The sequence below is a fragment of the Xenopus laevis genome, chromosome 6L, assembly GCF_017654675.1.
Source record: "Xenopus laevis strain J_2021 chromosome 6L, Xenopus_laevis_v10.1, whole genome shotgun sequence".
Classification (NCBI taxonomy): Eukaryota; Metazoa; Chordata; class Amphibia; order Anura; family Pipidae; genus Xenopus; species Xenopus laevis.
In genome coordinates this window covers 8,003,641-8,147,819 of record NC_054381.1, presented here as the reverse complement: position 1 = coordinate 8,147,819, position 144,179 = coordinate 8,003,641, and the positions used below count along the sequence as shown (strand labels likewise).

Below are 144,179 nucleotides of genomic sequence, written 5' to 3'. Positions count from 1 at the left end.
GGCCCCCTTAGCTCACAACAAGGTTACAGATATATAGAAACATTGGGGTGTCACCCTGCTATAGTTCCAGGGGTACCCAGGGCACAAATAAACACTCACCCCAAATCTCCCCCTAAGTGGCCTTCAGGCTTTGTCCCCTTAGCTCATAACAAGGTTTCAGATATATAGAAACATTGGGGTAACAGTCACCCTGCTATAGTTCCAGGGGTAACCAGGACACAAATAAACACTCACCCCAAATCTCCTCCTAAATAGCCTTCAGACTGGGCCCCCTTAGCTCATAACAAGGTTACAGATATATAGAAACATTGGGGTAACAGTCACCCTGCTATAGTTCCAGGGGTACCCAGGGTACAAATAAACACTCACCCCAAATCTCCCCCTAAATAGCCTTCAGGCTGGGCCCCCTTAGCTCATAACAAGGTTACAGATATATAGAAACATTGGGGTAACAGTCACCCTGCTATAGTTCCAGGGGTAACCAGGACACAAATAAACACTCACCCCAAATCTCCTCCTAAATAGCCTTTAGGCTGGGCCCCCTTAGCTCATAACAAGGTTACAGATATATAGAAACATTGGGGTAACAGTCACCCTGCTATAGTTCCAGGGGTAACCAGGACACAAATAAACACTCACCCCAAATCTCCCCCTAACTGACCTTCAGGCTGGGCCCCCTTAGCTCATAACAAGGTTACAGATATATAGAAACATTGGGGTAACAGTCACCCTGCTATAGTTCCAGGGGTACCCAGGGTACAAATAAGCACTCACCCCAAATCTCCCCCTAACTGGCCTTCAGACTGGGCCCCCTTAGCTCATAACAAGGTTACAGATATATAGAAACATTGGGGTAACAGTCACCCTGCTATAGTTCCAGGCGTACCCAGGGTACAAATAAGCACTCACCCCAAATCTCCTCCTAACTGACCTTCAGACTGGGTCCCCTTAGCTCATAACAAGGTTACAGATAGAAACTTTGGGGGTAACAGTTGCTGTAGTTCCAGAGTTACTCCAGGGAGTACCATGAAATCACCCCCTGTGTTGACAAAATACTACAAAATAACTCCATTACCCTTATCTTATTAAACAATTAAATATAGATGATAATAGACTACTGTTGGCATGCTAACACCCAGGTTTTAGACATTGGACCAGGAAGCCTATTGCTGAAGAATAGCAGCTAAAGTTAGCCATACCAGAGTCAGTGTAAGTGCTGACCAAGTCAACAGCTTATTGGCCGCTGTGTGGTAGCCGGTCCAAATCAGTTTGATATCTATCTGGCAGGTATGGAAATCTCATAGGTTGAGGACTGTATCACTGTTCATATAGCATCCAATCATTGACCCAGTGGCCAAACTAGATCTGCCGGGCAAGTCTGACAAAGATCTGTCCTGTTGGCAAGCTAATATTTCTGTCTGGTTTCAGAAAACAGGTGGCATCTGTCATGTGTTTTGGGGGCATTATCCATGGAATTGGACCTGTATTTATCCTGCCATGTCTTCTGGGGGCATTATACATAAAATTGGCAATGTATTTGTCCTTCCATTTATTTGGGGATCATTATACGTAGAAATGGCAATGTATTTATCCTGTCATGTGTTCTGGGGGCATTATAAATGGAATTGGCACTGTATTTATCCTGCGATGTGTTCTGGGAGCATTGTACATAGAATTGTAGCTTTCAGCAAATTCGTTCAGTCACCTTCACCTGTGTTTCGTGCTCACTCTCCAGTCAGGCCACACCAGAAGACCCACAGACAATTTCAACAAACATAGGTATGGATGGAGCACATAACTAGACTCTGCCGCAAATAAATATTTATTGAATCACAACATGTTTCGGATCACAAGGATCCTTTTTCAAGAATAGAATTGGCACTGTATTTATCCTGTCATGTGTTCTGGGAGCATTATAAATGGAACTGGCACTGTATTTGTCCTGCTGTGTCTTCTGGGGGCATTATACATGGAATTGGCACTGTATTTATCCTGCTGTGTGTTCTGGGTATTATACATGGAATTGGCACTGTATTTATCTGCTGTGTGTTCTGGGAGCATTATAAATGGAATTGGTACTGTATTTGTCCTGCTGTGTCTTCTGGGGTATTATACATGGAATTGGCACTGTATTTGTCCTTCCATCTATTCTGGGGGACATCATACGTAGAATTGGCACTGTATTTATCCTATCATTTGTTCTGGGGACATTATACATGGAATTGGACCTGTATTCATCCTGCCATGTGTTCTGGGTGCATTGTACATAGAATAGGCACTGTATTTATTCTGCCATGTGTTCTGGGGACATTATACATAGAATTAGCCCTGTATTTAACCTGTCATTTGTTCTGGGGATATTATACATAGAATTGGCCCTGTATTTACCCTGTCATTTGTTCTGGGGACATTATACATAGAATTAGCCCTGTATTTAACCTGTCATTTGTTCTGGGGACATTATCCATTGAATTGGACCTGTATTTATCCTGCTATGGGGAAATTACACATAGAATTGCCACTATTTAATTTGTCATGTGTTCTTGAATTATATTATTATTATTATTATTTATCCTGGGGTATGATACACGGTCCCCCAGTGTGTTATTCTTTCCTTGGCTTTGAAAATGCTATTGAAAAAACTATTCTAAATTTACCTGCAATAAAAATGGTGCTGAGGGTGTGACCAGGGGTGTAACAGGGTATGAACGGGGCATTATGGGGTGTGGCTTAAGTGCACCTGAATAAATATTTTTACAAGTTGATATCTCTTCTACTCGATCTATAATTACAATTATTGTATTGAAGGGCCCCTAATTGTCCTGTCAAGCTCCCCTTTAAAGAAAGGCAGAGAGCATGGAGGGAGCACAGACTCCACAATAAATAACGACACTGACAAAGCACTGGAGAGAATGATGTATAGGGAATGGGGCTGGGATCACGCTTTAGTGTGCTATGGAGTAAAGCAAAAGCAGTAACTTGTCATATAAATGCTTTTAAAGGACAATGTGCAGCGACCTCAAATTCCCATAAATGTGCTATTTTCTGTTCAGGCATTCCACACGGATGTCACAATATCGGCTACTTGACTGCAGGGCAGATTTATCAAGAATCATATAGTTTTTATGAGGGTTAATGATGCTTAAGAAACACAGATTTCATTTCTAGCATGGAAAAGAATCATCTGAATGTGTGGAAGTCACATTGGGTGTTAGTGATTTGGATGGGTGTTAGAGCTTAGTGCGGTTGCTTAGCTGTACTGAGTTTTGACCCTTGGTGCTGACTCTCTGGGGCAAATTAACTAACCTCCGAAAATTCGCCAGCGACAGCTTCGCTCACATCGCAACACCTTGCCAGGCGTAGACAACGATAATTCACTAGAATCCAAAGTTGCGTCCAGGACGGCGAATGTTGGTGAAGTAGCGCTAGCGTTGGCTAATTTGCATATGGCGGGAAGTTAAAGTACAATGGACTTATATTTTGCAGCAAATACATTACACTACACAATCCTGGGGAACCTTAATAAAATAAAATAAAGTTGTTATATTGCCCTACACATGAGCCCAGTGTTTAGTTTATGTTTCATATGTTAGGAAATGTAGGGGGGAAGCCGGGTACCCCAGAAAAAAATTACAATCTTTTGCAGCCGATCACCCTGAAAAATGAAAAGTCGCCAGCGTTTTTTGGGAAATGTTCAACTATTTTTTGAGGAAGTCCTATCTTCTTTATTGCACTTCGCCTGGTCTGAGGTGGCGAAGGCAAGTCTGGCGCAAGAGGTAACGCTCATTAAAATCCGCATCTTAGGGATGTGTAGTTACGTCCATTTGCCAGAGCAACAAATTCGCCAGGCGTAAGGGAGCGAAGTACCGATAGAGTCTCTCGATTTCGCTAGCAAAGTTACGCCAGCGACTGTTAGTAAATCGGCAAAGTAACGAAATGAAGTCACGCTGGCGAATTTTCACTAGCGTTAGTCACTTCGTCCCTTAGTAAATCTACCCCTCTGTGACAATGAATGGCTTTGACTGATCAGGAGAAGATATTCTGACATGTCAGGAAATTGTTAATAAATATGGAAAATATGAAACTGTTTGGAAACGGCAGTATTCAATAAATCAACCGCAGTATCTCAGCTACAGACACTGATGTATAGAAACCCAGTGCAAGTGATAAAGTCATTTAGATCACATTGTGGAATGTCCAGACCCTGCAGCAGCAACGCAGTGCTTTGCAGTTCCCAAGAACGTCGTCCAGGAACGTGTGATTATTAATAAGAAAATGCTTACATTGTAAATGAAAGAAAAATAAGGTTTTCACTACAGTGACGTTGGCATACGTATATGTGGCCTAAACATTGTCATGTGTCAAACGCAGCCTGATAGACTATTAAACTGGAAAATGCTGAATTGTGCTTAGTACAGAGGAATACCTATGCTGCCATAGTTTTATGGGATCTCTCTGTACAGACTATGAGCAAACTTAGGGGACTGTTCCTGCTGAATTGTGCTTAGTACAGGGGAATACCTATGCTGCCATAATTTTATGGGATCTCTCTGTACAGACTATGAGCAAACTTAGGGGACTGTTCCTGCTGAATTGTGCTTAGTACAGGGAATACCTATCCTGCCATAGTTTTATGGGATCTCTCCGTACAGACTATGAGCAAACTTAGGGGACTGTTCCTGCTGAATTGTGCTTAGTACAGGGGAATACCTATGCTGCCATAGTTTTATGGGATCTCTCTGTACAAACTATGAGCAAACTTAGGGGCTGTTCCTGCTGAATTGTGCTTAGTACAGGGAAATACCTATGCTGCCATAGTTTTATGGGATCTCTCTGTACAGACTATGAGCAAACTTATGGACTGTTCCTGCTGAATTGTGCTTAGTACAGGGAAATACCTATGCTGCCATAGTTTTATGGGATCTCTCTGTACAGACTATGAGCAAACTTAGGGACTGTTCCTGCTGAATTGTGCTTAGTACAGGGAATACCTATGCTGTCATAGTTTTATGGGATCTCTCTGTACAGACTATGAGCAAACTTAGGGACTGTTCCTGCTGAATTGTGCTTAGTACAGGGGATACCTATGCTGCCATAGTTTTATGGGATCTCTCTGTACAGACTATGAGCAATTCCTGCTGAATTGTGCTTAGTACAGGGAATACCTATTCTGCCATAGTTTTATGGTATTTCTTTAGCATAGAGTAGAGACTGATATTCTAAAGTTAGTCACACACCTGAAGATCCACTTGCTTGGCAAGGCCAAATCAGGATGATCCAATAGTTTTGTCCCCTTTGATTCATAGTGGGTGCCTATACATGCCGTCTGGACTTGACATTTAAACCTGACGATTTTTGAGCTGATATCTATTGGGGTGGCAGTCCAAGAAGGCCCATAGATGTGCAAATAAGCAGCCAACCCAATATGAAGGGGTCAGCTTAAATTTGCCTGTGTATGCTTAAATCAGTTTGCAATTAGTCTACATTTTTATCATTGTAGTAATCAGCTGACTCCAGTTCTCATGCCATTTTAAAGGCACAATGTGCTGGATAGGATCAGACTGAGACTGAGCCACACAAAGGATTCTATCTTATTTGGATCAAAAGAAATAGATATATACAGTATATATATACTGTAAGAAATGATTGCATTGATGCTGACTTGTGGAAAGTGCTGCTTATTCGTACACTCATTTTATCTGGACTCTTTGATACAGTTGTACATTATCACAGAGCTGCTGCATTCTCTCTCTCTCTATAGAACAATGAGATAGTCCTACTGTTATATAACCTATGAGCTTTAGCAATGACCTAACCTGTTTGCATTCTGACAAGGTGTAGCAGGAGTCAGACTTCATACTTTGCCTTTAAAGGGGTTGTTCGCCTTTAAATGAACTGTTAGTATGATGTAGAGACCTTATCTGAGACCAATTGCAATTGGTTTTAATTTTTTATTATTTGTGGTTTTTGAGTTGTTTAGCTTTTTTTTCAGCAGCTCTCCAGTTTGCATTTTTAGCAATCTGGTTGCTAGTGTCCAAATTCCCCTAGCAACCATGCATTGCTTTGAATGAGAGACTGGAATATGAATAGGAGAGGCCTGAATAGAAAGATAAGTAATAAAAAGTAACAATAACAACATGTGTGGCCTTAGGGTGGTGACACACGCTAAGATTCCAGGGAGATTAGTTGCCCAGCGACAAATCTCCTCTTCTTCGGGCGACTAATCTCCCCGAAAAGAATTTCCGCCGGCTAGAATGTAAATTGCCGTCGGGATGGCACTCGGAGCGCTTCGCTTCACCAAGTTCCCATCCCGCCGGTAATTTACGTTCTAGAAAGCTTTTAAGGGAGATTAGTCGCCCGAAGAAGAGGAGAGTTGTCCCTGGGCAACTAATCTCCTCGGAATCTTAGTGTGTGTCACCACCCTTACAGAGCATTTGTTTTTTAGATGGGGTCAGTGACCCGCATGTGAAAGCTGGAAAGAGTCAGAAGAAGTAGGCAAATAATTAAAAAAACTATAAAGAATAAATAAAGACCAATTGGAAAGTTGCTTAAAAAAGGCCATCCTATAATATACTAAACATTAACTTAAAGGTGAATTGTGTAAATACTGTGTGAAGTAATGGATGCAGCTAATTTATTGTTACTTTTTATTACTCACCTTTCTATTCAGGCCTCTCCTATTCATATTCCAGTCTCTTATTCAAATCAGTGCATGGTTGCTTTTAATACATAAAGCTGTGCTCTCCGGCTATTTTTTGATTTACTCGGAATCTTTTGCAATCTGGCATGGGGACTGCGGCTCGTTGAGAAGCACTAAACACAAGGATAACCACTATAAGGACAATTTGATATTGAGCATGGTTGCTAGGGAAATTTAGTACCTAGCAACCAGATTGCTGAAATTGCAAACTGGAGAACTGCTGAATAAAAAGCTAACTAACTAAAAAAAACATAACCAAGACCAATTGCTAGTTGTCTTAAAATCTATTTTCATCATAATTCACAAGTTTATTCTAAGGGGAACAGTCTCATATTAGAATACATCCCTCTAATTGGCAGTGAGACTAACAGCTTCCCACAGACTGAATGAGGGACATGTCCCGGCTTGTGAAAGTCACTGCGGAGCTCTGAGATAACAAGTTCAAGACCCAAGTGAATAACCCAATCAGAAATTAGATAATGAGCTAATTATGAACGCTGTGATTATCAGACCTTTCGTTAGACGTGACAAGGTCATCACTGCTACCATGACTCAGTAGGATTCTTTCCTTTCCCTCCGCCAACAAGGAAACTCCTGGGATGTGACTGCAATGCCTCTAGCATTATTATACCTGAGGGGAGAATCATTAAAGGGATACTGTTATCCAAAACTACAGCTTGTCCTACTTGATCCCCATTGGAAGCAGCAGTCCTGTCCTGCTTTATGGCAGCTGAGATTCTAGCTATCTGTATAACAGAACATTCTGTCCCAGTGGCTGCACGGATCCTATTTGATCCCCATTGTAAGCAACAGTCCTGTCCTGCTTTATGGCAGCTGAAAATCTATCTGTATAATAGAGCATTATCTCCCAGTGGCTGCACAGATCCTATCTGATCCCCATTGTAAGCAGCAGTCCTGTCCTGCTTTATGGCAGCTGAGATTCTAGCTATCTGTATAACAGAGCATTCTGTCCCAGTGGCTGCACAGATCCTATCTGATCCCCATTTAAAGAGGTGGGGCATTGGGGCAGCAGAAATAACATCAACCCCAAGGAAGCAAATCTATGCCAGGGTACTAACATCCTTCTTTATTGTCCCACTGGCTATAAGAGACTGTACCAGCAAAACCCTGGAGGAGATACTAAAGTATTTAAACAGCGTGAGACTCCCCCCAAAACTGTTTGATAACTCCTGGCTGACACTGCAGGGCAAGTTGTATGTGCGGGGCAACATGAAATATCTGAGTCATGTAAGAAAAGAGTGTCCCTGGGGTGTGGGGTGGAGGAGAGTCAAGAGCACTTTTTGGTGGATTGTTCGGTGTCAAACAGTTTATATGAGGGTGTATTGAAGGTCTTGGGTATTTATAATATATGTGCTAATGACTATGCAGAAAGAGCCTATGGGATCATTCATAGGAAGCACCGCTATAACCAAGAGACTGTATTTATTATACTGTCAGTCATTCGATACCATCTGTGGTCTATCCGATGTATGAAAACTTTTGGGAAAGAAAATGAATCAATAGACCAAACAATAAGGAAAATCTTAAGGGAAATTGTGTTTATCAAGGTTAATGAGATTCAGAAAAAAAGTGTGAATGAAAAAAATTGGATGAACTTAGATTTCTCATGGTCAATTTCTTGTAATTTTTCGTTGTAAATAATGTACATATTGTAATATAGTGTCATTTTGATATGCTTTGATTTTGTTATGCTTTGTATTGTTTTAAATTTTAAATAAAAATCCCTATCTGATCCCCATTGTAAGCAGCAGTCCTGTCCTGCTTTATGGCTTTATGAGATTCTAGCTATCTGTATAACAGAACATTCTGTCCCAGTGGCTGCACAGATCCTATCTGATCCCCATTGTAAGCAGCAGTCCTGTCCTGCTTTATGGCAGCTGAGATTCTAGCTATCTGTATAACAGAACATTCTGTCCCAGTGGCTGCACAGATCCTATCTGATCCCCATTGTAAGCAACAGTCCTGTCCTGCTTTATGGCTTTATGAGATTCTAGCTATCTCCCCAGGCTCTGCTCCTCCTATAGTTTTGCTTCTGCACCCAGTCTATGTATGGCCAAAGAGTTTTCTAAAGCTTCTGGTCCTGTCTCCTTTTTTATTTTTTTGTTAACCTCAGTGATGGATTAAGAATCCTATCGCAGGCTCTATGGTGGGGGCGAGGGAGTCTGGGGTGGGGGATTGTCGTATTGGAAGAATTAAAATTTTCCCAGGAATCGGCACCATGAGTCAGTGCTGTTTTATATGTTTTTATTCTCATAATTAAACTGCACGTAAATTCTGTGCCGGCCTTTGCTGAAAGAATTAAAAGTTAATCCCTCTGGGAGCTTGGGCTGTGTGAGTTCCCCTTGCCTTGATGTCTGTGACCCTTCATCTGGAAGAGAGATTTTCCCGGGTGGAATTTGCCAGGCAGTCAGGAATGCAGCAGGTGTGCCACAGGTTGGATAGAGATCACACGTCTCTGACGCAGAATCAGGGGCACCAACCAGCGACTTAGCAATGTCATGTCAATCAGAGGTTGCCAGGGCTCATTATGTAATGGCAATATCCCTTTAATATATGCACCACTGCCTACTGACATTATATGGAATTGTTTCAAACCTCCCTAAAAGTCATATCACGATGATAAAGTCCAAGCTTTTCTAGCAGTGCTCTCTTTTAGCCAGTAGATGTCACCCTTGAAGCTGCCCCAGGACTTTCCTGTAACCTTCTAATTATGTTCCAGGGCTACTTTTAGTTTTAGTGGTTTCTGCAAACATTCCCTGTCCCGAAGGAAAGACTCGGCCACTCGTTTCATTTGGAGGAAAAAAAAAAAACCCCTTCGCGTTGACTATCGTTTCCTTCGTTGCATCCATCTGATTGTGTGTTTGGAGAGGGGATATCTATGATTTATCTGTTCATTGTGGGGTTTAATCTATAGGCAGTGCCGGTGCATATTTTATATTAAATGTTTATTTAAAGAAGAGTTAAAACAGGAAGTGTCCCTCCCTGCTCAAACTCCCTTCAGCCTATGGGTCTTGTTCAATATGCGACTCTATACGTTCGCTGAAAGGGTGGCTGCTGGGATACGCAAGGGGCAAAGACATTGGATCGTGTTCCAGTTTATTCACTGCTGGACTCAAAGGAATATGGGAAAATTGTTTTCTCATATACCGGTTTCCTAGGCCTCAAATGCAGCCCCATCATGACTGTCGATTCAGCTTCACACTGAACCCAAGCTGCAGAACCACAAGGGGGGGACGGTATCTCTTTAATCTTTAGGAAGGATCAATTTTTGTGGCCACACCCCCTAATTACCATGTACATTTTACAAAATTTGGCAGGTTGTGATAATTTGAACACATTTCAGTGGTTTTTATGTGTTATTACAGTATTGCTAATGAAGGTGAATTGCCCTTTAAAGGAGAATTCAACCCGTAATAAAAAAAACCCTCCCCCCCAGCCTACCTGCCCCCCCCCCGGCAAATGCCCCTAATTTTTTACTCACCCCTCCGTGCAGATTCTGGCCTCAGAGTTCACAGCAGCCATAGCGCTGTTGGAGTAAATTCCCGGTCCCGAACAACTGCGCATGCGCCGAAAGTCACAAAAATTTCCAGGGTAGGAAATTGGGTTTGAATTCTCCTTTAATCTGCAAGTCACAGTTTCCCTGAGACCTGCTTATCTCAAATTGTTACAAAAGTATCTAAGTATCTATTCTGGGCTCTCTGCTAGTGATTTTCACGGTCGAGTTTTCCATGACCTGCACCCCAACCTGGACCTGACCTCAATCAATCCATGCCCGACTTCCGCCTCTCCTTTTATAGACCCGAGCTGCCTCGTCCCGCCGATGATGTCACAAAAGGGGCGGGGAGAGCAGGCGCGTGTCTTTAAAACCAGAAGCCAGAATTTGGCAGTTTAAGATCGCGGATGGGGAGAGCAGGCAAAAGAGCTCAACCCGGACCGTGACCTGCAAATGGGGGAGCAAGGTCGGCCCAAACCCGCACATCACTACTCTCTGCCAAAAACCAATTAAGTTAAAAACTTTGTATCTTTTTCTCGCTGTTCAGTGTAGGAGATTAAAAAGAAAGTCGGGACATTTCACTAACAAACCCAGGACTGTGGGTTAAGCTGTCAAAATCGGGACTGTCCCATGAAAACAGGACAGTTTGGAGGTATGCTTACGGCCTGCCATAGGAGCTAGGCAAATCACTAAGGGGGTGTCCAAGGCAAGCCCCTGGTTGTTCTCACCACTACTTACACATATCTTTAAAACCAAAGGACATTTTAAGTTAAAGGGGTGGTTCGCCTTTAAGATTTTTTTGCATGTTACAGAATGGCCTATTCTAAGCAACTTTTCAATTGGTCTTCTTTTTTTATAGTTTTTGAATTATTTGCATTTTTCTTCTGCCTCTTTCAAATAGGGGGGGTGGTCACTGACCCCATCTTAAAAACATATACTCTGTAAGGCTATGAATGTATTGTTATTGCTCATCTTTCTATTCAGGCCTCTCCTATTCATATTCCAGTCTCTCGTTCAAATTGATGCATGGTTGCTAGGGGAATCTGAACCCCTGCAACCAGATTGCTGCAACTGCAAACTGGAGAGCTGCTGAATAAAAAGCTAAATAACTCAAAAGCCACAAATAATAAAAACCAACTGCAAATTGTCTCAGAATATCACTCTTTACGTCATACTAAAAGTTAATTTAAAGGAGAACAACACCTTTAATGTTCACTATAGATAGTCTCAATAGGCAAAACATTGTGGGTTTGACTTTCCCTTTAATCACCACTTTTAACAAGACTGACAACAAATCCTGGCAGGAAAAAGAACAGATATCACTTGTGCCCTAAATAGAAAGCAAGTATCGCAGGCAGTAACCCGGCTTCTGTAATGAAGTTAATATTGCTAATTACCCACATTGTGACCCCTTGTGACCCGCTGACCTTTTAAACGTACACCCAGCCCACGTCCCCAGGGTGGCAGTTTTGCTAACTGTCATACTATGAACATTGTGGCAAGTCTGGGGATATGAAGAGAACCAACGTATTATTTCAAATAGTTTCTTGCTGATGAATCCCACTTCGTAGAAATAAATAGTGACTGCATTGTAAAGTGCATGAGTCGCGTTCATTTGCCACTGTGGGAAAGTTTCATCCTGGGTGATGACACAGAGACTTTTCAGTTGGTCGTGATTATTCATTTTGTATTGTATTTTTTTTCTATTAACCTCCATATTCTGCTGGTTTACAACCAGCAAGACCATCAACTCCACCAACATAACTATTCCCCTGTACTAAGCACAATTCAGCAGGAACAGTTCCCTAAGTTTGCTCATAGTCTGTACAGACAGATCCCATAAAACTATGGCAGCATAGGTATTCCCTGTACTAAGCACAATTCAGCAGGAACAGTCCCTAAGTTTGCTCATAGCCTGTACAGAGAGATCCCATAAAACTATGGCAGCATAGGTATTCCCTGTACTAAGCACAATTCAGCAGGAACAGCCCCCTAAGTTTGCTCGTAGCCTGTACAGAGAGATCCCATAAAACTATGGCAGCATAGGTATTCCCTGTACTAAGCACAATTCAGCAGGAACAGCCCCCTAAGTTTGCTCGTAGCCTGTACAGAGAGATCCCATAAAACTATGGCAGCATAGGTATTCCCCTGTACTAAGCACAATTCAGCAGGAACAGCCCCTAAGTTTGCTCATAGTCTGTACAGAGAGATCCCATAAAACTATGGCAGCATAGGTATCCCCTGTACTAAGCACAATTCAGCAGGAACAGCCCCTAAGTTTGCTCATAGTCTGTACAGAGAGATCCCATAAAACTATGGCAGCATAGGTATCCCCTGTACTAAGCACAATTCAGCAGGAACAGCCCCTAAGTTTGCTCATAGTCTGTACAGAGAGATCCCATAAAACTATGGCAACATAGGTATTCCCTGTACTAAGCACAATTCAGCAGGAACAGTCCCTAAGTTTGCTCATAATCTGTACAGAGAGATCCCATAAAACTATGGCAGTATAGGTATTCCCTGTACTAAGCACAATTCAGCAGGAACAGCCCCCTAAGTTTGCTCATAGTCTGTACAGAGAAATCCCATAAAACTATGGCAGTATAGGTATTCCCTGTACTAAGCACAATTCAGCAGGAACAATCCCTAAATTTGCTCATAGTCTGTACAGAGAGATCCCATAAAATTATGGCAGCATAGGTATTCCCCTGTACTAAGCACAATTCAGCAGGAACACCCTAAATTATGCTAATATCTATATATGGATCAATCATCTCTCTGTCTTTCTCTATGTCTCTCTCTACTCTGTATGTGAAAGGTCTCTCTATGTGAGTTGGGGCAGATACAGATGATACAGATTCAGGAATTCCTGCACCTGGGTCAGTGTTCTGAACGACCTCTGAAGAATGTTAGAAGTGTTGCTACATGCTCTATGGAATAAAAGGGAGTTTGATTGTTTTTAGACAGATATTGTGCTAGCCGCATGCTAAAGATACAACTCCCATTGATTTCCGAGAGCATGTTGTAACAATGACACTTTAGGCAATAAAATGAACTAAAAGTATCCAAAGTGCTCAGGTAAAAGCCAGTGTAGGAGAAATTCTTTTACCTCCATCCAGACATTTACTTTTGTTCTGTAACGCTGCATCTAGTCGTATCAATATACAATATATTTTAGATGTTCCGTTTTCAGCGAGACACAATTCCCAACCACTCACAACTAAGCCATGCCCTACTGAGAATTGGAGGGCAAAACTCAGGGGGCTGTTCCTGCTGAATTGTGCTTAGTACAGGGAATACGCTGCCATAGTTTTATGGGATCTCTCTGTACAGACTATGAGCAAATTTAGGGGACTGTTCCTGCTGAATTGTGCTTAGTACAGGGGAATACCTATGCTGCCATAGTTTTATGGGATCTCTCTGTACAGACAATGAGCAAACTTAGGGGACTGTTCCTGCTGAATTGTGCTTAGTACAGGGGAATACCTATGCTGCCATAGTTTTATGGGATCTCTCTGTACAGACTATGAGCAAACTTAGGGACTGTTCCTGCTGAATTGTGCTTAGTACAGGGAATACCTATGCTGCCATAGTTGTATGGGATGTCTCTGTACAGACTATGAGCAAAATTAAGAGGGCTGTTCCTGCTGAATTGTGCTTAGTACAGAGGAATACCTATGCTGCCATAGTTTTATGGGATCTCTCTGTACAGACTATGAGCAAACTTAGGGGACTGTTCCTGCTGAATTGTGCTTAGTACAGGGAATACCTATGCTGCCATAGTTTTATGGGATCTCTCTGTACTGACTATGAGCAAACTTAGGGGACTGTTCCTGCTGAATTGTGCTTAGTACAGGGAATACCTATGCTGCCATAGTTTTATGGGATCTCTCTGTACTGACTATGAGCAAACTTAGGGGACTGTTCCTGCTGAATTGTGCTTAGTACAGGGAATACCTATGCTGCCATAGTTTTATGGCATTCCCCCTCTTAGGGGAGGGAATAAGGATAGTTGTCAGGCAGCAAGAGAAATAATGGCAGTTTAGTTGAAGATAACACCCATATGTAATATAAGGCTCTGGGGCTCATTTATAAACACTGGGCAAATTTGGTACCTGGGCAGTATCCCATATTAACTAGTGACAAGCAAAATTTTGACCAGCTTTCAGCTTCAATGGCTGCTAAAAAAAAAAAATTGCGTGGTTAAAAAAAAGTTGCATGTACCATGCACTTACCAACCTTTTGCTGTTTTGCATTTTTTTTTGGCGTAGGAAACAAGACAGATTCATTCATCAACGAGCAGTGATTAGCTTTGCGGCCAGCTGCAGGTTGAATACTGAAATTGATCATCTCATTGGTTTCCGTGGGTTACTGCCCAGGTGCAACTTTGCCCAGTGTTTATAAATGACCTCCACTAAGGGTAAGGCCAGACGTGGCATTTTTACGTTGGGTTTTTAAAAAAGAACAGCCAGGCCTAAATACGCTAATGAAACCACACGTGACCGTCAACATGCGTTTTTCATAACGTACAATTATTTTCCCAACATGCACTTCTCATTGTTCTCATTGTTCTTATTGAATTTGGACGCCATATTTAAAATACGCTGCTTATTTACGTACAGTGTGGTTTCAAACGTGCAGATCCCATAGAGTCTATTGATTTGGTAGTTTCTTGACGTATTGGCGTTTCTGCTAAAAAACGCCAATACTGGCGTCCTGTGGCGGATTTCAGCTTGTAAGCGCCCTGTGTGAATTGCCATAGTGCGTTTTCCATTAGTTTCAGTGGTAGTGCAGTTAATGCGTATTTACGCCTGGCTGTTCATTTTTAAAAACGCAATGTAAAAACGCCACGTCTGGCCTTGCCCTAAGTTTGCACAGGAGCAGTAGCCCATAGCAACCAATAAGGTATTTGCTTTTAAACAGGTGACCAGTATATGCTACCTGCTGATTGTATGCAGTTGCTATGGGTTACTGCACTTGGACAAACTTAGTTCCTTTTATTACATAACCCCTAACAACTTCAGAGAAACCAGGGAGGAAAAGAAACAGGGCTCCAATTATAGGTTCACCTCTAAATAATTCCATTAGACAAATGCAATCAAAATCTAAAATATGAAGGCATTGCGACCACTACAGCATACCTCCCAACTGTCCCTTTTTCGGAGGGACAGTCCCTCTTTTGGCAGCTCAACCCGCAGTCCCTCATTTGTACTGGAAAGTCCCTCTTTTCTCTGCACTGAACAGCCAGAAAAAGAACCAAAGTTTCTCACTTAATTGGCTTTTAGCAGAGAGCCCAGAACAGCTAACAGGTGCAAATAAGATACTTTATAACAATTTTGAGACACAAAAACACAGTTTAGATAAGGAGAAATATTTTCAAACTTTCATAACCTTCCAAATTTTGTGCAACAAACATGGTAATTAGGGGGTGTGGCCACAGAAAGGGGTGTGGTCAAAAAAATTGCTGCGCTACGTGCGGGAAAAAATTTTTTGTCCCTCTTTTTACTTCCAAAATGTTGGGAGGTATGACTACAGCGCTGGGCCAAGTGAATGCTAATGGATAGAATTTAAACGGGATTTCCCTCCCAACCCCTAATTTGCATATAACTGAATCCGACTCCTAATATACAAATTAGGGGTGTGAAGGGGAACTTTTTACTTCCTTGTTTTGTGACAAAAAGTCAAGCGATTTCCCTCCCTGCCCCTAATTTGCATATGCAAATTAGGATTTGGTTCGGCCGAGCGGAAGGATTCGGCCTTATCCGAATCCTGCTGAAAACGCACGAATCGTGGCTGAATCTCGAACCGAATCCTGGATTCGGTGCATCCCTACGTTTTAGCCTTTTCTGGTCTAGCCCTGCAGCTGTAAGGCAGCTCCCACTCATATGTATCAATGCAAATATTCACAGACGCAACATTCGCACGTGTCCAGGTCATTAATGTCTCTCATAATCGACCCCCCAGTTATTATTTAATTAAAATCTTACTTTATCATGGTGTTACTTTTCGCCCCCAAGGCACAGGCACCCTGTTTTCACCCACCATGGCACCTTACTCCAAGCTCCCCGGGTGCCCCCAGCTCAATAACAAGTGTGGAAGGAGTTACACAGCAGTGTATTTCCCAGCAGCGAATTCAGCGATACTTCCTAGATAAATAATTGACAGGAAACCAAAATGACAGACTCTGAACGCTAAGTGGGCCGAGATGTTTTCATTAAAAGCAAAACTCATCGCTTGGGCAAGTTTAAAAAAAAAACAAAAAACACTTTTCCCAAACTAGGACCTGCCGGATAGGAACTGCTGATCCACAGAAAGCAAATTCCCATTAAAATGCAATCACCTCACTTTAACCCCAAGCAAAGGCAAAGTTATTATTATTATCATTATTATTATTACTATTATTATTTGCGGGGAAGGTACAGTAAGTAATGGGCATACCTACATAGCCTTCTGCATTCCAATTGTTCACTATACAGTTACTTTGATTTATTTTGGGTTAATACTGATTAGATATATCCTAATTACGAGCGGAATAAGGCTCCAAACACAACTGAAACAAAACCTTGCAGCATTTGTATTAGGGATGCACCAAATCCACTATTTTGGATTTAGCCGAACCCTGAATCCTTCACGAAAGATTCGGCCGATTAGCGAACCGAATCCTCATTTGCATATGCAAATTAGGGATGGGAAGGGGAAAACATTTTTTACTTCCTTGCTTTGTGACAAACATTCACCTGATTTCCCTCCCCTAATTTGCATATGCAAATTAGGATTCGGATTCAGTTCGCCCGTGCAGAAGGATTCGGCCAAATCTGAATCCTGCTGAAAAAGGCCGAAACTTGGCCGAATCCTGAACCGAATCCTGGATTCGGTGCATCCCTAATTTGTATATATTTATATATTGCATACCTCCCAAAATAAAAAGAGTGACAAAAAGATCCGCCAAAATCTGTGAAATGTTTTGACCGTCGCCACATTGTGGCCTCGCCTTTAAATACCATACCCATTTTACCAAAACATAACCCAGACCTGACGGTATAATTACTGCAGAAATCGATAACAGCCATATTAACCCTAGACATGCCAGTATAATCACTAACTAAATTTGATAACAGCCATATTAACCCTAGACATGCCAGTATAATCACCAACTAAAATGGATAACAGGCATATTAACCCTAGACATGCCAGTATAATCACTAACTAAATTGGATAACAAACATATTAACCATAGACATGCCAGTATAATCACCAACTAAAATGGATAACAGGCATATTAACCCTAGACATGCCAGTATAATCACCAACTAAAATGGATAGCAGACATATTAACCTTAGGCATGCCAGTATAATTACTACAGAAAATGAATAATCAGCATGTAAACTCCAGCTGTACCAGTATAACCACTGTAGAAATGTCCAATATGCACTCCATGAACTCCAGGCATGTCAGTAAGGTCACTGCAGAAATGGAGAAATTGAAAGCATTACCTACATTTGCACAAGCAGAATTCCAACACCAGTTTTCTTCTCTCCTTGTGCTCCCATGCTGCTTATCTTTCCCTCTCTCTCTATTTCTCAGCCTGGCTTTAACTCCTGTAAATAAATCCAAGATGGACGTGTGTGCCACAAAGGAACACATAGACAATTTAGATTTTTTCCAAGGAGCAGAGAAGAACAAAAGAGGACTGTGGCCTATGGGCAAGTAAAGTAGGACAGTTGGGAGGTATGATATTGTAGACTGTTTGGATAAAAATTGCATCCACAGACTTATAGGGTCTGAATCTGATCTGAAGAAGTCTGTGTCAGTCTATGGCAGTGGAATGCAGATAAGATAGACCAACCAAGTGTGTTTGCAGGCAAAATCGTGTGATGGTTCTCCACCTCTAGCGCATTTTATCAAAAACAATTCACAGAAAGCCAGTCTTTTCATTGCCAGAGGTACAGTAAATGACCAAGGGGATTCGTTGAATTTTAAAAATTCCAAAATGCTTGTCGCATTCCTACTTTATTAATAGTCAAAAAAGATAACAATATAGGAAGAACGTTATTAATTTCACAGAAAAGGTGGCAACCCTATGTTAGGTCTAACTGAGAACATACTTGGGCCCTTATTTCGCCCTGTGTTCCCCTGCCCTTCATTCCTGTGTTTCACTGAAGAGAAGACAAAAATCTATTTGTTCCACCTGCTTTCTGCGCTTGGATACACCTGTGTCTGTACAGGCCCATAGGAAAGACTGGACTGGATTTCTTCTGCTCTCCCCCATGGTGCAACGCAGGGTGAAACACCCGAGTGTGAGGGCCCTTTGACACTTTCATCTATACATACCTCCCAACTGTCCCTTTTTCGGAGGGACAGTCCCTCTTTTGACAGCTCAACCCGCAGTCCCTCATTTGTACTGGAAAGTCCCTATTTTCTCTGCACTGAACAGCCAGAAAAAGAAACAAAGTTTCTAATTTAATCAGCATTTGGCAGAGAGCCCAGAACAGCTAACAGGTGCAAATAAGATACTTTGTAATAATTTTGAGACACAAAAAAACAGTTTAGATAAGGAGAAATATTTTCAAACTTTTGCCAAATTTTGTAAAATTAACATGGTAATTAGGGGGTGTGGCCAGAGAAAGGGAGTGGTCAAAAAAATATTCGCTGCGCTACGTGCGAAAAAAATTGTTGTCCCTCTTTTTACATCCAAAAGGGCACTACAATTGCTGTATTCCATGGCGGTTTCAGATTATTGCACAGATGAACATATGGTGTAAATGTATCTACACAAGTTGTTATTCAACAGAAAGATTTAAAAATACAAAGAGAGAGAGAGAAAGAGAGAGAGAAAATATGCCCTATGTGGTAACCAGGAAGTACTTACAGCAAATGAGACAGTGAGAGAGAGTGTCCTGTGAGGTAACCAGGAAGTACTTACAGCAAAAGAGACAGTGAGAGAGAGTGTCCTGTGAGGTAACCAGGAAGTACTTAGAGCAAATGAAAGAGTGAAGAGTTTTCTGAGAGACAAATATTGAATTATTGTGTTGTATACAAGATACTCCCTTTGTAAATTTTAATTTATTTTTATGATGCAGGTTTCAGAGTGTAAAACAGCCATACAGAAGCTGCTCTGACTGAAACACAACTAATTAACCGCTTGAGTCCAAAACATAAATTAAAAGGCATTTAAGGGCCTGTACCTAGGGTGGCAGATATAGGGGTTCTATTTAATATTGCGTGTGCAGTACAGTATATGTACAGTATACACATTGGCTCTTTAATTTGCAGCAAGTGTTTGACAATGGCCTGGTTTGGGTAGTTGTTAAAATGCAACATTGAACCCTCCTGGTATGGTATAGTCACAGGTATAGTAGGGAGAGATGGTGCCTATAGTAACAGTGGATAATAGTCTCTGGGAAGGGAGTGTGACTGTGGGATAGCAGGTATAGTAGGGAGAGATGGTGTCTATAGTAACAGTGGGATAATAGTCTCTGGGAAGGGAGTGTGACTGTGGGATAGCAGGTATAGTAGGGAGAGATGGTGCCTATAGTAACAGTGGATAATAGTCTCTGGGAAGGGAGTGTGACTGTGGGATAGCAGGTATAGTAGGGAGAGATGGTGTCTATAGTAACAGTGGGATAATAGTCTCTGGGAAGGGAGTGTGACTGTGGGATAGCAGGTATAGTAGGGAGAGATGGTGCCTATAGTAACAGTGGATAATAGTCTCTGGGAAGGGAGTGTGGCTGTGGGATAGCAGGTATAGTAGGGAGAGATGGTGTCTATAGTAACAGTGGATAATAGTCTCTGGGAAGGGAGTGTGACTGTGGGATAGCAGGTATAGTAGGGAGAGATGGTGTCTATAGTAACAGTGGATAATAGTCTCTGGGAAGGGCCTGTGACTGTGGGATAGCAGGTATAGTAGGGAGAGATGGTGTCTATAGTAACAGTGGATAATAGTCTCTGGGAAGGGAGTGTGACTGTGGGATAGCAGGTATAGTAGGGAGAGATGGTGTCTATAGTAACAGTGGATAATAGTCCTCTGGGAAGGGAGTGTGACTGTGGGATAGCAGGTATAGTAGGGAGAGATGGTGTCTATAGTAACAGTGGATAATAGTCTCTGGGAAGGGAGTGTGACTGTGGGATAGCAGGTATAGTAGGGAGAGATGGTGCCTATAGTAACAGTGGGATAATAGTCTCTGGGAAGGGAGTGTGACTGTGGGATAGCAGGTATAGTAGGGAGAGATGGTGCCTATAGTAACAGTGGATAATAGTCTCTGGGAAGGGAGTGTGACTGTGGGATAGCAGGTATAGTAGGGAGAGATGGTGTCTATAGTAACAGTGGATAATAGTCTCTGGGAAGGGAGTGTGACTGTGGGATAGCAGGTATAGTAGGGAGAGATGGTGTCTATAGTAACAGTGGATAATAGTCTCTGGGAAGGGAGTGTGACTGTGGGATAGCAGGTATAGTAGGGAGAGATGGTGCCTATAGTAACAGTGGATAATAGTCTCTGGGAAGGAAGTGTGACTGTGGGATAGCAGGTATAGTAGGGAGAGATGGTGCCTATAGTAACAGTGGATAATAGTCTCTGGGAAGAGAGTGTGACTGTGGGATAGCAGGTATAGTAGGGAGAGATGGTGCCTATAGTAACAGTGGATAATAGTCTCTGGGAAGGGAGTGTGACTGTGGGATAGCAGGTATAGTAGGGAGAGATGGTGCCTATAGTAACAGTGGGGATAATTACATAGGGCTATATGTAATAAATAGGTAGGATAGGACAAGATGGTAGACAGTAGTGTTTCCTATTATTTCTATCCAATCTGTGTTCCTCCAGGAAATATGAGGTTGTAATTCAAGAACAGCACAAGGGCAGTAGGAGTCATAGTCACCTGGAGCAGGTCCTTACATCAGAAGGATCAGTGCCTAAGCATCTCTGTTAGATGGGAGCTCGGGTAACCTTTTCAGATATGTCTCCAAGAGTCCATGGGCAACATCTGGAGGTCTGGACTGGAAGTTTTCAAATCACTGAGTGATTCCTGGTCATGACACCGTCTGTTTTTATGTTGAAGACTTTCGGTAAGTGCTGCTAATGTTTCCTGAACGTTGTCATTTCTGGGTTATTAGCACTGAACATGTTACGGTTAATTAAGATACAATGTATATTCTGTCATTTCATTTTAAAGTCATTGCTCATTATAAGATTTAAAGCTGGTTTCTCACACTGTTAATCAACTTTCCTTCAGTATAACAAGGCCAGTCTAGAGAGTAAACTTTATTTCTCAATCTTTAGGGATGCTCCCTTGCATTTATTCATGTCATCTAGTTACTGTAAGTAGTGTACAAAGTGCAGCCCTGCAAGTGGGCCTATAGCAGGGTGACTGTTACCCCAATGTTTCTATATATCTGTAACCTTGTTATGAGCTAAGGGGGCCCAGTCTGAAGGCCAGTTAGGGGGAGATTTGGGGTGAGTGCTTATTTGTGCCCTGGGTACCCCTGAAACTATAGCAGGGTGACTGTTACCCCAATGTTTCTATATATCTGTAACCTTATGAGCTAAGGGGGCCCAGCCTCAACGTCAGTTAGGGGGAGATTTGGGGTGAGTGATTATTTGTACCCTGGGTACCCCTGGAACTATAGCAGGGTGACTGTTACCCCCATGTTTCTATATATCTGTAAGGGGGCCCAGCCTGAAGATTAATTATTAAGAGTTGGGGTGTTAGATTTATAGTGGTATTAGTCGCTTTGTCTTTGCTAGTTTTCCTTCATTTCCTTCAGTTTTCCTCCATTATCATAGCTAAATCATCACATGAATATCCAGCTAGCTGTGCTGAGCAGAGCACTATATCTCAGCTGTAAATTAAAAAAAATGCCAATTCCAGGTAAATACATTTTTGAAAGAAAAATTCCCCTATACCTCTTATTTTATTATAGTTATATATTATAGTTATTGGCTGCCTTGTATGTACATTGTAAATCTATATGTTCAGTGTATACACTTTTTATAGTACAGCGCAGTAGAATATTAGAAATAAGTGATAATAATATATATTTATAAAATATACATATGTATCTGCCTCTGTTACATAACTAGGGGTAGGCAGACAGAAGAGCTTTGTGCCTTGCACCCCTCACCCCTATGAACCTGCCTCTTCTGTCTTCCCCCAGTCCCTATGGGGTGCTGTTTGTCCCAAATACATTCTGTATACATAACTATCCCTAATACACAGAATGAATGTCTCTCATGGTATAGAATGTATTTGGGACAAACGGCACTCCATAAGTCCCAGCCCTGTTCGTAATAGATTCAAACTTTTTTCCACATATTCTAAAGCTGGCTATACACCTGAAACATCAGCTCTTTTCCTCGATACACACACCTTAAGGTCGGCAATATCGGGCTGACCAGATTGGTGGTCCCAGCTATGGGGATACAGGCCATCAATGGGCTGTTTTTAAACCTGGTTTTAAAGGTGTTTAAATCTGTTCGATCTATATTTGGATGATTTCCAACCAGACATCAGTTGGGTCTGCCTGTTGGAGTGACTAATACACAGTATGTTACGCTGCCGATTCTGACCGAAGGAACTAAAATCTACCCATGTAGGACCACTTTATGAATAAAGTAAGTGTCTTGATTTAAATGTATTTTGTCAATTTCTTGCTATATGCCGCCAAGCATGTACAACCTAATGATTTTGTATATATATATATATATATATATATATATATATATATATATATATATATATATATCTTCCAGATGAGTATCCGCACTCCAAAATCAATCTTGATGAAGGCAGGGGTGCACGGTAAATTTGTATACACCAATGTTTCATAGACCAGCACTCCTGCAACTTACTTGCTGCTTGGTATATATATATATATATATATATATATAGGATCCCTTATCCGGAAACCCGTTATCCAGAAAGCTCTCAGAAATACAGAAAGGCCTTCTCCCATAGACTCCATTTTATATAAATAATCAAAATTTTTAAAAATGATTTCCTTTTTCTCTGTAATAATAAAACAGTAACTAGTACTTGATCCAAACTAAGATATAATTAATCCTTATTGGAAGCAATACCAGATTATTGGGTTTATTTAATGTTTACATGTTTTCTAGTAGACTTGAGGCATGAAGATCCAAACTACAGAAAGATCCATTATCCGGAAAACCCCAGGTCGCCAGCATTCTGATTAACAGGTCCCATACCGTGTGTGTGTATATATATATATATATATATATATATATATATATATATATATATATATATATATATATATAATATATATATATATATGGGTTAAACTTCAGGAACAGTTTTCTTTTTTCAACCCAAGTTAACTACCATAGAACACTGATGGTTAGTGATGGGCGAATTAGTCTTTTTGTCGAAAAATTTGCAAAACGGCAAAAAATTAGCAAAACGTGAATTTTGACGCCTGCATCAATTTTGACGCCCCCACATTAATGTCAATGGGAGTCCAAATAATGTTGACGTGCAACAGTTTTGACACGAGCGACTATTCTGATGCGTGTCCAAATTTTTTATGCCACTGGCGAATTTTCCCGCAGTTTCGCAAATGTATTTACACGGAAATTCTGCGCAAATTCGCTCCTGGTGAATTTATTCGCCCATCGGGGAAAGATTTTTAAAGGGGTGGTTCACTTTAAGTATGTTATAAAATGGCTAATTCTAAGCAACTTTTTAATTGGTCTTCATTATTTATTCGTTTATAGTTTTTTTAATGATTGGCCTATTTTATTTTGACTCTATCCAGTTTTCAAACAGGGTCACTGACCCCATCTAAAAACAAATGTTCTTCAAGGCTACATATTTTATTGTTTATTGCTACTTTTTATTACTTCTCTTTCTATTCAGGCCTCTCCTATTCATTTTCTAGTCGCTTATTCAAATCAATGAATGGTTGCTAGGGTAATTTTGACCCTAGCAACCAGATTGCTGAAATGGCAGATTGGAGAACTGCTGAATAAAAAGCTAAATAAATCAAAAACCACAAATAATAAAAAATGGAACCAATTGCTAATTGTTTGAGAATATCACTCTCTATCTCATACTAAAAATAAACTCAAAGGCAAACATCCCCTTTAAAGAACTTCAATCAAGGCAGCCATGATAGGCACACTAAGTATGCCAGGGGGACACCAGCTAATTAAAGGGGATGTCTGCCTTCAAATGAACTTTTAGTATGATGTAGAGAGTGACAATTTGCAATTAGTTTTTATTTTTTGTTATTTAAGGTTTTTGAGTTATTTTGCTTTTTATTCTACAGCTCTCCAGTTTGCAATTTCAGCAATCAGGTTGCTAAGGTCCAAATTACCCTAGCAACCATGCATTGATTTTAATAAGATATTGCAATATATACAGGAATATAAAGCACATTTTTAATTGGCATTCATTTTTTCTTTTTTATAACTTTCTTCTTCTGACCGTTTCCAGTTTTCAAACGGGGGTCACTGACCCCATCTAAAATCAGATGTGTTCTAAGGCTAAAAATGTATTGTCATTTCTACTTTTTACAACTTTTCTTTCTATTCAGGCCTCTCCTATTCATATTCCACTCTCTTATTCAAATCAGTGCATGGTTGCTAGGGGAATTTGGTCCCTAGCAAACAGATGGCTGAAATTGCAAACTGGAGAGCTGCTGAATAAAAAGCTAAATAATTTAAAACCCAGTAATAAAAAAAAAATGAAACCGAAATGCAAATTTGCTCTCTACACTTCTGGCACTGCATAATTGTGCTCTGCACTGCTGGTTCTGACTCCTCTTATGAATCATGCTTAGAGAGTCTAACAATGGCAGGTACATGCAGCAAACTTATACCAAAAGAAATGCAAAGTTGCTGCTTTATTTAACCACAAGATTTATTTCTTGAATCCAGCATCTTTGAAACTCCCTTTACTTTGCTATGTGCCTGTGAAATTAGACTGGACATGCTCTGCTGTGATGTGATTCTTTCCTTGTTGCCCTAAACCTGAGCGGCTCTCAGGAGCCCAGAGCATCTGGCCACTCACTGTGGTGCCATAAAGCACAAGCAGATGGAGTAGAGCAAAACTGCCTGCGTTGTATCATGGGGTCACGTGCAGCAGGTCTCTCCTTCCCCTTCATCTTTCTGTTTGGGATGTCGGAATTTCTGCTAGAACTGACAAAACAGATTGTGCTGATGCTGCTGGAAGGCTCTAAAGCAGAGATGTCAGACTCACGGACCCCCAGCTGTTGTGAGCTGCAAATCACTGCATCTTCTGCCAGAGAATGGTTGGGAAGGGTCATGAGTTTGACATACTCACTCTTAGGAGTCCAGCAGTGAACACAATGTGCTGTAGTTGACCAAAATGTACACTCGGGCAACATATAATCAAAGCTGTGTATAGGGAGGGGTCCAAGCAGGGGCCCTGCACAGAGTAGAGAACATAGAGCATCTGTAGAGGAGAGTATGGAGGAACCACATATTATTTTGTTTGCAGTGCAGGCAGCACAGCAGTACCTATTGTAGCAGTAAGGTAATATCCTCTGGGGAGGAATTGTGACTGTGGGATAGCAGGTATAGTAGGAGATATGTGCCTATAGTAACAGTGGTATAATAGTCTCTGAGAGTGACTGTGGGATAACAGGTATAGTAGGGAGAGATGGTGCCTATAGTAACAGTGGATAATAGTCTCTGGGAAGGGAGTGTGACTGTGGGATAGCAGGTATAGTAGGGAGAGATGGTGCCTATGGTAACAGTGGATAATAGTCTCTGGGAAGGGAGTGTGACTGTGGGATAGCAGGTATAGTAGGGAGAGATGGTGTCTATAGTAACAGTGGATAATAGTCTCTGGGAAGGGAGTATGACTGTGGGATAGCAGGTATAGTAGGGAGAGATGGTGTCTATAGTAACAGTGGGATAATAGTCTCTGGGAAGAGAGTGTGACTGTGGGATAGCAGGTATAGTAGGGAGAGATGGTGCCTATAGTAACAGTGGATAATAGTCTCTGGGAAGGGAGTGTGACTGTGGGATAGCAGGTATAGTAGGGAGAGATGGTGTCTATAGTAACAGTGGGATAATAGTCTCTGGGAAGGGAGTGTGACTGTGGGATAGCAGGTATAGTAGGGAGAGATGGTGTCTATAGTAACAGTGGATAATAGTCTCTGGGAAGGGAGTGTGACTGTGGGATAGCAGGTATAGTAGGGAGAGATGGTGTCTATAGTAACAGTGGATAATAGTCTCTGGGAAGGGAGTGTGACTGTGGGATAGCAGGTATAGTAGGGAGAGATGGTACCTATAGTAACAGTGGATAATAGTCTCTGGGAAGGGAGTGTGACTGTGGGATAGCAGGTATAGTTGGGAGAGATGGTGTCTATAGTAACAGTGGGATAATAGTCTCTGGGAAGGGAGTGTGACTGTGGGATAGCAGGTATAGTAGGGAGAGATGGTGCCTATAGTAACAGTGGATAATAGTCTCTGGGAAGGGAGTGTGACTGTGGGATAGCAGGTATAGTAGGGAGAGATGGTGCCTATGGTAACAGTGGATACTAGTCTCTGGGAAGGGAGTGTGACTGTGGGATAGCAGGTATAGTAGGGAGAGATGGTGCCTATAGTAACAGTGGATACTAGTCTCTGGGAAGGGAGTGTGACTGTGGGATAGCAGGTATAGTAGGGAGAGATGGTGCCTATAGTAACAGTGGGATAATAGTCTCTGGGAAGGGAGTGTGACTGAGGGATAGCAGGTATAGTAGGGAGAGATGGTGTCTATAGTAACAGTGGATAATAGTCTCTGGGAAGGGAGTGTGACTGTGGGATAGCAGGTATAGTAGGGAGAGATGGTGCCTATAGTAACAGTGCGATAATTGTCTCTGGGAAGGGAGTGTGAGTGAAAGTATTAGGTATAGTAGGGAGAGACATTGCCTATAGTAGTAGCTCCGAGACCACCTAGGCAGGTGCAGCTCCCCCCCCCCCCGTCCCTGTCTGCTAACAGATGTCACTGCAAGTATTCTGCACCTATATATACTATATACCTATATATACTGCTATATGTGTGTATGTATATATATATATATATAAATATATATAAAAAAATATTTGGCAGCCCTTATCTATTTAACTACATTTTATACTGTATATTGTTTTAGACTGGCAAATGTATGGCCAGTGGGCTAGCACTGATGTTCTTGGGTCCTTGGTTGGATTCCAGGCAGGATCTGTGTGGAGGTTCTGTGCTTCCTCCAATCCCAGGCTGGAAATCTGTGGATTCTGGCAATTGTCAGAGGGGCTGCTGTAAGAAGCCACACAGGTTCGCGAATTTCCAGGCAAATTGGGCTACTATTTAAAGCCCAAGTGGGTTTTGAAAGTACAAAATAGCCAAGGTATGGATTTGGGCTACATTTCAGGCTTTTGGCTGGTTTGTACCAGGCAAAGTTTCTACTTGCGCTAATGTGCCAAGCCTGTGTCTCCCAATGCATGTTGGGTAATGTAGTTTTTTGTTTAACAATTTGCCGACTGCCAAGTTTAATGCAAGACTACAATACCCAGCATGCAATGGGACTGACTTGTGTAGAAGAGGGAAGTTACCAGATGTTGGGCTCTGTACCCCAGTCTCCCACCACTGTTAAACATTCTCGCATTTTTCGGTGACTTTCCTCAATTTCACACTATTGTGGGGCAAAAATCTTTTTTTGAAATTGTATATGTATTAGAGTCTTATGGGGCTCCTATACCTCCTGGGCCCCCTTTGTTGACGGGCAAACCTGTACCATTTTGCTTCATGGAAAAATTTGCAAAACAGTGGAAATTTGAAAAAGGCGTATTTTCACATATTTTTTTATTTTTAGACTTTTTTTTCACTCTTCATATTGTGCTATTTTTGGGGCTACTTTTGAAGTGCCTCTTGGCTAGTTTTGGGCTGATTTTGTAGCTGACTTTGGCTGGTTTTGAAAATTACACCTGGCAACCCTCAGACAGTCACTATTTATTGGCTTGGTGGGGAGTTAGTTTGGGCCTCTTTGTACCTGAAAGGACAGGGCCTTATTTTATATTCCAGTCCAGACCTGGCATTCTCCAAGTACATTGAAGCAGGTGGGTTCTACAGTAATTGGTCCCTAAAAGGTTTGCTCTCTTGGGCATTTCTTTGTAAAAGTGACCAATCGGCTTTATTTAATCATTCTCTGGGTGCTAGTGCCCATTTAACCTGCTCTTACTCTATATGTCCCCATACAGCCAGGTACTTAGAAGATTGAAAAGCTTTTCACTACAAAGATAAATAAAGCCGACCCCCTAAACCGGGCAATTTACAAACATAAGCCATAGAGAAACTAATGGCAAGTTGCAGTTGTTCAGGAGATCATTTGGCTGGTAGAGGTGGGCAACTATTAGCAGTACTTATAGACATTGGTGCAAAGTGCCAAAATAAATTATATAAGCACTGCCAAAGTATAATAGTGCAATAATCAAAAAATAAATAAATAGGAAGAACTCACGATTCACCCTAGTCCAGGTGCACATAAATATACTGTAAAGCTCAAATGTGAGATTCTTCAAATCTTCACCTATGCGTGAAGCTGCCCATACACATACTGTAGAGATTGGCTCGTTTGGTCAAACGATTTCACAAACGTGCGGATCTCTCCCCGATGGGGTGGGCGATATCGGGCTGATCTGATTGTGGGCCCTAGAGTAGAGTTCTGCGGTGGGTCGGGTACCCACGGGTTACTTGCAAAAAAAGCAGGTATCCTGCAGAATGAGAGTAGGATTTTCAGGTGCAGGTATGGATACGGGTCTGCGGGTTACGGGTCTCATCTGAATTTCTCATCTTATGTTCTATTGTCTATATTTTAGTCCTTTTGTCCCCACCCACTTTTGATTATGTCACTTTGCAGGTGTGCAGCAACATCACTTCCAATTTGATGGTGGTTAGCGGTTGCAGATAAGGTACTTATCGTGGGCTGCGGGTTTGGGTCCGGGCAGGGTCAGACGGGGCCAGCGGGACACCGGGAAAAAAACGGGTGGGCCCCGGCTCTTGAGGGCCCCGCCGGCCAAGACTTGCTCCCTTTTCAGGTCCCGAAAAAAAAAAGTACACTCGCGCATGCAGCAATCACAGCGAAAACCCAGTAGGTACGCATGCGCAATTGTGGGGAGAAGAAGCTATGCACCCGCATGCTTAATCGCAGCGCACCGTGGTGGGGCAAGGGGCTGGGAGGGGGGCCCAGAGACAGCAGCCCCGGTGGGCCTTGGGCCCCCCAGTCCGACCCTGGGTCCGGGTCTTAGAAATTGGTTCCGCACAAGCCCTCATCAACGAACAGATGCAGCCAGTGTCGGACTGGAGGGGGGTTCTGGTCAGCAGTCCCGGTGGGCCCCTGGCCCCCCAGTCCGATCTGGATGCAGCTGCGATCCGATGGGATTTTTAACCCTTCCCGATTGTCATCTGCCCAATTTTCGACTAGGGATGCACCGAATCCAGGATTTTGTTCGGGATTCGGCCAGAATTCGGCCTTTTTCATCAGGTTTCGGATTTGGCCGAATCCTTCTGGCCTGCCGAACCGAATCCGAATCCTAAATTGCTTATGCAAATTAAGGGCAAGAGGGAAATCGCGTGACTTTTTGTCACAAAACAACGAAGTAAGAAATGGTTTTCCCTTCCCACCCCTAATTTGCATATGCAAATTAGGATTTGGTTTGGTATTCGGCCGAATCCTTCGCAAAGGATTCGGGGGTTCGGCCGAATCCAAAATAGTGGATTCGGTGCATCCCTACTTTCGACCCAATATCGATTGGGGAAGCCCGTCGGAGGGTCCCACACAGGGGCCAATAAGCTGCCAACTTGGCCTGTCAGCAGCTTTTATAGCCCTGTATGTATAGTGCACCAGTAGGCACGAAATGCGTTAGGCCTTGTCCTTTTTGTCCTAATAAATGTTGTTTTATTTCTACTAATTTAGCTTATGTCATTTCTGAAGATTGTCACATTTGAGTTTTGCAGTGGGCAACTATTAGACAACTATTAGACAACTATTAGACAGGCAACACCGACCCCTACACCCCCAGCTGTCGCTACAAAGTCCCCCAGTTTCATTTTCAAACCTGAGGCAAAGGCGACCCCCCAGTGAATGAGCCGACCCCCCCCAGTGAATGAGCCGACCCCCGGTGAATGAGCCGACCCCCGGTGAATGAGCCGACCCTGAGACACGCTTGTGTAAGAAGCACAGGGAGCGAGCCAGTGGCTGCTTCACAGAAGGAGAGTGCAGGGGCTGGATTTGGGAGGGTTTGGGGGGGAGTCGGTGCGACAGTCGGACAGCTCCGCCTCAGCCAGTGCTCAGCAGTATAAAGCGCAGCGCTCACAGTCGCACTCTCATCATTAACCAACATCAACGAAATGGTCAGCCGTGGAGCTGCAGCAAAATGCTGGATGGACACCTTGTTCTGGGATGGCTATCAGTTACACTTGTAGTCCTCTACTGCCTCGGGCCGGCGGCTGCTAACTTCGGGTAGGTCTCCCTCCTCACTGCCTTCTACTACTATTACTCCTACTACTGCTCCTACTACTACTACTCCTGCTGCTGCACTCGATCCTCCAGCCAAAGCTGGATCTGGCTGATTCGGATTGCTCTGTGCGACGCAATGATTGTTAGCCTTTGGGTTCATGGTGCTGCTGCAGAAGACGATGAACGATATGTGGTTCTGACGCTCGCGTCTTTTTAGATCCTGCGACAAGTGCATCGGAAACTGTTGTGTGTTGGGAAGGGTTTAAAAAAAAGTTGGTTTTTAGGGGTAGATTGCCAGAGGGTTATTGTATCGTTCATGATGGCATTTGGATAGTTTTACTTGCCCTGTGCAGATGGCAGAGTGGTCTCTGGGGCTGATGGAAGTAGGACTGAGCAAAGGGCTGATATTGGCTCATTAGCTACAAACCAGAGCCTGCTGGGAATGCTGGGAGTTGTAGTACAACAACTGTTGCATGTGTGTGTGGGCTTTTTGCCATGTCCCTAGTGTCTGTGAGTGCCCTTGGCTCCCTGTAGCACAGTCAGGTTTCTCCCATTGTAACTGATCCCATCCTGAGCATGTTTGTTGCCTGGATCCTCTATTTGTTTATGGAGCTGCTGCTGCTGCTGCACTTTATACTTGGGATTGGCTCGCTGCTTCTACCCCTCTTCCCAAATCCCCTGCTTTCCTCCTGCGCTGAGTTTATCAATTAACCCAGTGACAAGTCCATCCACTTCATTATTCCTCTGAATGAGAACAATTGCTTTATGTGTCCTACAGCCCTGTGGCTCTATACATCAATAAGTCTGTCCTGCATGGCTAGAAATGTCTCTTTATTCATATAGTCCCTATATATACACAGGAATAGTAACATGCAGGGGCTGTGTAACTTCTGAGTATATTTGTAGAGCGGAGGTCTCTACCCGAAGAGCTTACAATCAATTGGTCTATATGCTGCGTATATATATATATGTGTGCTTGCAGTAGATTTTGTTATTAAATTGATACTGACACTAAAAATTTCATTTCAAAATATGAATCTACATGAAAACTTACCTATAGGTCATGTTGATCGTTTTTTCGCTGCTTTGGTAAAAAATTGTTACTTGAAGTTCCTAAGCCTGACTGTTTTGCCAACCTGACTGTCCCTTCCTAAACTGTCAGAGTTTCTGCTGCTGCACAGATATGGCAGCCTCCTCATAGGCGAAAAAAAGAGGGTAAGAAAGGTAATGTAAAAGCATCAGGCAGATACTTTTATGGCAAAATTATAATATTAAAAAAAGTTCATTTTCCGGTGTCAGTATCTCTTTAATGTATATATATGTGCGCGTGTCTTTAATCGTGCCAGGGTTTATGTAATGTTACATACAGTTGTATACGTATAGTAAGGACCACAATTAAATATATAGGTGTAATACTATTGTCAATATGTGTATTAATAATCTGACTGATATGATAATAATATGGTACATCTATACATGCATTTCTAATGAAAACGGTGTGTTTGTGTACACACAAACTAACAAACTCTAAACACACACAGACACACAAGCTACAAAAGGTGCGGCAGTTGCTGTAAATTGTCCCCATGATTGCACTATCCACATTATGTCCCTTAACCCTTCCCGTGCTAATGTAGAGGATGTAATTGACAACCTCCTTGGGGTACATGCAGCAGAAATCTGACAGTTGGTCCCTTGCACGTCAGCCCATTGTGGAGTCGCTGCCAGGCTGACAGATAGTAGAACATACCCGGCTTGCTTATTATTCTGTGTCAAACACAGTACAGAACGGCACACTAACTGGCCTGACAGTCAAGCCCCAGATGTTGTTGTGCGCTGTTCCAAATGTTGACTTTCAAGGATTTATTTTTCTTACTACACGAAGGGGGGGGGGGGGAATATCATATTTTAACTGAGTTAAAAATAAAAAGCTTATCGATGGTTGACTTCAGGATGGTAGACACAAAAGTTGCCGGTGAAAGTTGTAGTTCAACAGAGGTGACATTTGCTCCTGCAGTGATTGACTCATTCATTATAAAGGTCTATAAATGACAATGACGCCCACCCGCCTTCAGGACTTCTTGTGATTTAAATATCCTGCAGTACCATGTTTCACCATCACTACTGGAACCCACAGACGGGCAACAGAATAGCGCCACCGCTTGGACACAATCGACCCTCATCACAATAGTATTTATATTAAAATAGAAGTGCTTTTCATTGGCAGGGACTATTATAAACCATTTCTCATTCTCCTTTCATTCTTAACTTGCTCATTACACCTGACCTGTGCTGCTTTTCTGCTGCAGAACAAGCTGAGTTGGCAGGGAATGCTGGGAACTGTAGTTTTGCCATGGCTATAGCTACATCTGATATAGTCTTGCATGAGTAGATGCCTCATTTATGCCTGACCTCCGTTGCCGCTGTGTAAATATGTCTTACTTGGTGCCCAGCTCCTGCGGTGCGGATTTGGATAAGTCTCATTTTTGTGCCAGATGTATTTCACTACAGCAGCTATCACCTGTTACCTACTTTCCTTAGCCAGACCCCTGCAGTGCTTAGCTGTGGCCACTAGGGGGTTCCATTAACCCATTAATGAATGCTCTGCTCATCGGTTTGGGGAGAATACTAGTCTTGCAGGTGTATCCTGTTCTCTAAGAAAATACAGCGATTTCATGGGAAACTTTCTTTTGTGTTATTTTTTTCCTTTTTTTTTTTCACTACACAGTTTATGTTCTCTTAGGGAAAACGCCGTCTTTATACTCATAATGTGCTTGTCGCAGAAATGCTGGGGATTCTTATTGTAAAAGCTGTCCTGCCTTTTGGTTTGCCGAATTCTTAAAGGGGGGGGTCACCTTTAACTAAACCCTAAAAATGAATATGGGTAAAAATGGTATATATTATATAGTGAACTTATTGCACGAGGCTAAAGTTTGAGCTTGTCGATAGCAGCAATGATCCAGGACTTCAAACTTGTCACAGGGGGTCACCATCTTGGAAAGTGTCTGTGACACTCACATGCTCAGTGGGCTCTGATTGGCTGTTGAGAAGCTAAGCTTAGGGCTCGTCACTAATTATCCAGCAGAAAATGAGCTTCCCTGGCTGTAATATAAGCTGATGCTACAGGTTTGCTGATTATTAAATTCTGATGCTAATTGCACTGGTTTCTGTGCTGCCATGTAGTAATTATCTGTATTAATTACTAATCAGCCTTATATTGTGACATTTCTATTCTATGTGTACTGTATATTGTGAGTGGGTCCCTAAGCTCAGTAAGTGACAGCAGCACAGAGCATGTGCAGTGAATCAGCAGAAAAGAAGATGGGGAGCTACTGGGGCATCTTTGGAGACAAAGATCTTTACTGCTAAAGGGCTGTGGTTGCCTTAGGCTGGTACAGACGCCTAAAACATAATGTTCAATATTTCTATCCTACTTTTTAAGTTTAGCTTTAGTTCTCGGTTCAGTTAACTTTTAGTATGTTATAGAATGGCTAATTCTAAGCAACTTTTCAATTGGCCTGCATTTTTTCTTTTTAATAGTTTTTGAATTATTTGCCTTCTTCTTCTGACTCTTTTTTCAGCTTTCAAATGGGGGGGTCACTGACCCCATCTATAAAACACATGCTTTATAAAGCTACACACGTATCGCTATTGCTCCTTTTAAATGCTCATCTTTCTATTCAGGCCCTCTCTTATTCATATTCCAGTCTCTTATTCAAATCAGTGCATGGTTGCCAGGGTAATTTGAACCCTAGCAACCAGATTGCTGAAACTGCAAACCAGAGAGCTGCCGAATAAAAAGCTAAATAAGTCAAAAACCACAAATAATAAAAAAATGAAAACCCAAATACAAATTGTCCCAGAATATCCCTCTCTACGTCATACTAAAAATTTACTCAAAGGTGAACCAGCCTAGTTAATAATCATGCCTGTACTGTGCTCCCACTGGGGTCTGTCTCACAACTCATTGTATTGTATTTATCTTGTGTTGCACCATTTGTACTCAGCTGATCTGTTTTTATAGATGGAGCAAATGACAGATTCCAGCAAGGCTTCTGGGAGTTGTAGTTTAATATCCTTATTATAGTCCAGGTGCAATGTATCCATGTATATACTGTACATAGTAGGGTGAACTGAGTGCAAATTTTGCAGCAGATCTTACATATAAGGTGTATGTGAGATTTCTCGGGGCAGGAGGCTGCTGTATAGTCAATAATGAAATATCTGAAATATATATATATAATGAAATATATGAAATACAGGTATGGGACCTTTTATCCAGAATGCTGCGGACCTGGGGTTTTCCGGATAACAGATCTTTCCGTAATTTGGACCTTCATACCTTAAGTCTACTAGAAAATCATATAAACATTACATTAACCCAATAGGCTGGTTTTGCTTCCAATAAGGATTAATTAGATCTTAGTTGGGATCAAGTACAAGTAACTGTTTTATTATTACACAGAAAAAGGAAATCATTTTAAAAAACTTGAATTATTTGGATAAAATGAAGTCTATGGGAGATGGCCTTTTCGTAATTTGGAGCTTTCTGGGTAACTGGTTTCCGGATAACGGATCCCATACCTGTACATATATAAAGAAATATATATATATATATATATATATATATATAATGAAATATATGGGGGGCACGACTAGGAAAGTACATGAGCACGATCAGTTCAAAGCGACCTCGCCTAACGTGACCGACATGTGGTTTTGATCTGATTTGTATACACTCGCCCTCCCAAATAATATTTACTTTATGCAAGTCAACGTTTTGGCTGCCGTGTGTTCTTGGTTAAGGGTTGTCTGAAATTCAGAGCAGTTTTAATGGGGCTAAAAGCAAGGGATGACTGCCGCAAAGGGGGCTACCAGCGAGAGTTGATGCCCTACTTCTAAATAGAGGTACACAGACAATCTGTGGGTTCTGGCTGAGGGGCTGATGTAAGTTGCCATTGACAGTCACTATTTATTGGGCTGGTGGGAGGCTGTTTGGGCCTTTGTCTACTTAAAATGCCTATTTTGTATCCCAGTCCAGACCTGGGGTTACATCACTTTTTAGAAAAGGGCTGCAAATACGGGATGTAGTGTAGAAGTGAAGTGAAGAAGGTAGGAGAGGTGTGGAAAGGTGTATATTGTTTGACACAACAGTGTTTGGAAACAAGGCTGAAAATGTGGATCATGTAGATGAGTAATGCAAATAAGGGAATAAGTGCGGCTCACCAAAAGTCCTTATTGGTTTAATTCCACGGGTTTCCTGTGTTCGATATCCCAAATCAATGTATCAAAAATGTAAATTGTTGTGAAACAAATCCAGGGCAGACAAACTCGACTGCAATATTCTTTATTGGGAAGCAGAGTTACACGACATGTTTCGGGCTAAACCCTTTGTCAAGTGTCACACTTGACAAAGGATTTGTTCCACAACATTTGTTCCACAAAAATTTACATTTTTGATCATGTAGATGAGTGACCGTGTGTATAGTAAGTAGCATTGTAGTTTCTATTAATTTAAGTTTATAGCAGGGACATATACTAACCATTACTCTACACACTGGAAATCAGATATTCTACATCATTAGACATAGGGCCACTATATGCTCAGGTGCCCCTGCTGAATTGTGCTTAGTACAGGGGAATACCTATGCTACCATAGTTTTATGGGATCTCTCTGTACAGACTATGAGTAAACTTAGGGACTGTTCCTGCTGAATTGTGCTTAGTACAGGGGAATACCTATGCTGCCATAGTTTTATGGGATCTCTCTGTACAGACTATGAGTAAACTTAGGGACTGTTCCTGCTGAATTGTGCTTAGTACAGGGAATAACTATGCTGCCATAGTTTTATGGGATCTCTCTGTACAGACTATGAGTAAACTTAGGGGCTGTTCCTGCTGAATTGTGCTTAGTACAGGGAATACCTATACTGCCATAGTTTTATGGGATCTCTAGGTACAGGCTATGAGCAAACTTAGGGGCTGTTCCTGCTGAATTGTGCTTAGTACAGGGAATACCTATGCTGCCATAGTTTTATGGGATCTCTCTGTACAGACTATGAGCAAACTTAGGGGACTGTTCCTGCTGAATTATGCTTAGTACAGGGGAATACCTATGCTGCCATAGTTTTATGGGATCTCTCTGTACAGACTATGAGCAAGCTCCTGCTAAACTGTGTCAGTTCTTGGAACTATGATTAATGACAAAAACAATCATTGTTTCCCTTTTTCTGTTATGTGCAAAGTGTGAACTGACCAAAGCCTTGAACTCCATACCAGTTAAAGGGTTAAAACACAACAGGAGGGCTATGGAATTTGATAAGGAAGACTGTGTCCAGCCAGCAGAAAGACAGTCACAGCTTAGGCAAGAGGTACAGAGCTACAAAGGGGTAGTGGCCCTTTAAGACTCCATCCAATCTGAATATAGACCAGTGGAACAGGGCAGAAATGTTATGGTTGAAGTAGTTGGCAATAGGGATCTGGATACAATTCATCACTACAGAATATCCTCCAAGTCTCCATACAGACACGCACAATTTCTATCCAGTCTGTAACCTAAATGAAAGCCGTCTGTCTGTGCCTCGCAGCCCCGCTTGTTTGATCTCCTGTCTGCCGACGCCCGGCGCAATCTACGGTTTTCATTCGTTGTAACTGGAGGCCCCCGGTCTCTAATATATGTATCATACAGTGAGATGAAGTGCTCCCTCAGGCTTAGTGTGCAGTGCTCTATCACTGTAGTAGTGTTGCCAACTTGCCCTTTAAAAATTGAGCATGCCTTATATTTTGTTGTGGCTATTAAGTAGTTAAGTCACTGCCATGTTAGTAATTTGTTTAGTACAGGTATAGGATCCGTTATCTGGAAACCCATTATACAGAAAGCTCTGAATCAGTGGCATAACTAGATGTTAATGGGCCCACAGCAAATTAATTTATGGGCCTCCAACATATCCTTTTTGTTACCAATAAATGTTAAAATTGCTCATTAATTAGGGCCTCATGGGGCCTCTATACCTCCTGCCCCCTGCAGTTACAGGGTCTGCTTCCTCTGTAGTTACACCCCTGCTCCAAATTACAGAAAGGCCGTCTCCCATAGACTCCATTTTACCCAAATAATCCAAATTATTAAAAATGATTTCCCTTTTCTGTGTAATAATAAAACAGTATCTTGTACTTGATCCCAACTAAGATATAATTAATCCTTATTGGAGGCAAAACCAGCCTATTGGGTTTATTTAATGTTTACATGATTTTCTAGTAGACTTAAGGTATAAAGATCCAAATTACAGAAAGATCCATATCTGGAAAACCCCAGGTCCCGAGCATTCTGGATAACAGGTCCCATCCCTGTATTGCATGGGTGCGCTATTTGTACAGAGTGATTCTACTGATCCTGTTTCATATAGCATTGTGGAGAATCTACAGGAGACTTTTTAATTCAAGTATGAGACATGATATCCAGAATGCTCAGGACCTGGGGTTTCTGTATAAGGGATCTTTCCGTTATATGGATCCTTACGTCTACTGAAAAATCATTTAAACATTATTTAAACCCCCATTAATTATATCTTAGTTAGGATCAAGTACAAGCTACTGTTTTATTATCACAGAGAAAAAGGAAATACGTTTCAAAATTTTTAATTATTTCATTAAAATGGAGCCTGTGGGAGTCGCCTCTCCCGTAACTCGGAGTTTTCTGGATAACAGGATCCTATCCTAATATTCATTGTATGGCTGCCCAGTGGAATTGCAGCTCTGTTGGAGAGCATTGTGGACTGTGTACGATTCTTGAAGGGGAGGTTCACCTTTTAGTTAACTCTTTGCATAATGTCCTATTCCTTGCAATTTTGCAATTGTTCTTTATAATTTCTTTTTTTTATAGTTTTTTTTTTAATTAATTGCCATCCTTTTCCAGCTTAAATAGGGGATTCTGATAGTAATGGGCGAATTTATTCGCAAGGCACGAATTTGCTGCGAATTTGCACGTTTGAAAAAATCGCTGGTTTCAAAGGTTTTTTTCACGCTGGTAGAAAATTCCAACGTCAGCGACCAATTTTGACACCCGCAAATTGTCGGTGGGAATTTTCGCCCGTTTTGGGAATTTTGCTGGAAATTCACGAATTTCGTGGCGGAGCGAAACAGGACAAATTCGCCCATCACTAGTCTCTGACCCCAGCAGGGCTGCAAGGCTACATTTCTGATTAAGCTACTGTTACTTTTTATTCCTTGCTTTTCTATTCAGTTCCACTCCCATTCATATTCTAGTCTCTCGTTCAAACCAGCCTCTGGTTGCTAAGGCAAACGCTGCCGTAGCAACCAGATAATTGCTGAAATTCCATACTGGAAGCTGCTGAACAAAAAGTCGTAAAATGAAAAACCATAAAAACAAAAATACAAAATAATAACCATTTAGAAATTGTCTCAGAATATTAAAGGGGTTGTTCACCTTCAAACAACTAGTTGTTATCAGATAGATCACCAGAAATAACGACTTTTTCCAATGACTTTCTATTTTCTATGTGTCACGGTTTTTCTAATATTGAAGTATAAAGTGTCATTTCTCTCCTTCTGAAGCAGCTCTGGGAGGGGGGGTCGCCGATCCTGTAAACAGTTCTAAATTGATACATTTAGTTGATACATTTCTTATCTTTGTCCCTGCTGAGCAGAATCTCTGGGTTTCATTACAGGCAGCTGTTAGAATTGATACAATTGTTGCTAATACTCCAGAGATGCTGCTGAGAAATGTATCAACTAAATGTTGCAAAATTGTAACAGTTCAGAATCTGCACCTGGATTACTGTGCTGCCAGACTGAAACACCAGAGACAGGGACATTCAACTTTAAACTTAGATTTTGGAAAAAACTTAAAAAATAAATAATGGAAAGTAATTGGAAAAAGTCATTATTTCTAGGGAACAATCTAAAAACAACTAAATTGAAAAAAGTGTTTGGAAGGTGAACAACCCCTTTAATGTCTATGTCACACTAAAGGTTAATTTAAAGGTGAGCAACCCTTTTTAATTGGAAGGAGTGCAGACAAGGCTGTATAATGTGATAAGTGGATGTATTGCAGGCAAGCAAAGGTTAAAGGGGAACTATGGAACTATTGTGAAAATGAAAATTTTATATAAGCTTCAGCATACTGAAATTAGAAACTTTGTAAATACAATAAATTAAATATTCTGCATTGTTTCTGAAATAATCAAGTTTATGATCACTTTTCCTCTCTCAGCATCTGTTTCTTTTCATTCTGTTTTCATTCAAGAGATGGGGGTGAGATATTCACTGACAGTTAGATCCAATATATCTTATAGGGGGGCTTCCTTTCCTAGCAGATGAATTAGAGTTCACACAAACAACTGATTCCAGTACAAACAAAATCTAACAAAATAACTGCATACCTCCCAACATTTTGGAAATAAAAAGAGGGACAAAAAAGTTGCCGCGCGTAGAGCGGTGAATTGTTTGACCACGCCCATTGTTGTGGCCACACCCCCTAATAACCATGTTCATTTTACAAAATTTGGCAGGTTATGAAAGTGTATATTGTTTTTTCAGTTATTACAGCTTTGCTAATGAAGGTGAATTGCCCTTTAAGCTGTGAGTCTAACGTCTCCCAGAGGACCTGTTATCTCATATTGTTACCATTACTTATTTGCTTATCTCAAAATTGTTACAACAGTATCTTATCTTCTGCTGTGGCTCTTCTGGGCTCTCTGCCAAAAGCCAATTAAGTTAGAAACTTTATTTCTTTTTCTGCCTGTTCAGTGCAGAGAAACAGATGCTGAGAGAGGGATAGTGAAGATAAACTGGATTATTTCAGAAACAATAATTTTTAATAGATTGCATTTAGAAAGTTTCTTATTTCAGTATGATGAAGCTTAATTTTTTTATTTTCACAATAGTTCCCCTTTAACCTTTGTTTGCCTGCAATACATCCACTAATCACATTATATAGCCTTGTCTGCAGCATACATAGTCCTAATCTGCACTCCTTCCACTTAAAAAGGGTTATTTACCTTTTAATTATGCTTTAGTGTGACACAGACTTTGATAGTCTGAGACTTAAATTTAAATTTTTGCAAAAGTTCCCCTTTAATGCACTTTAGCGGAGCAACTGGGGTCTAGGGCTATGTAATGTATTCTAGTGAAAGGGACAGGGGTGAGTAAGAGCTGGAATACAAGGAAAACTCTAATTTAGAGTGGTTTTATAATACTGACTGAGGATGCTGAGATTGGTAGTTCAGCAGCTCCCAGAGAGATGAGATACTGGGAGCAGGTTGGTGATTCTGATCTTTGTCTGGCTGGTGTGCGTGAGAGCCGGGAGGGAAGGAGTTGTAGGCTTTTCATGGTATGCGCACACTCATGTCTGGCCTTATAATTCCTACCTGGAATGCTGTAATTTAAACCACGACTCAAAATTCAGCAGTTACGTCGCTCGGCCTCTTTGCTTTGCCTTGAGTAGGGCCCTTGAGCTTCTCTTCCCAAACCCCAGCCTATAATTGTGGCTCAGGATAATGACAGGAGATGGACTTGATACATCCTTAAATGGAAAGTAGCTGTTATTTCAGTAGCGACCAGCTGCCCTAGAAACTCCACCGTTTGTGGGACTACAGCTCCCAGCATCCCCTGCTGTGACTCCACTTCCCTTCACCTAGCAGAAGTGCAGCAACTTGCTCAGTGAAGAACTACAGTAAAGGGGTTGTTCACCCTTAAAACTCACCGAGCGTGATTTGGTAGTTAGATTGTTGGTTTTGGTTTAATTCACTCGTTTGTATTGTAGTCAATTGTATAGGTGGCATCACCAATTAAAAACTAGATTTTATTTTCCTTGCTTTTAGCCACAACAAGTTGTATAGGTGTGCCTTATTGTGTCATTCTGAGACAATTTGCAATTGGTTTGTATTTTTTATCATTTGTGGTTTTTGAGTTATTTAGCTTTTTATTCAGCAGCTCTCCAGTTTGTAATTTCAGGAATCTGGTTGCTAGGGTCCAAATTCCTCTAGTAACCATGCATTGATTTGAATAAGAGACTGGAATATGAATAGGAGAGGCCTGAATAGAAAGAGGAGTGATAAAAAGTAGCAATAACAACTAGGGATGCACCGAATCCGCTATTTTGGGTTCGGACGAACCCCCGAATCCTTCGTGACAGATTTGGGCAAATTAGGAACCGAATCCTAATTTGCAAATGCAAATTAGGGGTGGGAAGGGGAAAACAGTTTTTACTTCCTTGTTTTGTGACAAAAAGTCACGTGGTTTCCCTCCCCATCCCTAATTTGCATATGCAAATTCGGATTCAGTTCAGCCGGGCAGAAGGGTCGGCGGAATCCTGCTGAAAAGCAGAATCCTGGCAAATCCTGAACTGAATCCTGGATTCTGTGCATCCCTAATAACAATACATTTGTAACCTTACAAATAGGGATGCACCGAATCCAGGATTCTGTTCGCGATTCAGCCTTTTTCAACAGGATTCGGCCGAATTCTTCTGCCGGGCGGAACCGAATCTGAATTCTAATTTGCATATGAAAATTAGGGGCGGGAGGGAAATAGTCTGACTTTTTGTTACAAAACAAGGAAGTAAAAAATGGTTTCCCCTTCCCACCCCTAATTTGCATATGCAAATTAGGATTCGGATTCTGTTCGGTATTCGGCCAAATCTTTCACTAAGAATTCAAGGGTTCGGCCGAATCCAAAATAGTGGATTCTGTGCATCCCTACTTACAAAGAATTTGTTTTTTGATGGGGTCAGTGACCCCCATTTGAACACTGGAAAGAGTCAGAAGAAGTAGAAGGCAAATAATTAAAAAAAATATAAATAAATAAATAATGAAGACCAACTGAAAAGTTGCCTAGAATTGGCCATTCTATAACCTTCTAAAAGTAAACTTAAAGGTGAATAACTAGAGTATCCTAGAGATAAAGGGGAAGTTCATCTTGGTTTTTAATGTTGTAAATTTGGAGGATACATTTTTATTGGTATTACATTTTATATTTGCTTCTATTTCTCCTGTTCATCTCAAAGCTTTTGCTTATATGCCATCTTTTGTGAGTGAAGCAGAGAGAATTAGGGTATTAGCGATTCCCTCTCTCCCATCGCTAGCAAGGGTGACGGAGACGGAGGACAGCTGTGGGTAATCTCCCCAATGCCAGGGTAGGAGGATTGGAATGCTTTGCCTCCTGATGTGTGGCCCACGTCTAATGAGTGTGTTAGGACAGAAATCCTGCATGGCACATGTTAACAGGCTTGTGTCAGCACATAATTATGTGCCCATTCTGAAGGCCTGTTGGTGGAGCTTTGTACGGAACATTAGAACACAACTTGATACTACGGAACTCCAGACCTCCTGTGAAGATGAAGAATTGCATCATTTGGATACGGCCCAACTCTTTTTAACTTAGTAATAGAGGAAATGATTGGTTTCTAATAAACTGGCTTTTTGTAGAAGGTTCCTGCTCAATTCTCCTGTTCCACATCATGGAAGGTTCTGATGGTGACAGTTGCCATCAATTTAATGGGATTCTGTCATGTTTTTTATGATGTGGTTTCTAAATTATACTGTTTATGGTGCAAATAATTCACTCTACAATATAAAATTTCATTCCTGAAAGTATTTAGTATAGGTAAATATAATGTTTTCAGATTTACCTATACTAGATATACCATGACCTGGTATGAATGAAATTCTTCATAGTCATTCCTGAAAAGTGTATTTTTTTTTAATTTACAATATTGGTATGTCTCAGGTCATTTTGCCTGGGCATGTGCTTTCAGAAGGAGCCAGCACTTTAGGATGGAACTGCTTTCTGGCAGGCTGTTGTTTCTCCTACTCAATGTCATTGAATGTGTCTCAGTGGGACCTGGATTTTACTATTGAGTGTTGTTCTTAGATCTACCAGGCAGCTGTTATCTTGTGTTAGGGAGCTGCTATCTGGTTACCTTCCCATTGTTCTGTTGTTTGACTGCTGGGGGGGAAAGGGAGGGGGTGATATCTCTCTGATATCTTTATCAGAGCACAAGTCACATGACTGGGACAGCTGGGAAACTGATAATATGTCTAGCCCCAGATTTCAAAATTAAATATAAAAACATATGTTTGCTCTTTTGAGAAATTTCAGTGCAGAATTCTGCTGGAGCAGCACTATTAACTGATGCGTTTTGAAAAAAATATATAATTTTTCCCAAGGATGGCATCTTCAACCTAGGGCAGTGATCTACAGTCTAAAGCTGGGATTTCAACCAATATTTCCAAAATTGTGGCTTACTTTGGTAAGGGTAGGGTTTGCAGATGATTGTGGGTGTGGTTGGACACAATGGGGCATAGTTTAGACCAGAGGCCCTCAACTTTTTTTTACCTGTAGGCACATTCAAATGTGAAAAGAGTTGGGGAGCAAAACAAGCATGAGTTCCTGGGGTTGCCAAATAAAGGATATGATTGGCTATTAGGTAGCCCCTACGTGAGGTTCTGTTTGGCCATAAACCTGGTTTTAATACAACCAAAACTTGCCTCCAAGCCTGGAATTCAAAAATAAGCTCCTGCTTTGAGGCCACTGGGAGCAACATCCAAGGGGTTGGGGAGCAACATGTTGTTCCGGAGCCACTGGTTGGGGATCACTGGTCTAGACAGAGGGAACGAACATTCCCAGCTCTGGCTGTTTATTAAAAGAATCCAAAAGCTTGCTGAATAGTTCTGCTTTCCCTTTGAAATGTTTGGCGATTTCTGCTTTGAAACTGGTTAATATTGTTATATGTAACGAGAAAATAAATTGCAGGTCCAGATCTGCTTAATTAGCCGAGAATTGGAATGCGGAACTGGAATTTGTTTTCAACTTGTCTGTGACTGAACGGAATCTGTGGTTAGATAAGATATACCTGGGCATTTCCATTATTAACATCCCCGTGGTGGCCATTAGGAGCAATAGGGGCTAGAGTCCTACATAGGGTCGGGTACCAGCGGAATACCCACAAGGTTGTCGGGTTTTAGGAGGGAAGACCACTGTCCCTTGACAATGCGGGCTGTCTGTAGGTATCCTGCCTGGGAACTCGGGCCGATTCCAATCCTGTTAGAGTCCTGCAGTTAAAGGGGAACTATCTCGAAAATAAATAAATAATAAAAATTTAATACAAGCTTCAACTTGCTGAAATAAACTTTCTAAATACAATCAATTAAATATTCTGTACCATTTATAAAATAATCAAGTAAGAGGAAAAATAGTCTGAATTTGGAATGTTTTTTTTGGCTTCTTCGACCATTGAATCGGCTACTTCGACCTTCGACTTGAACGATTCGACTATTCGACTATTCGATAGTCAAAGTACTGTCTCTTTAAAAAATTCTTCGACCCCCTAGTTCGCCACCTAAAACCCACAGAGGCCAATGTTAACCTATGGGGAAGGTCCCCATAGGCTTCCTAAAATTTTCTGATCGAAGGATAATCCTTCGATCGATGGATTAAAATCCTTCGAATCGTTCGATTCAAAGGATTTAATCGTTGCGCTAAATCCTTCGACTTCGATATTCGAAGGATTTTACTTCGACGGTCGAATATCGAGGGTTAATTAACCCTCTATATTTGACCCTAGGTAAATGTGCCCCTCCGTGTGCCATATAGACAGTGGTTCCACCGGATCTGGGAATCACCTGGATTCCTATATAGGGTGGGGTGGAGCATCAACATGGTGAGGTGTAGCTGGCTGGGGTTATATTGTAACAGGGTGTTCCAGGGATTTAGTCAAAATCCAGTGGAAACATGACATACTGGGGCTCATTTATCAACACTGGGCAAATTTGCCTGTGGGCAGCAACCCATGGCAACCAATCAAATTGTTGCATTCATTTTTCTACCTGCAGCTTCCTGAAAAAAGCCAATCACTGTTGCTATGGGTTACTGTCCAAGGTCAAATTTGTCAAGTGTTGATAAATGAGCCCAGTGAGCATCCAAACTGCATAATGTGTCAATTTAGGCCCCACTGTGTATGGGGCACAACAGAACAAAAGTATAGAGAATAGAGACTCTACTGCACCCCACGGGCTCACTTACATATCAACAAAATAGGGCATTGTGCACTATAAGGGGTGGGGTGTCTGTAGAAAAAGTGCCTATAGTAAGGCAAGATGGGGGTTGGTTTCCATACTGACCCTTTAACTTTAGGACAAGTGGAGTCTGGCTCACTAAAGTGCAAGCTTGTGGAGACTCTACTTGTTTAACCTTGCGACCTTATTCAATTATATGTCATTGAATAGTGCTGCAGGCAGGCCTTGATAAGCCAGTGATAAAGCATGCCTCCTTTAATCATTAAGCGCCCTTTTGGCTCACTGTTAGCCGGAAAGTGGCCCCTGTGCTCCATTCATGTGCTTGAGAGCTTTCACAGCCTGGTGAATTATTAATCACCCCCCCCCCCCACCATCACTGGGCTGTGAGAGGTTCCCTCTCCTCTTGCATTATACAGGGTCTTGCTGCCTTACTGCTTGGCCAATGAGGAAAATTAACCTTTGTGCTAGTTATAACCCCTGATGATTTTTATTGCCAAAAAGTCACCTTCTGCATTCTAAAAAAAAGCCTTGTATAGGTCAGGGAACTCTGAGTATCACTCGTTTATTAATTAAAGGCATAATGTACCCCCTACTGTAAATGATAAGGATATTAGAAGTCACTGAGGGGTTGTTCTGTGACCATATAAAGGCACAAGGCTGCAGGCTGAGTTATACAGGGAACTCTGAGTATCACTCATGTATTATAAGGGATAATGTACCCCCTACTGTAAATGATAAGGATATTAGAAGTCACTGAGGGGTTGTTCTGTGACCATATAAAGGCACAAGGCTGCAGGCTGAGTTATACAGGGAACTCTGAGTATCACTCATGTATTATAAGGGATAATGTACCCCCTACTGTAAATGATAAGGATATTAGAAGTCACTGAGGGGTTGTTCTGTGACCATATAAAGACACAAGGCTGCAGGCTGAGTTATACAGGGAACTCTGAGTATCACTCATGTATTATAAGGCATAATGTACCCCCTACTGTAAATGATAAGGATATTAGAAGTCACTGAGGGGTTGTTCTGTGACCATATAAAGGCACAAGGCTGCAGGCTGAGTTCACTCATGTATTACCATGTACCCTCTGCGTTATAAGGATATTAGAATGATTTTGCTTTTTGTTTGCTGTATGTGAGTGATAATAAAGGAGTTTTATAGTTCCGGCAGTGCTTGAGGTAATGGCCTTTGAGTTAAACCCTCTGATCACTAGAGAGAACACATAAAATGCCGAAATCAATGACATCTTTCATAACAATGACAGAATACAAATACAACAATAGCGGCGCAATCATAATAGCCATTAACGCGGCAGCACTATCAGATCTGGGCAAATTCTAATCTAAATATTTGATGGAAGCAAACACAAATGCTGGCTCATTTTATCTCCGCACTCTTCTAGTCCCTTGGCTACACACGCTGGGTGTTCGTATTCACATTATCTCTGGTGAGGGCAGCGAGTTGGAGAATAAGGGCCCATTGTCGTCACTGCTGTTTCCACAAGAGCTAATACGCCTCGCTGGCTGCTTCCTCTTATTCTGCACAGACTTGAAACATGAGGTTTTTCTTTCTCAGACCTGCTCTGTCAACATCTTTTCACTTCTGTTCCTGCCAACTACACCAGGAACTTCCGCTGTGGCTGCAGCCGGCATTGCGGTGAACTACAACTCTTTCCTTTCAGCCTGGCCATATAGCGAAATAATAAGAGATGTACAAGCAGGGCGGACGTTAATGTAGAGCAAAGTTTCTGCCTATTGACCAGAGAATGTCACAATTATCCATTTCTCTAGTTACTGCTTTTATTGAAGATGCCCTTCTGCCAGCTGTCCTTGGTGTCTCTTCATTTATTGATTGGTTTATTGAAATAGAGAAAGTACAGAGAGAAGCACCAAAAAATTGAAAAAAATATCAAAATAGAAAAAATACAGAGAAAAGCAAGAAAGGTGCTAAAGGAAATGGAGATCCATCATTTTATTGAAATAGAGAAAGTACAGAGAAGAGCGACTAAGCTGATAAAGGGAATAGAAGAGATTAGTTGGGATTGGTTACACTGGAGAAGAGACAGTAAAGGGGGATATGATCACTATATATAAATATATAAGGGGGATATGGTCACTATATATAAATATATAAGGGGATATGATCATTATATATAAATATATAAGGGGGATATGATCACTATATATAAATATATAAGGGGGATATGATCACTATATATAAATATATAAGGGGATATGATCACTATATATAAATATATAAGGGGATATGATCACTATATATAAATATATAAGGGGGATATGATCACTATATATAAATATATAAGGGGGATATGATCACTATTTATAAATATATAAGGGGATATGATCACTATATATAAATATATAAGGGGGATATGATCACTATATATAAATATATAAAGGGGGATATGATCACTATATATAAATATATAAGGGGATATGATCACTATATATAAATATATAAGGGGATATGATCATTATATATAAATATATAAGGGGGATATGATCACTATATATAAATATATAAGGGGGATATGATCACTATTTATAAATATATAAGGGGATATGATCACTATATATAAATATATAAGGGAGATATGATCACTATATATAAATATATAAAGGGGGATATGATCACTATATATAAATATATAAGGGGATATGATCACTATATATAAATATATAAGGGGATATGATCACTATATATAAATATATAAGGGGGATATGATCACTATATATAAATATATAAGGGGGATATGATCACTATCTATAAATATATAAGGGGGATATGATCACTATCTATAAATATATAAGGGGGATATGATCACTATATATAAATATATAAGGGGGATATGATCACTATATATAAATATATAAGGGGATATGATCACTATATATAAATATATAAGGGGATATGATCACTATATATAAATATATAAGGGGGATATGATCACTATCTATAAATATATAAGGGGGATATGATCACTATATATAAATATATAAGGGGGATATGATCACTATCTATAAATGTATAAGGGACAGTAATGAAGTAGAGAAAGTACAGATTAATTGGCCTTCATTTTTTATTTTTTAGAGTTTTTGAATGATTTGTCCTTTTCTTCTGGCTCTTTCCAATTTTCAAATGGGGGTCACTGACCCTACCTAAAAATAAAAACAAATGCTCTGTAAGGCTACAAATGTATTATTTTTTTTTTTATTCATCTTTCTTTTTAGGCCTCTCTCCTATTCATATTCTGATCTCTTACTCGTATCAAAACATGGTTGCTAGGGTAATTTGGACCCTAGCAACCAGATTGCCGAAATTGAAATAATAAAAAATGAAAACCAATTGCAAATTGTCTCAGCATATCACTCTCTGTTTCATATTAAAAGTTAATTTAAAGGTGAACAGCCCCTTTAAGGAAGGGTCGGATGCCTCTGTAAGTGCAAGGTTATTTAAATTAGTTCTTACTTCATAGTTCTGTTCTTGTCTGATGATTGAAATCCAGTGGCAGTTTATGATGTATAGTTATTGCAACATTCTGTTCTGCCATATCCGGGTTTCTGCATTGGGATTCACTGGGGAAATTCCGAGTGATGTAACATTTCTATCAATGACTGGTTAATATTCTGCCCTTACTCGCTGTCATGTGTTTTTTTAAGGAAATGTCTTTTCCGGTTTCCTTCCATTTCCCGACCATTATTAGATTGTGGTTTTTTTTTTACGACTTTGCCCATTATGGATGTTGTTTTTTTTCTATACATATTGAAGATTTCTTCTTGGGAAGAAAAGATACAACGTTTCTAACTTAATTGGCTTTTGGCAAAGAACCCAGAATGGATACTTAGATACTTTTGTAACAGTTTTAGATAAGAAGGTCTCTTGGCACAACTAAGATTCATGTAAGGTCACACTAGGTCACTAATCGCCTCTTCTTTGGGGCGATTAATCTTCCCGAACTGCTTCCTCCAGTCTTCCGCCTGCTAGAATGAGAATTCGCCTGCGGCATGGCACTCGCGGCGCTTCGTTTTCCAAAGTCGCCCGAAGTTGAGAAATTGTCTGCGGCATGGCACTCGTATTGCTTCGTTTTCCAAAGTCGCCCGAAGTTGAGAAATCCCCTCCGGCATGGCACTCGCGGCACTTCGTTTTCCGAAGTCGCCCAAAGTTGAGAAATCGCCTGCGGCATGGCACTCGTATTGCTTCGTTTTCCAAAGTCGCCCGAAGTTGAGAAATCGCCTGCGGCATGGCACTCGTATTGCTTCGTTTTCCAAAGTTGAGAAATCGCCTGCGGCATGGCACTCGTATTGCTTCGTTTTCCAAAGTCACCCGAAGTTGAGAAATCCCCTCTGGCATGGCACTCGTGGCACTTCGTTTTCCAAAGTCGCCCAAATTTGAGAAATCGCCTGCGGCATGGCACTCGTATTGCTTCGTTTTCCGAAGTCACTCGAAGTTGAAATATCGCCTGCGGCATGGCACTCGCGGCACTTCATTTTCTGAAGTCGCCCGAAGTTTCCTCGTGAGGCAACTTCGGGCAACTTCAGAAAACCAAGTGCCGCGAGTGCCATGCCACAGGCGATTTCTCATTCTAGCAGGCAGAAGACAGGGGGAAGCAGTTCGGGGAGATTAGTCGCCCCAAAGAAGAGGTAATTAGTCGCCGGGTAACTACATCTCCCCAAATTGCCCAGTGTGACCTTACCTTAAAAGGGCAATTCATCTTCATTAGCAAAACTGTAATAACACATAAAAACCACAGAAATGTGTTCAAACTGTCATAACCTGGCACATTTTGTAAAATGGACATGGTAATTAGGGGGTGTGGCCACAAAAATGGCAGTGGTCAAAAAAATTGTTGTTTCCAAAATGTTGGGAGGTATGGTATTGCAGTTTGGACATAAATGAATTGACTGTGGGGGATGGCAATGTTCTGTAGTGAATGTAGCAAGAACATGCTGCCACCAACAGGTGAAACAAGGTACTGCAAGTAATGTAGTGCTAATGAAAACTTTGAGGTTTGCTGTGGCCCCAAACAAGGAGGTATTTGTCTTAGAGGTGGGGCCAAATTGGGCCTATATGATTGGTCCCTGGGTCCAACAATCTGATCACAACAGGGGCAGAAAGGCAAACTATGGATATTAATTGTAGCAATGGCTTTATTTTAGGGCCTTTGCGTTGGAGTCCAATACTTGGAATACGTAGGAGAGCTCAGCAACACTCTGGGCTGCTGTTATTATAGGTGCCTGGATTGAATTAATTTGCAGCAGATTTTGAATTCCTGAGATAGCCCAGGTGTTAAACGCCAAATCCAAACCTCACATGGAAAATGCTTTGGCCCCGTATTATTTGACTTGCCACGTAAAAACTTGTACTTAAACAGATCCTTAAAGAGTTATGTTGGCACAGTGTCGGCACAGCATGTAATTCCCTGATAACTGCTCTTTCCCTCACAGCCAGAAGCTCCGCACTTCACATTCACTGCAACAAGGACATGGCAAGTGGATCTTTCCTCTTCTGCATCAGAGTAACCATAGGATATTGACCCTCACTGTATAAACAAATTCCCTATAATATTGTGCTTAGTACAGGGAATACCTATGCTGCCATAGTTTTATGGGATCTCTCTGTACAGACTATGAGCAAACTTAGGGGACTGTTCCTGCTGAATTGTGCTTAGTACAGGGAATACCTATGCTGCCATAGTTTTATGGGATCTCTCTGTACAGACTATGAGCAAACTTAGGGGACTGTTCCTGCTGAATTGTGCTTAGTACAGGGAATACCTATGCTGCCATAGTTTTATGGGATCTCTCTGTACAGACTATGAGCAAACTTAGGGGACTGTTCCTGCTGAATTGTGCTTAGTACAGGGAATACCTATGCTGCCATAGTTTTATGGGATCTCTCTGTACAGACTATGAGCAAACTTAGGGGACTGTTCCTGCTGAATTGTGCTTAGTACAGGGAATACCTATGCTGCCATAGTTTTATGGGATCTCTCTGTACAGACTATGAGCAAACTTAGGGGACTGTTCCTGCTGAATTGTGCTTAGTACAGGGAATACCTATGCTGCCATAGTTATATGGGATGTCTATGTACAGACTCAGTGTTGGACTAGGACAGCAGGGGCCCACCCAAAAATTAGCCTCTTTGTTCTCATAGAAATAGGGAAATAGGCGAAATTTTTAGCAGCATGAGGGCCACTGACACCTGGGCCCACCGGGAGTTTTCCAGGTATCCCTGTGGGCCAGTCTAACACTGTACAGACTACGAGTAAACTTAGGGGACAGTTCTTTCTCAATTGCGCTTTGTCAAGTGGAATTTAGAAGAATGTAGACTGCACCTCCATTAAAAATGTTTCCTTTATTGTTTGATTATTGGAAACATAAGATCAAAGAGCGTATCATTGCCTGACGCGTTTCGGAGTTTAACCATAGGCTAAAAAATGTCTAATACAAGATCATTTAAATACATAATGATAAAATCACATGACACTTTCTTTCCAATCAGAGAACAAAGTAGCAAAATAACAGAAAACACCTGTACTCAAAGCATTCCCCCCAGGAGAGCCCGTACTTTACTAAGGTGAGGTCTAGAATTCTGTTCCATGGAAAATATGACTTAAATATTATAACACAAGGTCACCCATTCCGATTAGAAGAAAAGAGGTTCCGGCTAAATATTGGGAAGGGGTTTGTTACAGTGAGAGCTGTGAAGATGTGGAATTGTCTCCCTGAATCAGTGGTACAGGCTGATACATTAGATAGGTACAAGGAAGGGTCGGATGCTTTATTCACCAGTAGCTCCTCCCAGCAGACAGGAGGGAGCCAATGAGATTAGAGGAGGGAAAGGGGTGTTACAGGGAGAGCTGGGAAGTGAATCAGTGGTACAGGCTGATACATTAGATAGGTATAAGAAGGGGTTGGATGGTGTTTAGCAAGTGAGGGAATACAGGGATATGGGAGATAGCTCATAGTACAAGTTGATCCAGGGACTGGTCCCATTGCATTTTGGAGTCAGGAAGGAATTTTTCCCCCTCTGAGGCAAATTGGAGAGGCTTCAGATGGGTTTTTTGCCTTCCTCTGGATCAACTGGCAGTTAGGCAGCTATAATAAAAAAAAAAAGGTTGAACTCGATGGAATGTGTCTTTTTTCAACCTTACTTACTATGTTACTATATTGATTTATGAAAGAATTTACATTGCTTTATTTAACAATTATTTATTTTGTAACCTAACATAATAAATATCTGAATGAAAAGAATGAAACAGGAGGATGATATAGACAAGCTGTTTGTTGACAATGTCTTAAGATCTACTGATCACCCGCTAAAGATCTAGTGGTACATCCCGAAATACCTTTTGCACCCCTGCCCCAGACTGATCAAAGGAAAGTGAAACATAAATAATAAATATAATCCAAGAAAAACTAAAGGCTCAATTGAATTTGGATTTAGATAAAACAATTTATATCCCATTGTTTATTCAGTCCTAGTTTTGCTCCTTTGTTCTCTGATTGGACAGAAAGTGATCAGTGGATCTGTCCCGTTTTCCTTTGCAGAAACATTTGCGAAACTACGAAAAACCTTGCGAAACGGCGACATTTTGTGAAATGCATTGAAGTAAATGGGCATCGAAAGTTTTTACACAAAAAAGTTTTTACACAAAAATTTTTTTACGTGCGAGACAATTTTTCTCGCTCCAAATGCATTAAAGTCAATGGGCGTTTTTTCTTATGGCGATTTTTTTGTCCTAATGCATTAAAGTCATTGGGTGTTTTTTCTTATGGCGACTTTTGTTATAATGCATTAAAGTCAATGGGTGTTTTTTCTTAAGGCGACTTTTTTGTTCAAATGCATTAAAGTCAAAGGACATTTTTTCTTATGGCGACTTTTTGTATAAATGCATTAAAGTCAATGGGCGTTTTTTCTTATGGCGATTTTATTGTCCTAATGCATTAAAGTCAATGGGTGTTTTTTCTTATGGTGACTTTTTTGTCCAACTGCATTAAAGTCAATGGGCATTTTTTTATGGCCATTTTTTTATGGTGAATTTTTGTCCTAATGCAATAAAGTCAATGGGTGTTTTTTCTTATGGCAATTTTTTTGTCAAAATGCATTAAAGTCAATGGGCTTTTTTATGGGCATTTTTTGTTATGGCGACTTTTTGTCCTAATGCATTAAATTCAATGGGTGTTTTTTCTTATGGCGACTTTTTTGTAATAATGCATTAAAGTCAATGGGTGTTTTTTCTTAAGGCGACTTTTTTGTCCAAATGCATTAAAGTCAAAGGACATTTTTTCTTATGGCGACTTTTTGTATAAATGCATTAAAGTCAATGGGCGTTTTTTTCTTATGGCGATTTTTTTGTCCTAATGCATTAAAGTCAATGGGGCGTTTTTTTTAAGGGCGGTTTTGCTTATGGTGACTTTTTGTCTCTGTGATTTATTGGTCAAAGCAGATTTTTCTGTGGCAAATTTTTGGTGCAGTTTCCTGAAAAAAATTGCAGATGGCAAAATGCGGAATCCATGGCTCATCGCTAGACACTATATAGCCTGGGCCCCGTGTGAGTAGTAAAGGAAAGCCGAGCAAGCAATTTATAAGAGACAGAACTCTAGAAGCTGTGTCATGAATCAGAACCAGCAGTGCAGAATAAAAGACAGATGCTGATGACAATAGCAACATTAAAACCAGTAACTAGGTGTAATGCAGTTTTATTCATTGTTCGACCAACAACTTAAAGAGGTTGTTCACCTTTAAATTAACTGTTAGTATGATGTAGAGAGTGATATTCTGAGACAATTCAAAATTGGTTTTCATTATTATTTGTGGTCTTTGAGTTATTTAGATATTTAATCAGCGGCTCTCCAGTTTGCAATTTCAGCCATCTGGTTGCTGGGGTCCAAATTACCCTAGCAACCATGCACTGATTTGAATAAGAGACTGGAATATGAATAGGAAAGACCTGAATAAAAAGTAGCAATAATAATAAATGTGTTGCATTTGTTTTTTAGATGGGGTTTGAAAGCTGAAAAGAGACAAGAAGAAGGCAAATAATTAAGACCAATTAAAAAGTTGCTTAGAATTAGCCATTCTATAACATACTACATTTAACTAAAAGGTGAACCACCCTTTTAATGCACAGTTTTTTTTTTCACCTGCTAACGTCAATGTTTTCCGTTCCACTAAATAAATTCCACGCCTCCCCCCCCCCCACCTAGCTATACGGGGCCCCATTCTGCAGGCACAGCCCTGGTGTAAACAGCCCTGCTGAAAAGTCTCAGGGAAAACAGGGATGCAGAGTAGTCGGGATTATTTTTCTGGGTAATGGTTCCTATGAGGATTAGCCTTGGAAGGATGGTGTTTATATAACCTCTCCAGGCAGTCACCAGATACCGGGCCGTTCCACAGCGCAGGGGGGTTCTGCTGTAGGGGAAGTCTGTGATGATGTCACAATTGAGAGCTGCCAGCGCAGATGGCTGGAGGAACCCTGAGACAGGGAAAAGGAACTCCAATATGAATCAGAGGTTACTGGGCATTGTAAGGGGCCGCGCTGTCAGATGGGACAGTATGTAACAACTTATAAATTTATACGCTGTGATTTTTCTTTTCCATCTTTTAATTTATGGCCGTGTTGCTGAGCAATATTTCTGAGAAAAACACACACACACACAGTTTCATTCGCAGCTACGAAAACATTTCAGCCGCTCGACAGAAGGACGTTTGTCTGTGTCACCGCCGCTGCCAGTTGCATCATCTCGGGGCTGTTTGCATGACATATTTATTTCTGCACTGTTTGCGTAAATACATCGGTTTCTACAGGGCTAACTCTCTAGCTTGGGTTAGGGAAGTCTGGATGGGGCTATGGAAATTCTGTTACTAAATCTGTTTATTAACAGCCTATAAATTGCACCTCTGTATGCCTAGGGCCTCATTCGCATTAATCACGGCCTAACAGATTAACTGGAGCTTGCATGCATTTTTTGCAACTAGGGATGCACCGAATCCAGGATTCGGTTCGGTATTCGGCCAAGATTCGGCTGAATCTGAATCCTTAAAATCATGTGATCCAAAACAAGGTGCTCGGCTCTATTTTTCCCTCCCCCTCACTGATTTGCATATGCAAATTAGGGTTCGGATTCGGTTCAGCATTCGGCCGAATCTTTCACGAAGGATTCAGGGGTTCGGCTGAATCCAAAAAAGTGGATTCGGTGCATCCCTATTTGCAACTTAGCTGGTACAATATGGAATTAGTTTGCATGCTGCCATATTAAAGGGAATACCATTGTCAAACATTGTCAAACATAAAATAAATAATATTATATTATATATAGGGATGCACCGAATCCACTATCTTGCGAAAGATTCGGCCGAATACTGATCCGAACCCTAATTTGCGTATGCAAATTAGGGATGGGAAAACATTTTTTACTTCCTTGTTTTCTGACAAAAAGTCACGCATTTTCCCACCCCGCCCCTAATTTGCAAATTAGTATTTGGATTCGGTTCGGCCGGGCAGAAGGATTCGACCGAATCCTGCTGAAAAAGGCCGAATCCTGACCGAATCCCGAACTGAATCCTGGATTCGGTGCATCCCTAATTATGTAGTGTATAAAGTACCCCCTATTGTAAAATATAAGGATATTATAAGTTACTGAGTTCTATGACCATATAAAAGGCTGAAGGCCAAGGGTTTTTATATTAGTTTTTATACCACTATTTTGGATTCAGCCGAACCCCCGAATCCTTCACAAAAGATTCGGCCAAATACCGAACCAAATCCTAATTTGCATATGCAAATTAGGGATGGGAAAAACATTTTTTTCTTCCTTGTTTTGTGACAAAAGGTCACACGATTTCCCTCCCGCCCATAATTTGCATATGCAAATTAGGATTCGGATTCCATTCGGCAGGGCAGAAGGATTCGGTCTAATCCGACTCCTGCTGAAAAGGCCCGAATCCTGGCCAAACCCCAAACCAAATCCTGGATTCGGTGCATCCCTCTTTTATACAGGTCATGGAACTCTGAGGTTAGTTCTAATATCCTCATATTTCTCAACAAGGGATACATTATTTATTATAATCTACAAGTTCTAGTGACTCATGTGAGAGAAATGACATCACTAAGCGCCGATTATAACCGATGACATCACTAAGCACCGTTTATAAGGATATAATTTACAGGATAGTCATGTGTATTATCTAAATATACACAGTGTTGGAGGACGTGTCAATTACAGTTTATCCAAAAACCTTGTTTAGAGGATTGCTGCCTGGGGGAATCTATGTGTAGTTTAGCTTTAAGAGCTTTTACATACATAATAATATGATAGATAAGTGGCGCAAGGTGCAAAGAACACACCATTTTTGGCTGGCATTACTCCTTTACTGTATGAATGTGTGCAAATGGGCACAACTGCATGTGGGTAGACCACGGATTTCCACCTTTATATGATCTATAGGCACAGTGCTGCGTGCATAAGCAGTGCTAGATGAATAAGAATACATACATATATTAGAGGAGCACCTTTGGGAGCAATATAGTAAGGGAGCCCTGTACGTAACTCCTTCAGTGCAGCAGAAGTAGGTGCAAGTGCTAAGAACACTAGGGGTGTGTAAAGCCATTGATAAGTGATGGGCGAATTTCACCCATTTCGATTCTCCGAAAAATCAGCGAATTTCCCACGAAATTTGCAAAACAGCAAAGGATTTTGATGCCTGCGTCCAAAGTTTTTTGCCGCCGTCGACAATTCAGACGCACAATAAAGTCAACGGGCATCTATGAATTGTTGCCGCCGTCTGAATTATCGCTGATGAATTTTAGCTGCAATTTCACATTTTATTCGCCAGCGGCGAAACACACAAATTCGCCTCAAATTCGCGCCTGGCGAATAAATTCACCCATCACTACAATTGCTGTAGTGATGTGTAAACAATATTAACATTTGTATGAAAAATTATGGCCTTTAAAGGAGAACTAACCCCTAAAAATAAATATGGCAAAAATGGCATATATTATATAGTGAACTTATTGCACGAGGCTAAAGTTTGAGCTTGTCAATAGCAGCAATGATCCAGGACTTCAAACTTGTCACAGGGGGTCACCATCTTGGAAAGTGTCTGTGACACTCACATGCTCAGTGGGCTCTGATTGGCTGTTGAGAAGCTAAGCTTAGGGCTCGTCACTAATTATCCAGCAGAAAATGAGCTTCCCCTGTAATATAAGCTGATGCTACAGGGCCGAGATCCCTGCATTCTGTCCCAGTGGCTGCACAGATCCTATCTGATCCCCATTGTAAGCAGCAGTCCTACCCTGCTTTATGGCAGCTGAGATTCTAGCTATCTGTATAACAGAACATTCTGTCCCAGTGGCTGCACAGATCCTATCTGATCCACATTGTAAGCAGCAGTCCTACCCTGCTTTATGGCAGCTGAGATTCTAGCTATTTTTATAACAGCATTCTGTCATAGTGGCACAGACCCAATTTAAAACACATTAAGATAAGAAAGTGCAGCCTGTTCAGATTAAGTAGCCAGAACCATGCCGTGTACCTATAAAGGGTATCACAACCCAAGCTCTTATTAGCAGCCTGACCTAAGGGAGCAGCCAGGAAAAACAGCAGCAGCCCCTCCAGTAAGTCGGCTGAGTGGCTAGCGCTGAGGATAAATGGACCTGTAGGCAGAATAGAAGGAACCACAGGAAACATTAAGTGGAACACACACACACACATGTACTTTCTCTCTGTGTTTATTAATGGTGTTGGCAGGGTGAGAGCTGCTTATTCACGCCCATTTTATGCAGTCTGAACCGCAACCCCAGGCTGAGGGCTTTGGCTTTTTTTCTCTCAAGGAACGGAAGTGAAACCAGGCGTCAGTGTTACAAATTGTTGTGTGTGTGTATTGTGTTTAATAAGGACGATGGATGGAAAGACACACCGTGGTTTACAAATTAAGAGATAGATGATACCTAGATATATGGTAGATAGATAATAGATAGATAGATAGATAGATAGATAATCGATAGATAATCGATAGATAATCGATAGATAATCAATAGATAATAGATAGATAATAGATGGATAGATGGTAGATAGATAATGGATAGATAGATAATCGATAGATGATAGATAGATAGATAGATAGATAGATAGATAGATAGATAGATAGATAGATAGATAGATGGTAGATAGATACTGGATAGATAGATAGATAGATAGATAGACAGATAGATAGATGATAGATAGATAGATAGATAGATAGATAGATAGATAGATAGATAGATAGATAGATAGATAGATACTGGATAGATAGATAGATAGAAAGATAGATAGATAAGATAGATAGATTAATAGATAAATGATAGAAAGATGATAGATAGATAGATAGATAGATAGATAGATAGATAGATAGATGGATAGATAGATGGTAGATAGATACTGGATAGATAGATAGACAGATAGATAGATAGATAGATAGATAGATAGATAGATAGATGATAGATAGACAGACAGATAGATAGATAGATAGATAGATAGATAGATAGATAGATAGATAGATAGATGATAGATAGATAGATAGATAGATAGATGATGGATGAGAGGCAACAGGTTGTGATTTGGTGTATCTTGAAGTAGCATTTTTAGGCATAGACTAACTTTTATGCATCAAAGTTGGTGTTTTAATGAAAGTATAGATATTTGTAACACCAAAAAATGAAACAAATGAAACATAATATAATAATACCTTTAGGACATTTTAATTTCCTTCCTTTACTGGGTATTTGTGGCCCTCAGAATATATGTTTTAAAATCACTGTAACTCACTTTCTAGGACTAGCCTGTATCCTTCAACTGCAGGACCAGACTCACCCGACACTAATCCCGGTGTATTAGAGGAAACTGATCTACAACTGCAACAAACCATTCTTAATGTATAACATGGAACGATTTGCACCCAAAGCTTATGCATTTATACTCTAATGTCTACTCCCTATAAAGGAATGTACTTTCCTTTAACTGTCAGTTGGTCCTAGTGATAAGTGTGTAACCGCACACAGTAATATAGGGGCACATTTGTTTGGAATTGCATGTGAAATATATGATATAGTCACTTCTTGGGCTCACATAGGGGTGCTAATTCCTTACTAATCACATGACCACCGTACGGTTTACAGCACTGCACACAGAAGAGGCCTTAGTTGTATCAAATAGCAGAGCGGGTGAGATAAGAAAGTTAAGCAAAAGCAGGTGAAGTAAAAGAATAATTGTTTTAAATCTGAAAAGAAAATGTATTTAAACGGATAATAGCATCTCTTTATGAATGAAAATTGGCTTGCGAAGAGCTGACACTCTTTTTTTTTAACTTCCCATGCCTTTTCCATGAATTATTGATAACCGCATTAATCTCACCTTATATGGTCACAGCTAAAGGGCGCTCCCTTGGCCATATTTGAAATTCCCCTTTTTTTTTTACGTGCCCCCAGAATTCCAGCCCCCATGTCTCTACGTGCCCACACCAGACTGACTTCGGAGGGGCAGAGCACTGGCACGAGTCTGCACCCACCCCGGTCTAAAGAAGAGGCACCCAGACATGGAAGATACACCCGAACGTGAGTAAATGTCAACACATTTATGGGGTTATGTAATAAAAGGCGCTGTTTGCCCAGGAGCAGTAACTTATAGAAGCCAATCAGCAGGTAGCATTTACTGGTCACCTGTTTAAAAGCAAACATCTTATTGGTTGCTATATGTTACTGCTCCTGGGCAAACTTAGTGCCTTTTATTACATATGGGGGTTAGATTATGTAATGGAGCCAGTTTAACTTGGTAGGTAAGTGGGGTCTGCATTAGTGTAAGTGCCATGTGGCTTCTGGCTGTGGGAAGAAACACCATAGGTTTACGTTATACCTGTAAATAAAAGTTTTCTAGGGGCTTTAGATGGCCTTAAAGGGATACTGCAATGGGTAAAAAAACATTTATTTTCATCATGCATCAGTTAATAGTGCTGCTCCAGTAGAATTCTGCACTGAAATCTGTTTCTCAAAAGAGCAAACAGATTTTTTTATATTTAATTTTGAAATCTGACATGGGGCTAGATATATTGTCTGTTTCCCAGCTGCCCCCAGTCATGTGACTTGTGCTCTGATAAACTTCAATCTCTTTACTGATGTACTGCAAGTTGGACTGATATCACCCCCCTCCCCCCAGCAGCCAAACAAAAGAACAATGGGAAGGTAACCAGACAACAGCTCCCTGGTAGATATAAGAACAGCACTCAATAGTAAATTCCAGGTCCCAACGAGACACATTCAGTTACATTGAGTAGGAGAAACAACAGGCTGCCAGAAAGCAGTTCCATCCTAAAGTGCTGGCTCTTTCTGAAAGCACATGACCAGGCAAAATGACCTGAGATGCACCTACACACCAATATTACAACTAAATACACTTGCTGGTTCAGGAATTAAATGTTCTATTGTAGAGTGAAATATTTGCAGTGTAAATGGTGTGATTTAGAAATAAAAACTACATTATAAAAATCCCTTTAAGTTTAACTCAGTGGAGCATGAACACTATTTAAACCTACCGCCCAACAGGGGGATCACGGGGAGCACAAGGTGGGGCCCACAAAAGCTTTGACGGGGGCTGGGGACATATTTCATTGTACTTGCACTAATTTACAATGCCCACATCTGTTTTATATTGAATTCCTGATACTGTGCAGGCTATTGCTTGCCTATATGCTGTCTTCACAAAGGAGAACTCCACCAAAATAATATAAAAAAAAAAACAGTATCACTTTCTATTGTCTGCACTGCTTGCCTGACTGTATGTACCACGGAAACAATGTAGCAGCAACCAGCTCTCCTCCAATAAAGACTCCCATTACCACAATGCCTTGCCCAGAACATGGAAACTTGTATTGTATGGCGCCCCCGCGGGGTCTATTTCGGTAAAATTGGTCCTTTATTCATGACAATTAAAATACAGGAGCTTTCATGAACATATCCCAATACCACACGCCTGACGCGTTTCGTGGCTATGAACCACTTTCACAAGGCATTGTGGGAAGAGAAGTCTTTTGCTAGAGGAGAGCTGACTGCTGTTACAGCGTTCCAATCAGAACCGTAAGGTTAGAAGTTGATAGACGCTGCTAGCAATACAAATCACATGTATGTCTTTAAAACCACTGAAAATGTTAAGATTTTTAGGTGAAATGGAATTATTTTTGAGTTTATTGCCTTCCCTAACGTCTTCAGCATATTCCAATAACTTGTGGCCCCTTTCGTTGCTTACTAGTAATTTGCCCTTTAGGTGATGAGCGGTACTACAAGTGACAACATACAATCATGTTCTATTGCTGATCCTGGTGCTACTTGGGGTTACTATACGTCTGTATTCCACACAGTCATTAAGTTATTATGGTGCTTAGCAGAAATTAGGCAGAGGTTGGTTGGTGGCATGGCCTAAAATCTGACATGCTGGGAAGTGAACTGTATCTGAAGGGATTACGTTGAGTTTCTTTGTCTTGCAGTTTCACTCGTGCTTGTGCATTATCATCCTACCCATATCCTTTCTTATCCCCTTCCTGTAGCCATATATATATACTAGACATTAAGCCCGTTAAATTAACGGGCGCTAGAACATATACGGTCCGTGGGGCACATGCGCAGTAGCGCAATCCTATGGACACAGGGACTGGACGCAGAGACACTTGATCTTTATTATATAGGATATATATATATATATAGGATATATATATATATATATATATATATATATATATATATATAGGATATATATATATATATATATATATATATATATATATATATATATATATATATATATATATATATATATATATATATATATATAGTGATTAGAATGTGTTGCATGCCCTAGGGTTCTGTGTTCTAGTTCAGCAGGAACAGCCCCCAAGTTTCCTCATAGTCTGTACAGAGAGATCCCATAAAACTATGGCAGCATAGGTATTCCCCTGTACTAAGCACAATTCAGCAGGAACAGTCCTCTAAGTTTGCTCATAGTCTGTACAGAGAGATCCCATAAAACTATGACAGCATAGGTATTCCCTGTACTAAGCACAATTCAGCAGGAACAGTCCCCTAAGTTTGCTCATAGTCTGTACAGAGAGATCCCATAAAACTATGGCAGCATAGGTATTCCCTGTACTAAGCACAATTCAGCAGGAACAGTCCTCTAAGTTTGCTCATAGTCTGTACAGAGAGATCCCATAAAACTATGACAGCATAGGTATTCCCTGTACTAAGCACAATTCAGCAGGAACAGTCCCCTAAGTTTGCTCATAGTCTGTACAGAGAGATCCCATAAAACTATGGCAGCATAGGTATTCCCTGTACTAAGCACAATTCAGCAGGAACAGTCCTCTAAGTTTGCTCATAGTCTGTACAGAGAGATCCCATAAAACTATGACAGCATAGGTATTCCCTGTACTAAGCACAATTCAGCAGGAACAGTCCCCTAAGTTTGCTCATAGTCTGTACAGAGAGATCCCATAAAACGATGGCAGCATAGGTATTCCCCTGTACTAAGCACAATTCAGCAGGAACAGTCTCTAAGTTTGCTCATAGTCTGTACAGAGAGATCCCATAAAACTATGACAGCATAGGTATTCCCTGTACTAAGCACAATTCAGCAGGAACAGTCCCTAAATTTGCTCATAGTCTGTTCAGAGAGATCCCATAAAACGATGGCAGCATAGGTATTCCCTGTACTAAGCACAATTCAGCAGGAACAGTCCCTAAGTTTGCTCATAGTCTGTACAGAGAGATCCCATAAAACTATGGCAGCATAGGTATTCCCTGTACTAAGCACAATCAGCAGGAACAGCCCCCTAAGTTTGCTCATAGTCTGTGATCTTGAATCAGTAGTAGCTTCAGACTGGCTCCAAAATCAACAAAAACCTGTATTATTTGGTTGTATGGGTTCAAAATAGATTTTGCTGTGCAGGGCTCCAGCATTATGAGCAGTGAGAGGTAGTCAGTGGACAGGCGTTTTATCTGATGCTGAATATTCGTGTTTCTTGTTGGACGGCACAGTCCTTGTCCCGTTAGTCTCAAAGCCAATGAATCGACTTTAGTAAATAGCACCCTAATGATTCCCGTCTGCACGTGACTGACCAGCCATCAGTTGGGAATAATGAACTGGGACATGAGAATTCTGACTTGTGTTTAACAAGGGCATATTTTCATCTCATTAATCCAGAAATCACTTGCTCTGCTTCCAGCCAGGCCTCTACCTTCCCTGCGCCCGGGCAAAGCACAGTCAGGGGGCACCCGTAAGCCACATTAAAGGGAAACTCTCCCTGACACATCAAAGACACATCCCTGCTCTTTCATCCTTTGTGATCTGGAAAGCAGCTGTGCTATGAAACCCATTAAACCAATTGAGAAAAGTGGCTGCACTCGCTGTTTGTTTGTTTGACTTCGGCTGCTGATCTCTGCCAAACTGGGGGGAAAGTGCTTTTTTTTTTTAACTACCTTAATTCTTTACTACTTTACTACTTTTTGGTTGACAACTTTTAGTATCTTATAGTACGGCTAATTCAAAGCAACTTTTCTATTGGTCTTCATTTTTTATTTGTTATAGTTTCTGAATTATTTGCCTTCTTCTTCTGACCCTTTCCAAATTTCAAATAGGGGTCACTGACCCCATCTAAAAAAAAAACGAAATGCTTCATAAGGCTACACATTTATAATTATTGCCACTTTCTATTCAGACCCTCTCCTATTCATATTGCTGTGTATTACTTAAATCAGTGCATGGTTGCTAGGGTAGTTTGTACCATAGCAACCAGATGGCTGAAACTGCAAACTGGAGAGCCGCTGAATGAAAAGCTAAATAACTCAAAAACCACAAATAATAAAAAAAAAAAAATGGAAACCAATTGCAAATTGTCTCAGAATATCACTCTCTACATAATACTAAAAGTTAATTTAAAGGTGAACATCCCCTTTACATAAACAAGTAAGAATTTGAATGCTGATTTTTAGAATGTACAGTGAATCCTGCCTCTGTCTATTTGCATTTATTGGAAGTATTGGAGCTGCCATATCGCTTGACCCCAATGGGTTTGAGAAAGTGTTTGATTAATTAATGTCACATTAGAATATATAGTCAATGTTTGCAGTGGAACACATGGAGCAGACTTTGAACAGTCATCAATGTGGGAGTCACAGCAGAACTAGGGATTTTAATACCAGTTAAAAAAACAAAAAAAACCCATGGAAAATGAGAGTTTTGAGTGGCCAGTTTGCGTGCTGAAGCCGAGGGCATAATCACAGCTTAATGGCTATTGCAGATTTAGTGCTAGGCCAAAGGTGGACAGATGGAATGTCTCCCTGGCACAGATCAGGAAAATCACAGCAATTAGAAAATCAGTTCCCTCCGCAGCTATGAGAGCGGCCAGAATCATCCAGCTGCCCTCGTACAGAATGTGTCAGGGAATGGGATTAGTATTTATTTACTTGTTCTGCAGTGCTTTACAGTGATCATACATCATTCCCATCAGCCCCTGCCCCAGTGGAGCTTACTCTACTGCAGTAAATATGGTGTAACATTGTGCCTTAAAGGGATACTGTCATGGGAAAAAAATATTTTTTTTTCAAAACACATCAGTTACTGTAATTAGTGCTGCTCCAGCAGAATTCTGCACTGAAATATGTTTCTCAAAAGAACAAACAGATTTTTTTTAAATTTCATTTTGAAATCTGACATGGGGCTAGACATACAGTATTGTCAGTTTCCCAGCTGCCCCCAGTCATGTGACTTGGGCTCTGTCACACCCTCCCTTCCCCCCTCCCAGCATCCTAACAAGTTAACCAGATGGCAGCTCCCTGATAGATCTAAGAACAGCACTCAATAGTAAAATCCAGGTCCTACTGAGAAACATTCAGTTACATTGAGTAGGAGAAACAACAGCCTGCCAGAAAGCAATTCCATCCTAAAGTGCTGGCTCTTTCTGAAATCACATGACCAGGCAAAATGACCTGAGATGCACCTACACACCAATATTACAACTAAATACACTTGCTGGTTCAGGAATGACATTTTATATTGTACAGTGAATTGTTTGCAGTGTAAACAGTGTCATTTAGAAATAAAAACTACATCATAAAAATCATTACAGAATCCCTTTAAGATTTACGTTGCTGCATTGAGGTCCTGAGTTTGATTCTGATGAGGGCACGGTCTGGTTTTTTTTCCCAATTAATAATAAAATGGGAGAAACATAGCAGGTAGTGATGTAAGGAGGCAGCAGTCGCGGTTGAGTAAATTGGAAGAAGCAGACTGTTTTGGAAGTAGGAATTGGGCAGAGGTTTAAATGGGTGGGGAGATCAATGACAGAGTCAGTTAGTACTTTACTGGCCAGGCTGGTGACATATGGGCCAGTACGCAAATTTAGCGGGTTGTTGAGGGAACTTTGTTAGGTGATTTGGGGGATGATACAGGGTGCAGTATGGAAGTGTTTTCCCTGTGCAGGGGACAGGGCCAGATTTTTTAAATCTGGGCACCCCTAGGCCAGCTGCAACCATGCTGCCCACCTATCTGGCAACCCAGCACCCCAATGCTCCTTGCCTCTAATATACACATGCGTGGCCACCTACTACTACTTTGTACCTTCTTCAGACATGGGGACTGGGAACTCCTGCTCATCCAGTGCTTCAGAGGCAGATGCATTTTGCTCCTAATATTGTGCTGCCCAAGGCATGGGCCGGCCTTTGTTGAGATCAGTTTTCCATCAGCGTTGAACAATATTATGTTTGCATTTATTATATAGATAGTGTATTCATTACAGTCTTTTTCTTGATTAAGGACAGTTGCCCAAAGGGTGATTGTTGTATCATTTGTAGGTTGTTTATTAATGAACTGGAGGTGGCCATTGAAAGTACTGTTTCTATTTTTTCAGATGAGACTAAATTGGGCAGAACTATAGGTTCCATGCAGGATGCTGCCACTTTGTACAGTGATTTGTCTAAACTGGAAAACTGGGCAGCAAACTGGAAAATGAGGTTCAATGTTGATAAATGCAGGTTATGCACTTTGGCAAAAATAATATAAATGCAAGTTATACACTAAATGGCAGTGTGTTGGGAGTTTCCTTAAATGAGAAGGATCTTGGGGTCTTTGTAGATAACAAGTTGTCTAATTCTGGGCAGTGTCATTCTGTGGCTACTAAAGCAAATAAAGTTCTTGTATAAAAAAGGGCATTAACTCAAGGGATGAAAACATAATTATGTCTCTTTATAGGTCCCTGGTGAGGCCTCATCTGGAGTATGGGGGCAGTTTTGGACTCCAGTCCTTATAGGGATACTGTCATGGGAAAAACATTTTTTTCAAAATGAATCAGTTAATAGTGCTGCTCCAGCAGAATTCTGCACTGAAATCCATTTCTCAAAAGAGCAAACAGATTTTTTTTATATTCAATTTGGAAATCTGACATGGGGCTAGACATATTGTCAATTTCCCAGCTGCCCCAAGTCATGTGACTTGTGCTCTGATAAACTTCAATCACTCTTTACTGCTGTACTGCAAGTTGGAGTGATATCACCCCCCCTTCCCCCCCCAGCAGCCAAACAAAAGAACAATGGGAAGGTAACCAGATAGCAGCTCCCTAACACAAGATAACAGCTGCCTGGTAAATCTAAGAACAACACTCAATAGTAAAAACCCATGTCCCACTGAGACACATTCAGTTACATTGAGAAGGACAAACAGCAGCCTGCCAGAAAGCATTTCTCTCCTAAAGTGCAGGCACAAGTCACATGACCAGGGGCAGCTGGGAAATTGACAATATGTCTAGCCCCATGTCAGATTTCAAAATTGAATATAAAAAAATTTGTTTGCTCTTCTGAGAAATGGATTTCAGTGCAGAATTCTGCTGGAGTAGTACTATTAACTGATGCGTTTTGAAAAAAACATGTTTTTTTTTTTCGATGACAGTATCCCTTTAATTGGGATGTAAATTAACTGGAGAGAGTGCAGAGACTAAGTGCAACTAAACTGGTTAGAGGGAGGGAAGAGTTAAATTATGAGGGGAGACTGACAAGGTTGGGGTTGTTTTCTCTGGAACAAAGGCGCTTGTGAGAGGACATGATTAGACTTTACAATTACATTAGAGGACATTATAGACAAATAGCAGGGGACCTTTTTACCCATAAAGAGAATCACGTACCAGAGGCCTCCCCTTCAGACTAGAGGAAAAGAAGTTTCATTTAAAGGAACAGAGTAGGGGGTTCATCACAGTGAGGACAGTGAGGTTGGGGAATGCACTGCCGGGTGATGTTGTGATGCTGATTCAGTTAATGACTATAAGAGGGACTTGGATGATTTCTCGGAAAGGCAGAATATCCAAGGCGATTGTGATACTAAAGTCTATAGTTAGTTTATGAGTATATATGGTTTATGTGAGTGTATGGAGGGATCAATGTGTGTATCAATAGATGCTGGGTTTTATTTGGAGGGGTTGAACTTGATGGACTTTGGTCTTTTTTCAACCCAATCTAAAGCTGGCCATAGATGCAAAGATCCGATCGTACGAATCAATGTACGATCGGACTTTCCCATCTCCTGACCCGCCACTAACCATTCAGATCAAAGTCTTACCAGTCAGATTAGTTAAAGAACAGATCAGCAATGTTCTGCCCCTGACAGCAATCGTTCGATATCTATGTCCAACCAAAGCTAGTGACAGTCTCCCACTGAAAATCCTACGATCAGCAATGCAAGCAGAGATATTATCGGCAGCCGACAGAAATTTTGTAACCTGTCCGATCGACCAAACGACCGATCTCCGCCGGACGAAAAATGTCGGGACTCTCCACACACGGTCCGAATATCGTACGAATCCTCGATTCGTACGATCAGATCTTTGCGTCTATGGCCAGCTTAACTATGTAAATATGTAGGTTGGCAGGTGAGAAGTTAAGTGGCCAAAATTGCCCTTCCATTGACCAGAATGTTCATTGTCTGGACCCTGCCTTTGGCCAAAGATCAGAAGATGAGCCAAGTGCAGGAAGGCTAATGGCAAACAGGGAGACTTTCATGAGGAAATTCTGGGCAAAGCATTGCATATGTCTTCCCACTGGCGATTTACTTTATTGCCACTAGTAAAGTGTTTTGGGGAGATTTGTCACCTACAGTAGCACAGATTTAAATCTCACGTAGTAACAGGAGGGATATCTTTTATACGCCAACATTCTTTTAATTTTTTGTTGTTTGAACGCAAACAATTTGTTTCTTTTGTTGTTTGCAACTATATAGAATCTCACGCCTTCTGATTATTTCATCATAAGATCCCAAGTCAACCCAATACCCTGCAGAGCCCTGATTGGCACGGCAAATTTAACAGGTGCCAAACACACTTAAGCCCAGTGCGAGAGGGAGTTATTTTTGGAGACCGAATGCATCGAAAAAAAAAAAAAAAGTGGGTGCTGAATATTTAATCTATTTGCAGCCAGAGGAGTCAGATATGTTTAGAAGTGTTCCATTGGCTGCCTGATAAACGAGTTCCAGGTGCCATGTTCTTAATATTCCCCATACATTTTATTGCTGGATCAAATCAGATCTCTTGTCTGCTGATAGCCTTATTTTTATCCATGCCCCAGTGGAGCTGACAATCTAAGGTCATGTATATCAGGAGCCAGTTTACCTGCCTGTATGCTCCTGGAGCAAACTATAGTACAAACTATATGACCTGTACAGATATAGGGAGAAAATACAAGTGCCTTGCAGATAGTGCCCAGGCTGGAATTGAACCTTGGAAGCAAAGCTAAACAACGCACCTCTCTGCTGCTCTTATCTAGGTTACTCCTCTTCCTGGAGCTGAGAGTCCCCAGAAAAACCACAGACATGTAGGGACAGATTTACCAAGTGTCGAAGTGAAAATCTGAATTCGAATTTTCCAGTTTTTTTTTTTATGGCCAAAACTCTCAAATTTCACTAGGGAATTGTAAAAAAATTGGATTAGAGTTTTTTTTAAAAATTCAAATTTGATTTTTGACATTTACCAAACATTGGACTTTTAAAAACTCAAATGTAACTATTCGCCACCTTAAACCTGCCGAATCGCTGTTTTAGCCTATGGGGGACTTCCTGGGATCAATGTGGAGTTGTTTGCTGTTGCCTTCCTGACATTCATGTTTTTTTCGGTGAAAGAACTCAAATTCGATTGGAGTTTGCGGGTCGATCTCATTCACCTGATTTTCAAAAATTCAAATTTTTTAATAAATTGCTATTGGTTGAATTTCGAGTTCATGGGAGTTTTAAATAACTCCCATGAACTCGAAATTCGACCCTTGATAAATCTGTCCGTAGTGTTGCCACCTCACCTTAGAACCAAACACATATGGAATCCACAGCCTGCATGGCTAATTAGCAATTCATTTAGATGCATGGCTGCACATAAATCAGTTCAGTCTGCAGCATGCATATAAATAAATTACTAATTTGCCCTGCCGACTGTGGATGCCATAGGGTATATTTATCAAAGAGTGACGTTAGAGATCGCCACAGTCCACTCTCCATTCAGTTCTATGGGATTATTAATATAGTATTTATCAATGGGTGAAAGTGAAAGTTCATCCTTTGATAAATACTCTTTTAAAAATCGAAATGAATGGAGAGTGGCGGAATTTCACTCTCTGTGGCGATCTCTTACTTCGCTCTTTTGATAAATATACCCCCATATGTGTTCAGTTTTAAAAGGGAAAGGGGTGAGATGGCAACCCTACAGACAGTCATGTTTTCTTTGATTTTACATCCAAATTTTGTCCTGATGTTCCCAAAAACTGCTTTTTTTCATCTATGAATGTTATTGTTTGTGAAACAAAGAAACGCCGCTTGCGCTCCTCTTCAGAAAAGGCGATCCATCGTTCGGCGCTCGATTTCTCCTATCTGCCTTCCTTATAGGAGATAGCCAGGGAGGAGAAATCACTCGCCGCATGATGGATCGTCGCCGTGTCGCCTGTTCTGAAGATGAGCGTAAGGGCTCTTACACATGAGCGTTTTTACCTGCGCTCCCCTGCGTTCCGTTTTTCGGCGTTCAGCCGCAGGGAAGCGCAGGAATAGACGCATTTCATTATTTCAAATGGGGCTGTACTCACACAGGCGCGTGTAGGCGCCGAGCGCAGGAAAAATGCAGCATGTTGCGTCTCAACCTGCGTTCAGCGCCTAAATGCGCCTGTGTGAGTACAGCCCCATTTGAAATAATGAAATGCGTCTATTCCTGCGCTCCCATGCGGCTGAACGCCGAAAAACGGAACGCAGGGGAGCGCAGGTAAAAACGCTCATGTGTAAGAGCCCTTAGCGAAGTTTCGGTAAGTTACTTTTTAATAAAGGCTGTGCGAATTTAAAGTTTAATTAGTCTTGGTGGGGTTTTTTTTTCGTGGCATACTAACAAATTTTTTTGAAGTTACTGGTCCTTTAACCCTTGTTATGGACACAGTAAATATTGTATCTCCAAGTAAAACAGATTCCTGTGCTTATATATATATATAAATGTCTGTATATGTGTAAATATATGCATATATATATGATGTGCCAGACTTTGGGCTGTTTTGCTGTATTTGATGCTATCCTTGGCCAATCCCCAAGTATCCCCCAACCGCGGCTCTGTGCCTGTCAGCATAACTGAAATGACGTCCACGTTGCGGGTGGTCTCGCTCGCTGCAGTCGGGACTGAGAGCACCTACAGCAATTAAAGTCATACTGACACCTGCAGGGTAAGAGAATAAAATGATCTTCTTAAAAACAAGCTCACTATTATGTGTTGTGGTCAAAATTCGCCAGATATAGAAAATTCTGTGAACTGATTCGCTGATGACTTCCTGTGCCTGAATTTGGCGTGAGGATGTCCCCTCATGGGTGGGGCTATCAAAGGGATTAGCCTTAATTTCCTTCTTCCTGGTTGGCTTTTGAAATCATGTGACCAGCAGCAGCTGCCTCTATAAATCCAGAAGATTAGGAGCCCTCTAACTAAAGGTCAGGGAGATCTGCTCGTTTGGCGATGTCACCAAACGAGCGGATCTCTCCCCGATATGCCCACATTGAGGTGGGCTATATGGGGCTGATCCAATCGTGGGCCCTAGGGCCAAACGTTCAGATCAGAATGGAGGAAATACGGGCGGTCGGCTCACGGAACTGCATCAACGAACAGATGCACCACGATCCAATGGGAAATTTTACTCTGCCCGATCCTCATCTGGCCATTAACCTGCTGACTCGATCTGTCAGCTGTAGGGATGGGCGAATGTTTTCGCCTTGTTTCACCACGGAAATGACGCCCATAGACTCGTATGGCGGCGTACGTAAAAAAAAAAATGTCAACATCTTTTTGACTCCCATATACTTTAATGGGCGTCGGCGACATTTTGCTGCCGGCGGATTTTTGGCGAAACGAAACGGGTCAAATTAGCCCAAGCCTAGTCAGCAGCTTTTATCGGGGCGTGTATGGGGGGCCTTAACAGTGAACTACAATAACCACAAGCTGCGGCTGTTGTTTAACCTGTTGATATGCCCCAGTTTAGATGCTGTTAAACTGGAACTACTGAAACAACTGCCAGCAAAATCTGTCTGTGGGGCAGTGGGAAGTTAAAGGGGTGGTTCAACTTTACGTTAACTTTTAGTATGTTATAGTATGGCCAATAGTAAGCAACTTTTCAATTAGTCTTCATTATTTATTTTCTATAGTTTTTGAATTATTTACCTTTTTCTTCTGATTCTTTCCAGCTTTTAAATGGGCTGGGGGGGGGGTCAGTCACCCCATCTAAAAAACAAATGCTCTGTAAGGCTACAAATGTATTGTTGTTGTTACTTTTTATTCATCTTTCTACTCAGGCCTCTCCTATTCATATTCTAGTGTCTTATTCAAATCAATGTATGGTTGCTAGGGGAATTTGAACCGTAGCAACCAGATTGGTGAAATTGCAAACTGGAGAGCTGCTGAATAAAAGGCTAAATAACTGAAAAACCACAAATAATAAAAAATTAAAACCGATTACAAATTGTCTCAGAATATCCCTCTCTATATCATACTTAGGGGCATATTTATCAAGGGTCGAATTTCGAATTCAAAAAGATCAACCCGAAATTAAGTTTGAATTGGTCCGTTTTTGATCGAGTAGTTCCGTATTCGGGCGAATTCAAATCGTACGAATCGAAGGAACAGCGCATTCGATCTAATTCGATTCAACGTTTTTCCAAAAAGAACTTTGATTTTTCAAAGTCCACCAATTGACTCCAAATAGGTCATAGGAGGTCCCTCATAGGCTAAAACAGCAATTTGGCAGGTTTCAGTTGGCAAATAATAATAAAGAGACACTACATGATAAATTTCGATATTCAAATTTTTGAATTTTTTTCAAATTTGAATTTGGACTATTCCCTGGTCGAAGTACACAAAAAAATAGCTTTAAATTCGATTTTTTTTTCATTCGAAAATTCACCTTGATAAATCTGCCCCTTAAAGTTATCTTAAAGGTGAAGAACCCCTTTAACGTTCTACTGCTTCTATCTTGGCAAACCTCAGACCCATTTTTACTGGCAACATCCCCGGAACTTCGGCTACATCCTACTTTCTATTTTGCATTCAGAACCAGTGAATCGTTTCTCAGACTGTATTGCGCTGCATGTGGAATGTCCGTTTGTCCAGTAATAAGTATCGCTCGTGAGTTTCTTTCTGCGCCTCGGCTAAATTTTGCCTGGATTCTGTTGTGTTTTCCAGTTCACCGTTTGACCCTCATTCCTTCCCTGTGCTTCAGAGGTAACCCATTCATTTGCAGTGTGCGAGCCGTGGGTGCGGGGAGTGCGAGCGTTTTTTAATGCCTCCCTAACCACATCCTTCTTCGTTTTTACTGTCCTACCACTCACTTTCTCTCTCCGCAGGCTGTTCTGGTTTCTCTGTGTATTGTACAGGCTGCTGACAGCTTTTTTTTTTCCTCTAAAGTGTAGAAATGAAAGGGGCGGTTCACCTTTAAGTTAATGTTTAACATTTTATAGAATGGACAATTCTAAGCAGCTTTTTAATTGGCCTTCATTATTAAATTTTTATAGTTGTTGAATTATTTGCCTTCTTCTTCTGACTTTTTCCAGCTTTCAATCGGAGGTCGCTAAAAAAACCCGAATGCTCTATAAAGCTACAAATGTCTTGTTATTGCAGTTTTTGATTGCTGCACTCTCTATCCAGGTCCTTTCCTATTCACATTCCAGTCTCTTTTTCAAATCAATGCAAGATTCGTAGTTGCGCCAGGCGTAACTTCGCCGCACTTCACCAGCGCTCCGCAAATTCACTAAAATCCAAAGTTGCGCTCAGGGGTAGCGTAAGGTTGCGAAGTTGCGCTAGTGTTGATTCGCTAAGTGAAGCGAAGTTACGCTAGCGATGGTTAATTTGCATTCGGCGCCAAATTCAAATTTCAATGGAGGAATACGTAGAATCACTACAAATGCCTGGGAAACCTTCAAAACATCAAATAAAATTTTTTTTTTGCCCTACACATGTGCCCACTGTATAGTTAAGTTGCCATGAGTTAGGAAATGTAGGGGGGAAGGAGGGGAGCCCCAAACATTTTTTCGATCTTTTTCAGCCTATCACCCATAATATAGAAAAAACGCCAGCATTTTTTGGGACTTAGAAAAATTTTTAACTACTATTTTTATCTACTCTGTTGCGCTTCGCCTGGTCTGAGGTGGCGAAGGAAGTCTGGCGTAAAAGGTAGCGTTCAGAACAATGCGCGTTAGTGAATTTGCGTAGTTACGTCCATTGCGCAAATTCGCCAGGCATAAGGGTGCAAAGTTACACTAGCGAAGTTACGCCAAGCGTTTGTTAGTGAATTTGTGAAGTAACGAAAATGCCCAACGCTAGCGAATTGACGCTAGCGTTAGGCGCTTCGGCGCATAGTGAATTTGCCCCATGGTTTCAAGGGTAATTAGGACCCTAGCAACCAAATGGCTGAAACTGCAAACTGGAGAGCTGCTGAATAAAAAGCTAAATAACTCACAAACCACAAATAGTAAAAAATGAAAACCAACTGCAAATTGTCTGAGCATATCTATACGTCATCCTAAAAGTTAATTTAAAGGCAAACAGCCCCTTTAATGTAACCTTGATAAGGGCAGGACCAGTGGTGTAACTAGATATTACTGGGCCCCACAGCAAATTATTTTTCAGGCCCCCAAAATGTTTAGAGGTTGACGTGTTTCTCCAATATTTATTGAAATTGTATATGAATTAGGGCCTCATGGGGCCCCTATACCTCCTGGGCCCCCCTGCAGCCGCAGGGTCTGCTTCCTCTATAGTTACGCCCCTGGGCAGGACAACTTACACTTTCCTGATAGCGCCTGTGTTTTTGGGCGGGTTTGGGAAATCGAAATCTTTCTCTGGAGAAAGAGAAATGGAGTATTTGCAAGCAGCTAATTAGGAATGTGCACTGCATGGTTCATAAGCTTTTCTTAATATGCGTTAATCTCTCTGTACTGTACCGGCTATGTACAACATCCAAGGAATTTCCAGTAAGAAATCCTATAAAGCAGAAATAAAAGGCTGTGTATTGTCACATCAGAGGGGGACAGACGTTACTACAATCACGGGCCCCAGGGCCACTGTGAAATTCTCAAGTCATGGGCAGGGTTTGTTTGGATCATGGATGTGCTAAGGATGATGGGAGATGTAGTACTATAATAGCACTAATGTACTAGGGATACAGATATCAAACGTCCAAGATTAAACTATCCGTGTGCTTTTTACTTCTCTTTATACTCGGACTATTAAATATGTTTGACTGATACTCTGGAAGCAGCAGCAGCATATTCTGCCCCCTCCCTCAGTTAACTATGTATGTCGCCTCTTGTAAAAACTCTGCATAATATTCTAAAATATAGTAAAAACCAAACTATCCAATTTCCATGTTATTCCATAAAGCCCACTCACCGAGGATTTAATCTTTCCTGCTCAGCTTAAACGTCTGCACATGTCCTGCTGCTGCTGCTTACGGGGTCCACATTGAGACAGTGCTGGCCGGAGCATTCTTTATTGATGGTGTATAATTAAAAATATACTTCAAAAATACTTTAATATAACTAAAAATATACTTATTAAATACATGTTTACAGCAGTGGAGTGGATATCTAACCCTAGAAACACCTGTAAGATGTTGCTTCCAATGGGGGAAACTACTGAGAGCAATTAGTGGGCTTCACGGACTCCCCTGCTGTATAAGAGGGATGGTTTCACCTTCTTTTTCCTGGAACCCAAGTTGGGGCAATAGGTCCCAGATGTGTCACGCCAGTCTCCTATATTTATATTTAGTGATGGGCGAATTTGTCATGTTCGGCTTCGCCACGAATTTCCCGTGAAAATTGACGCCGGCAACAACTTCGATGCCGGCGACATTTGACGCCCATTTAAGTCAATGGGTGTCCTTTAATCATCAACAGTGTCTAAATTGCCGCCAGCATCTGAACCGTCACTGGCGTCAAATTTACTTTTCAAATTTTCGCAGAAAATTCGCAAATTTATTCGCCGGCGGCAAAACGTGGAAATTCGTGAATTTCAGCGAATAAATTCGCCCATCCTTTTTTTCTAATAATAAAACCGTAGCTTGTACTTGCTCCCAACTAAGATATAATTAATCCTTATTGGAAGCAAAACCAGCCTATTGGGTTTATTTAATGTTTACATGGTTTTCTAGTAGACTTAAGGTATGAAGATCCAAATTACGGAAATATTTGTTATCGGGAAAACCTCAGGTCCCGAGCATTCTGGATAACAGGGCCCATACCTGTATTTGAAAATGATTGTTTTGTGTAAAGTTGAACTGCCCCTTTTACGAGATTAGTTCAAATTTCCCGTGAAAATTGACGTTGACGACAACTTCGATGCGTCTAAATTGCTGCCGGCATCAGAACCGTCGCCGGTGTAAAATTAACTTTGACGCCGGCGAATTTCCAAATTCTTGAATTTATTTCCCACCGGGGAAACGCGGAAATTTGCAGTGGATTCATGCCTGGAGAATAAATCCGCCCATCACTGTTTATATCACCTTCTCAGGCAAAGCAGTGGGACATGGCTGTGGCCATAATGGATAATAAGATGTAGAGAGGGATATTCTGAGACAATTTGCCATTGGTTTTAATGTTTTATTATTTGTGGTTTTTTAGTTATTTAGCTTTTTATTCAGCAGCTCTCCAGTTTGCAATTTCGGCAATCTGATTGCTAGGATCCAAATTCCCCTAGCAACCATGCATTGATTTGCATAAGAGACTGGAATATGAATAGGAGAGGCCTGAATAGAAAGAGGAGGAATAAAAAGTAACAATAACAATACATTTGTAGCCTTACAGAGCATTTGTTTTTTAGATGGGGTCAGTGACCCCCCCCCCATTTAAAAGCTGGAAAGAGTCAGAAGAAGACTGCAAATAATTCAAAAACTATAAAAAAAAATAATAATGAAGATCATTTGAAAAGTTGCTTAGAATTGGTCATTTTATAACTAAGGAGGTTATTTACTAAACTCCGAATGCAAAAATCACAAAAAAATTGTGGTTTTTTTTTTATATCAGACTTTTTAAAAACAATCAAAAAATTTTAGAAATGTATTAAACCTTGAGGATGGGAAAAGTCAGAATCTGAAAATACAGCATCTCAGACCTGTTGAGGTTGCATATGTCAAAGGGAGAAGTCCCAATGATTTTTTGATGTGCGCTGTATTTTTGGCAATAATTTGAAATTTGAAAATTTTTTGAAAAACGAATTTATTTGGATTTTTTTCCGGCAAACCAAATTTTCGGGGAAGTGTATTAATAAATAAGCCCAAAAACCCCGTGTGGATTTGTTCTTTCAGAAAATATTGAGATAAATTCAGACTTTGATAAATAACCCCTTAAAAGTTAACATTAACATGAACCACCCCTTTAATGAGTAGCAATTAACATAGAATTTGATAGACAAAAAATGTTGCCAAAAAAGAACACCCAAACAAAAGTCCATAATTAATTAGGAATTGTGTTTGCAATTAATATATCCACTTTAAATACAGGATCAAAGGGAAATTCATTATCCAAATACATTATAGAACATGTACTGTAAACACACTTGTGACATGAGTTTGGTTTATACTTTTAATTGTTAATAAAGGAGAACTAAACCCTAAAAATGAATAGGGCTAAAAATGGCATATTTTATATAGTAAACTTATTGCACGAGGCTAAAGTTTGAGCTTGTCAATAGCAGCAATGATCCAGGACTTCAAACTTGTCACAGGGGGTCACCATCTTGGAAAGTGTCTGTAACACTCACATGCTCAGTGGGCTCTGATTGGCTGTTGAGAAGCTAAGCTTAGGGCTCGTCACTAATTATCCAGCAGAAAATGAGCTTCCCTGGCTGTAATATAAGCTGATGCTACAGGTTTGCTGATTATTAAATTCTGATGCTAATTGCACTGGTTTCTGTGCTGCCATGTAGTAATTATGTGTATTAATTACTAATCAGCCTTATATTGTGACATTTCTATTCTATGTGTACTGTATATTGTGAGTGGCTCCCTAAGCTCAGTAAGTGACAGCAGCACAGAGCATGTGCAGTGAATCAGCAGAAAAGAAGATGGGGAGCTACTGGGGCATCTTTGGAGACACAGATCTTTACTGCTAAAGGGCTGTGGTTGCCTTGGGCTGGTACAGAAGCACAAAACATCATGTACAACATTTCTACCTACTTCTTTAGTTAAGCTTTACTTCTCCTTTAAAGTATTGTATAGCAGTTATAAAAGTGCCAACCTCTCTCCATCCTCCCCCCCCAAATGTTATTTTAGATTAATTTTACCCTTCACATCTAAATTGCTCATTTTTAATCACCATATTGCACAGGCCTTATATATTATAACTCATTTCAACATTTAAATTGTAATATTGGTCGTAAGTTGTTATTCTCTTTCCCATGAGCTTTCATTCACACGGGCCCTGTAGTTAAACTAGGGATGCACCGAATCCACTATTTTGGATTCGGCCGAACCCCTGAATCCTTCGTGAAAGATTTGGCCGAATACCGAACCAAATCCTAATTTGCATATGCAAATTAGGGGTGGGAAGGGGAAAACATTTTTTACTTCCTTGTTTTGTGACGTGAGTTCCCTCCCTGCCCCTAATTTGCAAATTAGAATTTGGATTCGGTTCGACTGGGCAGAAGGATTCGGCCGAATCCCGAACCAAATCCTGGATTCAGTGCATCCCTCACTTAAACCAAGTTTTTTCTGATTGTATTCTGAATGTAAACATCAGTCCTCTGCTCATGTCGTAGGAAAGAATATAACCTCTTTATTTAGTTGTCAGAGGCCTGGGGCATTGATAATGAAACGTGAGCAGTGGATAAGAACTCCCAGGTGATGAATAGTCGGGCAAACACAGGCATTGTCCATCATTATAGCGCCTGACAGCTCAGGGATGACAAGCGAGTCGGCCCATGTCATCTAAGTTTAATCTTCATTGATAACACAGACACATCGCTCATGTCAAGCCCCGTGCAATATTTGCATTCCAAGGCCCTTAACAAAAGAAGGTTCTGCGCTTGTTATTCTCCCTTCACCTGTATTGGCCTTTAAGGAATTCTCCTATTTCCATGCCTCTAGGGATGCCGGTGTGTGTGTGTGTGTGTGTAGGGAGGGTTGTGTACATTTGTGTATTAGGTAATACAGAAATAAAGCTGTCCATTCATTATTGGCTCATGTATGGGTCCCTTCCGATTGCCTGCCTGACAGATATCTGCACAAAAAACAGCTTTATATCTCCGTATGATGCACAGGGTCAGACTGGGTCGTGCAAGGCCCACCGGAGCTTCTACCTTAGGGGCCCCACTTACAATACCGCTATATCTGAATTTTAAAGATTAAAGGGTCTGTTCACCTTTATATTATAGTAGAGAGTGATATACTGAGACAATTTGCAATTTGCTTCGGCAGAGATATCTGTATCCCTAGTACACTTGCTATTATAGTACTACATCTCCCATCATCCTTAGCACATCCATGATCCAAACAAACCCTGCCCATGACTTGAGAATTTCACAGTGGCCCTGGGGCCCGTGATTGTAGTAACGTCTGTCCCCCTCTGATGTGACAATACACAGCCTTTTATTTCTGCTTTATAGGATTTCTTACTGGAAATTCCTTGGATGTTGTACATAGCCGATACAGTACAGAGAGATTAACGCATATTAAGAAAAGCTTATGAACCATGCAGTGCACATTCCTAATTAGCTGCTTGCAAATACTCCATTTCTCTTTCTCCAGAGAAAGATTTAGATTTCCCAAACCCGCCCAAAAACACAGGCGTTATCAGGAAAGTGTAAGTTGTGTTGTCTTTATAAAGGTTACTTTAAAGGGGCTGTTTGCCTTTAAATTAACTGTTAATATGCTGTAGACAATTTGCAATTGGTTTTATTTGCGGTTTTTGAGTTATTTAGCTTTTTATTCAGCAGCTCTCCAGTTTGTAATTTCGGCCATCTGGTTGCTAGAGTGCAAATTCCCCTAGCAACCATGCATTGATTTGAAGAAGAGACTGGAATATGAATAGGAGAGGCCTGAATAGAAAGATGAGTAATAAAAAGAAGCAATAACAATACATTTGTAGCCTTACAGAGCATTTGTTTTTAGATGGGGTCAGTGACCCCACCATTTGAAAGCTGGAAAGAGTCAGAAGAAGAAGGCAAATAATTAAACAACAATAAAAAAGAAAAAAATGAAGGCCAATTGAAAAATTGCTTAGAATGGGCCGTTCTATAACCTACTAAAAGTTAACTCAAAGGTAAACCACCCCTTTAGGTTTACTTAAAAATCATTCAAATATTAAATAGACCCTACAGGTCTGTTTTGCCTCCAATAAAGACGAATTGTATCTCCGTCATGATCAAGTACAAGCTTCTGTTTTATTGTTACAGTGAAAAATTATTTTTTTTTAATTAAGTGAGTTATGTGATTAAAATGTAGTCTATGGGCGATGGCCTTTCAGTAGTTCGGAGCTTTCTGGATAACAGGTGTCCGGATAATGTATCCCATACCTATACAAGGGGCTCTAGCCCCTACTGAGCATGCTCCCTGTTTTACTATAGTCTCACTCAGAGACAATGTTACAATTTGATACATTATTTCCTGGTATTTCTCTGCGGCTCAGAAATGTATCAAATTGTAACAGTTTAGATGGTCCTTGTCTTGCCTTAGACCTGGTTTATAGAGCTGCTACGACAGTAAGGAAACTGAAGAAAGATCATTTATTCAAACCTCAATTTTAGACAAACGGCAAAAAAATAGAAAGCAGTTGAAAAATTTTATTATTTCTGATATACTACAGGCACAGGACCATTATCTGGAAAACCGTTATCCAGAAAGCTCAGAATTACAGAAAGGCTGTCTCCCATAGACTCCATTATAATCAAATAATACAAATTTGTAAAAATGATTTCCTTTTTCTGTGTAATAATAAAACAGTCGCTTGTACTTGATCCCAACTAAGATATAATTAATCCTTATTGGAGGCAAAACCAGCCGATTGGGTTTATTTAATGTTTACATGATTTTCTAGTAGACGTAAAGGCAAAAAAAATAAAATCCCATTTTTACTTTCTTTAATGAAAAAGAAACCTATCCCCAATATACTTTAATTAAAAAATGTGTACCGTTTTTATAAGAAACCTGACTGTATGCAGTGAAATTCTCCCTTCATTTACTGCTGTGGATAGGAATTGTCAGACGGTCCCTAACTGCTCTGCAGGGAAACAATCATACTTATGAACAGCAGGGGGAGCCCCTGCCTTACTTCCCAGCCATGCAGAACTCAAGCAGCTTTGTTTGTTTCCCTGTAGAGCAGTCGGCGACTGTGTAGAGATTTGTATTGGATTTTATTTTTGCCTTTACATCCCCTTTACTGTTTCCAACTCCAGCTGCTGGGACAAAGATCATGGAGCCAGATTTAAACAGATAAACTGGGATTCTATTTGGAGGATTATTTTGCTGCAGCCCCTGGTTCTGCAGAGTTGGAGGAAGTTTATATTAAACCAAAGAAAAACTATAAAATCCACATTAGATTACATAGGACCCAGTGCAGTCTGTATATTCTGATTAATCAGTCTTGTTGTATCGGCTTCTGCCAGATATTATTTGACTTGTGCAGTTTTGATCATTTATGACGATCCCTAAGCAGCCCAGACCACACTGAGCATGTGCACAGTCTTGGTCTTGCAAAGATGTTTAACACAGTTACAAGATGGTGACCCCCTGTGGCCAAATGTGAAAGCATAAATCATTTGTTTGATTAGGTTTGTGGTGCAGTAAGTTCATCTTTATGTTTAGTATACAAAATACAGCATTTCTAGCATTGTTCTATTTTAGACTTGTCTTCCCCTTTAAGACATGAAGATCCAAATCACTGAAAGTTCTATTATCCAGAAAACCCCAAGTCCAGAGCATTCTGGATAACAGGTTCCATACCTGTACTTGAAAATGATTGTTTTGAGTAAAGTTGAACTGCCCCTTTTATGACATAAGTTAAAATATAAAGGCCAATCACTGAATTTTTTTTGAGGGGGGGGGAGGTGCAAGAGTGGTGGAGTAAATGGTAATGGGATGTATAATATGCCAAATAATAAATCCTGTATGAACAGGGAATTATTCCCATTGTGAGAGAGAGTTGTTGTGTGAATGTGACTGCTGCTGCTGTGGGAGGCAGGTTATTTATATAAGAGACATAACTGAGATGTCTCGCTGTGTTACAACACGCTCCCAGCTCACTGTCCTCTCATGAACATGTGCGCGTTTGCTGACGGATTACTGAGCAGTCACGTTGCCGAGTGAGATTTTGTTAGACCGGAACTTCGGCCTAATTGTTTGGGATCTTCAGGAAATTATATTTATACCTCCGAGTCCCTAGTCTATATGTATCATTACATTGAGTAGCCTCAGTTTGCCTTTAATTGTGTTGTCATAGCTACAATTCATTGCCTTAGCCTCTGTATTCTTTGTTTTTTCTTTCTGTTTTTTTTGTTCTATATCTGGTTATTATGTGTATATTAGTCTAGTACAGAAGCCTTATCATACAGGCTCTGCCATTCATTTGTCATTGAGCACGTGTATTCATCCGCTACAAGTGTTCTGCTTATATCATAGCTATTTATTTATATGTTTTTACAATGGAAATATCAAGATCTTGTATCTATTTTTTTTTTTAAATTCTTTATTTCTGAAAAATTTCAAATAGTAAAAAAAAGGGGGATAGAGCTTGTTTCTCTTACTTTAAAGGTTTTCTTGGCTTGGGCTGATGTTTTAGCTGCTTTGTCTGCCTTTAAGTGTCCTTCTCACCTCCTATAATCTTCCTATGGTGTTAGTGTCCTCTGACATGAAGTGACATAATGAGGGACATAACCAGCCAAACCTAAAGCTAAAATCAACTCTTCATTGCAGAGACAGCACTATAGTAGCTTTGCTGGATAATTGAAAAATATACCAGCATAGGTATTCCCCTGTACTAAGCACAATTCAGCAGGAACAGCCCCCTAAGTTTGCTCATAGTCTGTACAGAGAGATCCCATAAAACTATGGCAGCATAGGTATTCCCTGTACTAAGCACAATTCAGCAGGAACAGTCCCCTAAATTTGCTCATAGTCTGTACAGAGAGATCCCATAAAACTATGGCAGCATAGGTATTCCCCTGTACTAAGCACAATTCAGCAGGAACAGTCCCTAAGTTTGCTCATAGTCTGTACAGAGAGATCCCATAAAACTATGGCAGCATAGGTATTCCTCTGTACTAAGCACAATTCAGCAGGAACAGTCCCCTAAGTTTGCTCATAGTCTGTACAGAGAGATCCCATAAAACTATGGCAGCATAGGTATTCCCCTGTACTAAGCACAATTCAGCAGGAACAGTCCCTAAGTTTGCTCATAGTCTGTACAGAGAGATCCTATAAAACTATGGCAGCATAGGTATTCCTCTGTACTAAGCACAATTCAGCAGGAACAGTCCCCTAAGTTTGCTCATAGTCTGTACAGAGAGATCCCATAAAACTATGACAGCATAGGTATTCCCTGTACTAAGCACAATTCAGCAGGAACAGTCCCTAAGTTTGCTCATAGTCTGTACAGAGAGATCCCATAAAACTATGGCAGCATAGGTATTCCTCTGTACTAAGCACAATTCAGCAGGAACAGTCCTAAGTTTGCTCATAGTCTGTACAGAGAGATCCCATAAAACTATGGCAGTATAGGTATTCCCTGTACTAAGCACAATTCAGCAGGAACAGTCCCTAAGTTTGCTCATAGTCTGTACAGAGAGATCCCATAAAACTATGGCAGCATAGGTATTCCCCTGTACTAAGCACAATTCAGTAGGAACAGCTGATAATAGCCTGTTCAAAGCAAAGATTACATTTTATTTATGTTTAGGTCTTACTATATATATATATATATATATATATATATATATATATATATATATATATATATATATATATATATATATATATATATATATATATATATATATATATATATATATATATATATATATATATATATATATATATACTGTATATATACTGAACATTATAATCTCCAAGACTGAGAGACCCCAGACATCTGCTGGTTGTGTGTATATTGCTATCCTGCCTGTCCCACTCTCTTCATGTCCCAGCACAGCGACCCCTCTTTGCACCCCCAGCTCTGAGCTGTAACATTATATGATGTGAGCTGATCTGCAGGAGCCTCTCAGTAGAGCTGATATCTCTCTCCAGTTTCATGGGACAGTGCGGAGGGGCCAAGTGCAATATCATATCTGGCAGCGAACACTTTAAATCCCCAGAGTGTCACATTGCACAATATTGTCATTACCGAGGCCTAATACCCTGCAGGAATGTTTTATAGCCGACGTCTTGCCTTTCCTCACTTGCATTTCAGGAACTATTTTAGCCAGCGCTTTGGGGGAGGAGTGTGGTGTTGTATGGGGACAGCGAAGCCTGTGAGGTTCCAAAGAGCAGCAGTTGTATTTACTGAGCTCCCCACAGATTTCTTGTTCCTGGGAAAGTGCAGCATCTGTGTGTGTGTGTGTGTATAGTAAGGCAATGTATTGTTAGGACAGGGTTGTAACTGTGAGATATTGCGTATAGTAAGGCAATATAGTGTCAGGGTAGGGGTTTAACTGTGAGATATTGTGTATAATAAGGCAATATAGTGTCAGGGTAGGGGTTTAACTGTGAGATATTGTGTATAGTAAGGCAATATAGTGTCAGGGTAGGGGTTTAACTGTGAGATATTGTGTATAATAAGGCAATATAGTGTCAGGGTAGGGGTTTAACTGTGAGATATTGTGTATAGTAAGGCAATAAGTTGTCAGGACAGGGGTTGTAACTGTGAGATATTGTGTATAGTAAGGCAATATATTGTCAGGACAGGGTTGTAATGGTGAGATATTGCGTATAGTAAGGCAATATAGTGTCAGGGTAGGGGTTTAACTGTGAGATATTGTGTATAATAAGGCAATGTATTGTCAGGACAGGGGTTGTAACTGTGAGATTTGTGTATAGTAAGGCAATAAGTTGTCAGGACAAGGACTGTAACTGTTAGTGTGATTGGTGAGGCAATATGTTGTCAGGGGAAATGGGTGTGAATAATATGTGTGTACCAATACACTAATGTACCTTATGTTTTATGTCAGGAAAGTACCAACTGCAGTTGTTTGTGCTCTTCACTCTTTGCTGTCCTGACAGTGGAAGGTTTATACACCAGAGCAGACCATTGTCAGTTTAACCCAAACCATTGTGTTCCTCTCATCTGTTATATAAAGCCACACTAAAGCCTGGAGATGAGGGAAATAGCTGCTGCTGCTGCTCGGCTCTGGAATGACCCAACACTAAACTCTTCCCAGAATAGACTGAATGAGGTGCCAAACTGTGCACAGTCCCTGCCACAAACTGATATCAGAGTGGCCACTGGCCATGCAGGAAGCCTTGGGCCTCCATAAATCTCAAATGTCCAACCAGCAGCCCTAAGTCTCCACTAAACACTGGCTTTTCATAATCATTTTAGGTTGTAGTGCAGTTGCTTTGTTTTTGCTTACGTCTTATGATTATTAAAGGGGAAGTGAAGGGCAACTCAAATCATGTGTGGTCAACTTAAAGGAGAAGGAAAGCTACCAAAGCAGTTTATTGCCAACAGATTAGCCACAATAGTGCAAGCTATGAAACTGATTATTCTGTTGAATGGTTTACCATACCTGATAAACAGCTCTAGAAGCTCTCACTGTTTGTTTAGAATAGCAGCTGCCATATTGGTGTGACATCACTGGTGTGACATCACTTCCTGCCTGAGTCTCACTCATACCTCTGGGCTCAGATTACAGGAGGGAGGGAGGAAAAGGGAGGAGGAGAGAGGAGCAAACTGAGCATGCTCAAGCCCTAGCCCTGGAGGTTTAAACTGAAAACAGGAAGTCTGATACAGAAGCCCATGAGTACACAATAGAAGGAAAGAAATGTGCTGTTTCTTTTGACAGAGGACTCAGAGCAGCATTACTTTGAGGGTTTACTGGTGTATTTATATAGGCCTTTCTGATAAAGCTTACTTAGCTTTAGTCTTTCCTTCTCCTTTAATGCATAGGATAGCTCAGCTGGTTGGGCCATGCCCTGGTCTATAGATGACATCAAATCTTGTTAGACGGTGGTTACAATGAGATTATTGGCCAATTAGTCTGCTGGGCTCCTTGTGAGTAGTGGGCAACTTGCTAGTTACTGTGACTAGTTGTGTGCATTCATTGGCCAATTTGATCCTTTACATGTGTAGATCAGATCTCATTGTGTGAGCATTTGGTTAAACTGAAGAGCACCTTAACAATACCAAGTGGTGTTGCCCTCATTAGACTTCCAGTAGCAAAGCATCTGATCCATATTTGATTCTTGCTAATTAGGAGAACAACGAACTGTAGCTGATTGGACTAATGACCTGTAAACTGGTTAGCTGGCTGCTGGTATAGGCAGGCAATGCAGTGGGAAGACCTGGCAGAGCAGAATATTTGGCACGGATTGAACAGAAGTAGTGTACGGATTAACTCAGATTTGTAACAAAAAAATTACTTCTTTTCAACCCAAAAAAAAAAAATGCCTTCTAATTGCCAAGAGAGAAGTTTCCGGAATGTCGTATTTCAGCAGGATTGTTAGAGGGCGGCCGAGGAATTTGACATCACCTTCACTGGTTCCTACGGACCCTTGTGCAAAATAAACCCGGCCCAGAGCAGTGGGATAAACCACGGTTGCACACCCAGGCTCCTAACACCTCCCTAATCCCAAAATAAAACATGGTCCTGGCCGGGAGACAGATCCCTGCGGCACCTGCTCAGTCAATGCACTTTTGTTTTGTGCACAGTCTGTGAAAAGCGTCATTTGTGTTTCAGGCGTGTTTTCGGGGAAGGCAATTCTTTACAGGGAGAGTACACTGTATTCCACTTTATTTTCTCACATAGGGCAGGGTGTGGAACATACTTTTACTAGGAGGGTGGCAGGGAGTAGGAGCTGGTAAAAGAACAAAAGTGCAAGGGTGCAGGGGACATTCATACTTTTACCTCCTCAATCTCAGTGCTTATTTTGGCAGGGGCTCCTAGACCGGGTTTTACACTCTAATACTGCCTTTTTATCTCTATCCCTTGTACCATTGGCTCCCAGAATTTCATGTTTGGCTCAGAGTATTTCAGCACACTGTAGTCTCCAAGCTTTTCATGACAGACACATTGACAGCTCCCAACCTGCTTTAAGTCCTTCACAGGCTTTAACATTAGCAAGCCCAAAGCATCTCGTCTCCTAGTGCCTGTGGATGCATTCTTATAATATGGGTAGAGACGTCACAATGTAATCTCGCCAGACTGTGACAAGCACTCCAGAGGGGAACAGTTGGTGGCTGAAAGGTATGCTGGGCTGAGCATCCACGGGTGTGGGGCCCCAAGCCACTCATCTCCTAGTGACTTTGGGTGCATTTTTATAATGTGAGTAGTGACGTCACAATCTAATCTTCCCAGATTGTGACAAGCACTCCGGAGGGGAACAGCTAGTGTCTGGAAGGTATGCTGGGCTGAGCATCCATGGGTGTGGGGCCCCAAGCCACTCATGTCCTAGTGGCTGTGGATTTATTTTTATAATGTGAGTAGTGACATCACAATCTAACCATGCCAGACTGTGGCAAGCATTCCGGAGGGAAACAGTTAGTGTCTGGAAGGTATGCTGGGCTGAGCATCCATGGGTGTGTGGCCCCAAGCCTCTCATTTTCTAGTGACTGTGGATGCATTTTTATAATGTGGGACGTCACAATCTAATCTTGCCAGACTTTGACTCCAAAAGCTGAAAAGTTGGTGGTTAGAAGGTATGCTGGGCCCAGTAGGTTAGGTTGGCCTAAATCTGGACCTGCTTAAGCATTTGAATATCAGGACATTGTTGGCCACTAACCAACAGCATTAGACACATCAATCAGAATTGATGTCCATTTCCAGGCAAGAACCTCCCCTTTTAGAGTGAGTGAGTCTCGGCCATCTCACCTCAATTATGGCACTTGAGAGTGTATGCCTTAGCTTGTTGTGTGCACAGGTGCAAGAACACATGAGAATTCACTATATATATATATATATATATATATATATATATTGCCCTTTTTACTAGACTTTTTACAAAACTTCCCAAGCCATAAAGCAAGGCTGCATTGCCGTTTTCTTAATCACATGGCTAACAGGGAAAAACGACTAATGTATTCAGTAGTAAGGTAGGTCACTACACTGCTGCGCATGGTGCCGTGTTTATATTATTTAAAACAATGGGCCGTTTCAAAGGGACTCCATACAGTACCGCCCCCCATCAGACACAATCAGATTTGGGCTGCTGACTCAGTACATTTTTGCAAGCAATCACTCTTTGCACTTAATATTCTGCTAACAGGTCCGATAAGGAGGAACCCTTTGATTTGGGAAATCATGACAGACGGGAACATGAAATATAGGATTTTTCCAGTCATTTCCAGGGCTCTGGTCCAGTTTCATCCTCACAAAGGGCTGAGAGTCTCTTTTTACTTTCAGCGCAAGGAAAGGTCACATATTTATTACTTTACAAAGGAAACTGTTCATATTCGGGGGGTGGAACGGGTGGGATTTAAAGGGACACTGTTATCCTGTGAAGTGAAGGCAGCATTTGCCAAGATGTTACTTTTACAGCCTCAAGCGGTTACAGTAATATTTATTGATGAGCGAATTTATTCGGCAGCCATGGATTTGTGGCGAAATTCCGAATTTCGCCTTGTGCGGATCTTTTCGCGAAACCGATGCGGAAAAATTTCTAGTGAAAAACGCCCATAAGAAAAAACGCCCATTGACTTTAATGTGTTAGGACAAAAAAGGCGCCATAACAAAAAACTCCCATTGACTTTAAAGGGATACTGTAATCGAAAAACATGTTTTTTTCAAAACGCACCAGTTAATAGTGCTACTCCAGCAGAATTCTGCACTGAAATACGTTTCTCAAAAGAGCAAACAGATTTTTTTATATTCAATTTTGAAATCTGACATGGGGCTAGACATATTGTCAATTTCCCAGCTGCCCCTGGTCATGTGACTTGTGCCTGCACTTTAGAAGAGAAATGCTTTCTGGCAGGCTGCTGTTTTTCCTTCTCAATGTAACTGAATGAGTCTCAGTGGGACAAGGGGGGCGAAAGGAGGGGTTAATATCACTCCAACTTGCAGTAAAGAGTGATTGAAGTTTATCAGAGCACAAGTCACATGACTTGGGGCAGCTGGGAAATTGATAATATGTCTAGCCCCATGTCAGATTTCAAAATTGAATATAAAAAAATCTGTTTGCTCTTTTAAGAAATGGATTTCAGAGCAGAATTCTGCTGGAGCAGCACTATTAACTGATTCATTTTGAAAAAAAAATTTTTCCCCATGACAGTATCCCTTTAATGCATTTGGACAAAAAGTTGCCATAACAAAAAACACCCATTGACTTTAATGCATTAGGACAAAAAAGTCGCCGTAAGAAAAAATGGCCATTGACTTTAATGCATTTGGAACAGGAAAAATTGACGCATGCATAAAATTTGTTGCGCATAAAAACCTATTTTTTTGCAAACTGGACAGATTCGCTCATCGGTAGTAATATTGCATTCCATTGTATATCTGCAGGATTGTGATAGTGGATTATATTACACTTCCATTTCTAACTTCCCCTTTGCTTTTCCCTTTCCTCTTCTCTCTAGGCTGACAGGGAATGAACCATTGACCATCCTCCCTCTGACCTCAGAAACGGAGGAAGCTGCAGTGAAGGCCCATTACAAAATCTGTGACCGGCTTAAGCTTGAGCGGAAGCAACGCAGGATGTGCCGACGAGACCCGGGGGTGGCCGAGACCCTTATAGAGGCCATTAGCATGAGTGCGCAGGAGTGCGAGTACCAGTTTCACTTTGAGCGCTGGAACTGCACCCTGGAAGGACGATACCGGGCCAGTTTACTGAAGAGAGGTAAGGAAGATTCGTTTACATGAAACTTGTTACACGCCGGCCTTTTCTAAAGGGAAAATATAATTGATGATATCATTATGACATCATAGACATAGCATTTGATGGAAAACAATTGTAGAAGTTATAATCATCTGCCCTGGTGGTCTACAAGTTAAATATTATAATATGCTGAATGGATTCAGGGTGAATTAACCTTGTGATATTTGTAATGCTCTGAATGGCCACATGTTGACTGTCAGTCATATATATATATATAAATAAAAGGTAATGATAATAATGATATTTTTATGTTTTGCTTGAATACAGGGTGATCTAGCCCTGCAAATGTCCTAGTCTTCTGACTAGGTACTGATTTGCCCTGTGAAAGTTCTAATGCTCTGACGTCTGCACGGGGTGCCCAAAAGGTTGATAGTGATCTCTTAGTAGATCGTACGCTTGTGAGCAGGTGACTGCGGGTGATCATGATCCCTCAGTAGATTGTAAGCTTGTTGTGAGCAGGTCACTGCTGTTGATTGTGATTTCTCAGTAGATCTTAAGCTTGTGAGCAGGTCACTGAAGTTGGTCATGATCTCTCAGTAGATGGTAAGCTTGTGAGCAGGTCACTGAGGGTGATCATGATCCCTCAGTAGATTGTAAGCTTGTTGTGAGCAGGTCACTGCTGTTGATTGTGATCTATCAGTAGATCGTAAGCTTGTGAGCAGGTCACTGCTGTTGATTGTGATCTATCAGTAGATCGTAAGCTTGTGAGCAGGTCACTGCAGTTGGCCATGATCTCTCAGTAGATTGTAAGCTTTTTAGCAGGTCACTGCAGTTAATCATGATCTCTCAGTAAATCGTAAGCTTGTGAGCAGGTCACTGCGGGTGATCATGATCCCTCAATAGATTGTAAGCTTGTTGTGAGCAGGTCACTGCTGTTGATTGTGATTTCTCAGTAGATCGTAAGCTTGTGAGCAGGGGACTGCAATTGATTGTGATTTCTCAGTAGATGATTAGCTTGCTAGCGGGTCACTGCGGTTGATCATGATCTCTCAGTAGATCGTAAGCTTGTTAGCAGGGGACTGCAGTTGATCGTGATCTCTCAGTAGATGGTAAACTTGTGAGCAGGTCATTGCGGTTGATCGTGGTCTCTCAGTAGATCAGAAGCAAGTGAGCAGGTCACTGAGGTTGATTGTGATCTCTCAGTAGATCTGGGACTTGTAAGCAGATCAGTAAAGTCCAGCACTATCCACACCTTAGATCACACTTCCTTTGATCCCTTTGAGAATTGAAAAAATAAAGTCCAATTGGGTCTTTTGTTTTAGAATCCCTCTATCTGCCTTACACTAAAAGTTTTATAGTGAATCTGTCCCTCCAGCATATGCATCTTTGGCGGTTAGGATGCCTTTAAGTAAAAGCTAAAGCTAGCATATATATGTGCTGAAACAGATTTTGGCTTTGAATGGGGGGAAACCACTAACAGGCAGCTTTAACTTTTCCCCTGGATTCTTTTTCCAATTGGTTAGTGAGTTACACTGGAACCTCTGATGAATAATTGACGTGCGCTCAAATGAGCTGCTTCAGTCCTACACATTGGCCCTCGTAGCCACAATTTGGGAGATGTGCTATAGGGATGCCTCAGTAATGCTTACAGTTTATTCCTCTTTTGTGCAATGGAATATAGAACATATTCTGATCATCAGATTCAAAGAATCGTTTTTCAGGGATCTCACGCTGAAGTATATGTAGGAAAGAAATGGAAAGTGGTCTTATTCATTTATAAATATTTTCTGTAATCTGTGGATTAGGCCGCAGACTACAAAATTAAAGGAGATGTAAAACCAAATTTAATATTGTGCCTAATACAACATAATGTAATGCTGAGAAACTTCCCAATATACATTAATTGCACATTTTCAGTGGTTTCATAGTTAAATGTAGAAATAATTGCAATAGATGGCAATGTCTGGGCAGCCATTTTTCTACTCCTGTCTCAGACCTTTTCAAACAATGTTGCAAATTCAGTTCTCCTGCAACAATTAGCTGCTTCTGTTACATTGTATCAAAAGGATACAGCTATCAATAGCAATTACATTTACAAACAGTTCTATAACCGATTACATTTTTTTTTCCTTAGTATCTATTGGCAAGTTGTTTCGAATTTTATTTTCTTATGCAAAAAAAAAATACCCCCTTTTTTGGTGGTGTTCCCCGTTAATGTGCAAAGTGGGTTTGAATGCAATTTCCTTGGGTACGAATACAATGACATTATATAAAGTATAGGTTTAGGAATGTTGTGTCATGCTCCAGCGTGTAATTCTTTGAATGCTTGTCCCGTTCTGGAATGTTCTTGGTCAGTTCATACGCAGCTCGGAGCTATTCTAAGGACCCGGCCTCGCTCAAACCTCAACCTCTGTAGTCGGCCGGTGCACATTGTGAACATCTGCACAATCTGTGATGGTTAATGGTATTTGCAAACCTCTCGGGACCTCGGGGAACTTCAGTTTAACTCCTCGCTACCAAGTGGGTCCTTTGCACATCAAAGCAAAGAGGTCACAGGGCTGTGGATTCCTTCAATTTGTTGATTACACGCTCGCACGTGGCTAAGGGATTAACAGGTGCCACCAAAAGGCTGTGACAGTTTAATAACTGGCCAACATGGGATATCTCTCTGACCCATTACACACAGCCAAACCTCTGTAATGCGCGGAGGAATTTGTCTTTTCATTGTAGAAATCTAAATCTGGCCATACTTTAAGAGAAACGCTTGTCTGGCGACATCGCCAAATGATCGGATCTTTCACCGACAAACGGCCCTATGGCAATGGGTGGAAAAACAAAACCTTACTGATCGATATCGTGGCCACCTTGAGGTGGACAATATCGGGCGGATCCGATCGTGGGCCCAACGATCGGATCCTAACGATGGCTAACGGGCGGGCGGATCGTAGGGCCGCATCAATGAACAGATGCGGTCCGTTCGATTGACATCTGGCCGACTTTCATGTGGGTCACTTAATCATCTGGCCAGTTCCTGTGCTGTAGAGAAGTGTATCCTCTGTGGGAAAATAGGCAATACAAAGAGATTCTGTAACGACATAAAGTGTAACCTGTGTGGTAACATGGGGCATCCTCACCGCTTGTGCCCTATGGCCTCTCATTATAAAAATAGGAATAGTCTTGTAGTGGAAAATCAGGTAGTGCAGGAAGAAGACCAACTGTTGATAGAGGCTGTTCAAAAAGATAGAAAACCAGCAGAGAGAGGAACAGCAGCAAAGGCACGGGGGCACAAAACCTAACCAACCCCAACAGAGAGAGAGAGAGAGAGAGAGAGAGAGAGGAGAGGATCAGGATGGTACAGGAAGGAAGGTACAACATCAGAGAGGGCAGACTCCTACTCACAGGGAGGTAGATCAGAGATCATCACCACAGCCATGCCCATCAGGTGCCACAAAAGGCTTCTCGCAAACCGTGATAGGCCCCATAATCTCCCCAGATCCAGACCCACAGACACACCCTCCAGGTACAGTAAGTCCTGAACCTACCCAATGTATCAGTGAGACTCCTGTATCCATCTCAGAGGAATCCCCCTACAAAAAGAAGAAAATGAGTCACAGACCCCTAGTGAAGAAAACTGGCAAGTAGTTACAGGCTCTAGTAAAGCAAAAAAGATCCCTGGAGTCATTTGCTTTAGTCCAGAGACATCCAATCGCTATTCCCAACTACAAAACAATGATTCGATGAGGATGACCCTTGGGGGTCAAAGATGGAGAGGGAAGAATTTCAGAGAATAGATCATGAGATCTCTCTGGAACAGATGGAGGTACAGCAGTCAGCCACTAGGGACCAGGAGATACCCCCCAAAGGTAGTGGAGGCATCTCTGTGGTTGAGCACATTTCAGCCTCTTTGGCTGACAAACCAGATAGGACTGTGCTTGTTCCTAGTGTAGACCTGACCATAGATGAAGAGACAGTCCACTTTGGAGATGAGGATCCTATACCTGCAGGGGTCCAGGTTAAAAGATTTGGAGAAGGGATATGTGATGGTGAAAGTGAAGGCCAAAAAGAAAACAACATAATGGCTACACAACCGATTAGAATTTACACATCTAATGTGTGCAGCATCCGTTCGCCAAAGGCCAGGTTTTTAGCTTTTTCTAGTCTCTCATCATCTGATGGAGACATATTTTTCCTTCAGGAGACTCGACTGACTACAAGGGCTGACCTTCAGAGGGCAGCTTCAGAGTAGCACCATGGGCCCTCATTCTGATCAATAGCAGCTGAGCCATGTGGTGGTGTGGGGGTGCTGTTTAGATCTGAATTGAATGTTGTTGTACATCGACTTGTGGAAATCCAGGTAGGCAGGTGTCTCCTTCTTGACATCACAGCCAGAGGCAGGAAGCGCCTTATTAATATCTATGGTCCACAATCGTGCACTGCTGTCTGATATGAGACAGTATCTTCACACTTCCCTTCCAGTGTTTCTGGCTGGAGATTTCAACCAGGTATTAAGGCCACAAGATAGGATGGTAACTAGAGTAAATAACTCTGAAGGCTTCCTTAACCGTATCATCCAGCAGGCAGACCTAGTGGATGTTGCTATCTGCAATGGTCGTGTTGGCAGGCACACTTACCATTGTGCAGGGAGGTCCAGACGTCTTGATATGGCCTTTGTTAAGAAGGGGGAGTCATTCGCCGATTTGCGTGAGCAGCCTGTGGAATACTCTGACCATTTTGCAGTTTCTTTCCTGTGGGGGGCCTCTTCCATCCCGAGTAGGGGGAGAGGGCTGTGGAGGCTTAGCACCAGTATCCTGGCAAAGGAGTCATAAAAGCATGTCTTTAGGATGCGTCTTCAGAGTGAGATTGATGGGGTTGACTATTATGACTCTGTGTCATCGTGATGCCAAAGAGTCATTTCGAAAGCTATCTGTATGTAGGGAGGGAGAGAAAAACAAAAGATACCTGTCCCTATAAAAGAAGTTGGAAGCCTGTATTTCGGATGGGGTGGATGGGTCAAAGCTGAACCAGCTGAAGGTCAAGATCAGACGGCATCAGTACAGCCGGTACAGATCTTTGGTTCTGGAGAGGGATTACGGGAGTTTTCACTCGCCTTTTCAGAATTATCGATAATCTGTGGCCAGGAAGTTAGTGACTGGCCTCATGGACACCCATGGTAAGTTGCAGACTATCAGGGAGGGCATCCTCGGTGTTGTGAGGTCTTACTATACCGACCTTTTCCGGGAACAAGGCTTTGGATGGGAAAAGGCTGACTGACTTTTTGGAGGCGACCCCAAGGCCTGATACATCTAATTTGGACTTTTCCCTTTTGGAAGCAGAAATCACAGAGGCCGAGGTAAGAACAGCTATTGACAGCCTTCATAAAAAGAATGAGCCAGGCCCAGATGGCTTAACAGCCAAGTTTTATAAGACCTTCAAAGATGAGTTGGCCCCGGTCCTCATGGAGGTCTTTAGAGACAGCCTGGTAGAGGGCATCTTGCTCCCCTCCATGAGGGTTTCTTCTTTGATCCTGCTTTCAAAAGGTAAGGACCCAGAGCAAATTGAGAACTAGAGGCCTATTGCCCTAATAATGATTGACAGACTTTTTCAGTTCTCAGGCACGTTATTGTCAGGCTTTCAATTCGGCACGGTGAAAGGACGGAGCATCTTTGGGGCTCTTCTTACTTTCAGGGAGACCTTAGAAGTATGCAAAGCTCAGAGCAAGAGCTGCTACATTGTCTCTTTGGATCAGGCCAAGGCTTTTGACCCAGCAAATTTATCCAATGGCTGGCAGTTTTGTATGAAGGGGCCGTAAGCTTCCCACTTGTCAATGGTTGGAGGGGACATGATTTCAATGTGGAGTCTGGAGTGCGACAGGGTTGCCCCTTAAGCCCACTCTTGTACGTATTTGCCATAGACCCATTCCTGCGCAGTCTAGAGAGTTGTGGCTTGAGGGGTATATCGGTCCCCAGATGCCAGACATTGACATCTCTCGCCTACGTGGACGATGTGACAGTTGTGGTTTCCAGTCGGAAGGACAGGAGGCTACTTAACGAAACCATCGAAAGTTACTCTGAGGCCTCTGTGTCAATGATTAACTGTGACAAGTCGGAGGCTTTTTGGACGTTGAACGGTGAGCCCGACTTCCAGCTCTCCGAATTTTCAACTGCCCCATCCCACATAAAGATCCTGGGGATAAAGTTTGGGAGGGATGCTGGAACAGCAAAGATCCAGCGATGGAAGGGATGGGGACTGGCCTACAGGGAAAGGGTGAAGCTTATCAAGGATTACCTGGTCCCTCTGTTTTTGTTTGTAGCATACGTCTATCCATTGCCAGAATCTCTCTACGCCAGGGTCCACAGTTTTCCAGTTGCTCTGGGGACATAGGCTGAATCCAGTCAAAAGTGGGATAACTTACCTGCAGCTGAAGGAGGGTGGTTTGGGCAAGTTGTGCACAGTGGCTTTCTTTGGGTCACTTTTACTGAAGTTTAACTTTGGGGGCTTGGCACAAGGAAATGATTCCCTATGGGAAGTCTGTATCAGGAATTGGGTATCGCCTTTTGTAGGAACATGGTTTCAAGGTGGTAGAATGAAGAGATTTCAGGTAGTACAGGGATCCCTCCCATCACACCTAGTTCTCGCTCTGAAGATTCTGAAGAGGTGGGATGTCAGGGTGGGTGAGCTGGCCACATCTTCCCGAAGGCAGTTGTATCACAGGGTGATCAGGGACTATTTTGCTGTTCCTCTCGCTTTGAAGGACTGTGTGGGTGACATCCTTCAGGAAAGCCTTCGCTATCTTAATGGAAAGAGACTCCCCCCTAAGTTCTTTAACAACTGTTGGCTTTCACTCCAAGGAAAACCCTATGTCCGGGGCAACTTGAATTAACTTAGTATTGGCAGCAAAAATTGCCCCTGGGAGTGTGGGGAGGAGGAGACCCAGGAACATTTTCTGGTCAGTTGTCCTGTGACTAGAGATGTGTATAGTCATTTGGCAGCAGCTCTTGTTCCTGTATTAAACAACTTGACCTACACAGAGTCAGCCTATGGGGTTTCTGCCAGGCAACATCTATTGGACCCTCTACATCAGGGATCCCCAACCTTTCAAACCCATGAGCAACATTCAGAAGTAAAATGAGTTGGGGAGCAACACTAGCATGAAGAATGTTTCTTGAGGTGCCAAATAAGGGCTGTGATTGGCCATTTAGTAGTCCCTATGTGGATTGTCAACCTACATTGAGAATCTGTTTGGCTTTACACCTAGTTTTTATGCAGCCAAAACTTGCCTCCAGGCCTGGATTTCAAAAACAAGCTCCTGCTTTGAGGCCACTGGGAGCAACATCCAAGGGTTTGGAGAGCAACATGTTGCTCACGAGCTACTGGTTGGGGATCACTGGTCTACATTATCATTGCCTGTACATGGTCCCAGATCTGGCAGCATAGGTGCAGGAGATCTTTTGGCTTTTCTGGTGCTACTCCTGATAACAATGTTAGAGCAACTCTGGCTCAGTTGAGGAAGGAAAATGAGATAAGAAGGTTTGTGGCTAATGGAAAGCGATGGCAATGGGTGCACCTTCCTCATTCATAAATCTGACATTTTGTTATACGCTGTATAGAAATTGTTGTATTGGTATTAGTATTGTCTCCCACACTCTCATACTGCTCTCCTTTTATCCTCAGGGTGATGGCAGAGATATTGCACAGCACAATGTACGAGCAGAGATATGTCCTGGAAACAATTTGTTTTGTTCTTCATGCATTTCTGGAAGAGGGTGGGGAAGTTTGGATATTGTTTTTGGGTTGGGGTGGTACAAAGGCCATGTGGACAAAAACAAGACTTTGCAAGTCTGGCCTTGTAAATTGGTGGTTTTGACTGTTGCCTATGGACAGAGGGATGGACTCTGCGGGCAGGAGGGTGTATGGGTGGGTTTGTTGGTTACTTTTTGAATTAATGTAAGTGTATTTTTATAATAAAAATCTCTATATATTAGGTACCTAGCCAGTGCTACCAATCTTTATTTCTGTAGGGAAATGAGAGCAGAGCAGCCCTATAGTCCTTCCAATAGGACTACAGGGCTGCAGAAGAATGGCATTACTCTTCCTGTGCATTTTATTTTATATAGAACTGATATAAAGTTAATCTCTTTCGACTGGTATAAATTTATATGAGGGTTTTATGTAAGCTTTAATATAGAGGGGCACAAGGCCCACTAGGGGCATTAAATCAAACCTCCCAACATTTTGGAAATAAAAAGATGGACAAAAAAGTTGGCGTGTGGCAATTTTTTTTGACCATGCCCATTTTGTGGCCACACCCCCTAATTACCATGTTCATTTTACAAAAATTGGCAGGTTATGAAAGTTTGAACATATTTCTGTGTTTGTTTTGCTTCTGACGGTGAATTGCCCAAGGGACCTGTTATCTTATATTGTTATAATTTCTTATTTGCTTATCTCGAAATTGTTACAAAAGTATCTTATCTGCTGCTGTGGCTGTTCTGGGCTCTCTGCCAAAAGCCGATTAAGACAGAAACGTTGTTTCTTTTTGTGGCTGTTCAGTGCAGAGAAAAATGGGACTTTCCTGTACAAACTGCAGGTTGAGCTGCCAAAAGAGGGACTGTCCCTCTAAAAATGGGACAGTTGGGAGGTATGATTAAATGAAGGATATCAGTGTCCAGTCTGCTATAAAAAGGAACAGTTTACCTTTAGGGCAATCTATGCAGCTTTCCGCCTGGCTTTCTCCAAGAAAAACATTGGAATTTGGTATTTGATAAGAAAGTCCCGGTGTCACATAAACCCCCTGTGTGGCTGACACGCAGCTCTACATCTGGAGCTTCCAGGGAGTAATTAATGGGGCAACCTTCCTGCAAGTCCCTATAAAGCCATAGGCAGCTTCTGATTTCATCCTGTTTCCTGGCCTCTCTGATTGTATCTGCTCTTGTGTTCTGAAACATCCATTTACATCCATCAATAAAGCCCCCGACTGCCCCCTATACCGTGTATAAAACACAGCGGCTTCCTGTAATTTTCTGCTCCGATTCTTCCCTGTGCCCTGTAATGCGTGCGGCTAGTAGAGATACCAAGCCCCAGGGTTCCCTTGCCTCCATACATTCAGTTGCATGCAGTACACATAATGCCATTGTAACGCTTGGTACTTGTGTTTTCATTTATAAATGAGCCCTAGGGTCAATGATATACAGGATCGAACTGGCTCACCAAATTACCAGGAATAATTGTGGTGGGCTCTAGTCCTAGTGAGTGCCAAGTTGGTTGCTCCAGCGACCTTTACAGTTTTCACCATTTGGTTCTGCCAGATGCACATCATGGAAATGAATGGCGAGTGGTGGAATTTCACTCTAGAGGACTGTGGGGATCTTTAAAGGAGGATGAATAGCATTTTACACTTGGGGTGCGAAAAGTTAGGCACTACTTTTACTTACCTGACACCCCGGGATGGCGCTCTGATCAGCAGAAAACTGCACCAGCCTGGGGTTCTTCTAGCGACCAACATGGAGAGATCCTCTTCCTGCTTCTTCGGGTCTTCTCGCAGTGCAGTAGAACGGACGGCTGGACTTTAACGAAAAAGCCGACTATTTCACTGCCCCGAGAAATTTGAAAAAGAATGAAGCAGGAAGAGGATCTCTCCGTGGTGTTCGCTAAAAGAACCCCAGGCTGGTGCTGTTTTCTGTTGATATGAGTGCCGGCCAAGGGTGTCAGGTAAGTAAAAATAGTCACTTGGGGGGTGCCTAACTTTTGGCAGCCCAATTGTAAAATGCTATTCCTTCTCCTTTAACTTCACTCTTTGATAAATATGCCCCAAAATCCCCTTTCTGCTGCATGAAGCCCTTTCCACTGCCCCTGACCTCCCTGCCGGGCCCCTGTCACTGCCTTGAGAGGAAAAGGTATGTGGGGGGGGGGGGTGTTGCAGCTTCATAGGGGGGGGCAGAGGGGGCTTTGTGGCTGGGATGGGGGGTCTCCCAGGGGGGTGTGGGGGACCCTGATGTCGTGTCCCCAGTAACGTAAATATGGACAGATGGACCCGGGTGCAGGCCCCCTCTGGACCCAGTTTTCTGTGTGCCTTTGCATTGGTGCTAGCGTTCAGAGGGCCCCAAGGGGGAACAGGTCCGGGTGCAATCGCACCCCCAGTAGCTGTGCCCCTTCGTGGCCCTGGTGGGCCTATGCCCCCCAGTCCAACGCTGCATCAGTCTCCCTTTGACAGCGACAGTCTCCTTTTCTCTCCCAATAGAGAGACTGTTGAACATCAGCCAAGTGCACTTACGTGGGGATATGTGTGGTTGCTCGGTTTGGACCCAGGCAGCCGACACTTCATGCAGAGCTGTAAAGTTATGTGACTTTTAGGGTTCGGATTTGGTTTGGCTGACCAGCTTGGATGAGTCTGGATCCTGGTGTTCAGCCAAATCCTAAATGAAATTATGGAGTCTGTGCATCCCTACTCTTTGCTGCATCCTTGAGTATTTGGTGCTGGCTCTTTAATACATACCTGGCTCAGCCTTGGTGCTTCTTATTTTACCAAATAATCTACTCCTATCGACCTGAAAGGGTTAGCGAGCTGCTTAGTGGTGTATGGCGGCCTGACACTGGATAGCTGTGGGTGGCAGGCTTTGGAGACACCTGAGGTTAGAATGCATGCATTGACTTTATAATCTTGTTACTGAATATCTGGTGCAATAGAGTTCTGCTCTACAGAGACATCTGATGCTCTGCCATTAGCCAGAATTTCATTGGAACTTGGTAGAACTGGTCAAGGTCCGAACGGACATCGGTTAAACCCATCTGAGCAATCTGCTGCTGGGAAAAGACTTCTGCCTTTAAAAACACACAATAATGGTCTGTATCTCCAAGGAAATCATTTTGATACTTCATTAGGAGAAGCATAGGAACCCTCTTACACATACACACCAGGTAGTGTTAGGAAAGAGTACTGTTTTATTATAGTCTTCTGAAATGTAAATATTGGGGTTTTTAGTTATCTTTATTGGTTTTTTTTTATTTACATTTTATGTAAATATTTAAAGTGTCAGGCTCATTGTATTAGACATTTATCTACATAGTTTGTGCTTCATTTCAGCTGTGATGTGAACTTGTGTTGGATCGTTCATCGTCTTTTAATGCCTTATCCCCATATAATATTCAGAATCCTGGAGACTCTTCATCACCTGGGTTCTGTATCTTGGAGTTTTAGGAATGCTTATTGTGGGGCAGGTATAATATAATTATGCCAATAAAACTGATGTGTGTATCATATGGCAATGGTATTAGGTGTAGGGATGTATCAAATCTAGGATTTGGATCGGGATTCCTGCCTTTTTCAGCAGGATTAGTGATGGGCGAATTTATTCGCCAGGCGCGAATTCGCGTCGAATTTGCGTGATTCGCCGCCAGCGAATAAATTCGCGAAACGGGCATCGGCGTCAAAAAATGGGCGCCGGCGTCAAAAAGTAGACACCGGCGCCGTTTCGCAAATTTTACGCCGAAGCGAAACGGCGCAAATTCGCCCATCACTAAGCAGGATGCATTCGGCTGAATCCTGGTGCCTTGCTGAACTGAATCCGAATAGGGTGGGTAGGGAAATCACATAACTTTTTGTCACAAAACAAGAAAGTAAAGAATGTTTTTTTTCCACTTTTTCCCTTCCTCTCCCTAATTTGCATTGGATTCGATTCTGTATTCGGCGAATCTTTCATGAAGTATTCGGGAATTCAGCCAAATCTCAAAGTAGTAAATTCAGTGCATCCCAATTTAGGTGCTTATTGACTCATGAGCCTGCAAAGCATATACTGTATGTGAAGACGCCGTAACCAGAGGTTAATGGATCCTATAACTGTTGGGTAATGTTAGGACTACAGACTGGACAAGGACAAATATGCTTATTGATTTTGGTCGGGTTTTATTATTGCCTATGATTCATGAGTGACGTCACAATTTTCACTGTAGGTGTGAGCTATAGCTCAGTAACAGATTGTAGGTTGGATGCCCCTTTATTACAAAGGATAGCAGGAGCTATAGTTCAGTAGTACAGTTTGTACATGCCCCCTGTCTTGCTTCTTTTAATTTTACTTGGTTTACACTATTCCATATAATCCTTCAGTGATATCACAATTGTTATTACAGGTATGAGTCCTGTCATCCAGAATGCTCTGGACCTGGAGTTTTCTGGATAACAGATAATTCGGATCTTCATACCTTAAGTCTGTGGGTCTGTCTCTCAGGGGGTGCATAAACATTGGCATGGAAAGGACAACCGGTAGGCCACTTAGAATAAGAATTGGGGAAAATGGCCATTTGCTCTCCTACATAGATAAAGACCTAAAAGCCCAGCTTGAAGATCAGTTAGGGTAAGATTTGGGGTGAAATTGTAGATATTCTTGGAACTATGGCTGATTCGCTTATACGAGGATATTTTCCTATATCGTTACTGATTTCATGAGTTAAGGGGAAGACATAACCAACGGCTGGACCTTCAACATTTTGACAACTGGTGCCTTATGGCCTTCTGGAAATCTATGTACTCTTTAATGAAGACTGTAAGCCAGTTACTAAATAACACAATACCCGCACTTTATTGTGTTTATTGTGTCTCTGTTGGATGCTTCATTTTAAAGGTTGTAAGACTCTGTTGGGCTGCAGTCTTGTGAACACTTTGTTACCTTAATTGGTTTAGCCCCTGAACATTTTAATGTAGAAGTTCTCAAGGGTGGGTTAGCGTCGGGTGCGGGTCATATGAATATATAAAAACAAAAGCCTTACACATTTCATGTCACCAAGGGACACTTTACCATATGCCAATGATTACAATTTCCCTTGGTGACATGAAACGGGTAAGGCTTTTGTTTTAATATATTTATAAGTTAAAATAAATCTAAAACACTTAAGCTACAGTTTGGCTCCTGGTTGCAACATCTTGTTCCGGATTGGTGCCAGCCTGCTACAAAATATTCCTGTGCTAACTCCACTTGCTGAAGGTCTTGGGCGTGAGCACCTGGATCTAGTGTTGTATGCGGTAAGCCTATATTGAAATCCACTGAACAGATGTTTTCATCTTAGTCCTGCAGTGGGTCAGGTACTTGTGGAACACCTGCTGGGTAGGTTTTTGGTGGTTAGTGGGTTTAGGGTATGGGATAATCTATCTAGTTAGTAAAGGTATTCTCTAAATCCAGCATCACAAACTCCTTTCCTCCAGCCCCCATCCTCCAGGTTCTCATCCCTCTCACCAGATACCCTATACTTCCTCCATCTCTCCATCCCTTCTTCTAGCTCCTTCACCCTTCTTCTGGCTTCTGCTCCCTTCCTCCAATTCCTCGTCTCTCTTGCTCCATCCTCCCATCCTAAAGGTCTCTTACTTCCCACCAGATACCCTGTACTTTCTACATCTCTCCATCCCTTCTTCCAGCTCCTGCTCCCTTCCTCCAACTCCTCATCTCCCTTACTCCAACCTCACCTCCCATCCTCCAACTTCCCCTCCCTTTCTCCAGATCCACAATTCTTCCACCACCTCCCCTGACCTTACTCCAGCTCCTGCTCCTTTTTCTCCAACTCACACATCCTTCTCCAGCTTTTCCTCCTTCTTTCTCCTAGCTCTTCATCCTTTCCCCAACCTCCCATCAATTATTTTAGCTCCTATCCACACCCCCTCCCTTGTACAAGTGCTTCATACTTTCTTCAGCTCTTCGCCCTTTCTTCCAGATCCTCTCCATCAATTCCTTCTGCCCTCTCCTTCATTTTTCCATCTCCACCACCCCCTCCATTCTTCATGCTAAATCTCCTTCCCTGCATCTCCTCCATTCCTTCAGCTTCCCCTCCCTCCTTCGACTTTATTTCCTCTTCCCCCTTTTCATGCCCAAACTCTCTCCTCCACTTTCCATTAGCAAAAATGTTGTTTTGTGGTCAAATTTACAATTCACAAGTCCAAAAAACTGCCATGAACCAAAAGTTGCTCTATTTCTTATTTAATGGTCACTGGTCCTTTGATAGATATTGTAATGTCACATTCTAAAGGCCACATAAACCTCTGTACACCGACTGACCTCAGTTTCAGTCTTTCTTCAAAAGTAGTAAGATCTGGATAACCACATTGGTGCTGAAAAATGTTCATCTGCAAAAGATCCCTCCAGCCATCTCTAATGAAGAAGAAATTAAATTATTTACAAAAAAGATGATAAAACTGGGTGCGGCATTATTTCCCTCAGGCCTTCCTACCGTCTCCAACACAGAGCAGCAATGGTTAATGGGCTGTGGCTGGGAATGCAGAGATGTGAAGCAATGTGGCTCAATTATATGTTTATATATTTAACTTAGTTTAATGTTTAGCTGGAGTGAATTTTTTTGCTGACTGTTCAAGACCACCTGGTTGGAGCCTGATTAACATAAAATAAATGTTACGTATTTGCGAGTCCCCTTCTGTCTGTGAGGGAGATCCTTACTCTTGGCGCGGTGCATGTAAGAAATAATGGCTGGATAATTGAAAATATTTGTGCAGGTTTACCGTTTAACATACCTTGGCCTTTCTGTGGCATTGGGAAGGGCAGATTTGTGAAGGCTATAAATATTTGGGATTATTTCCCTGCCTTTGCCAGAATACACCCAGAGAAACGACAGGATGAGATTGACACGAGCAGCCATAATTGTTTCCATCTAGTATGTTAAACATGCGCGGGTTTCCTGCAAGAGAAAAGAGTGCAGATTTAAGCAAAGCGAGGCCTGGTTTCTTCTACCCTACCCTGTTTACTTTAAGGAGACTTGCCACTTAGTACCGAGCCTCTGTTTGTTTTTCCAGCCGTCAGAAGTGTCGGTTACCTCTACCCCTGCTTGGCCTACACCAGACATCTTTAGCCTGCCTTCCTCCATCTGTTGTTCTAGGACTGGCCCTTCAATGGGGTGTAAACCCCAAATTTTGCCTAATGACTTTATATGCAATTCTAACCAACATTCAATTTACATTCATTCCAAGTTTCAATGTTTTTTGCACTTCTGGTTCTGACTGTTGACCAATGTAGCAAAAGCCATCTCTCCTCCAGCCAAGCTTTCAATTCCTACAAGTCTGCGTCCAGCAAAAGATGCCAAGGGATTGCACTTTTCAAAAAATAAAAATAAAAATAAAAATACAAAAATCTTTTTCAAGTAATCACGTCATAAAACTGCCCAACGCATTTCAACCACAAAAGGTAGTCTTCATCGGAAGCCTTATCCAGGGACGCAGGTCTGCATCCAGCAGTTGGCTTCTGCTACATTTCTCTGCATACAGTGCAGCTCTGCTAAATTACTGTACAGGAGGCCAACAATATAAAAGATTTGTCGCTTCTCAAAGCTCTCCTGTTCTGTTATGCTGCTGCCATTTCTGTTATGCTATACAATTAACTTGGACTTCATACATAGGGATTTAGGTCAGTGTCTAAAACTAGATAGACCTCACAAGCTATAGTATATTTTATTTGGGGTTTTATGATGGAAACAATTAGAGGCACATTTATCAAGGGTCGAATTTCGGATTTATGGGAGTTTTTTTAAAACTCCCATAAATTGGAAATTCGACCAATCGAAATGTATTAATGATATTGATTTTTTTCCAACTTGGGGAATATAAACGACCCAAAAACTTGATTCAAATTTGAATTGGAATTCGATCAAACTCGATTGGAGTTTTTTCTCCAAAAAAACCTCGAATGTCAGGAAGGCTGCAAACATCGATTGACTTAAACAGCAATTTGGCAGGTTTTAGGTGGCGAATAGTCAAATTCGAATTCTTAAAGGGCCAAATTAGAATTTTTTTTAAAAAAATCGAATCAAGTTTGGATAACTTCCTAGTCGAATTTGACAGTTTTGACCATAAAAAAAAATACGAATTAGAATTTTCAATTCGCCCCTTAATAAATCTGCTCCTTAAAATCATATTTTTGATGTCGCTCTCTTGTTTTTCAGGTTTTAAGGAAACGGCATTCCTTTACGCCATCTCCTCAGCAGGACTGACCCATGCAATGGCCAAGGCATGCAGCGCAGGTCGCATGGAACGCTGCACGTGTGACGAAGCTCCTGACCTGGAGAACAGAGAGGCCTGGCAGTGGGGGGGCTGTGGAGACAACCTCAAGTACAGCAACAAGTTTGTTAAGGAGTTTCTGGCAAATAAGTCCAGCAAGGATCTGCGGGCAAGAGTGGATTTACACAATACCAACGTGGGGATTAAGGTAAGGCTTGTGGTACCTGTCATTCCAATTCTAGTGCTGCATAGTTGAGGTGGGACCAGCCAAAGTAGGAAGATCTTCTTATAGGGATTAAGAAGGTCAACAGCAGGAGTGGGTTCATTAAAAAAGAAAAAAAATGTGTTCTGGGGCACAGAGACCTGCAGCTGCTCCCTGATGAATACAGCTTCAAGTATCCACAGTGATGGAGGGAAGGAACATAGGCCTTGGTCTTCTACTAGTCTCAAATGGACAAACTTCCACCATTAAAATTCTGCTTTCTATAACATAGAGGAATGGGTCACCAGACGTTCTTCGTGACTTGCATATGCAAATTAGGGGTGGGGAGGGAGATTGCGTGACTTTTTTTTTTTACAAACAAGGAAGTAAAAAATTGCATATGCAATTAGGATTCGGTTTCTGTATTCGCCCGAATCTTGTGCGAAGGATTCGGGGGTTCGGCCGAACCAAAAAGAGTGCATTCGGTGCATCCCTACCTTTAACTTGCTGATGCTACAGGTTTTACTGTATAAACGTGAAGTGTAGTGTAATCCTGTTAACAAAAACAGAATATTTCAACCTCTTCCTTCCTTAATTCTTGACATGAGTGTGGCCATGTTGTTGGTGGCTATAGGAGGAGCTTCGGTTAATATGGAGAACCAGGTAACATGCCCTGAAGCAAACACTGCCCCCACGGCATTGGTTTGGATTTATCCTCCGCATAAAAAAAACACGTTTATTTTATTGTGTGAGTTTAATACTGACCACAAGATCATCCCGACTGGTTGCAACATCTTTACTCACTTTCCCATGAATGCCATGAATATGTAGCTTGTCTAGTGTATGTGATTAGTGATGGGCCGTTTTTTTGGACACCGGCGAATTTTCGTGGCAGTTTTGTGAATTTATTCGCTGGCGGCGAAACGCCGGAATTCGCCGCGATTTTGTGCCTGCCGAATAAATTCGCCCATCACTATATGTGATTGTAGATATATAAATATTTTCTTAAACCTGATGGCCATAGCCATTATTATGAGCAGGGAGGTATTAGGGTGTGTCAACAACCCTGGCCACACCCCTTTTATCTGGCAGGTCCTATTATTGACATACAAAGCTGCAATTCTAATAACATGCCACTGAGTGTGAGTTTTATCCAATTTCTTGTTTTTGAACCAGCATGAATTTTGGAATATATATATATATATATATGTGTATGTTATTAGCTCATTAACCGCAGCCTGGGAATCATTGCAGAAACATACATTGCTTTCCAATCCTTAGGAAAATATGTGGGGGCACACTGGCAGGAGATACCGTAGATGATTTTTTTCCTTTTTGCCAAATAATGAGCGCATTTTCCTGATAGCGTTTTGGAAGGCTGTGCTGAGTCACAATCGTGCTTGGCAGAGAGCCTTGAGCTTCCTAAACTGGAACCCTCTCATACGCTCCCCTCTGCTCCATCATTATCATACAATGCAGGAGTCATCATCCCAATGAGTAACCAACATCGCTCCTCTCTAATTTGTCAGGGAATTTGTGCGGCCACAGATAATGAAACCATCAGCCGGCTCAGCTTATTGTGTCTCCTCAAGTGCTTGATCTATGAGCTCAGCAACTAATGAAAGGGCGAGATTGTCTGGGCGAGTATGAGGTAATTAGGCTGAGCATCACTTCAGACTCCTCTTATTGATGCGCCAGAGTTTTGAATAAACCACTTATTAAATAAAGGTTCCACCCTATTGCCACATACACCCCTGGTTGTCCTGCTGAGAATAACAAGTCTCATTTCAAAAGGGCTTTATCCCTTACTTATGACAAGTGCTTATCTATTTTATAAGTCCTTAGGCCATATAGTATCCACATTCCAAATTGCATTAAATATTTACTATTCAGCAATGAAAGAGAAGCATAATATAATTAATCAGTTATTTACCCTTTGCTTTTGTATTTTTACCGAATCTATATGAGCCACTAAACAAGCCTCCCTACTATACCTGCTATCCCACAGTCACACTCCCTTCCCAGAGTCTATTATCCCACTGTTACTATAGGCACCATCTCTCCCTACTATACCTGCTATCCCACAGTCACACTCCCTTCCCAGAGACTATTATCCACTGTTACTATAGACACCATCTCTCCCTACTATACCTGCTATCCCACAGTCACACTCCCTTCCCAGAGACTATTATCCACTGTTACTATAGACATCATCTCTCCCTACTATACCTGTTATCCCACAGTCACACTCCCTTCCCAGAGACTATTATCCACTGTTACTATAGACACATCTCTCCCTACTATACCTGTTATCCCACAGTCACACTCCCTTCCCAGAGACTATTATCCACTGTTACTATAGGCACCATCTCTCCCTACTATACCTGCTATCCCACAGTCACACTCCCTTCCCAGAGACTATTATCCCACTGTTACTATAGACACCATCTCTCCCTACTATACCTGCTATCCCACAGTCACACTCCCTTCCCAGAGACTATTATCCACTGTTACTATAGACACCATCTCTCCCTACTATACCTGCTATCCCACAGTCACACTCCCTTCCCAGAGACTATTATCCACTGTTACTATAGGCACCATCTCTCCCTACTATACCTGTTATCCCACAGTCACACTCCCTTCCCAGAGACTATTATCCACTGTTACTATAGGCACCATCTCTCCCTACTATACCTGCTATCCCACAGTCACACTCCCTTCCCAGAGACTATTATCCACTGTTACTATAGGCACCATCTCTCCCTACTATACCTGCTATCCCACAGTCACACTCCCTTCCCAGAGACTATTATCCACTGTTACTATAGACACCATCTCTCCCTACTATACCTGCTATCCCACAGTCACACTCCCTTCCCAGAGACTATTATCCACTGTTACTATAGACACCATCTCTCCCTACTATACCTGCTATCCCACAGTCACACTCCCTTCCCAGAGACTATTATCCCACTTTTACTATAGGCACCATCTCTCCCTACTATACCTGCTATCCCACAGTCACACTCCCTTCCCATACTCTATCATCCACTGTTACTATAGGCACCATCTCTCCCTACTATACCTGCTATCCCACAGTCACACTCCCTTCCCAGAGACTATTATCCCACTTTTACTATAGGCACCATCTCTCCCTACTATACCTGCTATCCCACAGTCACACTCCCTTCCCATACTCTATCATCCACTGTTACTATAGGCACCATCTCTCCCTACTATACCTGCTATCCCACAGTCACACTCCCTTCCCAGAGACTATTATCCACTGTTACTATAGACACCATCTCTCCCTACTATACCTGCTATCCCACACTCACACTCCCTTCCCAGAGACTATTATCCCACTGTTACTATAGACACATCTCTCCCTACTATACCTGCTATCCTACAGTATATACAGTATATATAACTGCAGTTATGATGGGCACACTATATAGGGTTACCAGCTCACCCCTTTAAAGGAGAACTAAAGTTTAACCAAAGAAGTAGCTAGAAATGTTGTACATGATGTTTTGTGCTTCTGTACCAGCCCAAGGCAACCACAGCCCTTTAGCAGTAAAGATCTGTGTCTCCAAAGATGCCCCAGTAGCTCCCCATCTTCTTTTCTGCTGATTCACTGCACATGCTCTGTGCTGCTGTCACTTACTGAGCTTAGTGACCCACTCACAATATACAGTACACATAGAATAGAAATGTCACAATATAAGGCTGATTAGTAATTAATACAGATAATTACTACATGGCAGCACAGAAACCAGTGCAATTAGCATCAGAATTGAATAATCAGCAAACCTGTAGCATCAGCTTATATTACAGCCAGGGAAGCTCATTTTCTGCTGGATAATTAGTGACGAGCCCTAAGCTTAGCTTCTCAACAGCCAATCAGAGCCCACTGAGCATGTGAGTGTCACAGACACTTTCCAAGATGGTGACCCCCTGTGACAAGTTTGAAGTCCTGGATCATTGCTGCTACTGACAAGCTCAAACTTTAGCCCCGTGCAATAAGTTCACTCTATAAAATATGCCATTTTAAGCCACATTCATTTTTAGGGTTTAGTTCTCCTTTAAAACTGGACATATAAATTCTGCAGGACGACCCTCCCGGCCGCTGAACAGTTAACTTTGCTTATGTGCGTTCCCCTCTGCTAGAGGAGGAGATGTCTTAATTAAATGTGTCCGTGTTTCTCAGCAGACTATCATTAGACAAGACTTTCAGCATTCAGGATGGTTGCTAAGTTTCTTAATTCCCCCGGGGCAACCTTTGCTGAGGTGTGTGTGGTCAGGCATGTCCTGCGAGCGTGTGGGACACTAGGAAAGGGTATGCGGTTACCCAGTAAGGAATGGCATTGTACCATCTCCAGCTTGTATTATTTAACCCCCGCCAGCCCCCCTTGTCTGAAGGAGTCGCTCCGCAGAGTTGGTATGTGGAAGAATGTAAGATTTGTTTTCATGCTTTTTTTTTGTATTGTACGGAGCAGACTAATAGCCAAGGAGGGAGACGGGTCACTAATGTTCCTCGCAAGAAACCCAAAACAGCTGATATTTATAGCAGGCTGTATTAAAGGGACGCTTCACTCCATCCAAACTGCAGGGCTGGAACTGGCACTGGCGAAGTTAAATAACTGTTACTTTATTTGTATTTACATTGTATACTCTTGTTTTAATCTGAAGCTAAAAGTGTTAATCTTTACATTATTATTATAGGGATGGGATCCGTTATTCGGAAACCCATTATCCAGAAGGCTCCGAATTACAGAAAGGCCGTCTCCCATAGACTCCATTTTAACCAAATAAGTCAAATTTGAAAAATAATAATAATAAAACAGTAGCTTGTACCTGATCACAACTAAGATATAATTAATAAGGATGCACCGAATTCAGGATTTGGTTCGTGATTCGTCCAGGATTGGACCTTTTTCAGCAGGATTCATTCTGCCTCGCCGAACCGAATCCGAATCCTAATTTGTATTTGCAAATTAGAGGTGGGGAGTGAAATCATGCAAATGTTTCCCCTAATTTGCATATGCAAATTAGGATTCGGATTCAGTTCGGTATTTGGCCAAATCTTTCACGAAGGATTCGGGGGTTCGCCCGAATCCAAAATAGTGGATTCGGTGCATCCCTAATAATTAATCCTTATTGGAAGCAAAAACAGCCTATTGGGTTTATTTATTGTCAGATTTACTAAGGGTAAAAATGAATTCGAGGGAATTCTCGAAGTTAAAAAATTCAAAATTCGAAGTAATTTTTTGGATACTTCAACCATCGAATAGGATATTACGGGGCCCATTTACTTAGCTCGAGTGAAGGAATAGAGGAAAAAAAACGTCGAATTTCGACTTTGGGCTACTTGGGCTACTTCGACCTTCAACTACGACTTTGGATCGATTCAAACTAAAAATCATTCGACTATTCGACCATTCGATAGTCGAAGTACTGTCTTTTTAAAAAAAAAACTTCGACCCCCTACCGAAGTCAATGTTAGCCTATGGGAAAGGTCCCCATAGACTTTCTAAGTATTTTTTGGTCGTAGAAAAATCGTTCGATCGATGGATTAAAATCCTTCGAATAGAATGATTTAATCATATTCGAAGTCGAACGATTTCAATTCGGCAGTTGAATATCGAGGGTTAATTAACCCTCGATATTCGACCTTAAGTAAATCTGCCCCTACGACTTCGAATTTACTTCGAATCGTTTGAATATTCGACCATTCGATAATGGAAGTACTGTCTCTTTAATAAAAACTTTGACTTCAATACTTTATTGAAATTAAACCTGCCGAGGTTAGCCTATGGGGACCTTTTATAACCATTTTCTAAGTCTTTACACGTCGAATAAAAATCGTTCGATCGATCACTGAAATCCTTCGAATCGCTCGATTTTTATTCGACTGCAGGATTGCCAAATTTGCAGAAAAAACTTCGAATTCAAAGTTTTTTAATTCGATGGTCAAATGTCGGAAGTTTTTTGTACTTCGAAATTCGACCCTTGATAAATCCGCCCCTTAATGTTTACATGATTTTCTATTAGACTTAAGGTATAAAGATCCAAATTACGGAAAGATCCGTTATCCTGAAAACGCCAGGTTCCAAGTATTCTGGATAACAGGTCCCATACCTGTGCTATTATTATTATTATTAGTGTTATTACCATTATTATCATTATTATTATTAACACATATTTAAAAGGCACCAACTTATTCCTCAGTAAATGGGTGTGTATATTGAGTATACAGTTTACATACAAAAAACAACCAATAGCCTATAGAAGAGGAAGAGGAGGAGCTTCATCACTATTTTGTATGTTAGAGCTGAAACATTTTAATTGGTCTGCATGGTTTTTTAGCTTGATTATTAGCTTTCCTGTTCAGGCTTCAACCTAAAACGATGTCTGGTTGTCGAGTGGGTCACTGACCCCAGCAACCACATTTTTGGGGAATTTTCAAGACTAATGGCGTCATATAGTATTGGTTTCTCCTGCTGTACAGTGGGAACAAAATGTCCACATCACTACAAACACACCCACCGCTATCTCTTGGTTATACTTTATGTACCGACACTTATCTTGTTTGCCTTTAATCGCTTACTTAAGATACAAGGCTCACAAATCATTGCATATTCTACAATATTGACAAAATATTATCTTTATAATTTCTTTGGTTTTAGGAGCCTTAGATCCCCGAATCTTTTTTTTTTGCTGTCACTCGTATCTATATTTGCAATAATGTATCAAAAGCATTTCTGTATTTCAGCTACAATGATAGTATTGTTCCTTTCCTAGGCTTGGCTGAAACCAATTGGGAAATTAAAACATAGATATGGGATATAGTTTGTTTGTTTGAATGTAAAATACCATAATTTTAGGCATATCTCAATGTACAGACTATGAGCAAACTTAGGGACTGTTTCTGCTGAATTGTACTTAGTACAGGGAATACCTATGCTGCCATAGTTTTATGGGATCTCTCTGTACAGACTATGAGTAAACTTAGGGACTGTTCCTGCTGAATTGTGCTTAGTACAGGGAATATCTATGCTGCCATAGTTTTATTCTAGGAAAAAAAGAAGGCAGCCAGTAGAAGGCTAGGTAGAAAAACAGATTTAAAGCCATAATTTAAAAAAAAATAGAAATCATAAAAACATTCTCATTACTTACAAAAGAACGTAAAATGAATGCAGGTTTTCTAGCTCCCCTTCATAAGCTTTAGAAGATGCTGGGAGTTGTACTTGTAAGGACACTGGGATCTGCAGGGTTAATGTCCCTCTTTCCTTTGTCCAGACTTGGGAGATGGGAAATGGTTAGAAATCATTAATGCTAAGGAACATTTTACTTGGCACAGAAAGTGATCCCGTCAGCAGCCGTGCCGGGCAGAATGAATGTCTCTCTTACACTCCCCGGGTCTGATGCAGAGCATTGTTGTGAGAGGACTGTGTAGTTAGGAGACTCTCTCGGCCAATGGAAGTTTATGTGGTTTCAACCTGACTCAGGTCACTCCAAAGAAAGAGATGGGACAATACCTACACCAGCTGCTTCATTTTCTGATATAACTCCATTACTGGTATTGTAACCCTCTGCCCCTTACTCTGGGTGACAGCCCTCTCTTGTGCTACTGTAGCACCTACATCTCAGCTTCACACTCACTCCTTCACCCACCTCACTGGGTCCCCTTTCATACTTGGCTGTAGTGGATTAGTCACCCCTAGATCTATATAAACATATACGCTGCCTACTCAGAGGAAACCACAGCTCTAGCTAAATTCCTACCATGCTGTGTTTGGGGTGTATATTAGTGTTCAGGGTACCCCTGGAACTATAGCAGGGTGACTGTTACCCCAATGTTTCTATATATCTGTCACCTTGTTATGAGCTAAGGGGGCCCAGTCTGAAGGTCAGTTAGGGGGAGATTTGGGGTGAGTGCTTATTTGTACCCTGGGTACCCCTGGAACTATAGCAGGGTGACACCCCAATGTTTCTATATATCTGTAACCTTGTTATGAGCTAAGGGGGCCCAGTCTGAAGGCCAGTTAGGGGGAGATTTGGGGTGAGTGCTTATTTGTACCCTGGGTACCCCTGGAACTATAGCACTGTACCCTGTAGCACAAAGCAGGGCCTGAAACCAAAAGTCTACAAACATCTGCACTTGGGGCTGAACTTTACTTTCATTCTGTAGAAGAGACAAAAAGAGCTAAAGTGAGGTTTTTGTTGAACATAAAAATAAACATACTTTATAAACAAACTACATCAGAGTCGAGAGTAAGTTTACAGGTGGCCATAGACTTTGCCAAATGCATGGATCTTTACCCAGTTTGGCTTCCCATTGGCCTAATCACGCTGATACAACCACTGGTCCATGGGCCATAGTTGCAAGAATATACGTATAAAGCAGCAAATACATTTTCACCCTAAACCCCACCCAAAATGACCTTCAGGCTGGAGTTTCAGGTATATCTAGGAGAGCAAGAAGGTATTCTCCATAAATGTACCACCTCAATCACTCTAAGCTCCATAGTTTGGTCCATAGTCATTTTAGTATGTTAGATTAACTGCTACACAATTTTATCTAGCCTGCTTACATAAAAACACTAAATGACCTCTTATATGAGTAAGTTGATGGTTGACGCACATGGATTCAGACCAGGGTCTTTCTTCAGACGAGTGGTGAGTCTGCACTTCTAGTTTCTGGACCATCCACGGAATTGGCCGAGTCCCAAGAAGAGTCTGAGTGCCCATTTGGAATGAATGGGAATCTGTGATGGCTATTCCAGTTACACATTGGCGGATTATGTTTGCACAGTGTCTAAACTGATTTCACTGGGTATTAACCAGCGACGGGCTCAGAACTATTGTTCATTGTTAAGCCGTGCAGTCACAAACTTTCACCGCTCTCCTCTTTTATAATCTTGGAGCCATTAAGAAGAGAAGATACATACATAGAACCGATCTGTCTCGGCTAATAAGAGTGGATACAACTGACGTTAAAAAATATATACTGTATGTTTATTACAGCCCGATGTATTGCTCAAGACATGCTCAAGGACAATATAGACAGCAGGTACTGTAGAAACACTAAATGACTACATTACCATATAAATATGCAGGTTTCCTAATCATCCGTTCTATAAATATCCAGTAAAACATCTTGGCATATGTTTATTTATCTGCATAATTGTGTTTATTTCTAACAGTAGAGTCTGCCGTTCTGTTGCTCATGTAAGTCATCTTTGAGTTCGGTGACTTGCATTCCACGTAAATGTTCCTTCAAACTTGTTTGCGCCTTTCAAGTCTTCTTTAGACAAGGTCATTGGGCAAGATGTCTGGTTGCAGAACCCTGGACCTTTTGCATAATTTTGAGTTATAAATACAATACATGTGTTAGAAATTAAATTTCTGATGGGAGGGGCTACTGTGTGTCATCGAATCACAATTTATTTTTTTTTTCGATCCTGATAGAAATGGGGTGTGATCGTTGGCTCGGGTCACTAATATGCATTGTGTTTTTTTTAAACGATCTGTGCACAATCAAAACCTGGAACTCTCTCAACCTGAATTCCATGCCCCAAATGCAACCTTGCCAACTTTCTGCAGGATTTCCTCCGCCAAGTAATAAAGAAAGTGTCAATAAATATTTATTCCCATTTTCCTTGGTCTTCCAAGCATGACAAAATAAATTATGGCCAGAGAGCTGCAGGAATCTCCTCTTGGTAGTTAAGGAATTAATTAAAGATATATACGGTATTTCTACATATTCTAGATGTAGTCTCTACCCTATTAAATATTAAATATTCGAAAACAACTACCTAATACATAACGTAAATCATATGGAATTATTTCATGCTCTTTGTCTGTTAATCATGCCCCCAAGCCTTTTTTTTACAACCCGTGTTAAACAGGTGTGTTTACTTTAAATTTGATCTACATCAGGGAAGTCCCATATATAAGGTGAGAGAGATTACATTTCTGTGTATGCAGATTAGGGAGCCCCCCCTGACTTGGATGGATTCTTTTCTCAAGATAGCTTGGTTATTATCACTTTGACCTTGAGGACGAACCATCTGATTGGTTATATGAGCAGTTCTTTGTTTTTCTATGCTGTGAAGAGATATCTCTATGCTCTCCCAACGGTAACAACCTTTTACACCCATAAGCTCTTATGTAATATGTTTCCAAGTTTATAAAACCTTTGTGATACCTATGTTCGGGTTATGACTGTTTGTTAGTTCAGAATCTACAGAGCTTACGCCAAATAAACTTTAGCTTTTTTTTCCTCAAGTGATCTCTGGTAATTGAAATTCCACAACAAAGGCTTGGCCTCTCAGCTGACCAAGAACTCTTGGTATAACATTGGCATTTCACTATAGTCTGGTTGGGATCACATGATGAATAATTAGCATGGTGGAGTTTCCGGCACTGTCCTACAGTCTTATCTGGCTATTTTGGAAATATGGAAATAAGATTTCATGGTATCAACTGTATGCGGAAAAATTAGATAGTCCTGTTAAAACCACAGGCCATTTCTCTTGACTTTTTGTGTTATATACCACTATATGAGGACTATGAAGAATTCATTAGAAAGGTTTGACCAGTCCACATGACCAGCATATGCATGACTAAAACTGTAATAAGAAGCATGCAGGACAAGCCAAAACGTTTGTATGTTAATCTCCTAAAATTTTGTTCAAGGTAAATTGAATCGAAAAACTAAAAAAATTACAGTATAGTGTCTCGGACGTGAATGACCTTATAGAAGTTGGCCGATGCTTTCCTAACTTCATATGTATTTTATTTTTAGGTTATCAAAGCTGGAGTTAAGACCACATGCAAGTGCCACGGAGTCTCTGGATCTTGTACAGTTCGCACATGTTGGAGACAATTGTCACCTTTTCATGAAATTGGGAAACAACTGAAGCAAAAGTACGAGACTTCACTAAAAGTAGGGAGCACTACTAACGAAGCTACTGGAGAAGGGGACATTTCTCCACCCAAAAAGCCAGTTGCTGGCCACAGCGACCAAATTCCAAGGACTACAGATTTAATATACATTGACGATTCACCAAGTTTTTGTCGGATGAGCAAGTATTCTCCTGGCACTTCCGGAAGGAGATGTTACAAAGATAAAAACTGTGAAAGCATTTGCTGTGGACGGGGACATAACACTCAGAGCAATGTAGTTACAAGACCATGCCAGTGTCAGGTTCGATGGTGCTGCTATGTGGAGTGTAAAGAGTGCACACAAAGGGAGGAGGTGTATACGTGTAAAGATTAGCCAACAGTTCTAGGTTTGGAGGAAACCATCACAGCGTATGGAAACAAAAACAGGGTCTGATTGACTATGGGATCTAAAGCTATATATATATATATATATATATATTAAGACATAAGCACTTTGTAGGGTAGAGATAACCCAACTGTGTTGCTGTTTTTAGGCGTGTTTCACTGGGTCATAAGCCCATCTTTATAATCTCTTATTTTCTCTGTGTCCCTGAGTGTAACCAACTCAAAATGAACGGCCTGGAACGAACCTGTAACTATTGTAAGCATTGGAACATTCACAGGGCTAATCCAACCCACAACCAATCACAGTAGTCGAATGTTCCTTATTCAAACTGCAATAGCAACAGTAGCTAAATGTTTCAAACACGCCTCCATATGAGACAAAGTTCATACATCCAACTGGCTTTGTTGGCTGAGCTGGAACATTTCAGTGGTGCAATTAATTAAGTGCGCAGGTAGAGATCCATAACATGGTGGTCATCTTCTGGTCATCCCAATACTAGCCAGCCTTCTTGAACTTGTAGTTCCTATAACAATGACAAGTGGCACCTGGATCTTTGTCTGGAGACAAATTAACTTGGTGACTCAAACTCCAGTGAGTGGGAGAGCAAGGGAAACCATAGCTTTCTTCAGTTCTTTTCTGCAATCTTCTAGTAAGTTGGAAGAATATGGCAGAACTGGGCTTTGTGGGAAAATATTTCTACATAATACTGTAGAACATATAGGGGGTTATTTATTAAAGTCTGAATGCCAAAAACTCAAAAAATTCTACTATGAAATCGGAATTTTTAGTGGAAAAAATGTTTTTTTTTTCAAGATTAATTATACCCCGAGAATGGAAAAAAGTTTGAATTTTAAAATCTGGCATCTCAGACCTGCCAAGGTTGTATATAAGTCCATGGGAGAGGTCCCTATCCTATTTGGAAGTTTCTGTGGTCTGTGCTGGAATTAGCCGGAAAATCAACTTTTTTAGATTTTTCTGGCAAGAATAGGAGGATTCGGATTTTGCTCGATTTTTTCGTGTTTGTCCCTGATCCGATTAAATCATGCTTTTTAAATAATAAATAAGGTCCAATTGAGGATTCTAGTTTGGTCTGACTTTTTTTTTATTAAAAATAAATATGCCCCATAGTAATGGAAAACCAAATTACCATACTGGCCTTGAATGAAGAGAATGTTTATACTGATTTTTTTCTTTATGGCAAGTCGTATCATTTTGTAGACGAGCAAAGACCAACTTCAGAGAGTCTGTTGTCTTTAGAATATGCAAACGGAACCTTCAGAGGCCTTTTAGCACTATCACTGTCTTAAAAAAAACCACTAGAAAATTTTATTTTCATTGTATAAATATATAAATATATAGACATATATATTTTGATTTTTTTTTTTTCTTTTATTAAAACTAACCCTGTGGAGGTTACCTAAACACCTTTTTTTCTGGAGTACTATCTCAATGACCTAGACCAGAATGATGTATATTCCTGATGCTTATTTTATAGATAATGTAAATTAAAAAAAAAAAAAAACTAGAAAAAAATATATTCAGAAATTTTTATATGAGAGGGGGATCTGTTATGAACCATTCGGGTTAAGGCATGCTGTTATTTGAACTTGGCGTATAGTAGAAAGACAGATGTTCCTTGGCCATCATTCCATTAAAAGATCTATTTGGAACATCCAACCCTTGTATTGGAAATACACTGCTCCATAAGAGACTATGGTACAGTTTCTAAAATGTACCTGCTGTGCATGCTCAATACATCTTGGAAATATGCAGTTAGGAATCTAGTGCACTAGTTCAGGTATCAATCCACAACTTTTGGAACTCCAGGTTTTACAGAGAGGACGAAGTTCTTCTGAGGCAAACATTGCCCACAACACACCATTCATTTCAATAGAAAAGTGGTGTGGCCTTACTAGGAGGTTTTGTGAATCCCAGCCTTCTTCCATTTGTTGAGAGGTTGGAACATGCTGCAAATATTTTGTGCTGTAACCTCCCGAGTACCAAACATTGCCGATGTCTGATGGTCAATGTCTAGTTCCTTTTAGCTGGACACAGTTCTTAACTGAAACACAAAAGCAAAGCGTTTTAATAATCAAGACAAGGCTACTGGGGTTGTTCCTTGTTTTCTCTATCTATAAAATGCAGTAAATGGAGGATGTTGTTGCAAGGAATGGGTTAATGATTGACCCTAGTTACTACAAGGAACCATATACTTGTTGCTATGTTCTACATAAAGGAGACAGAAGCTGTTGGTGACACAACCAAGATGGCGTCCAGTTCAACAGACTCTGATCTATTAAAGTTGAAGCCATCTTGGTTGTGTCACCGACATCATCTGACTCCTCTTCTGGGACATTGCTACTTAGGCCAAATTTGTCTTGAGTCTAAGCAAATGAAAGCAAAGGTTCTTCTGTGATAGGATCCCTCAGTGAACTCAATAGGATAGTCAACGACAAAGGGACATTACCAGTAGCCACTACATTACTCTGTTAGCAAAGTTCTACCAGTCACAGACTCAGGTTGTTCTCCTATTGGAATGTATAGCTTTAAACTATTTTTTTATCTCCGTGTGCCTTGGCTACCTGTGTACCTTGAGCTTTTGCAGAACTACAACTCCCAACTTAACAGCCTCTTACTGAGCTGGTTGGAGGATGCTACGTGATGTTGATTTGCCAAGCCAAGAGTGCACAGAGTTTACCTCTCCTTAACTTTCAAAACCTCCAGTGTATCTTTTGGATACCTCAAATATTCATTCTAGCATGTGTATAAAAACAGGGCTTTCTCCATTCCAAGTGCAGATACTCCACAGTATTGACCAAAAATCCTTAGAGATTTAATAAGTGTATGAAGCATATAGCAATTGCCTGGTCATTGGAGGTCGGAACTGTATTCAGTGTGAATATATAAATATATATATAAGTACATTTATTTATTCAAAAGCAGTTTGAAGGACCTTATTATGGTTTCAATGTGGTATTATGTCCAGTTATTACAGTCACAGGAGTCTTTTTTTTTTTTTTTTTTGTAATCCAAAAAAAAAAGTAGACTCTGTTTTTGAGCGGACACAGATTTTGTGCCTCCAACGCATACGCAGAACTTGCATGTCTGTGTGTATAGCCCCCAACATCATGTTAAGGCATTTGAAGTGGATTCAGTAAGCTTGCACATCGTATATCTAATTATGTACTTTCAGTAGCATGTCGAGTACAGAGTGAATGGACTACTGAGTGGACGAGCTCGTTGGTGTATTTTATTTTACGCACTGAAGCCTGGATGCTTTCTGTATTTAAAAATGTATTTATGATCATGTGGATATATTGCTTTCCTTGTTATATAGTGTACATAGTTGGGTTTATTTTCCTGTGGTATAGAAACATTTTTAAAAATGTAAAAAAAACAAAATGAAAAAAAAAAAAAACAGATAAAGTTAATTAAGTATATGGCACATGCATTCAATCTGTGACCAGCGCTACTCAACCTTAATTCCTTCAGCATATTATCAAGAATCAATGGTATTGACTTTTATCTTTAATTATCTGATAATGGTTGCCACCTGTCCAGTTTTCCAAAAAACGGGCTGTCCGGATCAAGGAAAACAGGGCAGGACTCTCTGAGATTGCAGTGGTGATTTGCCAATTGCTGATCGCCACATCATAGCCCTGCCCACGTGACATCATAATCCTGCCCTGTGATTTCACAGTCGCCCCAACCCGCCCCTGTGACATCACCATCCACTCCTCCCTGCCCCTTGTGACATCACCACCCTCTGCCCTGAGTAAGGAGCCGGGAAATGTGGCAACCCTATATCTAATAGCCATATAGCCCTCACTCGGCCAGACAGAAGAATCATATCAACTAATTCTTTCTACAATATTGGCACCAGTGAGTTCAAAGGGTTTGGGGGTCGAAATGAAAATTATATTCAAAGTAGTCAATGATGCCATCTTTTGTAGCACAACATATTCTGTGGGTTACCAGGAAGTTATGGCTTTTTCATGGCCACAAGGGGCTGGTAATGCCATTTGAACCAATGTCAAAGGCAGAGCATGTAACCTCTCAGCCAAGATCGTTATTTTAATGGAATGGAGGACATACATAATAAAAAGACTAATGTTACTTGTTGGAAGACACCCTTATAGCCACGTGTTTCTTTTAAAATTAGCTTGACTTATTGCCTGATATGACTTCCAAATTTCCCTGCTGCACTGGGCCAACTCGAGTCATGCCAGGAGACTGCTTATGGCCCACTGACAATAATATAGCCATGCCAAACATTCATGAGAATAGGAAACCCAATGGCTTATTACATCCGTTAGCTACAAGCTGAATTCCCAACAGAAGCCTGTATCAGCTCTATTCCATATAAAGACTGACAGAGACCAATTTCTAATTCACGGCACTCCGCAAGCACATTCTTAGGCACAGGTTGCAAAATCCTTGAGCTGTGTTTTTTCTGATTCATACAGGAATCAGATGAAAGGCCTGATACCATCTGTAAATGTTCCGCTAAATTGAGTTTAATACACAGTGGCAACTCTGTGGACGTCAGAGAACAACATTCCAATATGTTTGTCTTTACAAATGTCCCTTCTACATTGGTTTTGATCAACGAGGTTAAACTTGTGGCACTTCGGTGGAAACGACCATAAATTTGAAGCCCAATTAGCTCCACTGAGGACTGAAAAACATAAGTAGTTTCTCCAAATCAAGACATTGGTTAAGTTGGCCATAGACAGAAGGTTCTACTTGTTTGGTAGAGAGGTGGCCAAATGTTGAATGATCAAGTCAAATAGGAAAAGTTTGCAGAGCCACCAACCACAAGCTGTCTTTTGTGCTCTTGGCAGACAGGATTTTACACCATGCCCAAAATATCTGTTAGGAAGGCTATATTTATGAAGCCCATGAACATGAGAAAGCCAGTATGTGTGTAAGCCCACCTTATCAATGTCTAGCCCAGCTTTCTGGAAACAAAGGCCAATCCAGAAGGTTGAGTAACGTTGGTCACTTCTGAAATACAGTCTGGACTCCCCGTCTCTGTTTTACATTTTGTTCTATATATTTTTCATTTAATGCCCGTTTGTGCCTTGTTTTTCCAGAAAACAGCAAGAAAATAAATAACACAACAAAGCTCTAAATAGTAGAACCTCAGTGTTGGAAAAGAGCACGAGGTTCTTCTGTTTATTTACTGGAGGTACTTGGTCTTCAGAACTTTAGGTCAGAAGCAAACAGAATACTTCTGGGTTATTTTTGTATGTTTTTCTTTTTTTATAAAATGTTTTGTGTAGACACTAAAACCACCGCTTAAGCCTTCTGGATACTTCAGATACCTGTCTGAAGGTTGAACTCGAATGTTTTTAAATGTTTTATGTATAAAATATGTAGGTATAATTTCTAAGTTAATTTAATAAATCACAAATGAACAATGAATCACGTTTGGCAAGCTTACTTTGGCTCAGAGTCAGAATTCCGTATTTCTACGCTAATGTTGGTCGTTTGATTGATTGTCGTCCCATGAAGACTGGACCCTTTTTATTTCAAAGTTGTTTATAATATGGACTGTAGGTACTATCCATGAAGCTCATTCTAACTGTGCCAAAACAGAGCATATGGTGACATCATTTACTGACCTAAATGCAGTTTGGCACCAGAGCAGATACCTGGGGCAACAAGTCAGCAGTTAGCCTGTATCTAGTTTCAAAACATGAATTTTTAGAGATTTATTATACCCCAAAGCTGCTTAAAATTCGAATCAGAAAATACTCCAGCTAAAATCTGTCGAGGTCATATAGAAGTCAATGATGTCCCTGAAGATGTTTCTTGATGTAATCAGTGCTGGATAATCCAAAAAAAAGTCTGTGTTTTTGTGGGACAACTCAAAAAAATCATACAATTTCGGGCATCAAATTAGAGAAAGTCGTACAATCCGAATCTTTGGACGATTTTATCAATACTTTTCCCGAACCAGCTTATTTTTGTTGATTATTTGATAAATGAGTTAAACTCGTGGATGGGAGTTAGGTGGACTTTATTTTAATAAAAAAATGTTTTTATGTTTTGGTACCCCTTTAAAGTACATTTTTGATTGGCTGCACTGGTACAGCTTTTTCAGGCCATCAAATCACATATATATGAAACAGAATCAGCATGCAAAGGGTGTTAATAAAATGTAATAAAGTTAACAGTGAGATAAGGATCATGCATACAGAAAGGCTCCAAAAATTCCTTTTGTGCGGTAATTGGAACTGTACTTTCACACAGAACATTATTCAGTCAGAAATAACATGTCTTCATCAGCAGCAAAAACTGGCCAAAGTGTAGATTCAACAGTTCCAAACATTGCTCAAAATGGGAACTTAAAGGAGGTTCTTTATCAAAGGTTATCAAAGGTTGAGTTGCGTTTTTCCAAGAAAAAATTGAGTTTTCTAGGTTATTTTTTGCTCAAAAATCGTTTTTTCTGGTTAAAACAAAACTCAAATTTTTGGAGATATACAGTATCATACCCCAACCCTGGAAATAGCTTGAATCTGAAAATTCACCATCTAAAACCTGTCCAGGTCATGTAGAAGTCAAAAGCAGTGGCCCTTTGAACCATTTGAAGATGTTAATAGCCTTCATGATGTTTCAGTTTTTTCGGTGTGTTTCTCTTACAAAAATGATCAATTTGAGCAATTCTGTTTTTTTTCTCATGGAAAATTCAATCCATTTTTTTTTCTTACATTAGAAACCATTCCAGTAGTGAGTTCAGTTCGAGGTTTAAAAAAGCTCATATCGCTCTAAAATTCAACCTTTTGATAAATAACCCCCAAAATCCTGATTCTGGCTGATTCCTGATTCTCACTTCTCACTTTTTCTAAAATACAAATTATAGGCAAGCTCAGATTTGATGAAACCCATTATTTTCTATTTGAAGGTGAAATCTTCTTTCAGTCTAAATTGTTGAAATGGTATTAAAATAATACTTTTCTACAATAATAATGTTTTTCTACATCAGCCAAATTTTAACTACTACACACACATAATAACTTTGACAATCTTTGGCAGAAACTTTTAGAAGTTAAAAAAGGGCACAGGTCCAACATCGATGGAAACCTTCAAATAATAAATATTTTTTAGATAAATTTTTTGAAATTCCTTTAAAAATATACAACATACCGGTATATATGCAGAGCCGTATTTAGTCTTATAGACATGATCAATTACAGAAGAATAAGTTAGACAATAAATTAGATTGAAAGAATCTAAATTAGAATAAATGAGATTAGTTTTTTTTTATTTGAAGATTATTTGAAGATTTTTATTGACATGGCATCAGACCTTTGGTTACAGCTTCACTAATAAATGAGTGGGTTTATGTTTTCCTAAGGAGTATGGCACAAAGGGAATTTTCTGTTTTTTATCGGATTCATTTTTTACAGGGAAAATAGTCTGGGTAAAGCCCAAGGACATGTCTCTGAGAAACGTTATAATAAATTTATTCACAAGGCGCAAATTCGGGGCGAATTTGCGCGATTCGCCGCCGGCGTCAATATTCGCGAAACGCCCACAAAAATTCGCTGGTGAAAATTCGTCAGCGTCAAAAAAATTCCGGAAAAAAACGGACGCCGGTGCCGAAAACGGATGCCGGCGCCGAAAAAATGGGTGCCGGCATTAAAAACGAGACGTCGTTTTTTGCAAAACTAATTCTCATAGATTTTTTTTCCAACCATTCTTGACTTTTTGTCCTATTTGCTTTACCATAGAAAAAGCTGAAGAGATGAAACATGAGAAAATGTCCTGTGCATTTTTGGGGGTAACAAAGCTACTTGTGGCACTTTGTCAGTGAACAATTCACATTCAGATTAATGGTAATCATAGAGATTTATATTCCAAAGATATAACTTTGTCTGCCATGGCCTGAAATTTTTTCAATTGTTGGGTTTAATAGGTAAGGCTATTTTATTATATTTGGCTTTATAGCCAGAGGTACAGTGTATTAGCCTAAGTGAAGATCAAAACATTGGTACAGAATTTAAAAACAAAACTGAGACAATGGGACAAATTTATCAAAATCTGGTAACATTTCTCAAACTTTTTTAAGTTTTGAGAATACATGTTCTTGCATTTGTTTTTTTGTCCAGATTTGTTTTGACAGGCATAACATTTTTAGGTTTTTGGCACTTACTATTACTGATAATTTTTTTCACCTAAAAAAATGTGGAAAATTTGCCAAAACAAATTTGACATATAGGGGGTTATTTATCTAAGGTTGATTGTTAAGAGTTTTTTTATACCTCGAATGAACTCGCAACTTGAACGGTTTCTTATTTAAGAAAAAAACTCAAATGGGAAAAACCTTATTCTGCGAGTTCAAGTCCTGAAACCTGAAAACTCTAGTTGATTGAGTTTGCGGCAAAAAAACTTGAATTGCTCGGTAAAACCCTCTGAAAACCCTCTGCCATTGACTCCTACAGGTTTTAGATGGTGTATTTTTGGGTTCTAGCTATTTCCAGGGTTGGGTCATTATAAATCTCTAAAAAAAGCAAGTTTTTTTTAATCCAAAAAATGTTTTGACCAAAAAATACAATTCGAAAATTCGGCTTTTCGTGGAAAACACAACTCAAACCTTAATAAATCTGCCCATAGAGTCGAGATTTTTTTTCAAATTTATACTTCACATTTGACCAAGAGTAATAGGAAATTTTGGCCATAGGTTATAAAAGTTTTTTGCCATCTCAGACTTAGTTAAACATTGAATTAATGGTCGTTAGTTTTTCTGCTAATGTATTTTTGCTGAAATGGAAAAAAATCAATATAACAATAATTATTAACAATGCAATTTGCCATTTACTTCAAGAAGGGGATAATAATCTTGGCTTTGATAAATCAGCATTAGTGCTGATATAAGTACCTTAAAGGGGACCCCTCACCCAAAAAAAATATTCAAAATCCTATTTTATCACATTAGTCAAGCAAAATGAACTTTAATTACACTATATAAATTATTTGAATCTAGTTTCCTTAAGTCTGGGAACTCCTAATTATAGAAAGCAGGCAGGAGCCATTTTGTGGACACTTTTGTGGACACACAAAGACAAGCCTTGTATCATCTCAGAATCTTGTTTTTGCATCAGAATGGGGGACCTGATCTCCATCCCCATGTCCTGGTTACACAATTAAATGGTGAAGAGAACTGGAGAATGTGAGGAGAGCAGTGACATCTAGTAAGTGCTGAATGGAAAGTGAAAGTAATTGTCTGCCCCGCCCCTATACCTAAGGCAGAGAGGAGGGGCAGACAATATTTGATTGACAGCGAAGATGTTTAAATGAGTTTACAACAGCTATGAATGCTTAAAAAATAGAAATTGGATTTCATGTTTAATTTGAAAAGGACTTTTATTATACAGATTTTTGCGTCTGGGTGACAGGTCCACTTTAAAATAATGTGTGCCTTAAAATAATATCCACTAAAATAATCCCAACAAGAAAGCTCTATGCCATGTTTTATATGAATATCTGTGAATATTACTTTCATATAGCAAAGCATATTTAAAATCAAAAACCTGTTTATATCCCTATACTTTGATTAAAGATAAGCATCTTGGTTTGTTGCTATACAATAAAAAAAGTACAACAAGAAGTTTTTTTCCTCTGCCTGTTTGAATGGTGTCTATTTAATAATTACATTCTAAATTTGCAAATATAAAAGTGTTTGGACTTCCTAGAAAACAAAACTCAATTTGTAATTTGTGCTGTGTCTGGACATAAAAAGGCAAGCCCCTGGTCCTTGAGTGTTATATGTATTTTCTAGTACAGGCTGCAACTGATGGTGGCTACAAGAATCATCAGAATAAGGGGTGTATCTATCAACATTCAAATTCAAGTTTTCAAAAGGGGAATTTTTGAGATTTATTAAGCAAAAAAAAACTTGCACCTAAAAACCAATGAGTTCATGTAGACGTCAATAGTAGATGTTTAAGCAAAACTGTGGGGTCTATTTATCAAAGGTTGGATTTTAGTGGTTTTAGAAACCATGAATAAACTCCCAAACACTAAGGGGGTTATTTATTAAACCCTGAATGCAAATATCCCGAAAACATTTTTTTTTATAAAATCGGACTTTTAAAAAAATCACAATTTTTTTTTCCGAGGATGGAAAAGTCTGAATCTGAAAATCCGGCATCTCAGACCTGTCTCGGTTGCATATAAGTCAACGGGAGAAGACCCAGGGGCCCATTTACTTAGCTCGAGTGAAGGAATAGAGGGCTACTTCGACCATCGAATGGGCTACTTTGACCTTCGACTTCAATTCGAACGATTCGAACTAAAAATCGTTTGACTATTCGACCATTCAATAGTCGAAGTACTGTCTCTTTAAAAAATACTTCGACCCCCTAGTTCGCCACCTAAAACCTACCGAGGCCAATGTTAGCCTATGGGGAAGGTCCCCATAAGCTTTCTTACAATTTTCTGATTGAAGGAAAATCCTTCGATCAATGGATTAAAATCCTTCGAATCGTTCGATTTGAAGGATTTAATTGATCGATTATTCCTTCGATCATTCGATCATAGGAATAGCGCTAAATCCTTCGACTTCGATATTCAAAGTCGAAGGATTTCAATTGGGCAGTCGAATATCGAGGGTTAAAGTAAATTTGCCCCCCAATGATTTTTTGATGTGCGCTGGGTTTCGTGCAATACCCTGAAGTTTTTTGGGCAAAAAGCATAAGAAATTTGAGTTTTCGGCTGAAAAATCCAAAACAAAACGTGAAAGTCAGATTTTTTTTCCCACAAAGCAAATTGTGTAAAAAACCTGAGCGTATTTGATCGTAGTTTGTAGCAGAAAATGTTGAGATAAAATTGGACTTTGATAAATAATCCCCTAAGGGGCCTATTTATTAAACCTTAAATAGTTGCAACGTTTTTTTCACTCCGAATTTTTCAAGTGGAATTATTGAAAAATTAGTTAAATTCATGGGTGGGAGTAAGGTCAATTTTGTTTTAATGAAAAAATAAAATAAACTCAAGTTTTAGTAAATAACCCCCTTAAACTATAGGGGGTTATTTCTGAATAGAAAAAGTAGGAACCGAAATTTATGCTGAACGATGCACTAAAAAATAGAAATACTTCAAAAACTTCTGACAATTCCTAGCAAAATAAAATATGAAACCCTTTAAAAGTTAGAATCAATTTAAAGTGATCCCATAGGATCAGCACAGCTCCCATATGCTTCTATAGGACCGCAACAACTTTTACATGGCAAAATTTTGCATTAGTGGTTTCTGTGGTTTTTACACTTCACAAATCTAGAATTTAAAAAAGAAAATCATGAATTTTTAGAGAAATTCGATTGTTAGTAAATGGGGCCCTAAGCTATTTTTTTTTATTGGAGATCAATTTTAAATTTGAAATGATGGGTAGAATGTGATTTTGCTGCATTTGAGTTGTTTTTTTTTCATGTTTTTACACAATTGAGTTTTTGAAAAAAAATTTTTCGTTTTTTTGTGTAATTAGGGTGACACTTATGTACAGTATCTATTATCAGAAGAAAACTACCAATATTTTATGCAATGAGTTACCAACTAGAGATAAAGGAAAAAATTCAATGTTTAAATAATGTGCATAATGAATAAATTTCTAAATTATAAACTGATATTCATTTGATGCAGATTCATCACAAATTTGGTGGGTTTTTTGGTAAAGTGATTCATGGGCATGAAATGTTTCATAACCGATATATTATGAAAAATGTATTTAGAATGCTGTAAATTTTTAAATTAAAGTAAAATTTTAATTCATGATTATAAGTTTTTTCAATTGATTTGCTAACCAATTATTATTTAATTCTAATTTTATAAAACCAACTGTTTTAGATTAAATATTGTTCGGTTTCTCAGATTTTTTTTTATAGGACCATTCTGGATCATCTTTTTGGATGTTGACTGATATTTCTTACAAAGATAAAAACAATGTGATTATTGGGATTATAGTTTCCGACACAGAGCAATTTTATCATCAAGCTTTGTGACATGTGAAGTTAAATTACACTCTATAACCCCATGTTTCCTCTTTTTTCAGTTGATAAAGTGATAATGTCATGCAACATAGCAAAATTCCAATCTTAGGTCATCATTCTTAATTCAATAACAAAATTAAATTCTGTAAACTGCTATCCCTTGGATCTTGCATCTTCAAATCTTCTTGGCTAGGGGTTTAGCAGGTGAAGGATGAGAATTGTCTTTGTACTTTCTCTGTTTATTCTTGTATAATGAGAACCTAAATAATTTTTTTACTATCTCATGTGGACAGCTTGTAGGTTCAAATCTTAGCTGTTATGAAAATGGAATATAATTAAGTCATTTTTCATATTTGTATAACAAAAGCAATAAAACAAATTTCACAAATGTATATTAAATTATAAATTGTGTTTTTATTAATTTCTTCTATCTGTACCATATGTTTTCAAATTCATACTTGGGGGCTGATTTATCAAGGGTCGAATTGCGAAGTGGAAAATACTTTGAAATTCGACCATCGAATAGAATCTTCCGACATTAAAATTTGAAGTCGAAGGATTTTATTCATCATACGATCGTATTCCAATCGTAGTACGATCGTACTCCAATCATACTTGGAATGGTACGATTCGAACGATTTTATCGTACGATCGTACGATTTTCCTTTGAATATATAAGATTGAAGAAGAAGAATATAGAAAATTGCTCTGGAAGGTCCCCATAGGCTAATATAGCACTTCGGCAGGTTTAAGTTGGCGAAGTATTGAAGTCAAAGTTTTTATAAAGAGACAGTGCTTCGATTATCGAATGGTCGAATAGTTGAATGATTCTTACTTCGAATCGTAGTTGAAGTAAATTCGAAGTAGTAGTATCCTATTCGATGGTCGAAGTATTCAAAGATTACTTCGAATTTTTTAACTTTGAAAATTCCCTCGAATTCACTTAGACTCTTGATAAATCTGCCCCTAAGTCATACTATTGGCTCCCTTTAGTCATCAAATTAAAAAATTAGATTTAATCATTTGATAAGAATATTTTTAAGTGAATGTTTTTCCAAGATTGCGGTTCTGCCAGATAAAACCAGTGTTTATTTTTTTCAGAATATTTTGTGTGGAGCTGTACATCAATTAAGGTTATATACTAAAGGCACCTTTTTAATCATTTTATATATTTTTTTAAAAAAAATTATTTTATACATTTATTTTATTTATTAAAATAAATGTATTTTACATTATGTTATGTGTGTTTCTTATTTTCTTATTTCTGTAGCTTAAAATACAGGATTGATGCTCAGACTGATAAAAACAGTAGGCAGTATTTTTTCAGAATATTTTGTGTGGCACTGTACATCTTATTAAAGTCAAACTATGGGCACCTTTATTCATTTTTATTTTAAGAGTAAGAGGCTGGTTTATTAAATGTATTTATTAATATTATTGAATTGATATCAGTTTTTTATAAAAAATAAAGTCGACCAAACTCCCTTCCATGAATCGAACACATTTATCAATAATTTTTCTCAAAAAAAAATTGGAGCGACAAACCATCGCAAGAAATTTGAGCGTCAATTCGTATCATACGTTGGACGCTCTGAAGACTCTATTTTTTTGAATTTTCACTACAAAAACTGGAGTATCGGATGAAAATCCCAATTTTTCTGTATTATCCAGCACTAATCACAATGTCAAGAAACAACTTCGGGGACCTCTGCCATTGACTTCTACATGACCTCGACAGGTTTGAGATGGTATATTTTTAAATTCGGATTTATAGCAGTTTTGGGTATGATAAATCTCTTAAAATTTGAGTTTTTATTTTTCCCTCAAAAACCCTCAAACATAAAAAAATCAAGGTTTAAATGGGCACCTAAATGTATTTTAACTTTAACCAGTTGGTAGAATTTCCAGAATATTTTTTGTGGCACTGTACAAGTACCATCTGTACCTTTTTCCCCTTCCATAAAACTTAAAAATTCGATTTAATAATTTCATGTCATTGTACTCTACATGCATTTTGCAAATTTCCATGAAACTTTGCAATGCATTTTATAAAATGCTTAGTGGCATATTTATCAAGGGTCAAATTTCGAATTGAAAAAAATTCGAAGTTTGAATTCAAAAAGACCAACTGAAATTAAGTCGAAGTTTTTTTTGGTCGAATAGGTCCGTATTCTGCAGAATTCTAATTGTACGAATCGAAGGAATAGCGCATTCGATCAGATTTGATTAAACATTTTTCCCCCCAAAAATTTGATTTTTCAAAGTCCACCAATTGACTCCAAATAGGTTCTAGGAGGTCCCCCATAGGCTAAAACAGCAATTCGGCAGGTTTTAGATGGTGAATGGTTGAAGGTGAATTTTTAAAGAGGCAGTACATGACAAATTTCGATATTCTAATTATTTTCAAATTCGAATCGAATTTGGACTTTTCCCTAGTCGAAGTACACAAAAAATTATTATTTGGTAAGGCGAAATATTGTGCAAAATAACTTTAAAATCACTGACATTTTTACATATATTTTATATGTAATTTAATATTTGTTATATTTTATATAGTAATATTTGAAAGTTGCATATAATTACATTTGCTTTCATTATTTACATTAGAAAATTTCATAAGCAGTGGATACAGTTTTGGGCATCATTTCTAGACATGGCTTATAGAATTATTTATATAATATAGTATTTTCTTCGCTTAAATGAGTAGAAAAGAAAGGAATGCCGAGCCTGGAAGAATAAAGGGGTTTCTTTTCTATAAGGACAACCATTTGTCATATTTATCCACTGAATTATTCACCTCCACAGGCAAAAATCTCATAGTTTCAAAATATTTTAAAAACTGAAACTCAAAAAGCAAGTTGCAAAATTAATAAATCTCCAACAAATGAGATGGGGCCATGGAAGCAGCCATGTTCTGCTACACTCAAACCTTCGACTGAATCCTTGTGCCTGGCCAACCGAATCCGAATCCTAAAAATCATGTGACTTTTCGTCACAAAACAAGGAAGTAAAAATTTTTTTGGAATGCACAAAGAATTCGGCCGAATTAGGGATTCGGTGCATCCCTATACACTACACCAGGGGTCCCCAATCTTTTTCATCTTTGAGCCACATTCAGATGTAAAAAGAGTTGGGGAGCAACACAAGCAGGAAACAAGTTCCTGGGTGGTGCCAAACAAGGGCTGTGATTGGCTATTGATGGCCCTATGTGGACTTGCAGCCTACATTTCATTGTGGCTCACGGGTATAAAAGGTTGAGGACCCACGATCTACAAAGGTTGGCCTAATGCACACCATAATACTGCTCACAGCAGCCATGGGAAAGTTGTGGTATCGGTTATCCCGACAACACCTCCTTTCTAGTGATGGATGAATCTGTGCCGAAAAATTTGCAAAATGCATTGAAGTCCATGGGCGTCAAAATAATTTTGACGTGCATCAATTTCTGCTCCCTTGACCATTTTTATACGCGCGCCTATTTAGGCCAAATGCATTAAATTCAATGGGCGGTGGATTTTTCGCCGCAAGTTCACGCCTTCCGAATTTATTTACTCATCACTAATCATAGATTCTAAATTGTATATATACTGTGCATGGTATAATACAGTTAGTGGGTCTCTAACCTCATGTAAGTAACAGCTCCCCAGAGCATGTGATGGGAATAAGTAGAAATGAAGATGAAGATTTACTTGGGGGCAACTTTAGGGGCAAAGATCTTTAGTGTTGGGCAAATTTGTCCCATTTCGCTTCGCCAGGAATTTCCCGTGAAATTTGCAAAACTGGCAAAAAATTTGTGAAAGTGATTTTGCCGCCGGCAACAATTCTCCGGTGTCAAAATGGGCGCCGGCATCAAAGTTGACGGAGACACCCATTAAAGTCAATGGCATCTGTTTATCGTCACCGGCGGCAATTTTTTTTCGACGCTGGCGAATGTTCGCAGCAAATTCGTGAATTTATTCACTGGCGGCAAAACGGGCAAATTCGCAGCGAATTCCTTGCGAATCACTACAGATCTTCCCTTCTAATGGGCTGGGGTGGCATTTGGGGCAATTAAAAACATTATGTGCAGCATTTCTACCCTACTTCATTGTTCAACCTCAGTTGACATTTAAGCGGCATATTTCTAAACCAATAGTTCCATTAATTTATGTTGACTGTTAAGTTTTAAATGTATTTAGGAAGGTAGTCTGGGTAACCGCATTTGCTAGTCAGGGTATGAAGCTAAATTTTACCCAAACTGCATATCGGAGGGCAAGGTTAGTTCCTAGGATGGTGCCCATAATGTGATTCTTCTTTCAGACATATTTTATACCCATGGGACAAGTATAACTCTAAGCCTTGTACTTGAAAGGCATTGAGATAACTCAACAGCAATGTCACCACTCGCCTGACAGAGAAGAGGTACTGAGAGTCCATTATATCCAGATAAAAGGTCACCAGGCTGCCAGCTTCATATTTTTAGAAGAGCTTAAATTAAAGGCAAATATATCCTGCATGTTGTCTTTTTATTCTGTATCTTAAGCTTTTATGTGTAACCATGTGTTCCAAGATCCAGTGCACAGTTTGACAGAGGATTAATATCCCCTTTAATGGAACTGGAAGCTCCCAACATAGATACAAAGAGGCTCCATTCAATCACATCTGAACTGGGGGACTTGTCCCATGCACTCACTCCGTCAAGCGCGGTTGGAAGGATTTGGTTGAAAATCGGAGACACACACCCGAAGTTTAAACAAATGATTGTAATGAGACACAGATATAAAGGAAGCTTGAGCCCCTGGGACGAATTCCTAGGAATAGAAGTCGCTGACTATAGAATGAGCGACATCTGGAGTTGGGCTGAATATACTCGTCGGCCTCTACATGATGGGGAATGTGTGTGTCTGTGACAGAGAAAATAAATCTCCTGCTCTTTATCTGCACAGCACAAAGTATAAAGCACAGAATCATGCCGGATTAACTCTTTCTTTTTCATTTCATTTTCCATCGCTCGGCCTTGTATTTAAGGAAAAAATCTTTTGCATGGGTGAAATTTATGTACTAAACATTGTCACAACGGAAGCAGCTCTACCTCAATCTCCAACCTCTAATTAGCTCTAAGTAGTTTTTTTTTTATATTCAGGTTACATAAATTAAATTATTTATAAATTGTTCCCTCTGCATGTCGAAGCTTTCTTATGTCATTCTACAGGTATGGGATCTGTTATCCAGAAACCCATTATCGAGAAAGCTCTGAAATCTGGCATGGCCATCTATAGACTCCATTTTATACAAATAATCCACATTTTTCAAAATAATTTCCTTTTTCTCTGTAATAATAAAACAGTAGCTTGTACTTGAAGCCCAACGAAGATATAATTAATCCTTATTGGAAGCAAAACCAGCCTATTGGGTTTATTTAATGTTTACATGATTTTCTAGTAGACTTAAGGTATGAAGATCCAAAATACAGAAAGATCGGTTATCTGGAAAATCCCAGATCCTGAGTATTCTGGATAACATGTCCCATACCTATACAAAATAATATATACTCTATTATACAGATAGCTAGAATCTCAGCTGCCATAAAGCAGGACAGGACTGCTGCTTACAATGGGGATCAGATAGGATCTGTGCAGCCAGTGGGACAGAATGTTCTGTTATACAGATAGCTAGAATCTCAGCTGCCATAAAGCAGGACAGGACTGCTGCTTACAATGGGGATCAGATAGGATCTGTGCAGTCACTGGGACAGAATGCTCTGTTATACAGATTGATAGAATCTCAGCTGCCATAAAGCAGGACAGGACTGCTGCTTACATAGGGGATCAGATAGGATCTGTGCAGCCACTGGGACAGAATGTTCTGTTATACAGATAGCTAGAATCTCAGCTGCCATAAAGCAGGGTGGGACTGCTGTCTTTTTTTTTTTTTAAAGGTTTTTTTTTTTGTTTTTGGACTGCTGTCTTTTAACAGAAAACGGTCACATTATACAGAAGTAGTGATGGGCAAATTTATTCGCCAGGCGCGAATTCGCGGCGAATTTGCGCGATTCGCTGCCAGCGAATAAATTCGTGAAACGCCCGCGAAAATTCGCGTCAAAAATTCGCCGGCGTCAAAATTTCTTTTTTTTTCGAAAAAAACGGACGCCAGCGTCAAAAACAAGACGCCGGCGCCGTTTCGCGAATTTTTCGCCCATCACTATACAGAAGAACTTAGTCTTTCCTTTGTAGGCTCCATAAACAAAGCTGTTATGCCTAGAAAACTGTTGGTCAGCCTCTTCCAAACTCCATAGCCTTTTTCTTATGACAGAATGCTTCTAAGTTATAAAACAGTACAAAAGCGCTGGTTTAAGGAATTTTGGATGGGACACTCTAATAGGAAGATCTGTTACTTACCAAAAGGAATGTTCAGCCAAAGAGCTATACGGCTATGGTTGCTGCATGCGCGGGGGTCAGTGTGTTCAGCCAACAGAATAAAAATTGTGAATTTGTTTTGTAGCAACAAACTGCCCAGAAACAACTCGTAGGGAATAAATGGTCTGTTAGGTTAAGATTTTTATTGCACTTTAAGGAGTTGCACAATCTATTATTTTATTGAAAGTGACACAGTAGCTTCCTCCAAGAACACTGTATTGTTATTTCTAATAACGGCTTACTGCAGGCAGAATGGGATAGAGACGCAGCAGTTGTGTTTAACCTAAAATGTCAAATTTGCACCATAAATGTAAAAACTTTGTCTGGGCCCCTTAGTGGGTGTACAGGACAATAGCAGGGGTCTGAGCCTGACGGTCAGTTACAGATTGGGGAGATTATAGAGGTTCACATGGGACCTGTTATCCAGAATGCTCAGGACCTGGGGTTTTCTGGATAATGGATTGTTCTATAATTTGGATCGTCATTCCTTAATGGGCAAATTTATCAAGGGTCGAATGTCAAGTTCATGGGAGCAATTTAAAATTCCGATGAGCTCAAAATTCGACCAATTGCAATTTATTATAAAATGTGAATTTTTGAAACTCGGGTGAATGGGATCAACCCGCAAACTCGAATCGAATTCGAATTAAATCGAATGTCAGGAAGGCAGGAAACAACTCCAAATTGACCCCAGGAAGTCCCTCCTAGGCTAATACAGCAATTCGGCAGGTTTAAGGTGGCAAATAGTCGAATTCGAGTGCTTAAAGGGCCAGTGTATAAAAACTTTCAAAAATCGAATTTGAATTAAAAAAAAACCTCGAATTGAATTTTAACATTTCCCTAGTTGAATTTGACAGTTTGGGCCATAAAAAAAATTAGAAAACTCAAATTTTCGCTTCAACGCTCGATCAGTCTACTAGAAAATTACGTAAATATTAAATAAACCTAATAGGGTGGTTCTGCTTCCAATAAGGATTAATTATATCTTAGTTGGGATCAAGTACAAACTACTGTTTTATTATTAAACAGAAAAAGGGAATCAGTTGGATTTGGATTATTGGAATGGAGTCTATGGGAGTCTATGGGAGACAGACTTTCTATAACTCAGAGCTTTCTGGATAACAGGTTTCCGGATAATGGATCCCCTACCTGTGCAAAGACTCCAGGCAGAAGTGCAAGAGCCCCTAAGTTCTCATGCGGTGACCACTATAAATAAGATTATGAATCTTACATAGGACACAGGCTTGGTCTACCCTTATCAGGGCCCTGTTGAGGCTTGCTTCCACTACCACCTTCTAATGAGGGACACCACCCGCTCCCCCAAGGCAGTACTTTATTCATGGTGGTGGTCACAAGTCTCTGTACTCTCACAACTGGAATGGAAAACAGGTGCAAAGTGCAAAAGTATGTTGGATTGCATCTGATGTATATGCTCTCCTAGATATTAAGGGAAGTCCAACATGAAGGATATGTTGCCCTAAATATTTTTTGTAATTATAGCTCAGTGGCTGATACAGCAATATTTTTGTAACCCTCGATATTCGACTGCCGAATTGAAAATCTTTGACTTCAAATATCGAAGTCGAAGGATTTAGCGCAATTCATTCGATCGAACGATCAAAGGAATAATTGTTCGATCGAACGATTAAATCCTTCGAATCGAACGATTTGAAGGATTTTAATCCATCGATCAAAGGATTATCCTTCGATCAGAAAAACCTTGGAAAGCCTATGGGGACCTTCCCCATAGGCTAACATTGGCCTCGGTAGGTTTTAGGGGGCAAACTAGGGGGTCGAAGTTTTTTTTAAAGAGACAGTACTTCAATTATCGAATGGTCGAATATTCCAACGATTTTTAGTTCGAATCGTTCGATTCGAAGTCGAAGGTCGTAGTCGAAGGTCGAAGTAGCCAATTCGATGGTCGAAGTAGCCAAAAAAACCATTCCAAAATCAAAGTTTTTTTCCTCTATTTTCCTCTATTCCTTCACTCGAGCTTAGTGAATGGGCCCCTAGGAGAAGGCTTAACAAAATGTTCTTCCTCAAAGGGGAGAGATTGTACATGCTACAAAGTAGTTAAAGGAAGCTTGTCCTCTTGCTACTCTATCACAGTATACTTACCAGGAACCAAAATAATATGGAGGCACCATTGCAGTTTGGGGAGTCAGTGCATAATGTTACCAATCAAGTGCAGCAGATCTCAGACTGGGATTTAAAGCAGAGAAGGAAGAGATTATCATTCAGTTGCAATTTCAAATGGTCTAATTAGGAGTGTTCGTTGGCAGGAGGCCATGCAGTCTAGCAGAAGGCTCCAGCTGGATTAGAGCAACTTGATCTTACTGCTAGCATTAGCTTATATGCACAGGTTATACGGATAACTACCAACATAAGTTCTCTGAAAAGCTTTACATTGGCCCCGCTCGCCTGGGCAGAAACAGAGCAACAAACCAATCGGTTTAAAACTATAATGCCCTATGTCATCTGCAAATGCTTTTCAACTCCAGATTTGGCAACGGTGGGTACATACTAACATTAGAACAGAATCTGATTTATAAAAGCATCAGTTTCACAAAAGTTTAGCCGGCTGCGTTGGACTTCTAAGTGGACTTTAAGAACCCGCTGAAGAGAGAGTGAATCTCGAACACTAATACACTGAAGTGCTTTTTCCTGCCTAAGGAAGTCATACTCAAGAAGAGTTCAATATTTCAACAAGCTAAGCTTAGTCAATATCAGCTGAAACACAATCACTGCTTTTTGTTTTTGGATGTTCCGTGGGTTTTCATTTGGAGGGGTTGAACTTAATGGACTTTGTCTTTTTTCAACCCAATTTAACTATGTAACTTTGTAACTATGTAAAAGTTGGAGACCGATTCCCAATGGTCTTACTATGGCATGACTTTTTGAGAATTGATTCAGTTCCATCTAGAAAATCTTTCCTACCCTACCCATTTTGGACACTAAGGGGCAAATTTACTTAAGGTCGAATATCGAGGGTTAATTAACCCTCGATATTCAACTGTCGAAGTTAAATCCTTCGACTTCGAATAATTTGTTAATGTCTACTATTGTTTCAGAATTTATGTTAAGCTTCTTTATGGGGCTGATTTATCAAGTTTTCAAATTAGAAATCAATTTATTTGCACCAAAACTCCCATATTTGAATCAAAGCACAAAAAACTCAAAAGTAAAACTTCAGCAACTAAAAGCGTGTGCGTTCATGTAGAAGTCAATGGGAGTTGTCTCAGAAAAAAATTCAATCCATTTTTTTTTTAATTCAAGGTTTTCAAGTTTTTTTGAGCTTGTAAACTCACAAATTCGAGGTATTTCAGAACTCACAAATTCAAGGTATCGAGTTTTTTTACATTCAGAATTTTTAATAAATAAGCAAACATTTGAGTTTATTTGAAGCAGAAAAAACTTTTAAAACGTCACAATTTCGATTTTTAAACAAGCCCATATAAATTGGGTGAAATGAAAAAAAATATGGTTGAAATAGAAAGGCGGGAAAGGACTTTGCATAAAACCATTTCTTTTAGAATTCGATTTTCGTAGAGAACGAAGGAGTAAAAGGAAGATGTTGAAAAACAATTCTGTTGATTTTCTGACGCTTGCATATTTGCAAACATATTTGAATATAAACCAGCTGCATTCATCTAAAATTTCAGCTGAACATACCATCGATATCTTCCCCAAAATGTTACATTTCTTACTTAATTATAGCAGAGCTTCTTGTAGATATTTCAGCCTCCTGGGGGAATTAGTTGCATAGAATTCCTAGCAAGAGCATAGCTTTGATTCACTGGAGAGCCATTGCATATGCTCCGTTCATTCATGGTTCTGGCAGGGAGAGGAAGGGAAATGTCACCTCGGTCAGGGATGACTCCTGATTTACCAATGGGCTTCCTCTCACACATGCTCTGTAATCCTTGGGGGAAACATTTGCATCCTATCTTGTAATTCGAATGAATTTACTGATTGCAGTGGACAGCTGTTAAGGTGGCCATACATGCACAAGGGTTTGGTACGATTATAGGTATACTTTATGTATGGTGGCCCACCAGAGCCAAATGAAATCTATCAACTACAGCTATTGGTTGGTTCAGCATGAATGATTAAAACAATAAAAAAGCAGCCATATTGTGTGTGTCCCGTCCTACATTTGCCACCTCTTCACCTGTGGTCTGATCAGTCGGATAGTGTACCAGATTGGCATGTATATGTCTGCCTTTACTTGGGAATATATTATAAGACATGTATTGGTAGTCACTGGGGAATCATTGATTCCATTCCCTCACAAGGTCATCAACTCAACTGATATAGCTCAACTCTAGGGACATAGTCATCAGCCTGGGGTTCTAGAACTTACCACACTGCACTCATTGACCTGACTCCATGCTTCTTGATCCAACTCGATGTTCCTTTCCCTTTGGGCCCCTGCAGAAGAAATATCAGGGATTATCCTCAAATCTAACCTCCAGCAGAGTCATGAAAAAAACTGCCAATTTGAGTCGTGAAGCCTCAGTAGCCTACGAACCAACAGCGTTTTTACAGCTGTTCCCACAGAGGAAGTGGGTGCAACACAGATTGTGGAAAAAAATAACAAATGTGGAATTTATTTTATTTCTCGAACGCTAAATTGGTCCAGACGGCAAATAATAGGAAAGAGGAGATAATTTCAACACTGGGGGAAGGCTCTGCTTAGCCTAGCACAAAATGTCTCCAGGTTTGTTTGTAAAAAGTAATTCAGCAATTTGAACGCTAGGCAATTTGGAAGGTGTCTGTTTAGGAAGGATATGGGTTACCAAAAGGCAGTGCATATGTAGTTAAATATCTACTCTCAAAACACGAGTTTAGCCACGTTATAAACTCTCATGCAAATGACTGTAACAGCTGGACCAGGAGATCGGCCCTTGGATTCAGGTTTAAGCGTTTGCATTTTCAGAGGGTGTTGGTGGTGGTAATGCTGACAATTCTTCTTGTTTGGAATGAAATGGAATTAGAATAAATGAAAACCAACCAGTAGAATCCAGCACCAGAAATAGCATATCAAGGGGAAATTGAAACAAGTGAAAATAAACCAATGTTGGACCATTTATAAACAACAGGAGGTGAAATTCCATGAAGTGTAAAGCAAAGTTCAGGATAAGTAGAGAATTTTACATTTTTCCTTGTACTAATCACAGCCTAAAATCACCCAAAGTAGACCCCTATTGTCTTCAGTGGGTATCACATGAAAACGCCAGCACCGACAGTATTCACCTGATTCTTATTTGCCATGGTATGGGCATGGTTTCAGGTAAGTGGCAAGTGAAAAATCTATAGACGCTGGTGTTCCCATGGGATTTCAATTGGCAGCAATGGGAATTTGTGATGTGAAGCATCTAAAAATAAAACCTCTACTTTAATTTGGTTAAGCATTTTTGGATATCAAATGAACACAACAAGACTGTTCCCAGGAATTTTCTGTTAGATATCTGGGTAATTTTAAGTCAGATATTGGTTGTGCCAACTGTTGAGAAGGCCTATAAATTGGCTCATAAGCTGACAGCTCAGTCTGAAAAGGCCAAGTGCGTAGCGTTTCTAATTCATCTTTAGTAACATTTAGGACTTTTTGTCATATGTCAAAGTACCAAATGGCAGGATTCATTCATCTGAGTGACTCCTGGCACTGCCCTATCTACTGCCCCAGAATCTGCCCACAAAGATGACAATTCCAGTCTGGACTGTCAGGGGGCCTATCGGCTCCCAGTGGGAGAAGTGTGGACCAAGGAGGAAGCTTCAGGCAAAAGTCCAAGTTCACAGTACAAATAGGGATCAGGAGTAGTCGTAGTCGATATCCAGGCAATCGTTCAATAGGCAGATATGTAGCAGAGTCAAGGTTCAGGCTGGGTCATAAGTCCAGGAATCAATACAAGTTTGCCCACGTGGGTCATGGGCACCTCAAACTTGGACGCTCCGCCGCCAAAGACCGGATCGCCATTGGGTGCTCCTGACATGGACAGACTGTGAAGTGATATGATTACATCATAGGGTAATGGGTAGATTTATCACCCTGAAAAATTTCTGTGGGCGAAAAACCTCCCGAAAATGCTTCTCCACCGGCAATAATTGAAATTGCTTGTGGTAAAAGCTACACACTATGAAGTCCGGAACTTTCCTCGTGGGCAACTTTGGAAAAACAAAGGTACAGTAAGGGAACTCACTGTAGTCTTCAGGAGTAAGAGTCTCCATTGTGCAGTTGTGTAGTTACCAGTGACCTTGAAGCCATTGAGCCATTGTCAGCACCAACTGGGAGTCAACCAACTGGGAGTCAACCATACTTTGATTGTATACATGTTTTTTCACTGCATTTTTTTTCCCGAGAAGAAAACCCAACTAAATAAACTTGATACCATTATTTTGCCTCCAATAAGGAATATATCTTAAATGGGATCAAGTACAAGCTACTGTTTTATAACTATAGAGGAAAAAGCAAATCATTTTTCAAAATCAGACTCTATGGGAGAAGGCCTTCATGCAATTCGAAGCTTTCTGAATAATGGATTTCTGGGTTATGATCCCACACCTGTATACACAATCTTGGTCCTACTTAGAACTACAACAAATAGGGCCTGTACGTACCTGTATTTATGCAGAGGCCTCAACCAAAAAAAGAAAATAGAATTATTTGTGAATGTAATTGCTACTGAACGCAGTATGTCTCCTTAATTAATGTATGTTAGAATAATATTTATATAGAATTATATCATAATTACATGCAAATCATTAATAATCAGTGATGGGCGAATTTATTCGCCAGGCGCGAATTCGCGGCGAATTTGCGCGTTTCGCGGCCAGCGAATAAATTCGCGAAACGCCCGCGAAAATTCGCGGCAAAAATTCGCCGGCGTCAAAAAAAATTTTCACGAAAAAACGGGCGCCGGCGCCAAAAACGGGCGCCGGCGTCGAAAAAACGGGCGCAAATTTTTCGGTGAAGCGAAACGGCGCAAATTCGCCCATCACTATTAATAATAAGCAGACAAACAATGTCTCTGTTCTCATCAATTCTAGTTTACAACACACATGGTATAGTGACCCAACACTCAACTGTTGGCTGAAGTGGCTGTTAGAGGTTTGCATTCTGAAGCTAGCGGATGTGAAATTAAAGGTCATTCAATGGAAACTTTAATGATTCATTGGAAAGGAGCATGAAATTACTAATGTATTGACTCTCTTTTTCTCTTTCAGACTCCCTTACCCAACCATAAATCTTGACAAATCCCCAGCAACCAGCATCCAATGTGAAACATATTTCTTCAGCGTTTGTTCGTCATCTTGTTTTGTTTTATTTTTCCAGTCCTTCTCTTAAATCTTGTTTGGGCAACAGGTGTTTCCACCGGCTTAATGTGACCCATTGCTTCCTTTAGGTGAGGCAGGGATTTGGGATGCAGCTGAGATGACTCTGTAGGACTGCAAGAGGGCGAGGGATCATGCGAGTAGGTGGTCTGTGACAAGTTGACGTATATTTATAGAGCAGGCTGTTACAAAATCCCCTCCTATGGTACATTTTTTCGTATGTTTTCCTGCCATCACATTCTTATTCCAAGTGGGCATTTCCTTTTGAAAATATATAGTGTTAACACTTTGTGGTTAAAACAGCAGAAATAAAGTTCGTTAAAGAGAAAAAATTTTAGAGGTAATTAGAAGTAGCTGTTTTTTCTCATTACTCATTTTTCCCTTTGACAGTAAATTTAAGGGCCTTGCTTAATGTATATAGGAAATAGTCTGGCAGTTTCCAAATTGTTTCACATAGGCATTCTTAAAAGATTATTAAAAAAACTATGGGGCAAACAATATGGCAGCTGGGTCAGTTTCCTTCATTGGTAGTGTATATTTATTTATGCATCCTTTGTCTTGCTGCAAAAGTAAATGAAGGGATCCTTGTAGAAAATCACTCTCCACCTCTGATACAGACCAACATTGTTATCAATGAGTTCTCAGTATCTCTAGCTACCTTCATGGAAGGTTCTTGAGAAGGTCACACCTCCCTACTTCTATGTGAAAGGTTAGTGACCGG

At 40.6% G+C, this 144,179-nt stretch overlaps 1 protein-coding gene across 2 annotated transcripts; it reads left to right on the top strand.

Annotated features, from left to right (window-relative positions):
• The first annotated feature begins 30,449 nt into the window (after positions 1-30,449).
• On the top strand, positions 30,450-118,527 carry wnt9a.L (wingless-type MMTV integration site family member 9A L homeolog). Of its 2 annotated transcripts, XM_018267037.2 has the most exons (5): positions 30,450-30,679; positions 60,208-60,333; positions 90,014-90,273; positions 106,180-106,442; positions 117,253-118,527. In XM_018267037.2, the coding sequence occupies exons 1-5, from the start codon at positions 30,594-30,596 to the stop codon at positions 117,724-117,726; spliced, it is 1,209 nt and encodes a 402-aa protein (XP_018122526.1). In that variant the 5' UTR covers positions 30,450-30,593; the 3' UTR covers positions 117,727-118,527. The 2 variants fall into 2 exon arrangements, with proteins under 2 accessions (XP_018122526.1, XP_018122527.1); XM_018267038.2 differs by lacking the exon at positions 60,208-60,333 and having other exon boundaries at positions 30,453-30,679.
• The last annotated feature ends 25,652 nt before the right edge of the window (positions 118,528-144,179 follow it).

Excerpts from the sequence above, each read along its gene's own strand:
- wnt9a.L (XM_018267037.2), top strand. The coding sequence starts at position 30,594 with ATGCTGGATGGACACCTTGTTCTGGGATGGCTATCAGTTACACTTGTA. Across the intron at positions 60,334-90,013 it reads CATGGAAGATACACCCGAAC|GCTGACAGGGAATGAACCAT; the intron begins GTGAGTAAATGT and ends TCTTCTCTCTAG. Across the intron at positions 106,443-117,252 it reads ATACCAACGTGGGGATTAAG|GTTATCAAAGCTGGAGTTAA; the intron begins GTAAGGCTTGTG and ends TTTTATTTTTAG.